At 45.2% G+C, this 144,179-nt stretch overlaps 2 protein-coding genes across 3 annotated transcripts in view; both read right to left on the bottom strand.

The window, feature by feature from the left end:
• The window catches only part of TMPRSS6 (transmembrane serine protease 6), a 122,900-nt gene extending 103,883 nt beyond the window's left edge, over positions 1-19,017 (bottom strand). For both annotated transcript variants that reach the window (XM_068255027.1, XM_068255028.1), the window contains exon 1: positions 18,822-19,017. In XM_068255027.1, coding sequence (XP_068111128.1) covers positions 18,822-18,899 — 78 coding nt within the window. In that variant the 5' untranslated portion in view covers positions 18,900-19,017. The remainder of the gene's footprint in view (positions 1-18,821) is intronic.
• A 16,621-nt stretch (positions 19,018-35,638) lies between these two features.
• On the bottom strand, positions 35,639-93,381 carry IL2RB (interleukin 2 receptor subunit beta). Its single transcript, XM_068252919.1, has 10 exons — positions 93,310-93,381; positions 90,659-90,740; positions 86,963-87,083; positions 65,585-65,669; positions 62,502-62,613; positions 54,579-54,721; positions 48,238-48,412; positions 46,131-46,218; positions 43,318-43,399; positions 35,639-37,401 (listed from the first exon to the last, which is right to left on the bottom strand). The coding sequence occupies exons 1-10, from the start codon at positions 93,379-93,381 to the stop codon at positions 36,754-36,756; spliced, it is 1,608 nt and encodes a 535-aa protein (XP_068109020.1). The 3' UTR covers positions 35,639-36,753.
• Positions 93,382-144,179: the final 50,798 nt, after the last annotated feature.

Here is a 144,179-nt window from a genome sequence, read left to right as displayed (position 1 = left end):
GCACTGATCTATATCTTGTTTTTTCCGCCACCAATTAGGCTTTCTTTGGGGGGTACATTTTGCTAAGGGCCACTTTACTGCAAATGCATTTTAACAGGAAGAATAAGAAAAAACTGAAAAAATTCATTATTTCTCAGTTTTCAGCCATTATAGTTTTAAAATAATACATGCCTCCATAATTAAAACTCACGTATTGTATTTGCCCATATGTCCCGGTTATTACACCGTTAAAATTATGTTCCTATCACAATGTATGGCGACAATATTTTATTTGGAAATAAAGGTGCATTTTTTCCGTTTTGCATCTATCACTATTTACAAGTTTAAAATAAAAAAAATATAGAAATATTTCATCTTTACATTGATATTTAAAAAGTTTAGACCCTTAGGTAAATATTTACATGTGTTTTTTTTTTATTGTAATGTTTTTTGTTTTTTTTTTATAGTAAACATTTTATTTGGGTAGTTTTGGGAGGGTGGGAGGTAAACAATAGATTTATAATGTAAATGTGTGTTAATTTTAAGTTGTTTTTTTTTACAGGTGTAGTATTACTTTTTGATGATGAGTTTGTTTACATGACATCACTCTAAGCGTAACACACGCTTACAGTGATGCATCGGGAAGGGAACGGCCAGAAAAGGTGCAGCTTCCGAGAGAAGCTGTCGCTTTTTCAGCGGGGGAGAGGAATCAATGATCGGGCACCATAGCCCTATATGTTGATTCCCTGGCTACCGAATCCGTGGCCGGGAGTGCGCGTGCACACGCGTGATCGGCCGCGGAAGCGCGCGGTAGCGTGCATGGTTCCTGGACGTAGAAACTACGTCCAGGAACCAAAATAGGTTAAAGAGGAACTCCAGTGAAAATAATGTAATAAAAAAAAAGTGCTTCATTTTTAAACCAATCTATATATATAAAATCGGATGTGTGTGTGTGTATGTCTGTATGTGCCGCGATCACGCAAAAACGGCATGACCGATTTGAACGAAACTTGGTACACAGATCCCTTACTACCTGGGATGATATGTTCTGGGGGTCTCGCGGCCCCCCTGCACACCTGGGCGGAGCTACAAACAGCAAATCAGATTTCATCCATTCAAGTCAATGGAAAAAATGTAAAAGGCTGCCATTCTCACAGTAATCAAGCCAGAGTCCCCACACTTGGCACAGTTGGTCACTTGGTGACTGAGGTTACAAACCCAGGAAAAGTGGGCGGAGCATAAAATAGCCAATCAAATTGCAGCCATTTATTTTAATTGGGAAAATGTAAACTGCGGCCAATCTTAGACTGTTAATCGCAGGGTTTTCAAACTTGGCACTCTGTGAATGAGATTAAGATTCAGGAAAGTGGGTGGAGCCTACAACAGCCAATCAAAATTCACCTATTGATTTTCAAGGGGAATATTTACATTGCTACCATTCTTACACTGTTAATTGCAGAGGCCTCAAACCTGATACAATCAATAATTGGCTGACTGGGGTCCAAATTCACTAAAGGGGTTGGAGCCACAAACAGCCAATCAGATTTGTTAGAATGATTTCAGCCATTCTGTTATTGGCAGGGTTCTCAAAGTTTACACAGTTGGCCACTGGATGACTGGGATTAATATTCAGGAAAGTGGGTGGAGCCTACAGCACCCAATCAAAATTCACCTTTTGATTTTCAAGGGGAATATTTACATTGCTGCATTTCATACACTCTTAATGGCAGAGGCCTCAAATCTGGTACAGTCAGTCACTGGGAGAATGGGGTTTAAATGCTGAAAAGGGCGCAGGCCAAAAACAGATTTGTTTAATTGCAATGGGAAAATGCAACTTATTGATGCCAAAGACCCACAGCCCATAAACTTGGTCATTGAGTTACTGCATGTCAAGGTTAGACACAGACAAAAACAACTAACTTTTTACATGGGAAAATATAAACTGCAGCTATTCTTACACTGTTAATGGCAGGGTTCTCAAACTTGACACAGTTGGCCACTGGGTGACTGGGATTAATATTCAGAAAAGTAGGTGGAGCCTACAAGAGCCAATCAAAATTCACTTATTGATTTTCAAGGGGAATATTGAAATTGCTGCCATTCTTACACTGTTAATGGCACAAGCCTCAAACCTGGTACAGTCGGTCATTGGGTTACTGGGGTTAAAATTTAGAAAAGGGGACAGAGCCACAAACAGCCAATCAGATTTGTTTTATTTCACTGGGAAAATACAAATTATTGATGCTAAGGACCCAAAGCTCGCAAACATGGTCATTGAGTGACTTTGTGTCCAGGTAACAAAAAGCATACGGAGCAAAAAACAAATTTCACTGGGAAAATATAAACTGCATCCATTCTTACACCGTTAATGGCAGGGTCATTAACTGAGAAAATGTAAACTGCAGCCCTTCTTCACTGTTAATGGCAGGGATCTCAAACTTTGCCCAGATGGTCACTGGGTGACTGAGATTAATATTCAGGGAAGTGGGTGGAGCCTATACTAGCCAATCAAAATTCACCTATTGATTTTCAAGGGGAATATTTAAATTGCTGCCATTTTTACACTGGTAATAGCAGATGCCTCAAACCTTCTACAGTTGGGGTTCAAATGCTGGAGAGGGGCACAGCCACAAACAGCCAATCTGATTTGTTTAATTTCTCGGAATATACAAATTATTGATGCCAAAGACCCCAAAGCTCACAAACTTTTGTCATTGAGTGTTTGTGCATTAGGGTTAGAAAAAGTGGGCGGGACCCAAACCAGTAAAATACATACACGGGCAATGCCGGGTCATCAGTGGGTGGAGAAAAATACAAATTTCACTGGGAAAATGTAAACAGCAGCCATTCTTACACTGTTAATGGCAGGGTTTTTAAACTTTGCACAGTTGGTCACTGGGTGACTGGGATTAATATTCAGAAAAGTGGGTGGAGCCTACAAAAGTGAATCAAACTTAACCTGTTGCTTTTCAAGGGGAATATTTAATTGCTGCCATTCTTGCACTGTTAATGGCAGAGGCCTCAAATCTGGTACAGTTGGTTATTGGGTGACTGGGGTTCAAATTCAGAAATGCGGGTGGAGCCACAATCAGCCAATCAGATGTTTTTCATTTCAATGCAAATTATTGATGCCAAAGACCACAAAGCTCACAAACTTGGTCATTGAGTAATTGTGTGTTAGGGTTAGAAAAAAGGTGGGCGGAGCCAACACCAGCCAAATACATACCCGGGCAACGCCAGGCAATCAGCTAGTTATGTATAAATGATGTAGTCAGTGTTTTCCCGTTGTAAAATCTTTCCTCTTCCTGATTTATATTCTGACATTTATCTCATAGTGACATTTTTACTGCTGGCAGGTGATGTCACTGGAAGGAGATGCTGCTTGTATTTTTGGCAGTTGGAAACAGCTGCTATTTCCCACAATGCAACAAGGCTCCCACAGTGTGATGTCAGTATCTCAGTGATGTGAGGCGCTGCGCTGACATCACACTGTGGGAGGGGTTTCACCACAAAACAGCCATACAGACCCCCCATTGATCCGTTTGAGAAAAGGAAAAGATTTCCCATGGGAAAGGGGGTATGAAGTTCAATTCTTGGTTGCGGTTTCTCTTTAAGGGGCCAGAGAGTACTGGTACTGAAGTGGTCAATTTATTCTGCACAGCGGCCCACTGAGTGCAGTATACTACCTAATACCCTCAGTTCTCCACCAATAGCTGTCATCTAACCCCACATATGCAGAGTAGCGTAGCAAAGTATAGTATCTGCTCCATCCAGCACTCCGCTAGCTTAAGAAGTCAACCCTGTGATGCTATTTGGTTACATTTATTTGTTTTTTTTTTGCCTATCAGTCCACTAAGGACTTGCTTAATTAAAGTGCACCAGTCCTCCAAATGGGGGTTCTCACCTTAACTACAAAACAACCGCGTCACACCAACAGGCGTGAACGTGGCAGCTCCCCCAGGACAGCGTAGCGCCAATCAGCGTTAAAGTGAACCTCCGGACTAAAAATCGACTCAGCAGCACTGAAAAGGCTTGGTGTTTCTTTAACAGTTTCACAGCATCAGAACTTTGTTTCTCTTATACAAGCCTCATTTTTAGCTGCACAGAAGAAAACTGCCCGGGCTTTTTTCCCCTGATGCTGTGCAAAGCATGATGGGATTTCTGATGTTGTTGCTCTCGTTCTGCTGTTTTGGTGCAATTTTTTTTTTTTTACATTTTGAATTTGACATTTGAAGCCTAGCGCATGCAGCTGGGAGGGGTGATCAGCACACAGGACAGTTGGAACTGTGTCTCATGCTCCCTGTCACCTCCTTTCAACCAAAAAGATGGCTGCCCTCATGACAAAGATGGCAGCCCCCATGAATCACAAACATTTGCCTGTTCTTTTAAAACGGGGTGGGTAAGAGATTATATTACCTATCTATTCTACTTAACATAACTAATGTAACTTAAGGACAGTATGTTTGTTTAGGCTGAAGTTCCCCAAAGTTAAGTCTTTGGGCGGAGATTGCAGTCCTGCACGCGCATCTCCGCTTCGTCATCAGTTTCCCATCGTCCTCACAGTTTCCTGTGGGAGAGGTTTCACCGCAATATCAGTCATACAGCGCCCCCTGATGATGTGCTTGTGAAAAGGAATATATTTCTCATGTAAAAGGGGGTATCAGCTACTGATTGGGATGAAGTTCAATTCTCGGTCACGGTTTCTCTTTAAATTATAAGGTTTTGAGAAAAAATGTAATAGTTATGCATAATATATTCATATGTCATTTTTTTACAGTTGATGGATATAACATTGACTTAAACAATCAGTATATTTTTACTTTAAGCCGTGATAGTCGTGTTAGTATAACACCTTTCGCCTGTGTTTGAAATGAGGATTAGCGACGGCATGCGAGTTCTCTGGAAAAGCGTTATTAAACATAGCAGAGCTTTAATCCCTTATTTACATTTGATCTGAGGCTGGCGAGAGGCAAATAATGATATGTTGGAAAGAGCCCTCCTGAGATAAAACCTTTTACTGTTGTCATATGATTAGCAAATCCCTGGATCATGCTGCTCTTCCCAGCGAGAGAGGCGGCTGCGTTACGCTATACTGCGCTGAAGAACGCCGAGAAGTTATCAGGACAATTTACATTACATGAGTCGTACTAAACACTATCCAACTCTTTTTCTGCAATTTCATGAAAATCAAACTGGTGTTTAACCACTTAACATCTCAGTCGTTTTCAGCTTATGCATCCGAGCAATGTTCACCTCCCATTCATTAGCCTATAACTTTATCACTACTTATCACAATGAACTGATCTATATCTTGTTTTTTCCGCCACCAATTCGGCTTTCTTTGGGGGGTACATTTTGCTAAGAGCCACTTTACTGTAAATGCATTTTAACAGGAAGAATAAGAAAAAAAATGAAAAAATTCATTACTTGTCAGTTTTCGGCCATTATAGTTTTAAAATAATACATGCCTCCATAATTAAAACCCACGTATTGTTATTGCCCATTTGTCACGGTTATTTCACCATTTAAATTATGTCCCTATCACAATGTATCGCGACAATATTTTATTTGGAAATAAAAGAGCATTTTTTCCGTTTTGCATACATCACTATTTACAAGCTTATAAAAAAAAAAATAGAGAGAAATATTTCATCTTTACATAGATATTTAAAAAGTTTAGACCCTTAGGTAAATATTTATGTTTTTTTTTTTTTTATAGTAATGTTTTTTTTTGTTTTTTTTTATTAAACATTTTATGTGGGCATTTTTGGGAGGGTGGGATATAAAAGTGTTTAATTTGGGGAAATATTGGTGTATTGTAATGGTTTTTTACATTTACTTGTAGTTTTACTTTTTGGCCACAAGATGGCAATCTCGATTTTTTTTACATGACGTCACTCTAAGCGTACAATGTACGCTTAGAGAGACACAGCTTCAGAAAGAGCGAAGCTTCCGAGAGAAGCTGTCGCTTTTTCAGCAGGGTAGAGGAATCAATGATCGGGCTCCCCAGCCCGATACATTGATTCCGTGGCTACCGACTCCGCGGCTGGGAGTGCGCGTGCACGCGCGCGATCGGCCGCGGGAGCGCGCGGGAGCGCGCCTGTCCTCCTTGACGTTTTTATACGTCAAGGAGGACAAAGTGGTTATGTCATTTGAAGCTCCTTAGCGGTGCGGTCCTTTCCAGAATTAGTTTCTAAACGCGGCACAAGTCTGTCTCTGGAAAGAATCATACCGCTAAGTACAGGCAGGCAGAGAGGGACCCCAAGTGTAGGTAACCAGAGTGTACCTTCCTAGTTTAGGTAGCCAAACAGTGAACCAGTGGTGTAACAATATGGGTTGCAGAGGTCTCAACCCCACCGGGGCCCTTGGGCCAGAAAGGTCCCGGAGTGATGAGCAGAATGACCTAATTATGATTACGCAAAATTTCCCGTAATTCACGAAATTACGATTATGGAAGTAATAGAAATTTCACATTTATGGGGAATTTCGTAATTACGATCATTTTTCATAATTACAATCGTTTACCTAACACAAACAAATCAGAATTTCAGAAATTCGTCCGTTCTCGAAATTGTGGTCCAGTCCAGAGCCGCCTGATACATTTAAAGCGACAGCATGCATGACCACTAAGTGCATCTTGTCAAAGAGCACCTGTCTTAGAAGTGGCTGCAGGTAGAACCTCCTGATGCATTTAAAGTGACAACACGTGCAGGGACCTTTGCATTATCAGATATTGCAAGGCTCAAAACCAAGTGTCTCAACATGACTGCTAAGTGCACCATGGCAAAGAGCACCTGTCTTAGAAGTGGCTGCAGATAGAGCCTCCTGATACATTTAAAACAACAGCATGCGCAGGGGCCTTTATATTATCAGTAATTGAAATCAGTAATTGCAATCAATAAGTGACTTTCCTGAGTTAAGTAATTACCTAAATGTGCATAATTACTATTAGAAATGAAATTACATCCATTTTCGTAACTAAAATAACTTTGTTTCTATAGAAAACATGAAATTACGAAATTTTTGTGTTAAACACAAAATTACGAAACTGAAATTTCGCTTACAGAATTCCAAATTACGGTTTGAATGGCAATTATGAAATTACAAATTTGTTTTGGCACAATTCGTGTCTGTAATTAAGGAAACGCGAAATTGCGAAAATTTTGCATCAACAAGTACAGTATTAGTTCTCTATCGGTCCTGTGCTAATAATAATAATCACTTCTGTAGATGCTTTGAATAGTAGTCATCATTATCAAACTGTTCCCCATCCTCTTCTTGCACCTCTACGGCCCCATTCACATCGAAAATTGCAAAACTCTAGCGCTAAGCGAGTGATTTTACCGCGATTAGCGAGGTAAAAATCACTGGATACTTCCGTGATATCAGATATAAGCACTGTACCACGTTCGCTGCAGAATCACCCCGAAAATGCTGTAGGTAACACGTTTGTGATTGGCGCTAATCGCAAAACGCCTGCGATCGGCGCCAATCAGTGTGAACACTGCCAGGGTAACAATGCACTAGCGCTTTAAAATGATGCTAGTGCTTTAGCGATTAGAGGGAATTGCCCTGTAAATGTGCCCTGGCATTGTGGCTGTCCTTGGCAGGTTTTGGTGCACCATATAGAGTGCTGGGGGGGCCCAATGTAAAAGTCGCACTGGGGCCCATTGCTCCTTAGCTACACCACTGGAGTGAAGCCCGTGTATGTAGCCAGAGTATGCCCCTGTTATCGGTAGCCAGAAAGTGCCCCCCCCCCCCCTTCCCCAGCACAGATAGCCAGAGAGGTCTCCATATATATATAGGGAGGCAGAGAGTGTCCCCCTTTCTTAAGTAGCCTGGCTGTATTGCCAGAAAATGCTCCCCTCATTATAGATAGCCAGAGCAGAAGCGTAGCTAGGCTTTTCAGTGCCCGGGACGGGAGCGGGAAGAAAGACAGTTTTTGCTCCCCCCTCTGGACAAATTGAGTATGGCCATGCATCAGAATGTGGGTGTGGTCATGGTTGGAGCCAAATGTAAAAATGATGTTTAGTTAGCCCGAAATGCTGTTTAGATTCCCCTGTTCAGATAGCCAAATGTGCCCCCCTTTAGATTGCCAGATGTGCCTCCCTTCCCCACGCTTAGTCAGATGTACCCCCTATAGTTAGCTAGGTTTGCACCCCTTGTTCTGCTGCTGTTAAAGAGAACCCGAGGTGGGTTCTAAAAAAGCTAATTGCACACAGAGGCTGGGTCTGCATATACTGCCCAGCCTCTGTTGCTATACCGATCCCCCCACAGGCTTCCCTGCGCTCTGCTTGTCACCCATAAATCATACGCCGAGCTGTCGACACGCAGTGTGTCGTAGCCGACTGTTTACCGTTGCATCTGTCACTTTCGCCGCTCCCCCGCCTCCTCCATAGCGCCGGTCCCCACCCGCGTCCCTTCCCTCCCCGCTGATTGGAGGGAAATTATGCGGGCGGGGACCGAAGCTATGCAGGAGGCTGGAGAGCGGTGAGAGTGACAGATGCAAAGGTAAACAGCCGGCTGTGACACACTGCGTGTCTACAGCTTGGCGTATGATTTATGGGTGACAAGCAGAGCACGGGGGGGCCTGTGGGGGGATCGGTATAGCAATAGAGGCTGTGCAGTATATGCAGACCCAGCCTCTGTGTGCAATTAGCGTTCTTAGAACCCACCTCAGGTTCTCTTTAACACTTCTGCACTCCTCTGCAGAGAGAGGGAGAGAAGCAGGGGTCCTTCGGGCAGCCAGCGAGTTGCCACTCACTCACTTGGGGGTGCAGTGGGCATGCTCTGCGCCCCCTCACAGTGCTGCGCCCGGGGACATGTGTCCCTCCTTGCCCACCCATAGCTACGCCTCTGAGCCAGAGAGCCCCCACAGCTGCAGGAAGCCAGAGTGTGTTCCCCAGCCTCCCCCAGTATAGCTACCGGTAGCCAGTGGGTGCCTTCCCCATTCAGTCTATGTTCCCCCAAGTGCCCCACCTTCATCTCCTATGAGGAGCCGCAGTTCAGGAACAGTTACTTACCTCCCCAAGATTCGGCCACTTCCTGCTAGTCTTCCTCCTGTCCTCAGGGTGGTGCTCTATCTCTCTGCTGAGATCGCTGTGTGTCATCATCATGTGACCATGTGACCACCAGTGACCTCGACATAGTAATGGGGAGCCTCAGAGTACATTGAGAAGACGAGCTGCTGCTGCTGGATGGCAGAGAGGTCAGTGATCAGCGTTCTTCTCCGCAGTTCGCACGCTGCAGCTGGACCTCCCGGCGGTCTCCAGTCCACGAGCAGTGTTGCTTGCAAATTTTTGTCATTTTTGCATTGAAAAGGCTATTTTCGATCTCAAGAAAATATTTGCAAAAATACATTGTATTTTCTCAAAATGGTCAAAGGAAAGGAATTTAGGAAAATTTGCTAAAAAAAGGTAAAACATTTTTTTTAACTGCAAAATCTGTGAAAACCGCAAAATTGATTATTTTTAGTGCGAAAATTTTAAAAATCACAAACTTATTACTACATGATTTTCAATGGCATTTTCCCTTGAATGTTGATTTTTAACATTATTTTTGTGGAAATGAATGCAAAAAGAATATTGGCATATTGACTTGCTGTCAGCGAGTGTAGCTCGGTATTACCGCTAATAGGTGTGAAAAGTAACCTTGAGCTACACGTGGGTGTACCTCCAAGGAGGTTTGGGCCTGTTTTAATTTGGTACAATTCGCTCCTTTTCCCACACACAAATCCAGGGCCAGATTTAGGCCTAGGCCACCTAGGCCATGGCCTACGCTACGGCACCACAGGAGAAAGGGCACCAAAGCAGCAGACTAATCTGGTGCAGTATTTGCAAGCTTGCAAATGCTGCAATGCAGGGATATCTAGTGAACGCCCTATCTCCCTGCTGCCAGCGGCCTGTGCAGTGGGCACCTTGCTCTCTGTGCACATTGGCGTTGTGGCGGGCGACTACGGACTTGGGCAGCATTGGAGGAGACGGAGGGGAAGAGGAAGCTTCTGCACTGGAGACGAGCAGAGAAATGAGTGACACTGATGGCTGCTGCAGTGTGGAAGCGAGCTGTAGTGAAAGGGGGGAGTGGGAAAGGGAGGGATTAAGGGAGTCATCTGACTACCTATACTGGAGGGGAAGGGGGAGGAGTCATCAGGCTACATATACTGCAGGGAAGGGGGGAGGGGTCATCTGGCTACCTTTACTAGAGGGAAGGGGGAGGGGTTATCTGGCTACCTATACTGGAGGGAAAGGGGGGAGGGGTAATCTGGCTACCTATGCTGGAGGGAAAGGGGGGAGGGGTCATCTGGCTACCTATACTGGAGGGAAAGGGGGAGGAGTCATCTGGCTACCTATACTGGAGGGAAGGGGGAGGGGTCATCTCGCTACCTATACTGAAGTGGGGCGGCTGGTGACATTGGCCTTGGTGGTAAAGAGTAAAAATTTAGCCCTGCACAAATCTGAATCTGAAATATTTATTTGCTTGCGGGGGAAAAAATATTGCTTTGCAGGTTGAGCCCAAATCACCGTTGCCAGGTATTGACATGGCAGGGGATATCATTTTTTTATGGGAAAATGACCGTTTGCAAGCAACCCTGCTGCTCTCGGCATGATTGTATGAAAGTCTCAAGGCCCCTTCAAGCCGTAGCGGTGTGGTGCAGCCAGTGGTGGGCCGAAATGTCGCATGTGAGAAATTCGCAATTACGCATCGTAATCGTAATCCGAAATTTCAGAGGAAATCGTAATTTATTTTGTATGTAATAGTGATATTTCATAATTTCGCGTAATTTTTCACGTAATTTTTGTGAAATTTTGCATAATTTTGTGCCAAATGTACTGGCTAATAGTAAAGCTAACATACATGCTATTGCTACCAAAATTGCTATATGTGTTAAGCAGAATAGTGGGTACAAGTTTTAAAAAAAAACAATTTTCAAAAAGACCTTGTAGTTTTTGAGAAAATCTATTTTAAGAATGCAAAGAAAAATATTTTTTAAACTGTCATTTTTCTGAGTTTAAAAACCATTGTACTTTGTACTTTGTACTTTGTCTTTTTGGAAGATTCTTTTTCGACGTGTACTCACTATTCTTCTCAACAAATGGAGCAATTTTGGTGTCAATAGCATGTATGGGAGCCTTGCTATTCACTGCTAAAGTTGGCATGAAATTGCGCTAACATTTTTCAAAATTTTACATGAAATTACGAATGACTACATGAAATCAATTAAATGTACAAATCGCAATTACGTATAGTTAATATTGCGAAACTTTATGCGAAAAATTGCGTAATCGTAATTAGCTTATTACGATCATCACTGGGTGCGGCAAATTCCCGCACTGCTACTGTAACCTAATGAAACCCTATGGGGAAGTTCATACTTTTCATGATGCGGTAAGCTGCGGTGGTAGTGCCCAATCTAACACTAGCACAGAACTACGTTACCGTGCAGGACCCGCGGTGACCTGCGGCGATCTGCGTCGGCCCAGAAGTCATGTTAGTCTACGGCGACAAGTTTTTTTAAAAAAAGTTGGCGTTGAGGGAAGCATATTTTTACAATACGCTTCAGCATACCCAAAGCAGGAAGTGAATGCAAGTGTAAGAACGCTGTGTTCCCTAAAGGCCTGTTTTTGGCGGTGTGATCAGCCCTGAGCCGCCCATAAGGTGGAGTGAGGTGGGTTCTTCAGGCGGCAAAAGTGGGGTGCCATGGCCGGCGGCCACCTGGCCGTGGGGGGGGGGGGGGGGGGCAGGAAGGGGGGCAGCCGGGTACAGCGGTGGGAAGGGGTCGGACCCCTCCCTCCCTCACCTGGGTCACCTCGGGCTGTGCTCCCCCTCCAGCTATTGCCGCAGAGTACAATTATCAGGCAGGCAGCGGGCGGGGAAGTGACAACTCACCTTCTTGACATTCCAGCTCTGCATTCCACCACTCATCACTTCCTGAAATGCCATACAGGAAGTGACTGTACATTGGACGGCATTGCAAGAAGTAACAAGAGGTAAAACGCTGCGCTGGAACGCGGAAGGAGGCGAGTCATCGCTTCCCTGCCCACTGCCTGATGCTAATAGCTGGAAGGGGAGCGCAGACTGGGGGGACCCAGGTGAGGGAGGGGGCAGGTGAGGAAAAACACATCTGCATAAAAAAAATGCAAAATGCAGCAAAAACGTGGTAAAAACGCAACAGCAAATCTCAAACGCACCATCCGAAAACGCTACTTTTTCACGCTATGCGATATGTTCACCCAGCCTCCGTCAGCAAAAAGTCTAGAACCAGCCTTGGGTGTGATCACAACGCTACCGCCAGTGTGCAGTGTGAAATCAGCCTCAAAGTGTGAAGCAGAGATGAAAAAATCTGTTGGAATGATAGACTAGAAGAATATGGCAGATGATTAGTAGCTCCGGGCCCCGGGTGAATCGTATATTTCTGGTAAGTGGTAGTCAACAAATCAACATTTCCCTCTTTATGAGTTGTATAATTTACGCGATGAACGGCGTTCCCATCTGTCTCTCACACATCACGGCCCGTTAGTCGGGATTTTTCTCTTCGGATTGTTTATGTTCCAATTTATTTGAGGTACTGCTGGTTTGTGTCACTGCACCGCGTCGCGAAGAATGATTAACCAGAGCTTCAACTCTCCGAGCGCACGTTGGGCAACCACCAAATGCTTGTTCAGCACAAACACGTCGCTGACATCACAGCAAACATGCTAAGCCACATGATGGATGCAGCGCTTATACCAGAGTACAGCTTCACAGGGAGGCAATGGAAGTGGAGAAATGTGATAAACAAAGGTCTCCAAACAGTATTTATCTCTTTAAAGTGAACCAGAGACGAAGCACCCTCATGTATTTTACCATAGAAATCAGTGGGAACATTAGAGAAAACACCTACCCTGCCCTCTGTTTCATCCTCACTGCTAAAAGTGTCTGTTATCTAGCTGAGATAAGAATCCCGGACTGTGCATTGAGTCTGGCTTTGCTATAATGACTCAGCTATAATGATTTCTGAGCAAAGCCAGCAGGGGGCAGGCTTGGACTTGAAAAGACACAAAAGAACACAGTCTCAGCTATAATCTTTCTGTAGCAAAGCCAGCCGACTGCTTAGTCGGGATTCTTATCTTAGAGGTGATAACAGGCAAATTAAACAGAGAACAATGTAACAAAGAGCAGATTAGGTGTTTACTGTCATGTTCCCACTGATTTATAAGGTAAAATACATGAGGGTGCTTCATCTCTGGTTCTCTTTAACAAAACAGAGTATCCAAGCAGCTCAGGGTGACCCAAACTACTAGGGATGTGTAGGGGCATAAAAGTAACCAAAAAGCCCTCCTACTAAAAAAGAAAAGCTTGGTGTAATTTGCCTTCTTAAAACAGAAGGAAATATGCAATAATTCAGCTATAAGTGAACATTTGTGGTTACCCACAATGCACTGCTACTGAATATGCAAATTATCCCTTTTCTCTTCAAGAAAACGTGATATAAAATTACATCAGGATGTCTTATAGGGGTGGACATTTTATCCATAGTTGTTTTACGACTTTACCACCTGTAAATGTAGCCTTACATCAGACGGTGTATGGGCAGATCGGCCAAGAGACAGACCTCTCTCTGATCCAATCTGATTGGAGTGAGATCTGTTGTCTGCCCATACACCGCAGGTTGATTCCAGAGAGATTTAAGCATGAAATTTCTCAGGAATTGGCCTTATGGCGCTGCATCCACCGTCTCTGTTGCTGAGCATAAATATGAATTGGCCGTCGGGAGACTTGGGCGCAGGATACAGCCGATATATGGCTGATCCTGCTGCTGCACAAGTTCCCGGCGGCGTTAATTACTATTCCCCCTCCAGGTCCACGTGGATAGTGGGGAATGATGTAATTCAGCTTCCAGCTATTGCTGGCAACCAAATGACAGTGCTTTAACCACCTTAGCGGTATGGACGAGCTCAGCTCGTCCATTACCGCCAGAGGGTGCCGCTCAGGCCCTGCTGGGCCGATTTTGATGAAATAAAGAGCAGCACACGCAGCCGGCACTTTGCCAGCCGCGTGTGCTGCCCGATCGCCGCCGCTCTGCGCCGATCCGCCGCGAGCAGCGGCGAAAGAGGGTCCCCCCAACCGCCTGAGCCCTGCGCAGCCGGAACAAATAGTTCCGGCCAGCGCTAAGGGCTGGATCGGAGGCGGCTGACGTCAGGACGTCGGCTGACGTCCATGACGTCACTCCGCTCGTCGCCATGGCGACAGGAGAAGCCAAACACGGAAGGCTGCTCATTGCGGCCTTCCGTGTTACTTTTGGCCGCCGGAGGCGATCAGAAGAACGCCTCCGGAGCGCCATCTAGTGGGCTTTCATGCAGCCAACTTTCAGTTGGCTGCATGAAATAGTTTTTTTTTTATTTAAAAAAAACCCTCATGCAGCCGCCCTGGCGATCTTAATAGAACGCCAGGGTGGTTAAAGGACTTACGAGGCGAAAGTAAGAAAAAAAGTTAATCACCTGCCTCACCTTTTAAGGCAAGGAGGACGCCGTCTGCGCCCTCCGTGCTGATCCGTCGGTTCCCTCCGCTCATTAGCCCCCCGGGCCAGCTGCCGACCCCACGGCCCGGGTCGGGCTCTCTTGCCTTTCGTAAAATGGCCGCTTGCTGTGGCCGCGACTGCGCAGTCCGCATAGCCGCGAGTGCGGCTGTGCAGTTCTAGGGCCAACCCCCCCCCCAATCCACGCTACGTAGCAGTCTTCTGACTGCGTCAAAGTTACTGACTGTGCGCCGCTATAGCTGTAATTACTATTACAGTACATAGCTAAGGAGAGGGAAGGCTCTGGGTCCTATAGAGCCTTCTTGCTCCTCTTACGGCCCTGTCATGGTCTCCAGCGCTGGATCTCTGGTTCAAATCTCCCGCTGTAGGAGGTTCAGGAAGTCTTTGGCAGCCTGAGTGCTCCTGAGGATGGGCGGCTCCATAGTGCATATGCGCGAGAACACGCTCTCTTGCACACTCACGCATGCGCAGTACGCCACAGCCCATCTTTGGGAGCACTCAGGCTCCTGAAGACTTCCGCTGCCGATCGGTCGGCGGATGCTAATGGGGGAGCCGGCGCAGGAAGGACAGGACCAGGAGAGGAACGGGAAGGCTCATTAGGACCCAGAACCTTACCCTATACTTGGGTAAGTATCTGTTTTGTTTTTAAATCACTTCAGACTCCCTTTAATACTTTACCTGTCTGCTGTCTCCCACCGTGGTCCCCATGCATTTTCCACATTGCGGATGGGCTTCTGATATTAAGCACATGGCATGTCTGTGACGTCACACTCCAGTGCTTTATGGAAGCCCAGCGGCAATGAGGATGAAGCATGGAGACCACAGCTGGAGACAGCGTACAGGTAAAGTACAGTGACCAGATTTTTATGGGTCCAACCTGGGACGGGGGAGGGGGGGAACTGGGGGGGGGGGGTGTTCGTGGCACCGTGCTGAAAAATGGGCATGGCCATGACATTGTATGGGCGGAGCGTAACCGTAACCCCAAAGCAGCAAATATAGCCAACTATGACCATTAAATAATAAATGCAGCAAAAGTTACCCCAGACACCAGAAAACAAACGCAATTTGGGCAACATTTCTGCAGAAAACAAATGCAATTTGGGCAACATTTCAGCAGAAAACAAACGCAATTTGGGCAACATTTCAGCAGAAAACAAATGCAATTTGGGCAACATTTCAGCAGAAAACAAACGCAAAATGTAGGCAACATTTCAGAAGAAAATATCGCAATGTGTGGGCAACATTTCAGCAGAAAATAACGCAAAATGTGGGCAACATTTTAGCAGAAAATACACGCAATTTGGGCAACATTTTAGCAGAAAATAAAATGCAATTTGGGCAACATTTCAGCAGAAAATAATGCAATGTGGGCAACATTTTAGCAGAAAACAAACACAATTTGGGCAACATTTCAGCAGAAAATAATGCAATGTGGGCAACATTTTACCAGAAAACAAACGCAATTTGGGCAACATTTCAGCAGAAAAGAATGCAATGTGGGCAGCTTTTTAGCAGAAAATAAACACAATTTGGGCAGCATTTCACCTGCAAAAAAATCATTTACTCACCTGACAGAAGTCTCCTCTCCTCTGGCGCGCAGCTCCCCCAGAGATTTTGCTCCTGCAGTCTCCCGCGCTGAATGGAATAGCAGGGCTACGGGAAGATGGCTCCCAAAGCCCTGTACTGGAGACACAAATAGTCTCCAGTACAGGGCTTCGGCCGCCATCCTTCCATAGCCCTGCTCGCCTGCCGGAGACTATGCAGGCTGGAGCGGGGCTGTAGGCTATGAACTGGTGCAGCGTCTATTAGACACCGCGGCCAGTTCATTCGATAGTACGGTGGCCAGAGTCCCGAGGCCGGGACATCCTGCGGCTAAAAGCGGGACGTTGCCCGGGACCTCATGCAGCCTGGGACAGGGGACCCCGCATCCGGGACCTGTCCCGGGTAAAGCGGGACGTATGGTCACCGACCGTAGGTAAAGAATTAAATACATGGGCGGGGGCGCATTCACATTAGAGGAAACAGTGCCGGGAGTTCGGTCATGTTCATCGCTTGTACCAATATCACATACCATCACGGCCAAGGACCCGACCGACTACGACGGCCCGAAATCTTGCTGTATGTCCGATCGATAGATTTGACCAATTTTGGCTAAAGTATTAGAGGTAGAGGATCAGCAGAACAGCCAGGCAACTGGTATTGCTCAACCACTTGAGGACTGCAGTGTTAAACCCCCTAAAGACCAGGCCATTTTTTGATAAATTGGCCACTGCAGCTATAAGGCCTTGCTGCAGGGCAGCACAACACAGCACACAAGTGATTACCCCCCCTCTGTTGGTGGGGTCTGATCCCTCCCAGGATGTTTTTTTTTTTTTTTTTTTACAAATACTTATTCTATTTTTTTTTATAAATGTCCTTATTTATTATTTATGTATTTATTTATTTATATTTTTCAAAAAACCTTCCTCCCCCAGGTAGCCAATCCCTGTGGTCAGCTGTCATAGGCTTCTGCGCTTTCTGTTGGTGGGGTCTGATCACCCTCAGCATTGTTTATTTATTTTTTATAAATATTTCTATTGATATTTGCCTAATAAATTTCCTTATTTATTTTAATTTTTTCTTTAAACTCACATACCTCCCCCAGCCAGCCAATCACTGTGATCGGAGTGTCAATCACCCTTGAGCCTCTGGAGGGGACAGCCGTGTCACACAGCTGTCCCCAGTACAGCGCTGCCTTAGATCGCATCGCTGTACGGAGTGAAAAGACGGCTGTTTCGCCTTCTAACAGTCTCCTAGCGGCGATCGCTGCTGGAAGACTGAAGGCGGGGCGAAGCTCCGCCTACCAAACCGAGATGTGCGTGCATTAGCGTGCATGATCTACAGCAAATCAGGCCCACAGGACCTTACACCGATCAGCGTTAGACGGTCCTGGGTCTGCCGCCGTGACCACGTGACGCGGTCGTCAAGTAGTTAAAAGGAAATAAATATGGCAGCCTCCATATCCTTCTCACCTCAGTTGATCAGAAGCAACTTATTTGTAAAGATAGTGTGAAAAGGGAGGGGGAGGTCATGCATGAGAGGAGTTTTTTAAATCGACCCCAAAGTAACTTAATTCTTCTAACTTAGTCGGAAAATTCATTTATTTTTATAGATCTCAGTAGATCAGGCCAAAAAACGAGACATCGGAGCAGAAAAATCAACATCAATAGAGGGACATTTGGGAACTACAGCAAACCTGAGGACAATAGGCCCTGTTCCTGTCACCACTACAGTATACCCATGACAGAGGAGTAGCTGTGGGTGGGCAAGGAGGGACACGTCCCTGGGCGCAGCACTGTGAGGGCGCTCAGCACGGCCATTGCACCTCCACATGCATGAGAGGCGGCTTGCTGGCTGCCTGAAGTGCCCCCGATTCTCTCCCTCCCCCTGCAGAAGTGTTACCAGCAGCAGAATCAGGCTATCTAAAGGGGGCACATCTGGCTATCTAAACAGGGTGAAGGGGGGGCACATCTGACTAACTAAAGGGCACACATTTGACTATTTAAAGGGGGGAACATCTGGCTATCTGAATGGGGTGAGGGGGCACATATAGCTATCTAAATAACTTTTCACTCCACCCATGACCATGACCACATTCGGATGTATGGCCACGCCCATTTTGTCCACAGGGGGTGCAAAAACTGTCCTTGTCCTTGGGAGCTTAAAACCCTAGTTACGCCTCTGACACATGACTAGCTACGATCGCAATGTGCTAATTTCGCTTACGCAAAAATTTAGCGTAAAACTTTGCAATTAGCCAATTACGATTACACGTACTTACGATTTTGAAACTGTACTGATTGTGTGTTATCCATTCATAAATTTAGAATGTTTACCAAAATTACAAACATAGCAGTTAGAAATGATTAGTTGCATAAAACTGTTCAGGCATATCAGGAGACCGGTTAGAGCAAATAGTGGGAACAAGTAAAAAATGTCAAAAAAGTACTTGTGGTTTTTGAGAAAATCAATTTTAAAAATCCAAAGAACAAATGGTTTTTAAACTTACACTTTAATATATGCCCAGTAAAAAAAACGTTTTTTTTCTTTAAATTCTTTCCGATTTTCTCAAAAACATTTTTTTACTTGTTCCCAAAGATTCAAATTTCACATTTATGCGTAATTACACATAATTGTCAAATTACAAGGCATAATTGTGCTTACGTTAAATTTACTACAAATTTGCCCGAAATTTCGATTTTGCATAATTTTGATACAAAATGACGAGCTGAACACACTATGACATCATAAAGCTGCGTATCACATTACAGTGAATTTACAGACATACCATGCTTGGCTCCTTTTGGGTGTCCTCCTCCGGGACAGACGAGGTCTCGGACTCCGGACTGGACAAAGCGAGCGACATTTTCCACGCTCCTCCGCCTCACCTGCACACAGAGCTCCGCACCTCCCGGCTGCAGGGACATTCTGTGCCAGCCACTCGCACTCCAGCACGCCAGGCAGCTGTTGACACATCCCCAAGCTCCCCACAGATCGCTCATTCTCGGCCCTCCGGCTGTTTTGGAAAAGAGAAGGACTCCCTGGAGGCTGGAAGACACAACACGCAAAACAGGCTGAGATCAGCGTACAAAACAGCAAAATCAATGTGTGAAGCAGGGACTGGCGGACACAGAGGTCACTAAGATAAATGTACACAACGGTGAATCTCCGCGCTACAGGACCGAACTAACACTCTCAACTTTCTTTATTTATACATTACTTATTGCTTAAAGGACCTCTGTCGCGAAAATCTTAAAATTTAAAATACATGTAAACATAGACAAATAAGAAATATGTTTCTTCCAGAGTAAAATGAGCCATAAATTACTTGTCTCCTATGTTGCTGTTACTTACAGTAGGTAGTAGAAATCTGACATTACCGACAGATTTTGGACTAGCCCATCTTCTCATAGATGGTTCTCAGGGTTTTCTTTATTTTTAAAAGCACTTAGTGAATGGTAATTGCTCCTTCCACTTGCCAAATAGTGTGCAGAGTGCAGGGAGGCTGGCCAGCATCTTTGTATAAATCTTTTTCAGGGAATGTCTTAATTAAGAATAAAGGCCATGCTGAGAATCCCCCATGAAGAGATGGACTAACGCAAAACCTGTCACTTCTGTCAGATTTCTACTACTTACTGTAAGTGACAGCAACATAGGAGAAAAGTAATTTATGGCTCATTTTACTCTGGAAGAAACGTACTTCTTACTTGTATGTGTTTCAAATTTTAAGATTTTCGCTACAGTTCCTCTTTAAAGACAACATCTGAACTGAGAGGTATATGGAGGTTGGCATATTGCTTTCCTTTTAAACAATGCACATTGCCTGGCTATCCTGCTGACCCGCTGCCTCTAATACTTTAAGCCATAACCCCTGAACAAGCATGCAGATCAGATGCTCTGACTGAAGTCATGCTTGCTTGTTTCAGGTGTGTGATTCAGACACTACTGCAACCAAAGAGATCAACAGGGCTGCCAGGCAACTGGTATTGTTTAACAGGAAATAAATATGGCAGCCTCCATATACTTCTCACTCCAGTGGTACTTTAAAACTGGATTTCATGTATACAGCTCAGGTTGGGAGATCCCCATGCAATCAAAAAACATTTTTCTTTTTTAATCAGACGTCAGTGATGTTGGTGACAGACTGCTGGACAATCTCCGTTGCAGTTTGGGTGGATCATTAATTATTTTTTCTTTAATCAGAACTTTTATCTATTCACTTTAATATGGTTTGGTTTTAGGACCTACCAATTTTTGAAAGTTAAAGGGATCTTACCAGCTCCTGGTTTCATATAGCTGAAAGGTCTACCATGAGAAGTTAACCCCCCGCTGTTCCCTTTTCACTGCCATTATCCATTGTTGGTGTGAAGTTCATCAAGTGTGACTTATCTTATCTGTTTGAAGCACAGTCTTCCCCCTTCTCCTCCATCCCTAATGCTTAAAGTGAACCAGAGACGAAGCACCCTCATGTATTTTACCATAGAAATCAGTGGGAACATTAGAGAAAACACCTACCCTGCCCTCTGTTTCATCCTCACTGCTAAAAGTGTCTGTTATCTAGCTGAGATAAGAATCCCGGACTGTGCATTGAGTCTGGCTTTGCTATAATGACTCAGCTATAATGATTCCTGAGCAAAGCCAGCAGGGGGCAGGCTTGGACTTGAAAAGACACAAAAGAACACAGTCTCAGCTATAATCTTTCTGTAGCAAAGCCAGCCTACTGCTTAGTCGGGATTCTTATCTTAGAGGTGATAACAGGCAAATTAAACAGAGAACAATGTAACAAAGAGCAGATTAGGTGTTTACTGTCATGTTCCCACTGATTTATAAGGTAAAATACATGAGGGTGCTTCATCTCTGGTTCTCTTTAAAGAGTACCTACATTATAAATTACAGTTTGCTTTAAACCTAATAAGTTGCCAAGATATATAAAATCACCCATGATAAAGTGTGATTTTCTCACCCCCAGGGTCTGTATTCCACATATAATCTTGAAATCCCCGCCCCCAGTGTGAAATTGGGCCCGGGGCAGTTTTTCTTTTCAAACTATAGGTGCAAGGGATGCTGGGAGATTGATGTCATAATTCCACCCCTCATGTCCATGTGATCTAATCTAGGCAGGCAGATAGACATCTGAAATAAGAATTATAGCAAACAGACATGATAAGACAGGCTACAGCAGTTTCCCTGTCTTTTCTTTGTTCTACACACTGTGAAAAGAGAAGTAATTTGATCCAGGCAGGCATAGAGCAGGGGAGGGAGGGGCAGGGGAGTTACCCAGGCTGAAGAGGAGGACACAATTCTTTCAGCTTCAGGAGGAATGAGGAAGTGCTACATACAGATATAAATGTGAGTCTGTTCTATCAAATATGATGTACCAGATGTAAATTGTATTGGTTCATCTAAATGTACACAGTGCCTAGACTACATGTACTGTATGTATTGCCATACAAACCTTTTTTGGCTGGAGGTAGTCTTTAATGGGATTTGTCTGATCTTAGCTTGTGGGCAATTAAGTCCAATTATAAGAGTCTTTGTCTGCCATTTTCTGTGGCCTGAGGATGGCTTGCGGATGGAGCAAGAAGAAGAATACTGCCTGTAATTAACTCTTAAATGTAAAAAGATGAGGTAAAAAGAAAGGTTTTTTTTAATAATGAGCCACATTTTTAGCATGCATTTTTAATTTGCTACTGAGCTGCCTTGGGAGTTAAAGGGAACCAAGCATCATTTTTAAGTTTGGTGCATGCTCTAGAACAGGGGTCTCAAACTCAATTTACCTGGGGGGCCGCAGGAGGCAAAGTCAGGATGAGGCTGGGCCGCATAAGGAATTTCACAATCGCTGTGCATCGCCACCTCTGCCCGCCCCTTTCACTCTTCCTTCACAGAGAGAGGCGGGGAGAGGCGGCGATTGACGTCAGGAGGGGCAGAGCTGAAGCTGAAAGCTCTGCCCCTTCCAGGAAATGCCGGCGGATTGCCCCCTGGGCGATTTGGGGGCTCTGCAGCCCTCGTTTAGCGGCGGGGATGCGGCGGATTACTTGGGAGCACTGAAGTGCACTATAAGGAAGCTTTTGCCGGCGAGGGCCCCAAAATATTGTATCGAGGGCCGCAAATGGCCCACGGGCCGCGAGTTTGAGACCCCTGCTCTAGAGTGTTCTCGGCCTAGGCAGATAACCGGGGACGTCTCTGCTTAGTCCTGAATCATCTCAGCCGAGCACGTTGTTACCCTCGTTGCTCCTGCTGGAAGCCACTCAGTTGTGCGCCCACTTGTAGCAGAAGCAAAGCGCCTCTGCCACACAGTGCCGGCCGAGTTGGCCCTGAGTTGGGCACCGCTATAATGTTATAGTCTGTAGCCCGTGCAGGACCTGAATTACTCCTCCCTCTTCGCTGCTACAGATGACTGTCGGCACACTGACGCGTCCTACTCAGAAGCACCACAGTACTCGTCTTCAAGGAGGCGGGGCTATGCACCAGAAGTCAGAGCATATGAGGCTGGGGCAAGTCATTATAACCTCTTATCAGAAAGGGATCCATGAAATGTGCACACACCACCCGCCCACCAGCCACGTACCCAACATGTGTGCATGGGAGTCTTTATTTTAAAAAAAGAAACCAGATACTTACCTAAGGAGAGGGAAGTCTTTCTGTCCTAAAGAGCCTTCTCTCTCCTCTCCTGGTGTCCTTGGTGCAGCGCTGCCCCTCCTCCCCGCCCCGTTTTAACCTCCCACCGCTGGAGCTGAGTTCTACCTGACAGGCGGCTGCATATTGTGCACGCACGAGTGGGCAAGAAAGGGCATTGCTTGTGCGCAGTATGGAACGGCCATCTTCAGAAGCACTCGGACAGAACAGAGGCGCTTGGCTTCCAGAAATACTGCAATAGTTTGCTCCAGTTACTGCCTGAGGAAACAGGATTGAACCTGCAAAATGAGTTGCATTGGTGAGTGTATGAATAAAGCTACTTGTTGACAATAATCAACAGAATTGTGTGTATTTTGAGGAGGTAAGTCCACCACTACCACCTCTTTTAAATGGTTTTTAATACATTTATACTTGTACTGGCACCTCTGTTCCAACTTACAGTTCATAGTTATAATCTCTTTAAAGAGGAACTGTGACGAAAATCTTACAATTTAAAACATGTACAAAAAAGAAGTACATTTCTTCCTGAGTAAAATGATCCATACATTGCTTCACTCCTATGTTGCTGTCACTTACAGTAGGTAGTAGAAATCTGACATTACCGACAGGTTTTGGGCTAGTCCATCTCCTCATGGGGACTCTCAGCATGGCCTTTATTCGTTATAGAGACACTCCCTGAAAAGGATTTATTCAAAGATGCTGGGCAGTCCCTCTGCTCGCTGCACACTTTTTTGGGCAGTCGGACAGACCAACTGCCATTCACTAAGTGCTTTTGAAAATAAAGGAAACCCTGTAAACCCCCCATGAGAAGATGGGGTAGCCCAAAATCTGTCGGTAATGTCAGATTTCTACTATATACTGTAAGTGACAGCAGCATAAGAGAAAAGTCATTTATGGCTCAATTTACTCTGGAAGAAACATACTTCTAAACTGTATATGTTTACATGTATTTTAAATCTTAAGATTTTCGCAACAGAGGTCCTTTAACATGGAAGATTTCTGGGGTCAGGTAGGAATCAAAGCATAGTAGTATTTATTATTATTATTTAGTATTTATATAGCACCAACATCTTCCGCAGCGCTGTACAGTATATATAGTCTTGTCACTGACTGTCCCTCAGAGGAGCTCACAATCTAGTCCCTACCATTGTCATGTGTCTATGTATGTATTGTGTAGTGTATGTATCATAGTCTAAGGCCAATTTTATGGGGAAGCCAATTAACTTATCTGTATGTTTTTTGGATGTGGGAGGAAACCAGAGTGCCCGGAGGAAACCCACGTAGACACGGGGAGAACATACACACTCCTTGCAGATGTTGACCTGGCTGGGATTTGAACCGGGTACCCAGCGCTGCAAGGTGAGAGCACTAACCACTACGCCATCGTAGCACCGAATCGCCTATATGTCACTGTGTTTTTCTGTGATCCATATGCCTTAGGGTCCTTTTCCACTAGCAATCCCAATCACAATCGCTAAACGCTAGTTATTGCGTTTTGTAACCAATTTTTTTGTTTTATGTGTTTGCGATTTTGCATACGCAATGCATGTGCATTGCAAAATTGCTTTAAAAAAATCACTCCCGAACGTGATCGCTCTTTGGGCAAAATAGAATAGAGGTAGTGGAAAATACCTACCGCGATTCCTATGTTAATAGCAAAACCAAGAGTTTTCAAAATCGCTAGAGTTTTGCGATTTAACAATTCAGCAGTGCAGTGGAAATTCTTATCTCACGTATATCACTCTCACTTGGAGGCTTGTGCTGTGATTGGCGTATCTTGTAATCTTTGTCCCTTTCGTTTCTCGCTGTCACATGGCGCCTCTCTGCAGTGTCGCTGACAGCTTGACCTCTTTGGCTGGCTATCTCACTGCAGCTTGTCCCCTCGTCACCCTGCATAGCGTGTCACTGCGGTCATTATAGGCGTCCTCGCCACTTTATGTAGCACATTATTGCGTAACCTGTCAGAAGCGAACCAGGCCAACGACATATCTAAAATAATACAGATGTACGTTTTTCCACTTCCTCTGTGGAAACTTACAACATTGTATCAACACCTTGTTCTATAGCGCTGACAATCTGTCATTTCACACCAGCGAGCTGAAATCTCCCGGTCTTAAGTGTACAGCAAAAGTATCTGCAGAAAAATAACAATGTGGATCCGTGAGCTGCTGAACATATTTGTTACAATCTTTACAGTTAAAATCATAATACTGCAGAAAAAACATTAATTGAATAGCAGTTGCTTATCCCAACTGCCAAAATAGAGTTTCCATAGAGTGATTTTGTAAAGAATAAAGCAAATACTGAAAATCCTCCATGAGGAGATTGACTATTCCAAAACCTGTCAGATCTCTCAGATTTTGAACGCCTACTGTAAGCAACAGGAGAAAAGGAATTTATAGTGCATTATATTCTGGGAGAACTACTTATAAATATGTATTTTACATTTTACAGTTTTTTGGGATCCTTTAAATTAAAGTGAACCTGAACTGAGTAAAATTAATTAAAATAAACATGTGGTTTACCGGCACATGAATATCACATACTTACCTCACCATCAGTTCCTCTCAGAAGCTCACCATTTTCTTCTAACAACAATTCCTCCCAGTTCTGACAAGATTTTGTCAGAACTAAAATGTATCAGTTTTGTCAGTTACATATCAGTTGCTGTCAGTTATAACTGAAAGGACAACTGACGTGCAAGGTAATGTCCATGTTTCCCTATGGCTCAAGTGGGCGATATTACATTAAAGCAGTGTGCTGACCAGGAAGCTGTTATGGGGTGAAGGCCATTTTCAAAATGGCGGATGGATAAATCCATTGATTACAGTGGACAAACAGGACACAGGAGAGGAGAAAGAGATTAAGGAGTAGACTACACAGGAGGTAAGTATGACCTGTGTATGTTTATTTTGACTTTTAATTTTCAGTTCTGGTTTGCTTTAAATTGAAATTCCATCACAGAGAGAGCTGGAGCCTTTGCTGGATTTTCATTGCCATTTGAATGTTGTCTGGTGGAGATTTATTAAGTCAGGTGCATAGCAAGCTAAAGCCAATCAGAATCCTTTATTCAGTAGCTGCACTCCGATTGGTTGCTTTGTGTTACAGCATTACTTTGCACCGGTGTTGATAAATTGTGCATCACAGTTAACGTAATGCCCATTTCCTGTGTGACTGATGCATGGAAGTGAAGCTGATTGTGGGCTTAATGAGAGGAGTCAGGGGTGTAACAATAGACCCTGCAAGGGATGCAGCTGCAGGGGGCCCCAGAAGCTGCAGAGGGCTCTATGGGGGGAGAAATGTATTTTCCCTGTCCTGAGACACTGACAATTAAGGGCACGGAGAGAAAACACTTTCTGCACAATTGTTCTAATGACTGCATCTGCTCAGCACTGATAAGGAATCATACAAAGTTTTGCCAACAAAGTTTTGTAGACAGTCCCTATTCAGTGTGCAGCAGGCTCTTGTATACAGAGCCCCGCCCCCAACCTCACCACCCCTCCCCAAGTGCTGTGTACTGTAGTCAGGGCCGGTTTAAGCAACAATGGGGCCCCAGGGCAAAATAAACCTGGGGGGCCCCCCCAACATATACCCCGGAACAAAAATCGGCATTAAGAGACCTTTTTTGCAGCTGGTATAGTCAGGGTGTGAAGCCCCAATCGGTCGGAGCTCCACATTCTGGCTATTCCAGCCTGCATGGGGGACAAGGGGTTAAAAAGTTTCAGGAGGGGGGACCCCACAATTTTTTTTTTAAATTCCCACACTCTAAACATAAAAAAAAATAAATTAGGAAAATAGGAAAACATGCCAGGGATCTTCATATAGCCATATTGCGGCTGTATAGCGATCCCTGGCCAAAGCGCTGCTGCTGCGTATAGACCCCCTGGAAACCCCGTCAGGAAATGTATTGCGCTTTCGTTTGATACATGTAATATTACACTACCGTTAGGTTTGCTACTAAAAGTGGCATTTACCGCATTTAAAAGTATACTTTTTTTCCTTTGAAACTTTAAAATCGATTTTCTCAAAAACTATAAGGTCTTTTTGAAAAATTGTTTTTTCCTCTTATTCCTGATGATCTACTTAACATACCCTGCAAATTTAGGGTTTCTAGCATTTAAGGTGGATTTGCTATTAACCATTAAAGTCGGCAGGTTTTTAAATGTGTTTTTTTTTCCTTTGAAACTTTAAAATCGATTTTCTCAAAAACTATAAGGCCGATTTTGAATTTTTTTTTTCCTCTTGTAGCCACTGGGGGCCCCTACAAGCTCTGCCTCCTTTGCCTTAATGGTAGCGCCGGCCCTGACTGTAGTGATGCTGGAGGAGTCTGCAGAGTCCCGCCCCCAGCCTCTCTACCCCTCCCCAAGTGCTGTGTACTGTACTGATGCTGGAGGAGTCTGCAGAGCCAATTCTGCTCCGTCAGAGATGGACAGAGTGAGTGTAATAAGCTGAGGCTGGGAGCACACTCATCTGTCAGTTGTCTGTACCCATTTTCTGTACACCGTTTGTGTGTGTGTGTGGGGGGGGGGCTGAGAAGGGGACAAAGATTGTAGTGATTTCTAGTTACGTCCCTGAGAGGAGCGCAAGCTCAGCGCATGCTGCATTGCAGTAGTACAACATACTTACACTCCTCCTCCTAAGTAACGGCCGCTCCACTGAACCCGCCCTGAGCCCTGGCGGGACCAATGGCTTTAATGGGCATGATCCCCGCACTTTGATTGGCCCAATAGGCTGCCTGTCAGTTGTATTTCCGCAATTACGCTTGCATACTTCTGCATTTGCAAGATGCCAGAAGTACAGTACGTGCACAGAAGTAGACATGGCCCCCTCAGACGGGTACAAGAGAGATGCTCTGTCCATTGTCCATGCACGCACGAACGTACACGAGGACGCCATTGACAGGTATTGTTACACCAATTCTGTATTATGTACCAGTGTCTATATTTTGTGTATTCCATTGTCTGTATTATTATGCACCCCATGTTTGTTTCTTGCCCTGTACTGCACCACGGGATATGTTGGAGCTTTGTAAATCAATAACAATGATACTGATTTTCAGAACTATTAGTAAAAATGTCAGGTCACCAGCCCTAGCATCGGGAGGGAAAGGACCACAACACAGAATACTGTAACATTATTTATTTCATTACATTTATACCTTTCTCTATCAACAAAATCATAATATTAAAAAAATACAAAATAAAACTCTTTATAAATGGAGTAGGGATGTTTGGAAATGCCAATTTCCGTTTCTGCCGAAAATTTGCATTCCACCATTGCCAATTACCGTTACCGCTACCTCTTTCTGCTTCCGATTTCCGCATTCTGATGCTGATTTTCGCAGTAATTTCCGCCGACTTTAACATCGATTTTCTCAAAAACTACAAGGTCTTTTTGAATTTTTTTCCCTCTTGTTTCCGTTTGTCTGCTTAACATTCCCTAAAAGTTTGGTGTTTCTAGCACCTATGGGGACTTTGCGATTAACCTCTAAAGTCAGCATCATACCGCATAACGGTAATACGAATTTTCTGCATTTTACATTACAGTCAACAGTGACCAACTTTGGCGGTTAATAGCAAAGCCCGCGTAGGTTCTATAAACACCACATTTTCAGGGTATATTAAGCTGACAAGTAGAAAACAAGAAGACAAGAAACAAGAAGAAAAAAAAAATATTTAAAAAAAGACCTTGTGGTTTTTGAGAAAGTCAATGTTAAAAATCGGCAGGAATTACAGCGAAAATCCACATTGAAACCGCTATGCGATATGATGCAAAGCTAGAAACTCCAAATTTGCAGGGAATGAAAAGCAGAAAAGTAGGAACAAGAAGAAAAAAAAATCTTTCTTTTTGTAGTTTTTAGGAAAATTGATGTTAAAGTTGTCAGAAATTTCCACGATTTCAGCAAAAATTTCTGTGAAAATCCGCCTACTGCACTTCCATTACCGATTTCCGAATTCCGATGCGGAAATGCAATTTCGGATCGGAAATTCGGAAATTGCATTGAGTTTCGATTAGTATATTACACTTCTGTCCAGCAGGAATGCTAACATAAAATTCTGGTGTCCATTATCATACAGTCTAACAAAACAAACAGTGTTATACGCTAAGCATTAGATTATATTTCGTGTTTTTAGAAAAAAAATTCAAGCAGTAATAAGTTTGACATTAATGCTTTAATTACGTTTTGGTTTCAATTCATTGACAGGTGCAGACAATTACTTTTGTAGATTACATGAAAATGTATCTCTTGGGAGAAAAATCTCAGGAGAAAAGCTAGATGAATGGGGCAGTGAGACATAATTCAGGAGTTTAAATAGTTGAGGATGCTGAGCCACTAAACTTGTTGATTCACTGTTTTGAGGCTGAGTGCGCACATAACAGAGCGTGTAAGGTCGTGTTTTCTGTCCTGTGCATATTTTTTTTTAGTGTGCGTTTGTGGTTTTTCAGCATATGCGTTTTTCGTGCGTTTTGCATGCGTTTTTATGCGTTTGTGGTTTGCATATACAAAACAAATATGCATTTTCAATTCATTTTTATATTGCGTTTTATGTAAATCACTAGGAAGACAACAGGAAGCAGAAATACATCACAACATTTAAAAAAAAAATATAAAAACGCATTAAAAAGTATACAAAACGCAATACATTGCGTTCCCATTGACTTTCATTATGCGTGTTTTTGATGCATTTTTGAATATCATGCAACAAAACCAGCGTTTTTTAAAAACGCACGCATACAAAACTCGTGTGTTTTTATATGCGTTTTTTCATGCGGCCTATAGACTTCCATTAGCGGCAAAAACGCAGCGTTTTCACCTTGCGTCAAAGAGACTCTGTAACAAAAACAAAAATCCCCCTCTGGGGGATACTTACCTCAGGAGGGGGAAGCCTCAGGGTCCCAATGTGGCTTCCCGTCCTCTGGCAGCTTGGGGGAATCCAGCGCTGGCTCCCCCAAAGACCTCCTCGACAAGGCTTGACAAGCGCAGGCGCAGTAGCCGCTCTTCGTTTGGGTAAGGTGGAAATAGCTGAACCCGATCGATTCGCTCTACTGCTCAGGCACAAAGGACTCGCGCCTGCGCAGTAGAGCGGATACCATCGGGTTCGGCTATTTCCGCCTTAGGCCGAATGAAGAGTGGCTACTGCGCCTGCTCTGGATCCCGGTAGGTAAATATTTACCTTGTTGCTGTTCGGGGGTCGCAGCGCTGGACTGCCGGGACACCCGAGAACAGGAGAAGCCTCGTTAGGATCCAGGACCAAAGCCGTCCGTACCCTTTTTAGCACTGTGATTGGCTCACAGCAATCATGGGGTCATCAGCCAACTAAATCAGCTCCTGACTGATATGTGGAAGCTCTGCTGTCAGCGTGACAGCTGAGCTAGCGGGTGCAGGACACAAAAGGTGTCAGGAACGGCAAGAGCGATTAGACTGCGTGGCTTGGATGGTTGAAATCTGCGCCCTAGCAGGAATAATTAGATGTAAAGAAGGCGGAGATTTCTATAATCAAGGCCCGGGAGAGGTTAAAGGGCCCTTTCACACTTGCAAAATGCAAAACGCTAGCGCTTCTGCTAGCGTTTTGCTCAGGTGACTTTTGGCATTTAACCCTCTGGGCGATACAATTATATCGCCCAGGAGGTGGCGCAGCACTATTTTTTTAAATTTTTTGTTTTTTAAATCATGTAGCGAGCCCAGGGCTCGCTACATGATAGCCGCAGCGCAGCGGCATCCTCCCACCCACTCCGATCGCCTTCGGCGATCAGAGTAAGCAGGAAATCCCGTTCAGAACGGGATTTCCTGCTGGGCTTCCCCGGTCGCCATGGCGACGGGGCGGGATGACGTCACCGACGTCTTGGACGTCGTGACGTCAGAGGGAGTCCCGATCCACCCCTCAGCGCTGCCTGGCCTGATTGGCCAGGCTGCGCAAGGGGTCGGGGAGGTGGGGGGCTGCGCGGCACGGCGAGCGGCGGCGGATCGGCGGCGAGCGGCGGCGATCGGAAGTTACACGCAGCTAGCAAAATGCTAGCTGCGTGTAACAAAAAAAAAAATTATGCAAATCGGCCCACCAGGGCCTGAGAAATCCTCCTGCGCGATATACCCCGAGCTCAGCTCGGGATTATCGCTCAGGAGGTTAATGCAAAAAAATCGGCAAGTGTGAATCGTGAATTTTCGTGATCGCGTTTAGTGCTTCTATAGCACTGAAACGCGATCGCCGGCAAATCACATGAAAATGGTGCAGGCTACAAATTTGCGTTTGGCGATTTGCGTTAATCCCCAGCGATTAACGCAAATCGCCCAAGTGAGAATGGGCCCGTAGGGTATTATTGCACTAGCGCTTTAAAAAGTACCAGCGTTTGAGCGGTTTGCCGAAATCGCCGGCAAAACACTCAAGTGTGAATGGGCCCAAAGAAAGCTTTCATATCGTATCAATAAAGTACCCTTTAAATTCCCAATAAAAGATAAGAAGAGCCCTTATTCAATCATATTTTCATCTTCTGTTTAACATAAATTTTTAAGGATACCCGAGGTGACATGTGACATGATGAGATAGACATGTGTTTGTACCGGCTCAGACTATAGCATAGCCCTCAATGATAAGTAATTACAGCCATAAAACACTTTCCTGTCAGTTAATGGCTTCTGAGAGCAGGAAAGAGATAAAAAAGGGTCAATAATTCATAGATTTGAGCTCTTTCATACTTCAGGCTGCTTTCACAGTGGGACGTTACAGGCGCACGTTAGAGCAGCCTGTAACGCAGCCCACAGCACAGTAATGAAAAATCAATGGGCTGTTAACAGTGCCCACGTTGCGTTACACTGTAACGCTGCACGTTCTGGGAAAGTGCAGCATGCTGTGCGTTATATGCGGTTTTAGTCACATTAGACTGTTTGCACATGCTCAGTGCAGGAGAGGAGGAGGGGAGAGTCCGCTATTGTCCCTAGCCACATGGCTAATTAATATTCACTGCACTGTGTGACGTGCAGTGTTTACTTCCTGGAGCGGCTGCTTTGTGCGGCGATTGGCTGGCGGGACCACGTGATGCGGAGTGTTACGATCACGTGGTCTCCAGTCTTTGGACGCATGTGTCGTTTTCGTCCGATAGTATGCATCAAAAAGTACGCATCACAGACGCATCAAGAGACTCTATACAACGTCCAACTTCAAAGCTCACATGCGTTGCGTTAGGGCACGTTATGGGACCTTAACGTCGCATCTAACTCAACGTCTTAGTGTGAAAGAGCCCTCAATGAAGGTGTCATTAAAGCTCTCTTTCTCCTCTTTCCAATGATATATAAACCGCCGCCCTACGCCTTTTAGTTTTCTTTATTTTCGCGATTGAAATCTCGGCTGCGGCAATTTCAATCGCGAAAATAGCGAAAACTAAAAGGCGTAGGGCGGCGGTTTATATATCATTGGAAAGAGGAGAAAGAGAGCTTTAAAATGATATGCATCTTCCCATAGTTTCTGCACTGCTCGGAGTCCCTTTAAAAACTAGATTTAAATATAAAATAAAACTGTGGGATATATACAAAGTTATTTCTATAAGAAGCAGTATGGATACAATTATTGTTCTCATTAGTTTATTTTCACCTTGGATGTCCTTTAAGCACTGCAATGAAAATGTAGGTAAAAAATAAAAAATAAGGTAAAAAGGTAAAAAGATACTGTGCTCAGGCTAGGGAAGTGTGCACAGATTTTACAAATATAGACTTTTGCATCAGAATTGAGCAGTTTCGAGTTGAAAGTCAGTATTCAGAATTCACAGAATTCCAACTGGTAAATTCAGAAACAATTTCCATAAAAAAAATACTCAAAGCGAAATTCTGAGGGCCCTTTCACACCAGAGGACTTTTTTGGCGTTTTAACGCCACAGCCGAAGTTGGCGTTTTCCAAGGTAAAATGAAAGTCCATAGACTTTCATTTTACCTTTCACATCTAACTCGGCGTTTTGGAGTGTTACGTTTTAACGCTCCCAGGAGCTTTTTTAGGGCTGACCGCGGCGTTTCTCTTTACAATTTGTAGTAATGTGTTGGCGTTAAACGCCTTGAAAACGCCTTGAAAACGCCTGCAGCCAAAACGCAGCGTTTTAGCCTTTTTACCACTGCCTGTAGTGTGAAAGAGCCCTAAGCAAAAATGCAAAAAGTATAAACAAAACCATAATCTGTTGTGAACCTATTTGTGAACTTGGAATCCAGGAAATTTGGAATTCATGTGAAATTCTGTGTGCAATTTTTTGAATTTCATCAGATTCTGAATTTGGCCATTCTGACCAGTCTAATAATTCTACATTAATAGTAAACAGACTCACAGAAACAAGATTGGTGAAAAGTAATCCTCTATAACGAAACCCCTGTGTCCCTGCGTGTGCTGTCCCTGTGTAGCTGGGCCCGTGCTTTTTGCTACTGCGCATGTGCGCAGCACGGACCCTGCCTCAGAGACACGAGGACAGGGACGGGGAGCCGGGCAGGCGTGTGAGCAGGCGGATGGGTGAACGGCAGGTGTACGCACGCACGTGTGCGGATAGTGCGCGCGCATGTGCAGCAACATGCGGCGGAGAGAAACAGACCCTAGAGCCCGTTTTTAAACGGGCTTGGGTCTGCTAGTCCAAATATTATAAATGGGAAAGTTCGGATGTTTGTTACTCGATCACGCAAATATGGCTGAACGGATTTGAATGAAATTTGGCACACACATAGTACATTACCTGGAATAAAGTATAGGATACTTTTTATTCCCATAATCAAAAAGTGGGCGGAGACAAATACAAATTTCACTGGAAAATGTAAACTGCAGCAATTCTTACACTGTTAATGGTAGGGTTCTCAAACTTTCCACAGTTGGTCGCTGGATCCAGGCTGGGTAATGTATTTAGCGGCGATCTGGGGGATCAAAAGTAATCTGAGGATGCCGGCCACCACTACTAGCTAGCCTAGTGCTAGCTGAAGCTATTACAGCTATCCGATCGCTTAAAATTATAATGGGAGACTGTCGGCAGCAAACCCTCCGGCGTGCGTAACGCCCAGGAGGTTAAACGGGCTTGGGTCTACTAGTGTAACATAAAAGACATTTCATCACTGACAAAGCTTAGGAATTTGAAAGCTATATTAAAGTGGTATAAAACCCAGCATTTCTTCTTCTGCTCTAAAAGATTCTTTACAGCATATACTGCCACAATTTTTTTTTTTTTTTTTTAGCAGAACAGCATTCAAAGGGTTAAAACACTTACTTTTTCAATAGCAAGCGCCCTGCAGGGAGATCTGCATCCAAATTGGCGTTTTTATTATCTTGTGTTTACTTCATTGTAGCAGGGAGGAATGTAAACATTCCCTGACTGTGCAGAAACTCCTTGTAATGTTCCAGAACTGATACTGCTCAGAAATCATTACAATATAAATACACCAGTTATGAGTAAAATGCAATGGCAGCTTTCAGAGCAAATAAAACTGTACTTTGGGAACTCGTCATTTCTATATAAATAATACTTATGCACATAAGCAAAAATGATAACTGTATGGGATATAAAAAGTAGGAAAACACATTTTTATTTAATACAGCATGTCAGAGTTTAACCCTCCTGGTGGTTTATGAAAATCCGCCAGGGGGTAGCAAAGCCATTTTTTTTTCCTTTTTTTCATGTAGCGAGACCTTGTCCCCCAGCCCCTCCGATCAGAGATTAGGAGATCTAGTTCAAAGAACGGGATCTCCTGGAGGGCTTCCCCCATCGCCATGGCGACGGGCGGGATGACGTCACCGACGTCGTGCCGTCAAAGGGGACTCCGAACCACCCCACAGCGCTGCCTGGCACTGATTGGCCAGGCAGCACACGGGGTCTTGGGGGGGGGGGGGGCGGCTGCGGCGCGACGGTTAGCGGCGAATCGGGGGGTAGCGGCGGCGATCGGATTGCACAGTGCTAGCTGCGTGTAGCAAAAAAAATGTATGCAAATCGGCCCAGCTGGGCATGAGCGGTGCCTTCCGGTGGCATAGCCCGAGGTCAGCTCGGGCTTACCGCCAGGAAGGTTAATACCGTTTTAAGACGGCATCTGCTTTTGGAAACAAAAAGCTCCTGGCCAGGATGCTGACACTCTACACTGTTGGCTTTCCCATTCATGTAGAATTGGTACAGGAGCTAACGATAGTTACATGTGTTAACACTCAAATGCACTTGTTTAAACAAACTACAGATCATATAAATATATATATATATATATATTACTTGTAATGTACAGAAATACATATTAAAATGATATGAATGAAAATAGCTCAGCTGGATGTCGCAATAGTGACTAGGGAAGGTAATTCAGATGCAAATAATTCTGAGCTGATGCATCATTATGCAAATTTTGTATGAAAAATTATGCAGCTTAGAAATGGACCAATCAAATCCTGCAAAGGTGGAATTTGATTAGTGCATTTTCAAGCTGTACAAATTTCCATACAAAACATGTATAAACCTGCATCAACACAGAATTCTTTGCATCTCACTCACCATCCCTACTAGTGTGACACAGCTACACATCAGGCTTTATTCTTACAGCAGATGTGTTATTTGCTATATACATACAAGATTTCTGTGTACACAGTCAGCTATCTATATCTGATTTTTAAAATAAGGTGACTGCTTTATTGCAGCGGCACAAGTAACTTTTTTTTTTGTGGTTATTATTTCATTTTTGTGGACTAAGCACTGCTATTCCTGTATAAACAAGTTATTTGTGATGAATATCGAAGTCATTGGGAACTGGTAAAAACAAATGAAGCAGAAACTGTACCTCCTTAAGGAGAGGGAAGGCTCTGGGTCCTATAGAGCAGTGTTTCTCAACATTCTATTGGTATGCACCCCTTTTAAAACCCTGTAGTCACCAAGATCCTCCTAGCATAGTAAACATTATCACAAGTACCCCTTGAGAAATATATATTTAATCATAGTACATGATAATTAGTTCTAAACAATTTCCAAGCATTCACAATTGCTGTTAATTAGCTAAAATATTACTTTGGTGTTTAAATAAGATGTATCATTTTCTAAAACTCTACATTTATTATTGTTGGTTAAGTATATCAAGCCCGAATACCCCCCAGAACCATCAGAAGTACCCCCTGGGGTACACGTACCCCAAGTTGAGAACCTAGGCTATAGAGCCTTCCCGCTCCTCTCCCGGTCCCCGTTCCAGCACTGGCTCTCCGATAGCAATATTCAACCAAATTTGGTTGAATACTGCTCTCTCTCTGACACAGAAGAAGGCTTCAAAAGTCTTTGGGAGCTTAAGACGGGCCGCTCCATACAGCGCACGTGCAAAAGCCCTCTCTTGCGTACTCGCGTGTGCACAGTATGGAGTAGCCCGTCTACAGGAGGATGAAGCTCTTGAAGTCTTTCGAAGTCCCCTGGCCTGTAGTGGGGGATTTAAACGGGAGCCAGCGCTTGACAGAGGGGACCAGGAGAGGAGAGGGAATGTTCTATAGGACCAAGAGCCTTCCATCCCCTTAAGTATCTGCTTAATTTTTATTTTGTTTTACCGATTCCCAATTACTTCAGCTGAGCAATAGAACATTTTGTTATATTTTTTTCTCCAAATTAAAATAGAAATTTATTAGAAGTCGGAGTCAGTTCCCAAAAATTGCCACAACTCCGACTCAACAGCCCTGGCTTAATCGGTAGAGCAAGACCTAAAAGGCTGACTGAAAAACCTCCTGCTGTTCTCCGCTGTCACCGGCCACAATGGCTGTCTGCTTTTTTTTTTCTTAGCTTAATGCACCTTTTTTCCTGAAATGTTCAGAAATATCAGTGAGGCTGACCGATTTTTAAACAGGAGTAATCTATTGTTTCCACCATTCTCCAGCGTATCCCGTATATGTGGTCTCCAAGTTGCTACCTGTTCCACCTGTCACATGTCTAACAATAAATTAAAGGAGTTTCGTCGATTGGTGAGCTCTCCTCTTCTCAATGCAAGAGTCCTCTGTCGCCTCCAATAGTCAAAACCACTCTTGTACCAACTTCACTCTCCAAGACACTTAGTGACCAACCTTCTCTGGTTGTGCCAACACTAAGTCCACGACCCGTTATATGTCTCTTCATGATAATGTTGTAGACAATCACTTCCAATGGACAGCATGTTTTTGATACAGTTCCGTCAAGGAGAGGTAATCTCGAGTATTATTGTTATTGGTTTCATTTGAAGGAGGTTGAATATTCTGAGAATGTAATTGTATTGTAGAGGAGGAATCGGGTGGTTCAACTGAAGCTTCATCCATTTCTTTTCCTTCTTTTTCAACTATTTTCTCCATTACTGGTGGGGCTATAAGATATTCATCAGGATCCACAATCTTGCCCATGGATTCCTCAAAAACGAAAGGCATCGCCAAGTTTCTTAGAGGAGAATCCAGCTCAAAACACCTATTTTGGAACCCAAGGCCTGGAATAGACAGTGGGGCGCATAGGTAGTCCGCTTGGAAGAGTGGCATGTCCTCAGTTGGAGACGGCAAAGACTGGTTGGCTATCATGGTTGTGAAGTCCTGCTGGCCGATGCAATCATAGTTCAGGTACAAATGGGAGAAGTAACTTTTATTGGAGAAGCTGGATTCGGAATGTTTACTCTTTTCACTCTGAGCATCTTGTATTGGCTCAGGCAGAGGCTTCTGATGATGTCCTTCTTTATTCCAGTTAACATCCAGTGGAGAGATGACTGGGGGGGTTGCATCCAAAGAGAAGGAAGAAAAGGAGAAAGGGGAAGATATCCAATTCTGTGAAGAAAGAAAGCGGTAGTATGATTATGTATGGTCCATATAACAGAGGATGCCTTTACTTTGCAGAAGAACATAGTTTGCAGATGGTGACAGTCCCACATTTGTAAGATTATTGGCATGAAATAAGTGAATTTTACAATGCTTGTCATTCCAGAAAAACTTACTTAAAGAGACACTGAAGTCTCTTTTTTTACCTTCATTTATTATCCAGTCAACATCAGCATTAAATCCTAAGCAGATTTGCTGCATCCCTGCGGCAAAACGAGTGATTTATGGCTTAGAAATAGACCTGCAAAGTTCCTGAGCTCGCAGATCTTCCTTCCTGGTAAAGGCAGAGCTGTATGCCATTTCTCTGCCTCCTCTCCAGTCAATCTCCGCCTCTCCCGCCCCTCTCAGTCTACTTTTACTGAGAGGGGCGGGGAGAGGCGGAGATCCGCAGAGATTGAATGGATAGGAGGCAGAGCTACAGCGCAAAGCTCTGCCTCCCCTGGGCAGCACAATCTGTGACCTGCAAAGTCTTGGAACTTTGCAGGTCTATTCTAAGCCATAAATCACTTGTTTTTCTGGGGGATGTTGGAAATCTGTTTAGGATTTAATGCTGATGCTGACTGGATAAGAAATTAAGGTAAAAAAAAAAGAGACTTCAGTGCATCTTTAACCCATTCGCGTTCTGTCGTTTTCACTTGAGAAATGTTCACCTCCCATTCATTAGCCTATAACTTTATCACTACTTATCACAATGAACTGATCTATATCTTGTTTTTTCCGCCACCAATTAGGCTTTCTTTGGGGGGTACATTTTGCTAAGAGCCACTTTGCTGTAAATGCATTTTAACAGGAAGGAAAAAACAGAAAAAAATCATTATTTCTCAGTTTTCAGCCATTATAGTTTTAAAATAATACATGCCTCCATAATTACAACTCACGTATTGTATTTGCCCATATGTCCCGGTTATTACACCGTTAAAATGATGTCCCTATCACAATGTAAGGCGACAATATTTTATTTTAAAATAAAGGTGCATTTTTTCCGTTTTGCATCTATCACTATTTACAGGTTTAAAATAAAAAAAAAAAAAAAAAATAGAAATATTTCATCTTTACATTGATATTTAAAAAGTTTAGACCCTTAGGTAAATATTTACATTTTTTTTTATTGTAATGTTTTTTGTTTTTTATATTAAACATTTTATTTGGGTAGTTTTGGGAGGGTGGGATGTAAACAATAGATTTATAATGTAAATGTGTGTTTGAGTTTTTTTTTTTTTAGTTGTAATTTTACTTTTTGGCCACAAGATTGCGGCCATGAGTTTGTTTACAGGACGTCACTCTAAGCGTAACATACGCTTAGAGAGACGCATGGGGGACGCTACAGCCAGAAAAAGCGCAGCTTTCCGAGAGAAGCTGTCGCTTTTTCAGCGGTGGAGAGGAATCAGTGATCGGGCACCATAGCCCGATTCACTGATTGCCTGGCTAACGAGCCGCGTCCGGGAGCGCGCACGATCGGCCGCGGGAGCGCGCATGGTTCCTGGACGTAGTTTCTACGTCCAGGAACCAAAATAGGTTAAGGTATACTGGCCACTTAGGATAATAGCTGATTTTTAAAGACGACATAGGTGGTGAGAGTATAGGCATGGCTGAATCATCAAGGGGTCTTTTTAAAATGTTTAATTAAAGCAGACATCGTTAAAGGCTCCAGGACAGTCAGGGCCATATCCTATTCCAGGTGATAAGTAGCTTGCAGATGCGCGAGGATTACCGGCAAATCCTATTGCTGGTTTCCTTCGTTCAATGGCCGATCATTAGGAAGCATTACTCAGGTGAAAGCCTGAGCGATGCTCCCATTTAATAGCTGATGTCCTTCAGCACCCCGGCACTGCTGCCTCCCTCCTTAGAGGTGTACGCGCATCCGCAGAACATCCACCGCCATCTTCTACCACTGCAACTGGGGGTCTCCCTTAATAAAGAGACCCACAGAGCTCCCCCGTCAGGCTGCCACATATCACCAGAGGCCCCCACACAGCTGCACCATCACCCCTGACTAATTATCCTACCCCCGCTAAACATCTGCCGCCACTCGCCGCAATGGCGCTGTAAGTACAGAACAGTGTATCTCTCACTGTAATTACTGTCTATCGGAGCCCTGGAAAAACATCTTTGATGCTCCTGTCGGGGCTCCCCACTGGCTGGACCAATCGGTAAATCAGATTTCCATAATTACTGAGTTCTGATTTTCCAATCGGAAACCCTATTTACAATCACAAAATGGCTCCCTGTTGTGCCCCTGCACTCTAGTTCCTTCCGTTTTTTGTTGCCCCCCTCCACTTCTAGTTTACTTGCCCCAACTATAGGTCTGCTGCCCTATGATGGTCTATTCTGTTTCCTCCAGGGACTGGGAAGCTGTAGCATGGTGTTATTCATCTCTTCCCATACCTGCTTGCTTTGACTGCAGTGCCCCTAAATCATCTCCAATTAGCCCTATTATTAGGGTCACATGACTGTGCCCAGAGGCATATCTATGGAAAACAGTGCCTATGGCTAACACTGAAATTCTCCCCAGGGATGGGGTCTGATGATGGGCGGGTGCACCATCCCAAACAATTAAAGGTGCAGTCGTTTGTAGAATTGGTTGTGTCCTAGTTGACATGAAGCATGGCCTGTAGGTCTGAACTATGGCAATAGGCCAGACTTTACAAATCTCCCAAACAACAATCAGGCAGCTTGTCTCCCCAAAAATGTAACCAGGCAGCAGAACGTCCCCTAGATAAAAACTATACTCTATATGGAGAACACCAGGGATACTATGGTGCAGTGCCCCCAGTACCAAGCTCCCATGGCACATGCCATACCTGCACCTCTGTAGATACGCCTCTGATTGGGCCTCAGTGAACGTGGTGGAGAAGGCTGGTGTGGAGAGCCTAGTAACATTTCAAATCCACCAAGAAAAAGCAGGCATGTGATAAACATGATGCCAGTATAGTCCTGCATGCCAATCTCTGTACAAGGGAAGAAGAGACTGGCCATCAGGGAGGTCATCCTTGAGTAATCTTAAAGGACTTATAAGGTGAAAAGTAAAAAAAAAGTTCGGTACCTGTGTCTATTTTGAATCCATGGAGGACGTCATCCACGCCCTCCAGTTACTTCCACCGGCTCCCCGCTCTGTTACCAACCCTGGTCAGCTCCCGGCCCGCGGCCCAGGTCAGGCTCTCATTCCTCAAGTAAAATGGCCGCTGGAGCTTGCCGTGGCTGCGCAGTCAGCATAGACGCGAGTGCGGATGCGCAGCTCTAGGGCCTCCCACCCCATCCACACACAGTAGACAGCCTGTAGCGAGGACGCGGCAGGAGGATTCCTAGAGCTCGGCAGCCGCACCCGCGTCTATGCTGACTGTGCAGCCGCGGCATAGCCACATGGGGTCGGGAGCCGACCGGGGTCGGTAACAGAGCGGAGACCCAGCGGAAGTAAACAGAGGGCACGGAGGGCGTCCTCTGTGGATTCAAAATACACACAGGTACTGAACTTTTTTTTTTTACTTTTCACCTCTTAAGTCCTTTAACCATCCTGGCGTTCTAATAAGATCGCCAGGGCGGCTGCGGGAGGGTTTTTTTTTTAATAAAAAAAAAAACTATTTCATGCAGCCAACTGAAAGTTGGCTGCATGAAAGCCCACTAGAGGGCGCTCCGGAGGCGATCTTCTGATCGCCTCCGGCGGCCAGAAATAACACGGAAGGCCGCAATGAGCTGCCTTCCGTGTTTTGCTTACCTCGTCGCCATGGCGACGAGCGGAGTGACGTCATGGACGTCAGCCGACGTCCTGACGTCAGCCGCCTCCGATCCAGCCCTTAGCGCTGGCCGGAACTTTTTGTTCCGGCTACGCTGGGCTCAGGCGGCTGGGGGGACCCTCTTTTGCCGCTGCATGCGGCGGATCGCCGCACTGCAGCGGCGATCAGGCAGCACACGCGGCTGGCAAAGTGCCGGCTGCGTGTGCTGCTTTTTATTTGATGAAAATCGGCCCAGCAGGGCCTGAGCGGCAGGCTCCGGCGGTACTGGACGAGCTGAGCTCGTCCAGACCGCTCAGCTGGTTAAGATCGCTATGGGACAGGAGCATGAGTATGCGAAGACGTGCACCTTGTGCTCATTAAAACGCTAATTAAAGAGATTCTGAAGCGAGAATAAATCTCGCTTCAGAGCTCAAAGTTAGCAGGGGCACGTGTGCCCCTGCTAAACCGCCGCTATCGCGCCGCACAAAGGGGGTCCCTTCACCCCCAAACCCACCCCAGCACGACTTGGTCGTGCATTTGGTCGCTCCTGGAGGCAGGGCTAATGGCTGCAGCCCTGCCTCCAGTCGCGTCTACCAGCGGCGCATCGCCGCCTCTCCCCCGCCCCTCTCAGTGAAGGAAGACTGAGAGGGGCGGGGGAGAGGCGGAGATACGCGCTGACAGACGCGCGTGGGGCAGGGCTGCAGCGGTTAGCCCTGCCCCAATGCGGAAGCGCTCCCCCGCATTACGGAGGGGATTTGGGGGGACAGGGACCCTCGTGCAGCCGCGGGATAGCAGCGTTTTAGCAGGGGCACAAATGCCCCTGCTATTTAGGAGGTCTGAAGCGATATTTATTCTCGCTTCAGACTCTCTTTAAAGGAAACACAAGGTGAAAATAAACTAATGAGATAAACACATGTATCTATCCTCCTTCTCCTAAACATGACTTTTTGAGACACCCCACTCTTGGGAACTTCCAAAGGATCCCCAAATACTACCATGGCTCTATTCCACCTAGCAGGTCAAAGAAGTTTGGCGGGGAACGGCGCAGGAATTACAGGCAGCGCAGAGGACCAAGGAGGCTCTATAGTACTCAGAGCCTCTCCCCTTATCAGGTAAGTATTAGATCTGACATAAGTTTCCTCAATTCAGGTTCACTTTAAAGTGAAAATAAACTGATGAGAAACTATTTTACTTACCCTCCTACTCCTAAAAATGAGGGTTTTTTTTAGACATTCCATCGTTTTATTTTATATTTAAAGAGACACTGAAGCGGGGAAAAAAAAATATGATGTAATGAATTGGTTGTGTAGTACGGATAATTACTAGAGCATTAGTAGCAAAGAAAATATTCTCATATTTTTATTTTCAGTTATATAGTGTTTTTTTATAATATTGCATCATTCTCTAATATTTGCACTTTACACACTACTCAGCATTCTAAATGATAATTTACAGAGCAGCTCAATGAAATTTTAAACTCTTCTCTGCAGAAGAAAAAAACAATATAGTGATTGACAGTTGAGATAACAAGCTTCAGAAGACAGAGCTCTCTGCGACTTTAAAGTGTTCAGCTCAATGGCTCTTTTGCATACATAACAGCTGGAGTCTCTTAACTCTTCCTGTACTGGAAACAATATTAGACTTATGTCTCTGCTCCTAATGCTTTATTTCTTAGCTGTACTACACATACAAATCATTATATCATATTTTTTTTTTCGCTTCAGTGTCTCTTTAAACATTTACAAAGTAGAATTAATGTTTTGATGTCTCTGCTCAGTGGCAGCCTATTAAGTGTCCCTGAATGGAAGTACATGAACCTGACCTTTTTTTATCTCCCAGCTTTCAGAAGTTGTATTCTGCCAGGAAAACTTTTATGGCTGTCATTTTCTTATCAGTGATGGTTACTATATTCCCGACAAAGTACTGACAAGACAGAAGCTGTCACTTCCATGCCTAGAAATTAACTCTTTCAGACAGTATAATAAAACTCACATTCAACTTAAAAAGACTGTAAATAACCAAATGTTTTGAAGGAAATTGTTTGATTTTGCATAGATGTGATTGCGTCGTTTCATCGTACAATCATATCTTAGCATGTGTTGCCAGCATGAGTTGTGGTCTTTTTGTAGCTCTAGACAAACTCATTTAGCAGTACCTGAAAATTCCCTTTGTGAGTTGTAATTAAAGGGTTGAAGAATTGAGACGGATCTGGTACGCCAATCCAAATGTTCTTAACTCTGCAGTAAAGAGATGTAGTATTCGTTAGTTATTTGAACACCAATAATAATTCATAAATACTTTCATAAGGACTAATTGAAGTGATTGTGAGCTCCTTCGAGGACAGTCAGTGACATGACTATGTACTCTGTAAAGTGCTGCAGAAGATATCAGTGCTATATACAGTGGCTTGCAAAAGTATTCAGCCCCCTTGACGCTTTCCACATTTTGTCACATTACTGCCACAAACATGCATCAATTTTATTGGAATTCCACATGACAGACCAATACAAAGTGGTGTACACGTGAGAAGTGGAACGAAAATCATACATGATTCCAAACATTTTTTACAGATAAATAACTGCAAAGTGGGGTGTGCGTAATTATTCAGCCCCCTGAGTCAGTACTTTGTAGAACCACCTTTTGCTGCAATTACAGCTGCCAGTCTTTAGGGTATGTCTCTACCAGCTTTGCACATCTAGAGACTGAAATCCTTGCCCATTCTTCTTTGCAAAACAGCTCCAGCTCAGTCAGATTAGATGGACAGCGTTGTGAACAGCAGTTTTCAGATCTTGCCACAGATTCTCGATTGGATTTAGATCTGGACTTTGGCTGGGCCATTCTAACACATAGATATGTTTTGTTTTAAACCATTCCATTGTTGCCCTGGCTTTATGTTTAGGGTCGTTGTCCTGCTGAAAGGTGAACCTCCGACCCAGTCTCAAGTCTTTTGCAGACTCCCAAGAGGTTTTCTTCTAAGTTTGCCCTGTATTTGGCTCCATCCTTCTTCCCATCAACTCTGACCAGCTGCCCTGTCCCTGCTGAAGAGATGCACCCCCAGAGCATGATGCTGCCACCAGCATATTTGACAGTGGGGATGGTGTGTTCAGAGTGATGTGTAGTGTTAGTTTTCCATCACACATCATTTTGCATTTTGGCCAAAAAGTTCTGTTTTGTCCTCATCTGACCAGAGCACCTTCTTCCACATGTTTGCTGTGTCCCCCACATGTCTTGTGGCAAACTGCAAACGGGACTTCTTATGCTTTTCTGTTAACAATGCCTTTCTTCTTGTCATTCTTCCATAAAGGCCAACTTTGTGCAGTGCACGACTAATAGTTGTCCTATGGACAGAGTCTCCCACCTGAGCTGTAGATCTCTGCAGCTCGTCCAGAGTCATCATGGGCCTCCTGACTGCATTTCTGATCAGCGCTCTCCTTGTTCGGCCTGTGAGTTTAGGTGGACGGCCTTGTCTTGGTAGGCTTACAGTTGTGCCATACTCTTTCCATTTCTGAATGATTGCTTGAACAGTGCTCTGTGGGATGTTCAAGGCTTTGGAAATCTTTTGGTAGCCTAAGCCTGCTTTAAATTTCTCAATAACTTGATCCCTGACCTGTCTGGTGTGTTCTTTGGACTTCATGGTGTTCTTGCTCCCAATATTCTCTTAGACAACCTCTGAGGCCGTCACAGAGCAGCTGTATTTGTACTGACATTAGATTACACACAGGTGCACTCTATTTAGTCATTAGCACTCATCAGGCAATGTCTATGGGCAACTGACTGCACTTAGCTCAAAGGGGGCTGAATAATTACGCACATCCCACTTTGCAGTTATTGATTTGTAAAAAATGTTTGGAATCATGTATGATTTTCGTTCCACTTCTCACGTATACACCACTTTGTATTGGTCTTTCATGTGGAATTCCAATAAAATTGATTCACGTTTGTGGCAGTAATATGACAAAATGTGGAAAACTTCAAGGGGGCCGAATACTTTTGCAAGCCACTGTAAATACATAATAATAATAATAATAATAATAATAATAATAATATGGGAGGACATTAGACTATGACTATGGTAGGATTAGAGTGTGAGCTCCTCTGAGGACAGTCAGTGACATGACTATGTACTCTGTAACGTGCTGCAGAAGATGTCGGTGCTATATAAATACATACTACTACTACTACTACTACTACTACTACTACTACTACTACTAATAATAATAATAATAATAATAATAATAATATGGTAGGACATTAGACTATGACTATGGTAGGATTAGAGTGTGAGCTCCTCTGAGGACAGTCAGTGACATGACTATGTACTCTGTAATGTGCTGCAGGAGATGTCAGTGCTATATAAATACATAATAATAATATGGTAGGACATTAGACTATGACTATGGTAGGATTAGAGTGTGAGCTCCTCTGAGGACAGTCAGTGACATGACTATGTACTCTGTAATGTGCTGCAGAAGATGTCAGTGCTATATAAATACATAATAATAATATGGTAGGACATTAGACTATGACTATGGTAGGATTAGAGTGTGAGCTCCTCTGAGGACAGTCAGTGACATGACTATGTACGCTGTAAAATGCTGCAACAGATGTCAGTGGTATATAAATACATAATAATAATAAGTTACAGTTGGGACCATTACGTTCTATGTCTTTATATTCAGCCTAAACTCATGTACGTATTGACAAGGCTGTGTCTTCTACAGATGAACACTGATCTCTTTTTCAAGCCAGGCAATGTCAACATTGTGTGTTGTTACCTTGATAAAGGGGACCCCCGGGGCCCCAAAACAAATCATTGGTCTATGGAATGGAATTGTTTCACGATTTTTTAATAAAAGTGGACTTGGACTACAGTGAGTGTGCGGACCTCTTGGATTTCTTGAGGCAATGTAAGAAAACTTATAAGCCTTGCACAAAGCTGAACAACCTTGGAAACAGTTAGTCACTCACCTCTTCTGGTTGAAGATTAGAGTTATTAAGGCAATTATGATCCCAATGATCAGCAATGGCATCCCGATCACCAGAACAAAGTCAGTGTCTAGAAAAAGGATTACAAATGAATGCAATATCGTTATCACCAAGATTCATGTTAATATTTCTACTATTAGTTATGTATTAACAATGGCTAATTTGCATATAATCAGCAGTGATGCATTGTGGGAGACATCTCAAGCTCACTCCAACCTGAATTATCGCAAATTCTTTCTGTTTTAAGAAAGCAAACTTTTGTTTTTATGTATTTTATAACAGAAAAGTGTTTAATGTATTCCTATTAGTAATTTATTTATAACATGTTTGGTCATTTTAACATTTCACAGAGATTTGCAGAGACTCTAATTGTAGGCAGCTGAGAAATGTATCAGTCAAATCCAGTAGCTGATGTTTTTGATTTCGCCTTAATCTGAGCTGCATAAAATTAACATAACATTTCCATCAACTTGAAATTATTATGGCCTCATTGACTATCTCTTGGGATAAGTCCACACTAGGCGCTTTCAAAAATCCGCATAACAATTTTCATAAATTAAGCAAAACATTTGCATTGTGTAAAAATACATGCAACATGTAATAAGTTTGTGGAAACACAGCATACACACATCCAATCTTGATTGTCCAATTCCATGTAGTATTAGGGCCAACAGATTTTGGGATTTATTCAATTCACAATTGTAATGAGATGGAAATGGGAGCTTAAAGAGAACCCGAGGTGGCATTGTATTACGTTAGTGGGGCACAGAGGCTGGTTGGACACACTAACACCAGCCTCTGTTGCCCCATCGTGTGTCTCAAAGACTCCCCCTGCTCGCCGCTATACTCCCCGCAGTGCTGGCGACACGCAGCGCGTCGCCAGCACAATGTTTACTCTAGCGCTGTCTGTCAGCGCCGCTCCCCCGCCTCCTCCGCATTGCCGCTACCTGCCCTCATCCCTTCCCTCCAATCAGCGGGAGGGAAGGGACGAGGGCGGGTAGCGGCGATGCGGAGGAGGCGGCGGAGCGGCGCTGACAGACAGCGCTAAGGTAAACATTGTGCTGGCGACAAGCTGCGTGTCGCCAGCACTGCGGGGGTATAGCGGCGAGCAGGGGGGTCTTTGAGACACACGATGGGGCAACAGAGGCTGGTGTTAGTGTGCCCAACCAGCCTCTGTGCCCCACTAACGTAATACAATGCCACCTCGGGTTCTCTTTAAGTGGTTAAAACCATGAAGACAAGTTGTGGGGAAGAATCTCACCACTGAAGATAGGACGCAGGTAATGGTACAAACAACAAAAATCTCCCTAATGTAGCAGTAAACACATTGTTATAACTAATATACATATTTTTTCATGGAATAGAGCTTAACACCTAATAATGGTTTAAAAAGAAGATAAAAGAAGGAAAAAGGAACAATACTAATAAAAAATATTGCTCTTTTCTGTACACAATATGTGTGACAGTTTATATGTAAGGGGCTGCCATGGGTCCAAGGTCCACCCCTCTGCCCCATCTGTGGTTATGCACTTGTAGAAAGATCTGTAGCTATGAAAAGTGTGGATGTAAATCAAAAGTGTTGCTCTATTCTGTACACAATATGGTCTAAGCATGTAGTTCTTATGTAAGGGGCTGCCGTGGGTACTCTGCTCCATCTGTAGTTATGGCCTCATAGAAAATATCTTTAGCCCTGAAAAGAGTGTTCCAATTTCTAAAGTATGTCTATTTATGGCCAAGAGGCTTGCTTCTAAGAAATGGGCAATGAGATGCTCATATTTACAACTAGCAAGCAAATTTAATGCAAATTGTATGCGGCCTGCAGATGAGCCAATGAATATAAGCCAGACATACATCTGATTGACCTGATTTCAAGAAGCATATAATTTACAGCCAGAATCGACCCTCTTTAGGGCTCACCCACTGTGGTCACTGCAGGCTGATTTGTGGATGTCTTACTGGTGATTTCTACTTCCAGGGAAGAAATGTGAGAATATTGCCCAAATGTGTTTTTCAGTATCCTTGACTTGTAAAGTGTTTTGAGGGCAAAACATAAAAAATTGAACCTAAAGAAGATCACAAAAGGACTTACCTTTTACTGTTTCTTCTGAAGTGCTCCATTCTATAGGCTGGCTCCAGTCACTCCATTCACCTGGTTCATCGACCACAGATCTCACGCGGACCTTGGCTTCATACGCAGTGCCCAGGGGGAGGTCATGCATTACAACTGACAGCTCGTGTTCTCTAAGAAACATTATCTTTCCTTCCTGAGAAAACAGAGAGGTTGCTGATAAAGTCATAAGAATCAAAGAACCCCTTTTATATGAAATTACAGGTTCCCTAAAGCCCTGATTTAGCCCCCCATACTTCCCCCTCCTTCCATTTTTATGCTATTTATACTGTAGGCAAACGGTATATATTGGATGTATCAGGTTGGCTGAATCCTGTAGTTCCTTGCTGCTAAATGAATAGGAGTTGCTTCCCCAGCAGAGAGCAGGTCACCTGACCCAACTCACTTCCACCCTCTTCAGTTGACAGATTAACTCTTTATAGCCAGCACTACAGCTCAGCTTGTCCTCTTTGTTTAGTTTGAAATAAGGCATTTAAGCTTTTCCAAACCTTCACTGTTAATAAAGAACAAGTATACCTCCCATCAGCCCCGTTTTTCATCAGGTGGGACACTGGGGGGAAGTATATCTGTCTACCTAATACCTAATCTCTGGCTAACCAATACTGGGGGTTGCAAAATACAGCATCGCAAATAGCATACTTGAGCCTTCGGGGAAGGGGGGCACAATTTTTACATCCTCGCCCTGGAAGCAATATAGCCTAGAAACTGCCCTATTCATACTCTTTACCCAAACTGACAAAGTTCTCCACAATCTCTCTCCTCCCATACATCTTCTCACTAGTTACCAGATACCAACCCAACCGCAATCTCAAATGTGCACAAGACCTTCTTTTGTCCGCCTCTAGAATCCCCTGCTCGGATTAACATATTCAAGATTTCTCACGTGCTCCACCCCTGCTCTAGAATCCCCTTCCACAACACATCAGCCACTCTCCAACCTTTGAAATCTTTAAGTGTTCTCTCTAAATTCACTTTTTCTAACAAGTATACACTCTAACTTAGGCCATTCCCCCTTCAACCTCTGGCCAAGAATGTGCTCATTACTAAATATTTCCTAGAAACACTTTGCCTCTAGGTATACATATTGTATACATCCCCACCTCTTGTCCCCCCCCTCCCATTTCTTTAGATGTAAGCCCACAAAGGGGGCGCTCTCTCACCTTTTTTATTCTTTTTGTGTCTTCCAATTTGTTATACCTTTATTCATTGTTACATTTGTTATTACCAATTTTGTATTTTGTACCAGTGTCTATATTTGGTGTATACCATTGTCTGTATTATTATGTACCCCGAGTTTGCTTCTTACTTTGTGCTGCGCCACGGAATATGTTGGCACTTTGTAAATTAATAATAATAATAGTTATGAGCAGTAGGTGGTCAAAGAGCTTTAAAGGGGCACTATGGCGAAAAATTTTAAAATTTAAAATATGTGCAAACATAGACAAATAAGAAGTACTTTTTTTCCAGAGTAAAATGAGCCATAAATTACTTTTCTCCTATGTTGCTGTCACTTACAGTAGGTAGTAGAAATCTGACATAAGTGACAGGTTTTGGACTAGTCCATCTCTTCATAGGGGATTCTCAGCAAGGCTTTTATACTTTATACAGATGTTCCATAAAAAGGATTTAAACAATGATGCTGGCCAGCTTCCCTTCTCGCTACACAGCGGCAGTAGGATAGAGCAACTTCCATTCACTAAGGGCTTTTGAAAATAAATAAATCCCTAAGAATCCCCTATGAAGAGATGAACTAGTCCAAAACCTGTTGCTTCTGTCAGATTTCTACTACCTACTGTAAGTGACAGCAACATAGGAGAAAAGTAATTTATGGCTCGTTTTACTCTGTAAAAAATGGACTTCTTATTTGTATGTTTGCACATATTTTACAATTTAAATTTTTTTTCGCCATAGTGCCCCTCTAACAGTTTCTTCACTGAGCTTTGCAGCAGATTTAAAGAGTAAAAATGTTTAAAATAATGTTTGTAAAGAAAAGACATATATTAAAAAAATGGCACTGGCCTGTAAGAGATATTTTCACATTTATATTTTATGTATTGTATTTATAAAGCGCCAACAGATTACGCAGTGCTGGACATTAGTTTAGGTTACAGACACTGGCGTAACAATATGGGAAGCAGCCCCTGCCCCTGCGGGGGGACCCGGGGCCCCCCTGGGGCCTGCTCATGGCTGTTTTGGGGGGGGGGCAGGAGGGGTCACAGCATGAGGGGAGAGCTTTGCACATCAGCAGGGAGGTGGGACAGGCTCTCCCCTCTGCGCTCGCCTCCTGCATCTATCTAAGGGGCAGCAGTGGCATTGGCGGCAGCTATAATTACCTCCATTCACCACCGGAGGTCTCCGATCTGCAAGGGCTTCACATTACTTCCTGTTTTAACAGGAAGTAATGTGAAGCCCTTGCAGATCGGAGACCTCCGGTGGTAAATGGAGGTAATTATAGCTGCCGCCGATGCTGCTGCCACTTAGATAGATGCTGGAGGGGAGCGCAAAGGGGAGAGCCCGAGGTGAGGGGGGGGCATCCCCCTTCCCCGCTGATATGCAAAACTCTCCCCTCATGCTGCGACCCCTCCTGCCCCCCCAAAACGGCCATGAGCAGGCCCCAGGGGGGGGGAGGGGAAAGGGGGGCCCGCTCAAATTCTTGCAGGGGGGCCTGGGGACTTCTAGTTACGCCCCTGGTTACAGACAATATTTAGGGGTGAGATACAGCAATACGACAATACAGGCATACAAGAAAAAACAGATCACGTAGCACAGTATGAGTACAAGGTAATGCTTAGTCACTGGATGGGAGCATGGAGATCACACAGCACAGTATGAGTACAAGGTAATGCTTAGTCACTGGATGGAGGCATGGAGATCACACAGCACAGTATGAGTACAAGGTAATGCTTAGTCACTGGATGGAGCATGGAGATCACACAGCACAGTATGAGTACAAGGTAATGCTTAGTCACTGGATGGGAGCATGGAGATCACACAGCACAGTATGAGTACAAGGTAATGCTTAGTCAGTCACTGGAGGGGAGCATGGAGATCACACAGCACAGTATGAGTACAAGGTAATGCTTAGTCACTGAATGGAGCATGGAGATCACACAGCACAGTATGAGTACAAGGTAATGCTTAGTCAGTCACTGGATGGGAGCATGGAGATTAGGTAAGTCCAGTTCACTCAGATCCATAGGATGGGCATGAACAGGTAGGAGACATAAGATGGAGGACCCTGCCCGAAGGCTTACAATTTAGAGGGAGAGGTGGGGACAAGAAAGGTAGGGGACCAGAGTTCAACTGCGGTTTTAGAGCACTAGTGTGTGTGTGTGTGTGTGTGGGGGGGGGGGGGGGCAGAGTGAAAAGGTGAGTTTTGAGGGCCTTCTTGAAGATGTTGAAGGAGGGGGCTGCCCTAATGGGTTGAGGTAGGGAGTTCCATAGTGTTGGAGCAGCTCTTGCAGTGGTGTAGCAATAGGGGGTGCAGAGGTAGCAACCGCATCGGGGCCCTTGGGCTAGAGGGGCCCCGTGGGGGCCACCCTCAACCACCTCTGTATTGGTCCTGTGCTGTTAATGATCACTTTTATAGATGCTTTGAATAGTGGTAATCATTAACAAACTGTTCCCCATCCCCCTCTTGCACCTCTGACACTGTGGATGTCCTGGCTTTGGTGGACCATATCAATTGTTGTGTATAGCATGCTTGGGTGGCCCCAATGCAAAACTTGCACCGGGGCCCATAGCTCCTTAGCTACACCACTGAGCTCTAGAGAAGCCCCATAGGTGTTCATGGGACTGGGTGATGTGGGGTGCAGTCAGGCGAAGTTCATTGGAGGAGCAGAGTGAGCGGCTAGGTGTGTGTGTACCTCTGGGTTTTGTGGACGGATTTGTAGGTCAGACACAGTATCTTGAATCTGATTCTGGACTGGATATACCATAAAATCTTGACATAGTTTTGTATTTTGAGCTATATTTACCATGGCGACCGACTAGGAAGGAATGCACAGATCTAGCTGAATTCCGTATACCGACGACTTTCACATTAAGGTTTTGCAAATTTGAGTTCAAAGTTGAAATTTGTAATTTCATACATGCAAATTTTGAATGTTATGAGAAATTAGGTTTGTGTAATGTATAAATTTGTATAAAAAAAAAATGTAAAAGATGTCTACTGAGAGTGTGCGCAAAAGCCAGGAATACGAAAACTCCATATGAAAATTCTATGCAAAAACAAGAAAACTTAATATGAAAAGAAGAAACGTTCTAAGCAAATTTGTAACTCCTGTGAACATATTTGCGCAAATTCGAACTAACTGCAGTATAATTAATGTTATGTTATTGCAAAAAAAATCTTTGCAATAACTGACAATTCACAATTTTGAAATGCAAACTCAGAATTTGCGAAATTTCGGATATTCGTTAGGAATTCAGTGTGGAATTTTAAGATTTTTTTGGGGGGGGATTTGCAATTCTGACCATTCCTAAATTAGACCAGGTTTCTGGTCAGACCAAAAAAGGTGAGCAGTTCACTATGGTGTGGGCACAGATGTTCTACACTTTATTATTAAAGGGAATCTGGAGTGAGAATAAACTTATGATATAATGATTTGTATGTGTAGTACATCTAACAAATAAAACAATACTAGCAGAGATATGAGTCTTATATTGTTTCCAGTACAAAAATAATTAAAAAACTCCAGTTGTTATCTGAGGGCTCTTTCACATTAGGGCAGATTTTCTGCGTTTCAACGCAAAGGGTAAAGTTTGCGTTACCCAAGGTGAAATGAAAGTCCATAGACTTTCATTTTAGGCCCGGTTCACATTAGCGTTCGCTATCAGGATTTTCCGCATCGGATCCGGAACGCATACTGTACAAACGGAACGTACGTTCTGCATAGCAATGTAATGTCTATGCGGACGTTCACACGCGTCCGTTCCGTACGTACCGGAGCCGGATCGGATCCGGACTCCGGACTCTTTTCCAACATGCGCTATTTTTTGGGTCCGGATCTCCGGCCCACGCATCCTGACCGGAACCTGACCTGAGCCTGACAGCACCATCCGGAACACAGAAACCAATGGGAAACGGAAGGCACAGAACACACTGCCCACAAAAACCTGACGTTCTACCCCACTTCCTATGCGTATCCAAGCTGCCATTTCGGATGGGGACACATGGGCCAAGCATGTCTGGAGTGGAGCAGCAGTGACAGACGTGCTGGAGCTGTTTGGCAGAATGTCGGAGGTGGAGGTGAGGGCTTACAGCGGAGGAACTTGATTCTACAGGTGCACCAGGTGCACCTTCTGCTGACCCCAACATTTTTTTATTTAATTTCGCTATTTTTTGCCCACGGATCCGGATGGCAGCCTGATGCATGCCTGATGCAAACGGACCGGATCCTGATCGGATCCTGATCGGAACCGTACGGTTCCGATCAGGATCAGGTCCTGATCCGATCAGGATCCGATCAGGATCCGGTCCGTTTGCAAGGCAAAACGCAAGTGTGAATGGGGCCTTAGCTTTCACATATAACGCAGCCTTTTTGTGCGTTGCGTTACACTGCACCCAGGCGCAGTTTTCCGGCCGACGCTAGCTTTATGCGTTACAATGTTAGTTAATGTAAAACGCACACTATGCACGTTTTTAATCCGTTAACGCAGGCAATCTGTCCCAGAATGCAACAGAGGAAGAATGTAGAAAGTTGAAAACTAAAAGAAAAAAAAATTACCTGCGTTTTCCTATGTGCTGTAACGCATTGAAAACGGATTAAAAACGCACACACACTGCAGTGCAACGCATATCAAAACGCATTAAAACGCATACAACAAAACGTATGCTTTGAGCGTTCTCCAATGCAAGCACTGATGTGAAAGAGCCCTAAGCAAAAGAGCTTGTCTGAGCTCCACGACTTTCATAGTTGCAGAGAGCTCTGTCTTCTGAAGCTCATTATCTCAAGGGTCTGACACTGTGTTTTGTTTTTTCAGCAGAGTAAAGTTCATAAGCCTGCTCTGTGAAATAATTTACAATGCTGAGTGTAGTGTGTAAATTGCAAATATTAGAGAATGATGCAATGTTATAAAAAAAAAAAAAAAAAATATATATATATATATATATATATATATATATATATATATATATATATATATATATATATATATATTAAAATAAAAATATGAGACTATTTTCTTTGCTACTAATGTTCTATTAATTATCCATACTACACATACAATTCATTAGATCATATATATATATTTTTCGCTTCAGCGTCACATTAAGGTGGATGAAACTCTTTTTTCCTTACCTGCCATGATGCCTTAATGGGTTTATAGCAGATTTCAGACTCTGTCTTGTCTATGATAGTTGAGACATTATTGACCCAAGTGAGATTCCATTGACCTTCAGTTGTTTTCTTAATGCTGAGAGAGGTTGGTGGATCCAGGCGAACTGCAGGAAATAATATATTTAAGTGTGTTTTTATAGCATGGATAGAATAGTTAGTACTCTGGTCTTGCAGTGCTAAAGTTCCCACTACAGTCCTTAAAGTGAACCTCCAGACAAAAAATCTACTCAGCAGCACTGAAAAGGCTTGGGGCTTGATTCGCAACAGAGTGCTAACTGTTAGCACGGCCATTTTCGCGTAAATTTTCGCATTGCGCGCAATCGCGAATTTTCACGCGAAACAATAACGTTTTCGCGCGCAAATGCAAATTTTCGTGCGAAATCGATATAGTTTTCACGTAAAAATTTGCGTTTTCGTGCGAAAACGTTATCGTTTCGTATGAAGATTCGCGATGCGAAAATTCACGGCCGTGCTAGCAGTTAGCACTCTTTTGTGAATCAAGCCCCTGGTGTTTCTTTAACAGTTTCACAGCATCAGAACTTTGTTTTTCTTACCCAAGCCTCATTTTTAGCTGCATAGAAACTAAGCTCCGCCCTATCAAAGAAATCGGCCCAGGCATTTTCCCCCTGATGCTGTGCAAATCATGATGGGATTTCTGATGTTGCTGTTCTCGTTGCCTAGCAACTGGGAGGGGTGATCAGCACACAGGACAGTTGGAACTGTGTCTCATGCTCCCTGTCACCTCCTTTCAACCAAAAAGATGGCTGCCCTCATGAAATCACAAACATTTGCCTGTTCTTTTAAAACAAGGGTGGGTAAGAGATTATATTACCATCTTTTCTAATTAACATAACTAATGTAACTTAATGGCAGTATGTTTGTTTATGCTGAAGTTCCTCCATGTTCATTGAATTTGCATGTTCTCCGCTGGTTGTGTTAGTATATATTGGTATGGAGTAGAACGATAGGATGAGATGGGATAGGGGCCAGATTTCTGTAAAGGCTACAAAGACCACGGCCTTAGGTTCTGAAAAAGCAGAAGGGCGGCAGGACTTGGGAGAGATAAGATGCCACCTGTCAAAGTAAATAATCTCCCCTGAGTTCAGGAATTCCAGAGTTCCGTGCCTCTTCCTTACGTACTGGTGTGTGATGAGACAGCTTGCACTGCTGCTCTTGCTGGTAGTGGTGGGGCTTGGACACTGGAAAGTACAAATCCGGCCCTGGTTGGGAGTGAATAAAGTGGAATGAAACAGGGCGAGATGAGACTGGATAGGATGTGATGGGATAGAATGACATGAGATAGACAAGCACATGGTGGTATGGAAGAGGATAGAAATGGGATAGGATGAAATGAGATTGGGTGGGGTGAAAGAAGTAGAGATGTCACAATCACACAATTTTACGTTCGCGAACTTCCAAAAGTTGGCGCTGGGCCTTTCGAGTGACACAGTCATGTATATCTTCAATACTGATTGCCTGATGAAGCGGGCTCTTGACCCGTGAAACGCGTTGCATGACTGGAGAGTTCATAATAAATTTTATTGTTTATGTATAACGAATCATTGGCTGGTCATTATATACCTGAGGGTGGTAACCACCAACTCCCCTCCTTTTAAACGGTTTTAAACCATTTTATTCTAATTTGGCGCCTCTGTTACTATTGGTTATCTTTGAACTTCCAAAAATGTTCGCGAACAGGCGAATCTGGTGAACCGACAGACTTCAATGGGCAGGCAAATTTTAAAACCTACAAAGACTGTTTCTGGCCAAAAAAGTGATGAAAAGTGTGTTTCAAGGGGTCTAACACCTGGACTGTGGCATGCTGGAGTGCGGTATGCGTTTTTTAAAATTTATTCTTTACAAATAAAGTGGATCTATGTAAAGATGCAGGATCAACACCTCTGGACATTAAAGAGGAACTCCAGTGAAAATAATGTAGTAAAAAAAGTGCTTCATTTTTTACCATAATTATGTATAAATGATTTAGTCAGTGTTTGCTCATTGTAAAATCTTTCCTCTCCCAGATTAACATTCTGACATTTATTACATGGTGACATTGTTACTGTGGGCAGGTTATTTAGCTGTTTCTAGCTGCTCTGTCTGTTACAGACAGCTAATAACAGCTATTTCCTGTCTCTGAACATTGTTACATTGTGTCAGTTTGCCAGGAGTACCGCGGTATTCAGAGCTTCTTGTGGGAGGGGTTTCAGCACAAAATCAGTCACACAGCGCCCCCTGATGGTCTGTTTGTGAAAATCATTGTCTTTCTCATGTAAAATGGGGTATCAGCTACTGATTGGGAAAAAGTTCAATTCTTGGTTGGAGTTTCTCTTTAATTTGGCAGTTGGGTTGAACAACTGTCTTTCACTAAGTGCTTTAGAAAATAAAGAAGACCCTGAGAATGCCCCCATGAGGAGATCAAGCAGTCCAAAACTTTTCAGGCCCCATTCACACTGGAGCGTTTTGCCGTGATTTCGGCAAAACGCTCAAACGCTAGTGCTTTTTAAAAGCACTAGCGTAATGAAACCATATGGGCCCGTTCTTACTTGGGCATTTTGCGCTAATCGCCGCAAATCGCCCAAAAACGGGCAAAAACGGGAAACGCAAAAGCGTCACCTGCACCATTTTCAGACGATTTCCCGGCGATCACGTTTCAGTGCTATAGAAGTGCTAAACGTGATCGCAGCAAAATCGCCACAGTGTTCAGTGATTTTTCTGCGTGAAATTACAGAACAACCACTCCTGAAAAATGCTGGCACAACGCCTGCGTTTTGTGTTTTGTAAGTGTGAATGTGGCCTCAGACCTGTCCAATTTTTACTACCCTCTGAAAGTGACAGCAGTATAAGAGAAAAAGTAATTTATTGCCCATTTTACTCTGGAAGATATGTACTTCTTATTTGTATGTGTTTACATACATGTTAGAATTTACATATTTTTTGCAATATTGGTCCTTTAAATGCTTCTTTGGATTGTCCTACATACCACTCTTTTTTTAACAATACTGCTTCGTTTATCTCACTTCCTGAAAGAAAATTCCAAACCCCAAAACTTCTGTCAAACCTTCCAACAGAGGTGCCTGGCTCTTCTACTGACCACATATGCTATTGCTCCGTTATTGCCTGATGAAGCGGGATCAAACCTGCGAAACGCGTTGCATATTTGGAGTTCATAAATAAAATATATTAACTGTCTTTACTACAGTCGTTGTGTGTCTACTTGGAGGAGGTAAGTCCACCACTACCTCCTCTATTCACCAAGAATTTGGTGTTTAAGCTCATTTAGCTTCCTTTTATCCTTTTGGCACCTCTGTTCTCCTGCATAATATTGAGCCCACCCTGAGTGGAGGGTTGAACCCCCTTTTTTCTCATCTACAGAGAGCGACTTCTTATTCCTGAGTGGTGTCAGGAAAATCTCCCCACCTGCCTTTACAGTGGTTGCCTAATGGTGACCCTGGTTTGTGAGTATTAATATTTACTCTATCTAGTAACCATTTACCAGTACATATTACACTATTGGGGCTCTTGGTGTTCCTTGTTTTTATCTTCCAACAGATGAGACAGATTATTCCAATAAACGACCGCAGATTTTCATTAGCAAGGAGATGTGACAATGGTTGTCTTGCCTACAGCACCAAAATTGTCACAAACAACCTCGTGGCCTCCAGCTATTGGAATCCGCCAGTCTGAGTGATTGTTGCCGCAAATGCCAGGACTGACACTGATATATGTAGTCATTTAATTTAATAAAATGTCTAAATTGAGGACAGTTTGTGCTGCTTCGAAGGAACTAATGACAATTACCTGGTGCCGGAACGCGTCACTTGGGGCAAACAGAAGATTGCTGCTCTGCTAATGATATTTTTGTTGTTTTTGTAGCACTGCTGTGGTTGCAAGGCCCCTTGTTGGCTGGTTTTGGAATGCGTAGATGGGGAAGCTATGCATGTATTTTACATTTCTGTCACCAAAACAATCACTTCAGATCAGGCCTGGTCCGCCCATGATGCCCAGTGAGACAACTTTCTCAGGTGGCAGAAGTCTAGGGGCAGCACCAGACAGAAACAGGAAGTGAAGAGTGCCTGGCTAACCTATACTGGGGGCAACTGTACTTGGCTCCCAATACTGGGGGGCAACTGTACCTGGCCAACCTATACTGGGTAGGGATGGTCGCTGGATTCCGCAATTCCGGACGGAATTTGGTGAATCCGGTTCCGATGCGACAGAAAACACAATTCCGCGGAAATCGGTGACCATGCTACGAAAGAGAGATGAATCTACATAGCTATCTGGGGTTCTCTTCGGACAACTGTTGAACACAAAATGCAAGGCCATGCCTGGGTGGGCTTGAACCACTAACCTTGCAGTTAACAGCCAAACGCGCTAACCAATTGTGACACAGAGACTGTGCATGCAGTTGCTGTTGAAGGATTTTATGGGGATGTATGTGTGTCTTTTGGAGGAAGTAAGTAAGTATGCTCCAAGAAGTTTCAGCATGTAGTGTTGGTGGTATAATGGTTACGATAGCAGCCTACCGAGCACTAGACCTGGGTTCAATTCCTGGCCAATGTATGTAAGCTGGCTTTTGAAATCCTACAATTCCCTAAGCAAGCTCATTTTTCTCTTGGATATATCATAATGGTACATGCTAGGCTGGCTTCAGCATGTAGTGTTGGTGGTGGTATAGTGGTGAAGAGAGCTACCTACCAAGCATACCATTCACTAGACCTGGATTCAATTCCTGGCCAAGGTAAGTAAGCTGGCTTTTAAAATCCTACAATTCCCTGGAAGACGAGACCCTCCTCTCTCTGAGAGGAGGGAGGAAGAGAGGAGAAAAAGGACTAAGGGAACAGTTAATAGGGTCTATGGGCTACCATATAGCATAAACAAGGTTCCATTTGCGATTATTTTACTTTTTTCACGGGAATACGGAATTCCGCGGAATTTCTTAAAAATCCTGCGGAATTTTCATAGCGACGGAATTCAGCGAATTCCGACGGAAAGGAATTTGCTCTTTGCGATCATCCCTAAAACTGGGGGCAATTGTACCTGGCAACCAATACTGGGGGCACCTATAACTGGCTACCTACCTATACTGAGGGTGTTTTTTTGGGGGCTCACCGCAGCTATAACATGCGGTGCAAATTGTCGGGTGCTGTGCAATCATTCCAATTCAAGGGGGGGGGGGGGGGGGGGGGCGCATCCTCGCAAGTATGCCTCAGGCAGCAAAAAGTTTAGGCCCTGCTTCAGACCCAGTTGAGGCTGCAGGACTGCATTCTGTCTTGGGGTCTCCGAGGCTGGGGTTGAATGTTCTTCAGCTCAGTTCTGGTTCTTTTTTTAAAAGGAATATTTGAGTTGTGAGCCTTAGTACATGAAGGAGACAGCCAGGGGCACCTGGGCAATTGCCCCTGGGACCAAAGATGGCTGCCGAGCCCCCCCAGGTTTCCCCTCAAAATAGCTGATGCTACCAGGGACCCCTGCAAAGTCCTGGGAAGAATGGCAACTCACCTGACCTGGTGGGGGTACACTGTCAGTCCGTGGCCCCCTGACTACCAAAAGCATCCATTCAAAGTATTTTCACTCAGTTTACCCTTTTACTATATATATTTGGTAAGACTGTACAATCAAGATTGTATCATTAACGGGCACTGTAAGGTAAGCACTAAAAACAGCTATGGTGCACAAATCTTTTGTGCAATCAGCGACTATTGCCAACCACTGCACTGTTTGATACTGATTAGTGTAATTGCCTTCTTAAAACAGAAGGAAATTTGCAATAATTCAGTTATAAATGAACATTTGTGGTTACCCACAATGCACACCTACTAAATATGCAAATTATCCCTTTTTGCCCTTGTTAAGCCAAGCAAGCATCCAGAACCGCTGGTTTATAGCAAGCCTATAGCTTTAAGTTTTACACAGCCATATCAAACCCACATGTAGACAGTCTGTTTCGGACTTTTGGTCCTCATCAGTACATGGCAGGGATTGATAAGGCTGTATGAGATAGGGCTTGGACGAGTACAACAGAGTAACCAAGCAGGGTCACCCTGAGCTGCTTGGTTACTCTGTTGTACTCGTCCAAGCCGTATCTCATACAGCCTTATCAATCCCTGCCATGTACTGATGAGGACCAAAAGTCCGAAACAGGCTGTCTACATGTGGGTTTGATATGGCTGTGTAAAACTTAAAGCTATAGGCTTGCTATAAACCAGCGGATCTGGATGCTTGCTTGGCTTAACAAGGGCAAAAAGGGATAATTTGCATATTTAGTAGGTGTGCATTGTGGGTAACCACAAATGTTCATTTATAACTGAATTATTGCAAATTTCCTTCTGTTTTAAGAAGGCAATTACACCAAGCTTTGCTTTTTTAGTAGGAGGGCTTTTTGGTTCCTTTTATTCCCCTGATACTGATTAGTTTCTAGGCAAACACAGCAGTTATTAACCTCCCTGGCGGTAAGCCCGACACAGTGTTAGCCGTCCCAGGGGATCGCATGGCCCCGGAAGGATTTTTTAAAATAAAACTTGTGCTATAGTCTTCAGCTAGCTAATTATGTCCCCCCAAGTGCCTCCGGTCCCCACCGATTGCCTCCGATCACTGCCGTAATACGTACCCCCCAGGGATTCCCCTATGGCGCAGCCTCCCAATCAGCTCCAGGCTTCGCTATGGGGAGGATCGGGACTGCGCATGACGTCGTTCCTAGCCGCAATTGCAGTATAGAGGGCGCTATTGCGGCCAGGAATGCCAAGAATCACGCGTGTTCCCAGGCCTGTCGGCGCCTATCGGCGCATGTCGCCGAAAACGGAAGTAGCTGCCGGCGGCGGCGAGCACAGGAGCATCGGAGCGAGACTGCGTGGGCATCGGACAGCTGCAGGAGGATGGTGGAAGCCCCAGGTGAGTAAAACTCTTTTTGATAGACTTAAAGAGAACCAGAGATGAAGCACCCTCATGTATTTTACCTTATAAATCAGTGGGAACATGACAGTAAACACCTAATCTGCTCTTTGTTACATTGTTCTCTGTTTAATTTGCCTGTTATCACCTCTAAGATAAGAATCCCGACTAAGCAGTCGGCTGGCTTTGCTACAGAAAGATTATAGCTTAGACTGTGTTCTTTTGTGTCTTTTCAAGTCCAAGCCTGCCCCCTGCTGGCTTTGCTCAGAAATCATTATAGCTGAGTCATTATAGCAAAGCCAGACTCAATGCACAGTCCGGGATTCTTATCTCAGCTAGATAACAGACACTTTTAGCAGTGAGGATGAAACAGAGGGCAGGGTAGGTGTTTTCTCTAATGTTCCCACTGATTTCTATGGTAAAATACATGAGGGTGCTTCGTCTCTGGTTCACTTTAAGTGTCCCTTTAAGTAATTATGGCTTAAGAGGTGGTGCACAGGAACACAAATTCCACCTGTGCGTCATTACGCATTACAATTTGCAATTACGCATCATTATTATAATGCAAAATTTGCAGATTACACGTAAATAGTTTTGCAAGTTAATTTAACTACTAACCGTAATTACGCATAATAGCATAATTGATGCATAATTTTGTTTGTGAACTTTTACACATTTTTCGCATTGGATATTTAAATAGACACGCATGTGCAGTATACTGGTTAATGAACACAAAATTTTTTTGCATACGAACGCATCTTTCACATTGAATATTCAACCAGTAGCTGCACATGCACAGAACACTGGTGAATAGATGCAAATATTTTTACGCATTGAACTCAAATTATGCGTAATTGCAGGTGTAATTACGGTTCACAAACGTAGTATGCTGTATGTAATGTGAATACACAAAATTTTGCGTAATCGTAGTTAACCCATTATGAGCAGCACTACACAGGAATCCAGTCATTTTGAGGAACCGCGAGTACTTACCGCTGCCGTACGCATAGAAAGCGCGCAGGAACGCCACCGGTTGGTTTGTCCGCCTCCCATCACAGTTCACACTAATGTTTATTCTGTGGCTGACCGTCAAAGGATATTTTTCCTAAAACCAACAAAAGAGAAGAGAGCAGATGAAGAGCGGTATCCAAGCCATGGAATACATCGCCAAATGTCTGTTTAGGCCCCGTTCCCACTGAGGGCTAGTTCACACTGAGAGCTTGTGTTCAGGTCCACAACCACGATTTGGCGGGCCACATCTCTTGCGATTCAGCGCAATTTGCGTTTATGATTTACATTAAATAGAACGAGAATCACAGCGCAATCGCCCCCCAGACACAGCATGCAGAACGTTTGCGATTGATCGCAATCTTAAACGCTGCAGTGTGAACGTATCTATAGGGATACGTTGGCAGCAGCACATTGCTGATCGCGGGCGATCAGCAAAGCGCTGAAAAAGCGCTAAGTGTGAACGAGCCCTTACTTCTGCATCACATGCGGCCAGCGGGAGGGGATAGTATAATGTCCGATGGTCCGCAGCTGTTGCCTGGGGCAGATGCGCTCCCCCATAGGTTATATGGAGAACGCATGCACCTGGCCTGGGATTATCACGGACTGTACAGAAGTGCGATCCCCATCCTGCAATGGATTTCGCGTATCCGATACAGCGTGACAAGTTTGAACGGCTCCTATATACAGTGAGGTCCGAAAGTTTGAGCAACCTTGTTAATTTTCATGATTTTCCTGTATACATCGTTGGTTGTTACGATAAAAAATGTCAGTTAAATATATCGTATAGGAGACACACACAGTGATATTTGAGAAGTGAAATGAAGTTTATTGGATTTACAGAAAGTGTGCAATAATTGTTTAAACTAAATTAGGCAGGTGCATGAATGTGGGCACCAGAAAAAAAGAAATGAAATCAATATTTAGTAGATCCTCCTTTTGCAGAAATTACAGCCTCTAAACGCTTCCTGTAGGTTCCAATGAGAGTCTGGATTCTGGTTGAAGGTATTTTGGACCATTCCTCTTTACAAAACATCTCTAGATCATTCAGGTGTGATGGCTTCCGAGCATGGACAGCTCTCTGTAACTCACACCACAGATTTTCAATTATATTCAGGTCTGGGAACTGAGATGGCCATTCCAGAACAGTGTACTTGTTCCTCTGCATGAATGTTTTAGTGGATTTTGAGCAGTGTTTAGGGTTGTTGTCTTGTTGAAAGATCCAGCGCCAGTGCATCTTCAGCTTTGTCACTGATTCCTGGACATTGGTCTCCAGAATCTGCTGATACTGAGTAGAATCCATGCGTCCCTCAACTTTGACAAGATTCCCAGTCCCTGCATTGGCCACACAGCCTCACAGCATGATGGAACACCACCATATTTTACTATAGATAGCAGGTGTTTTTCTTGGAATGCTGTGTTTTTCCTCCAATTATAACACCCCTTGTTATGCCCAAATAACTCAATTTTAGTTTCAGCAGTCCACAGCACCTTCTACCAAAATGAAGCTGGCTTGTCCAAATGTGCTCTAGCATACCTCAAGCGGCTCTGTTTGTGCTGTGGATGGAGAAAAGGCTTCCACTGCATCACTCTCGTATACAGCATCTCCTTGTGTTAAGTGCGTGGAATGGTTGAACGATGCACAGTGACTCCATCTGCAGCAAGATGATGTTGTAGGTCTTTGGTGCTGGTCTGTGGGTTAACTCTGACTGTTCTGACCATTTGTCGCTTCTGTTTATCCGAGATTTTTCTTGGTCTGCAACTTCAAGCCTTCAATTGCACGGAGTCTGAGGTCTTCCATTCCCTCAATATGTTCCTAATTGAGGAAACAGACAGCTGAAATCTCTGAGACAGCTTTCTGTATCCTTCCCCTAAACCATGATGATGAACAATCTTTGTCTTCAGGTCATTGGAGATTTGTTTTTTTTTTTTCTTAGCCCTGGAAGCGTACTGATTGCTTCCAGGAAGCATAGAGGACGGGAAACTTTTTTTTATGTCAGAAAGTCCGTCGCCTCTGATGAGAAGCCGTTGGTTTTTCTGCCGGGGACTTAGATCAATGAAAGGGATGTGTATCATCCATGTACTGCAGCCTCTCTCTTTCACGAAGCACTCCATTAATCATTAGCTTTTAATGTGTTGCTTTCCATTAGCAGCTTTCTCTTTCCTCTTTAGCAACTCCTGTTTCATGCCAAGGTGCCCCTTTGGGCTGCAGCCACCCAAGGCCCGAGCCCTTTTGGCCTTTCCAGAAAGCCATCCCTGACTAGGACTTCATATGCCAAATACAACATGAGTCACAGCATAGCCTTTATGGTACTCTGGACTGGTAGACAAATCCCTGGGCCTCTACACAATCCTCATCTGTGACTTATTTTATAGAGACAATGAAGTGACCCACAGGCAGAGGCAAGGCGTGGTTAATACTGGCATGTGTTTGATTAGACCACGCCCCTTTGGGAACTCTTGTCCATTTGAGGTTCCTGCAAGATGAATAAAGTCTCCTGCATGTGTGAGCAAAGGTTGAGAAAAAAACTTCTTTCTAAACATTTAAAGGGGTTCTGTGGTATTATAAAAATCCAACAAGCTGACACTTACCTGGGGGTTCTATCGGCCCCCTGCAGAGGTAATGTCCCACGCCGTCCTCCTCCGATGCTCCGTTCCCCGCTGCCGGTCCCCATGTAATCACGCGAGTGATTACACTGCAGCTGCGTGGCCGCGCGCGTACTCACTGCTGTGCGTGTCATCGGGAGCTTACTGCGCAGGTGCAGTACAAGAACACTTCGTACTGTGCAGTAAGCTCCCGATGACGCCAGCAAGCATTACTCATCTGTTTAGACGAATATTAAACCGGGACTGGCGGCGGGGAACGGGTGATCGGAGGAGGACGGCGCGGGACAGGACAGCTGCAGGGGGCCGATAGAACCCCCAGGTAAGTGTCAGCTTGTTTGATTTTTATAATACCACAGAACCCCTTTAAGCAGTAATTAGACTAAATTTCCTACTACTACCCCCAGTACCACTTTACTGTGCAATAAGGAACCTATTTGATGATAGTCCCGTAATATACTTACATATCGGCCTTGATACATCAGATTAATCCCGCAGCTTCTGGGGTTCCCGCCATAGAGTGAAAGAGAGCAGCTACCGCTTATATCTCTGGGTGTGTAAGGGAAAAAAATTAATTACAAATATAAAGTAGATTTTTTATTTTTTTTAACAAAATGTGACTTTTATGACATCCTGATGTGAAGACAAACTCCAAGCTAGGGATGTGTGAAATTGTCGCTGGCAGTGTCACAAGATTTTCTGCGAACTTCCCATTGGTCCGCGAGAAACTCCCAAACAATTACTTAGGGCTCTTTTCCTCTAGCAAGTCCCTAATTTTTTTCCACTATTGCGATCGCGATTTTGCTATGCAATGCATAGCATATCAAAATCTCGGTAAAAATCGCTCAGCAGCGCGATTACGCTTTGGTAAAAATCGAATCACAGTAGTGGAAAATACCTACCGCGATTCCTGTGTTATTTAGCAAACCCTAGCGATTTAAAAAAAAAAACAAAAGCTAGCAATTTGCGATTTTGAGATTCAGCATCGCAAATGCTCCTAGTGGAAAAATGCCCTTAGGGGCAGCACGGCGGCAGCGCTCGGTCTCCAGTTCAAATCCCAGCCAGGTCAACATCTGCAAGAGTTTGTATGTTCTCCCTATTAGGGATGCTCATTCGGATTCTGCGGAAATGGAATTTCCGAAATTCTGATCGGAAATTGCATTTCCGCATCGGAATGCGGAAATCGGTAATGCAAGTGCAGTAGGCGGATTTCCGCTGGAAATCGTGGAAATTTCCGTTCGACTTTAGCATCGATTTTCTCAAAAACTATAAGGTCTTTTTGAAAACTTTTTTTTGCATCTTGTTGACAAGATTCTGTTTAATAAACCCTGAAAATTGGTGTTTCTAGGACTTACAGGGGCTTTGCTATTAACCACTAAAGTCGGCGGATTTTTACTGTAATGTAAAATGCAGAAAATCTGCATCTGCCTATTTCCTGCATTTTACATTGCAGTAAAAATCCGCCGACTTGCCGCGATTTCCGGCGGAAATTCCATATCGGAATGCGGAAATTGGTAGCGGAAATCGGAATCAATAATTGGCAATGGCGGAATGCGGATTTACCGTGGAATCGGAAATTGGCATTTCCGACCATCCCTACTCCCTTTATCTGCGTTGCTTTTCTCCCACATCCCAAAACATACAGATAAGTTAATTGGCTTCCCCCTAATTTGGCCCTAGACTACGATACATACACTACACAATACATACTGTACATACACATAGGACTATGGTAGCCGGGGATTAGATTGTGAGCTCCTCTGAGGGACAGTTAAGTGACAAGACTATATACTATGTTCAGCGCTGCATAAGATGTTGGCGCTATATAAATACTAATAATTATGTGGAACTTGCACATTCGATTAGAAAAATGATCATAAATGGAAGTAAAAACAATTCTATTTACAAATGTTTCACTCTTATTTATGGTTGTTTTATGGAAAATCCTTGTAGTATATTTGACAACAGGGATCCCCATATAGTCCCGCAGGCAGAAGAAAGGCAAAAATCCCACCAAAAAATGCACTATAAAGTGCAATAAAAGAAAAAAATCCCAAATGCATTTTTGGGAGGGATTTTTACTGTAGCACCTTAATTATTTATGAACTAGCTGATTGCCCAGCTTTGCCCGGGTATGTATTTGGCTGGTGTTGGCTCCGCCTACTTTTTCTAACCCTAACACACAATTACTCACTGACCAAGTTTGTGAGCTTTGCGGTCTTTGGTATCAATAATCTGCATTGAAATGAAACAAATCTGATTGGCTGTGTGTGGCTCCACCCCCTTTTCTGCATTTGAACCCCAGTCACCCAATAACCAACTGTACCAGGTTTGAGGCCTGTGCCAGTAACAGTGCAAGAATGGTAGCAATTAAATATTCCCCTTGAAAAGCAACAGGTGAAGTTTGATTCACTTTTGTAGGATCCACCCACTTTTCTGAATATTAATCCCAGTCACCCAGTGACCAACTGTGCAAAGTTTAAAAAACCCTGCCATTAACAGTGTAAGAATGGATGCAGTTTACATTTTCCCAGTGAAATTTGTATTTGTCTCCACCCACTGATGACCCGGCGTTGCCCGGGTATGTATTTGACTGGTGTTGGCTCCGCCCACTTTCTAACCTTAACACACAAACACTCAATGGCTGCAGTTTACACTTTCCCAGTGAAATTTGTTTTTAGCTCCGCTCACTTTTTGTAACCTGGACACAACGTCATTACTCAATGCCCAAGTTTGTGAGTTTTGGGGTCCTTGGCATCAATAATTTGTATTTTCCCATGAAATGAAACAAATCTGATTCACTGTTTGTGGCTCTGTCCCCTTTTCTGAATTTGAACCTCAGTGACCCAATGACCAACAGGGCTTGTGCCATGAACAGTGCAAGAATGGCAGCAATTTTAATATTCTCCTTGAAAAGTGACATGTGATTTTTGAATGGCATTTTTAGGCTCCACCAACTTTTCTGAATATTAATCCCAGTCACCCAGTAACCAGCTATGCTAAGTTTGAGAACCCTGCCATTAACAGTGAAGAAGGGCTGCAGTTTACAATTTCCCAGAAAAATCTGTTTTTAACTCCACCCACTTTTTGTAACCTTGACGCACAGTCACTACTCAATGACCAAGTTTGTGAGCTTTTGAGTTCCTGGCATCAAAATTGTGCTAATGGAAGCAGTTTATCCAGCAAAGAAATCTGGCTGTTTTTGGCTCCTCCCCTTTACTGAATTTGAACCCCAAACACTTAACGACCGACTGTAGCAGGTTTGAGGCCTCTGCTATTAACAGTGTGAGAATGGCTGCAGTTTCAATATTCCCCTTGAAAATCAATAGGTGAATTTTGATTGGCTCTTGTAGGCTCCACCTACTTTTCCGAATATTAAGCCTAGTCACCCAGTGACCAACTGTGTGAAGTTTGAGAACCCTGCCATTAACAGTGTAAGAAAAGCTGCAGTTTACATTTCCCCATGTAAAAAGTTAGTTGTTTTTGGCTCCGCCCACTATTTCTAATCTTGACATACAGTCACTAATTGACCAAGTTTATGAGCTGTGGGGTCTTTGGCATCAATAAGTTGCATTTTACCATTGAAATTAAACAAATCTGATTGGCTGTTTTTGGCCCGCTCCCTTCAGAATTTAAACCCCAGTCTCCCAGTGACTGACTGTAGCAGATGTTAGGCCTCTGCCATTAAGAGTGCATGAATGGCAGCAATGTAAACATTCCCCTTGAAAATCAAAAGGTGAATTTTGATTTGCTGCTGTAGGCTCCACCCACTTTTATGAATATTAGTCCCAGTCACCCAGTGGCCAACTGTGTCACATTTGAGAACCCTGCCAATAACAGAATGGCTGAAATCAATCTAACAAATCTGATTGGCTGTTTGTGGCTCCACCCCTTTAGTGAATTTGGACCCCAGTCACCCAATGACTGACTGTATCAGGTTTGAGGCCTCTGCCACTAACAGTGTAAGAATGGTAGCAATGCGAATATTCCCCTTGAAAATCAATAGGTACATTTTGATTGGCTGTTGTAGGCTCCACCCACATTTCTGAATATTCATCCCAGTCACCCAGTGGCCAATTGTGTAAAGTTTGGGAACCCTGCCATGTAAAAAATGAAGGTGTTGGCACCGCCCACTTTTTCTAACCTTGACATACAGTCACTCAATTATCAAGTTTATCAGCTTTGGGGTCCTTGGTATCAATACTTTGTATATTCCCATTGAAAAATAAACAAATCTGGCTGTTTGTGGCTCCGCCCCCTTCCTGAATTTGGACCCTAGTCACCCAGTGACCAACTGTACCAAGTTTGAGGCATCTGCTTTTAACAGTGTAAGAGAATGGTAGCAGATGAAATATTCCCTTTGAGAATCAAAAGGTGAATTTTTATTGGCTTTTGTAGGCTCCATCCACCTTCCAAAATCTTAATCTGTCACCCAATGACAGACTGTGCAAAGTTTGAGAACCCTGCCATTAACGGTGTAAGAATGGCTGCAGTTTATATGTTCCCAGAAAAAGTTATTTTGGCTCCGCCCACTTTTTGTAACCTTGACACACAGTCACTCAATGGCCAAGTGTGTGAGCTTTCAGGTTCCTGGCATCAAAAATGTGGGAATGGAAGCAGTTTATCCACCAAGGAAATCTTATTGGCTGTATGTGGCCCCGCCCCTTTAGTGAATTTGAACCCCAGTCACCCAATGACCGACTGTAGCAAGTTTGAAGCCTCTGCCATTAAAAGTGTAAGAATAGCAGCACTTTAAATATTCCTTTTGAAAATCAATAGGTGAATTTTGATTGGCTGTTGTAGGCTCCACCCATTTTCTTGAATCTTAATCACATTCACCCAGCAGTGACCAAGTGTGGCAAGTTTGAGAACCCTGCGATTAACAGTCTAAGAATGGCTGCAGTTTACATTTTCCCATTTAAAATGAACGGCTGAAATTTGATTGGCTGTTTTATGCTCCGCCCACTTGTCATGGATTTGTAACCTCGGTCACCAAGTGACCAACTGTGTCAGGTGTGGGGACTCTGGCTTGATTACACACACACACACACACACACACACACACACACACACACACACACACACACACACACACACACACACACACACACACACACACACACACACACACACACACACACACACACACACACACACACACACACACACACACACACACACACACACACACACACACACACACACACACACACACACACACACACACACACACACACACACACACACACACACACACACACACACACACACACACACACACACACACACACACACACACACACACACGATTTATTCATTCATTCGTTGCAGCTTTGCTCTGCTTTGTGATCCCGGAATTTTTCTGAATTATTGAGATCCTGTTGAGCCTCATTTTGTGCCTTTCTACCATTGCACCTTGGCTGTTTTTCAAACTGTTTTTTTCAAACAGTTTATTTGATTTATTTTTTAATGCTAGTGTCTGTATGCCAGTATAGACCATTTTCCTATTCTACAGACAACAAGATCTAGAATTAATTAAAGGGAACCTGAGGTGAGAGGGATATGGAGCCTGCCATATTTATTTCCTTTTAAACAATACCCGTTACCTGGCAGTTGTCCTGATTGTAATGTCAGGCTTGGCAAGCTATCAGCTCACAGCTCAGCTCCTATGCCCCAATCTATCCCCACCTTCTTCACCCTGTGTGGCGTGTCACCGCTTGAGGAAACAACACCTGCCCGACTTCAGTTACACCCAGGCCTTGGAGGTGCAAGGTATAGGAGCTGAAATTAGAGTGAACAATGTAACTCACCAGAACCTATCAGGAGATAAGCAGAGTCCAGTAACAATCCGAGGTCATACACGTACAATCAGAAGTATCGCGGTACACAAGGAGCAGGCAAAATCAGGGTCAGGCAATCCTAGGTCGGTCCAGGCAGAGATCAGAGAGTAGTCAGGGGTCAGGCAGAAGGTCGGTTCAGGTGGCAGGCAGAGAGTAGTCAGATCCCAGGCAGAGGTCAGTTCACAGGTAATCAATAAGCAGTAAATCACCCCCAGCAGAAACACACAGCCAAAGCTATCACGGGCAATGACAGAAAGCACTCAGCTGGTTTAAATACTTCATGCAACCAATCAGTGGCCGGCCACATGCACACCGCAGCCAATCACACGCAGGCAATAATCCTGTTTAAGTGTCAGCTGAAGAGATCAGCTGACACAGGTAGCAATACATGTCAGCTGACTAACCACTCAGCTGACCAACAAAACCTCCTGACTTTGTGTCAGCTATAGCATACTGGTTAAGAGCATCGCCTCCAATGTGAGAGACCAGTATTCATTCCCGGTCAGGGTCAGCATCCATTATTTTATATGTATTAAATAAACCCCTGCCTAAGTGTCAGCTGACTATCCTGTCAGCTGACACTACCTCTGTCGCCGCCTCAGACCATACTGTGGCCGAGAGGAGCGAGACATCCGCCCACCAGTACGCACAGAGCGATCCCCAGTGCACGCATCACCAGCGGAGGACGGCCGTCAGCAGGCGGAAGTGGAGGACCCGTCGCGACTCTCGTCAGGAGCGGTCGCATTGCGGGAACCTCCAGGTGAGTTCCTAACATTGATATTGTATCTCTAATACTTTTTAGCCATAGACCCTGAACAAGCATGCAGCAGATCAGGTACACTGACTCAGGTTTTACTGGATTATCCATATGCTTGTTCCAGGGTTTTGACTCATGCACTGCTTATGCCAGAAGATCAACAGGACAGCCAGGCAACTGGCATTATTTACAAGGAAATAAATATGGCAACCTCCATATCCTTCTCACCTTGGATTCCCATATCCTTCTCACCTCGGGTTAATTATTTTGATGACAATCTCTAATTTCCTTGTTGGGGGGGTTAGGAAATAGCGGTGGATGTTCAACTAATTTATAATTACAGGTTCTCTTTAATACAGCGTCCAAGCTCTCTTCAATTAAAGTACACCTGATGTGAGAGAGATATGGAGGCTGCCATATGTATTTCCTGTTATACAATACCCGTTTCCTGGACTCCTGATGATCTTTTTGGCTGCAGTAGTGTCTGAATCACACAAATGAAACAAGCATACAGCTTATCCAGTCACACTTCAGTCAGTGCACCTGCTGCATGCTTGTTCAGGTTCTATGGTATTAGAGGCAGAGGATCAGCAGGATTGCTAGGCAACTGGTATTGGTGCACTTTAAGACATGGCTGTTATGATCGGTGTCTCTGTTATCCTGCTGGTGGCTGTTCTGATGAACTGTGCTGTGGAGTTTCCAGCATAGCAGCGGTTCTTTTCTACAACGCCGTGGAACATTTCCTGTGTGCATCTACTTGGTTTTGGATGCCCGTGTTCATTCTACTTATTTTTCTGGCCTTTTGTTGATCCTTTGTGTTATACAGAAACTTGTATTGCGGCCTGATGAAGGGCAAACTTATGATATGAGAAGCCCGAAACGAACATGTGTCGTTGCCTATAAGATACAAAAAATCTTCTCCAAAATTTAATCAAGCCAGAATACAATACTCATCTATTGGCTTCAAATATATGTGCCTTATGGCAGTGATTTAACCATATGAAGACCTATGATATGAGTGGAATTGAAAAAGCTTTTAAACATTTGCTGACTTTTTGACATTTTTGTACCAATAAAGTTTTTTCTACAAAGTTTTTTGCCAAACTGCACTTTACCTCTGTGTTTTACTTAAAGCCCTTTACTATAAATTACTTAGACTTCCACGATCAGCCAGCAGGTGTCTCCCGTGTTGCTGACAACTTTGCAGTTCCCCGGATCGCCAGCAGATGGAACTATAGGAACTTCCTGAAAGATTACCTGATCAATGTGCTGCTACTTAAGGCCGGACTTCCTAGCAGCACATTGCTAGTAGTGATGGGAATTCCGGCTCTTCTCGGAGAATCGGCTCTTCTGAATCGGCTCCCATTAAAGAGCCGTCTCTTACGGCTCTCAATCGGCTCTTCATTAAATATCACTAGACACCACTCAGAATCGGAGTAAAAGCCCCGCCCCCGTCTCCATGACAACTCCAGACTGCTTCTCTGACTCTGGCAATCCCTCCTGCTACTGCTCTGCTCCGCCCTATACACTCCTACAAGCTGCAAGAGGAGCACTATATCTCCCAGCATGCCTCAGCGCCCTTTATTACACAACAAATCAGAGCTGTGTGGGGTGGCTGAGGCATCGGCTCTTTCAGAACCGAGAACCGGCTCTTGTCGTTCGCAGCAAAGAGCCGGCTCTTAGAGCCGGCTCGTTCGCGAACAACCCGTCACTAATTGCTAGATCATTTTGTTTGGTTCCCTGCAGTGTTGTGACTCTGGCCATCACTCCTGTATCCTGAACTCCTGGTATATTGACCCCTGCTTGTCCGACTAATCTCTTGCCTTCTGATTCTGTACTTCTTATCCATTCTGATTGCCCAGTTTGATTACTGCCTGTCTGACTATTCTCTCGTATGCTGATTTGATTATATGCTCCTGTATATAGTGTGTGTTATGTATCATTGTATATTTTGTATAGATAGACTATAGGTTTAGTGAGTTGTGATGCACCACGTGTAGGTTGTATATAGATTGTATGTGTTTGGTGATCTGTGTTTGTACACATTGCATAATTGTAAATAAACACATTTATCATTTCTACTCCGTTGTACAGACGTTTGTATTTCAGTGTGATCTTCTGGTGTTGTTTAAACCTAAGGGTTGACTATGCAGAAGTCAAGGATCTGTCAGTCTGGGTCTTGTCACGACCACGATCTGCATGGTCAATCGTTACAATGGCTCTATTTACATCCAAACCAGGAAGTAAGAAGGATGGAATGCTAGTATGTTTTATAGAACATATATTTCTATAAAGCAGGAGGAGGTGGCAGCGGTACCCAAGACAGGCTGCATCTGATTGACCAGCAGTATAGGTGTGCAGTGCCCAAATTATAGGCATGTTACACAACCTGCATTCAAAACAGATGCTACAAAATGGAGGATGTTGGCTTCCAAAACAGTTTCCGCGCAGAGTGCTCCATACTAAACTCTTCCACCGCATTGAGGGATCCTCATGGAAGAGAGAGACTCTAATCTCTAATTAACAAACATATATCATTGTGCTTCTCATACTGTGTGGATTACCGTATATACTCGCATATAAGCCGACCCGCATATAAGCCGCCCCCCCAACTTTTCCATGGAAAAACAGGGAAAAATGATTGACCCCCATATAAGCCGGGGGTAGGAAATGCTGGATTGGTGCAGGCCACGTAATCCCCCCAGTGTGTCCCAGTATAGCTAGTATAGTGCCCAGTATGGGTATGTAGTGCCCCAGTATAGCTAGTATAGTGCCCAGTTTAGCTAGTATAGTGCCCAGTTTAGCCAGTATAGTGCCCAGTATAGGTAGGTAGTGCCCCAGTATGGCTAGTATAGTGCCCAGTTTAGCTAGTATAGTGCCCAGTTTAGCCAGTATAGTGCCCAGTATAGGTAGGTAGTGCCCCAGTATGGCTAGTATAGTGCCCAGTTTAGCTAGTATAGTGCCCAGTTTAGCCAGTATAGTGCCCAGTATAGGTAGGTAGTGCCCCAGTATGGCTAGTATAGTGCCCAGTTTAGCTAGTATAGTGCCCAGTTTAGCCAGTATAGTGCCCAGTTTAGGTAGGTAGTGCCCCAGTATAGCTAGTATAGTGCCCAGTATAGCTAGTATAGTGCCCAGTATAGCTAGTAGAGTGCCCCAGTATAGCTAGTAGAGTGCCCCAGTATAGCTAGTAGAGTGCCCCAGTATAGCTAGTAAAGTGCCCAGGTTAGCTAGTATAGTGCCCAGTTTAGCTAGTATAGTACCCAGTATAGGTAGGTAGTGCCCCAGTATAGCTAGTATAGTACCTAGTATAGTGCCCCAGTATAGCTAGTATAGCGCCCAGTTTAGCTAGTATAGTGCCCAGTTTAGGTAGGTAGTGCCCCAGTATAGCTAGTATAGTACCCAGTGTAGGTAGGTAGTGGCCGGTATAGTGCCCTGCTCCCCCCGCTGCTATTACCTGCAGCGGCTTCCTCGTCCCCGGCGGCTCTTCCTCGTCCCCGCTCTCATGCCTCTATGAAGAAATCACAGCAGCGCGCCTGGCGCTGCTGCTCTGATGATGCAGGGGGCAGGAAAGAGCGCGGCTCCCTGTAGCGGCGATCTGCATCGCCGTTACCATGGGAACCGCTCTTTCCTGCCCCCTGCATCGTCACAGCAGCAGCGCCGGGCGCGCTGCTGTGATTTCTTCATAGAGGCATGAGAGCGGGGACGAGGAAGCCGCTGCCGAAACAAGTAATAGCAGCGGCGGCGGCGGCGGGGGGAGCGGGCAGGGGGTAGCGCGGGCCGCGGACCACGGACCACCAGGGAAGACTCGCATACAAGCCGACCCCCCAACTTTTGACCCCCTTTTTGGGGGTCAAAAATTCGGCTTGTATGCGAGTATATACGGTAAGCAGTTGCATGAAAATTAACATGCTGCAGGTGAAAACGTTTACGAGTGTATTGGCAGTGAAATCATCTTGTGTCAGTAGATAGAATGTAAACCCCGAGCAATGCACCTGCTCGCTCTGGTAATTATGAGAAAGTGGTAAAAAAACATGTCGTAACACAAGCCCTTACAATTAGCTCTTCTCTTAAGGCCTCCCGAGGGACCCTTCAAAATTACGCCTCGTTCTGTGAATGTTCTCAGCTTGAGAACGAAAGAAAACAGTCAAGTTCAGATGGCAGAATTGATGGAGATTTTTTTCTGATTGCTACTTTTTACAAATTCAAAATAAAAAAATAATTCTTCTTATCGGCACTGAATAATTTCACCACGGCGAAGAGGATGACGAGAAGATGCACCCGCTTACAATGTATACAAATCAATTATTTTTTCTTTTTGTAAAAGAAACTAAAATGGCAGACAAATTAGCAATTTCTACTTCATTGTGTTTTATTTTGAAGGCAAAATGGCTTCCAGTCAGCGGGGAAAGCAAAAAGTAACATTTCCACAGGTCCACTTCATGTGATTGGGACAGTCCCCTATACTCTCCTAGTGGTTTGGGTCACCCTGAGCTGCTTGGTTACTGTGTTGTTCTGGTCCGAGCCCTATCCCATACAGCCATATCAATCCCTGCCATGTACTGAGGAGGACCAAAAGTCCGAAACAGGCTGTATGCATGTGGGGTTGATGTGGCTCTGTAAGGCCCAGTGCACACCAAAAACCTCTAGCAGATCCGCAAAACGTTAGAGGTTTTTGAAGCAGATTTTCAGAGTGATTCTAGGCATGTTTAGAGAGATTTTCTAAACATGCCTAGCGTTTTTTGGAGCGTTTTTCTGTAGCAGATTTTATATATTGTTACAGTAAAGCTGTTACTGAACAGCTTCTGTAACAAAAACGCCTGGAAAACCGCTCTGATCTAGCGTTTTTCAGAGCTGTTTTCCACTTTCCTATACTTTACATTGAGGCAGAAACGCCTCAGAAATCTAAAAAATTCTGCAGCCCCGGAGTTTGCGTTTGTGGAAGAAACGAGCCGCTCTGGTGTGCACCATCCCATTCACTTTCATTAGCCAAGCGGTTTTCCCGCTGCAAGCGTTTTAAAAAAACACTCCAGTACCGCTCTGGTGTGCACCTGCCCTTACATGTATAAGCTAGAGGCACACTATATACCAGCAGTTCTGGATGTAAGCCTGGCTTCAGGAGCCTAAAGAGATCATTTGCATGTTCAGTAGTGGTGTACTGTGGGTATCCACAGATGCAGTGGCGGACACAGGCAGCAGTGGGCCCCTGTGCAAAATATCAATTGTGGGCCCGGCAAAAAATGAGTGCGGCTATAACCCACGGCAAAAAATGGGCGTGGATAGAACCTGCGCCGCGGCAAAAAATGGGCGTGGCAATGACCGGATAAGGGCGGAGCTAACTGTAATTTAAAGTGATCCCGGGGTGAGAGTGATATGGAGGCTGCCATATTTATTTCCTTTTAAACAATACTAGTTGCCTGGCGGCCCTGCTGATCTATTTGGCTGCAGTAATAAACTGAATTACACCAGCAACAAGCATGCAGCTTAATCTTCTCAGTTCTGACAATATTGTCAGAAACCCCTGACCTGCTGCATGCTTGTTCAGGGTCTATGGTTGAAAGAATAAGAGGCAGAGGACCAGAACGGCAACCAGGCAACTGGTATTGCTTAAAAGGAGAGAAATATGGCAGCCTCAATATTATTCTCACCTCAGGTTCCCTTGAAAAGTGCAACGCAAAGACAGTGGGCCCAAGTTTTGGTGACCCTTTCCCCAGAAAATTCACATAATTGTGCAGGTTTTCTCAAGAAAATACACATAATGTGAGCAGATTTGCCCAGAAAATACATTCAATCATGTCGGCAGATATGCCCAGAAAATACGTGCAATGATGTCGGCAGATATGCCCAGAAAATACGTGCAATGATAACGGCAGATATGCCCAGAAAATACGTGCAATGATGTCGGCAGATATGCCCAGAAAATGCGTGCAATGATGTCGGCAGATATGCCCAGAAAATACGTGCAATGATGTCGGCAGATATGCCCAGAAAATACGTGCAATGATGTCGGCAGATATGCCCAGAAAATACGTGCAATGATGTCGGCAGATATGCCCAGAAAATACGTGCAATGATGTCGGCAGATATGCCCAGAAAATACGTGCAATGATGTCGGCAGATATGCCCAGAAAATACGTGCAATGATGTCGGCAGATATGCCCAGAAAATACGTGCAATGATGTCGGCAGATATGCCCAGAAAATACGTGCAATGATGTCGGCAGATATGCCCAGAAAATACGTGCAATGATGTCGGCAGATATGCCCAGAAAATACGTGCAATGATGTCGGCAGATATGCCCAGAAAATACGTGCAATCATGTCGGCAGATATGCCCAGAAAATACGTGCAATCATGTTGGCAGATTTGCCCAGAAAACACATGCAATCATGTAGCAAATTTGCCCAGAACATACATGCAATCATGTGGCAGACCTGCCCAGAACATACACGCAATCATGTGGCAGACCTGCCCAGAACATACACCTGCTAAAATAAATAATAAAAAAAAACATTTACTCACCTGCAGCAGCAGACCTCCTGTCCCAGCCTCCATCCGGCGCGCAGCTCCCATGGGTGGTTGGGTGGATAGGTAGCCTGGTGGGTAGGTAGGTAGGCAGCCGGGTGGGTAGGTAGGTAGCCCTTAGGCGGGTGGGTAAGTAGCCTGGTGGGTGGCTGTGTAGGCGGGTGGGTAGGTAGCCTGGTGGGTGGGTAGGTGGGTGGTTAGGTAGCTGGGTGGGTGGGTAGGTAGCCTGGTGGGTTGGTAGGTAGCCGGGTGGGTAGGTAGGTAGGTAGCCTGGTGGGTAGGTAGCCGGGTGGGTGTGTAGGTAGCCGGGTAGGTAGCCGGGTGGGTGGTTAGGTAGCCGGGTAGGTAGCCGGGTGGGTGGTTAGGTAGCCGGGTAGGTAGCCGGGTGGGTGGTTAGGTATCCGGGTAGGTAGCCGGGTGGGTGGGTAGGTAGCCGGGTAGGTAGCCGGGTGGGTGTGTAGGTATCCGGGTGGGTAGGTAGCTGGGTGGGTGGGTGGGTAGGTAGCCGGGTAGGTAGGTAACCGGCAGGGTGGTTAGGTAGCCGGGTGGGTAGGTAGCCGGGTGGGTGGGTAGGTAGGTATCCGGGTGGGTAGGTAGCCGGGTGGGTGGTTAGGTAGCCGGGTGGGTGGTTAGGTATCCGGGTGGGTGGGTAGGTAGCCGGGTGGGTGGGTAGGTAGCCGGGTGGGTAGGTAGCCGGCAGGGTGGTTAGGTAGCCGGGTGGGTGGGTAGGTTGCCGGGTGGGTAGCCGGCAGGGTGGTTAGGTAGCCGGGTGGGTAGCTAGGTAGCCGGGTGGGTAGGTAGCTGGGTGGGTGGGTAGGTAGCCGGGTGGGTGGGTAGGTAGCCGGGTAGGTAGGTAGCCGGCAGGGTAGGTAGGTAGCCGGCAGGGTGGTTAGGTAGCCGGGTGGGTAGGTAGCCGGGTGGGTGGGTAGGTAGCCGGGTAGGTAGCCGGCAGGGTGGTTAGGTAGCCGGGTGGGTAGCTAGGTAGCCGGGTGGGTGGGTAGGTAGCCGGGTGGGTGGGTAGGTAGCCGGCAGGGTGGTTAGGTAGCCGGGTGGGTGGTTAGGTAGCGGGGTAGGTAGCCGGGTGGGTGGGTAAGGTAGCCGGGTGGGTAGCTATCCGGGTGGGGGGCCCGACTCCTATCCTCCCTCACTCACCTCGGGGCCCCCCTCCCGGTATGCGCGGCGGCCGGCGGGAGAGCAGAAAATACAGGAAGTCTCCGGCCGGGGCTGCAGCAGATGCTAGAGGCAGCTGCTGCTTAGTTTCCGATATGTCTCCAAGTTGGAGACCAAGCGGCAGCTGCCGCCCTCTAGCGTCTGCTGCAGCCCCGGCCGGAGACTTCCTGTATTTTCCGCTCTCCCGCCGCATGAGGGGGGGGGGGGGGGGCGAGGTGAGGGGGGAGGACAGGAGTCGGGGCCCCCCAGGTTAAAAAAATAAAAGATTAAAAAAAAAAAAAAAAAAAAACCTGCAATACTTAATGGGCCCCTGAAGCAGCGGAACTTCAGGGGCCCTCGTGCGGCGGCACGGCCTGCACGGCCGTATGTCCGCCACTGCACAGATGTTCACTTAAAGCTGAATTATTGTAAATCCCTTCTGTTTTAAGATGGCAAACCAAACTAAGCATTGCATTTTTAGTAGGAGGGCTTTTCGGTCTCTTTCAGTCACCTATACTTTCCTTGTGGTTTTGGGTCACCCTGAGCTGCTTGGTTACTGTGTTGACAGAGGTTTGAATTAAAAGCAACATGATGAGGGCTCAAACCCACTAGCAGCCTTTTGTAAGCGCTAGTGATTTGAAATGCTCTTGCTAATGCAATGTTATGTTTTTTAAGTTTTTTTTTTTAATAAAATCACATCGCTCAAGTGGGATCACACCCATAGCATTACATTAGCAAGAGTTTTTCAAATCACAACTGCTTAGTAACAGCCTGCTAGTGGGTTCCAGGCAGTTCGTAAAAGCTAAACCAAGCCTTTCATTTGGCCTTTACCAATGTAAACAAAGGAAGCTGGCCAATAATTCCAGTGGGCCGAGGTCCTTCTCACACATTTTTTGGCACAGCTCAAATTAATGAATGGTACTGAATCAGGAAAGGAATGGTTCATTAAAGGATACCCTAGCACTAAAAATATGCTAAAAATTATGCCTACTGTGTGTGTGGGGAGTAGAGCAGAGTCTTACTGCACCTCCTTTGCCCTGGCGCTAAAAAGCGGAACGTTCCAAAGTCCTTTTCAGCAGGGTCGGTGCCCTTTGCCCCGGGCATACTACGCTGTGCACTTGTCCGCTTGGGGGCCTTGTGACAATGCTCAAGTCCAGTGTGTGTGCGCACCGGCCACGTATTCCTGTAGGAGGTTGCGCGTACTGCCGCGGACATTACTGCGCATGCGCCGACCCCGTCCACCAGGACTTCAAAACGGGCAATTTTGCAGGAAACCGGAGACTGACGCCAGGGTAAGGGAGCTGCGGTAAGACTCTGCACTACTCCCCACACACACAGTAGGCATCATTTTTGGCATATTTTTAGAGCTAAGGTATCCTTTAAGTAGAACTAATTTCTCCCTTTCTCAGTCCATCCTAAACACTAACATATATTAAATGGTCAAAGCAGGACAGAAAAAAATGGCCGATTGTGTAACTTACAGCGATTTGTCTTAAGTGATGGCCTCACTATGGAGAGTGGAGGTTTTTTTTTTTTTACCGCCATCTGTGTGCTGCAGATATGCTTCTACAGTTTGTGCAGTTTACCAGGAGGATAAAGTCATTTTCCAGCACCATTGTGGTTGAATAGGGGTATGAGCAGTGCTGGATAGCGTACTAGTAGGACTTCTGCCTTTGATGTGGGGTTTGAGCCCTTGACTAACTGGCTGACTGATACCCGACACGTTTTCTGTTATGTAGTGGGGTCTTCTTCCCAACTAAATGTTCAGAGCAATGATTGTGCCTCCTCTACTGGCTCCATGCACAGGACTACTGTTAGGAGGAACGTGAATGTGTTCATATTACTTACCATTAGTCTATGGAAGCTTCATAGTCCAGGTTCAACCAGGACAGGCCAAGAGGGCTTAGCTCTAAATTGGAGCTCTGGGAAGGGAGGAGAGGAGGATACATTCCCCAAAACACAACAAAAAACAGGTCAGGGAGCATTAAGTGATATACAAAACTGCTGAGCTAATCAGTGCCACTTTTACTGGGAATTTATATCGGGTGGGGTGACTCGGAGAACAATGCCCTCGACTTGCCCTCAGCACAGGCTGTTTTCTCACTGACACATTAGAGGGGATTGGAGGCTGTTGTATACAAGCTGGGTTGCCGCCAGAGGAAGCCCAACCAGTGAGTCTTGGTGTACAGAGGCGCCAGAGTAGAATAAAAACGTTTAAAAACCGTCTAAAAGAGGGGGATGTTCAGGTGGACTTACCTCCCTCAAAAATATAAAACTCAATTGAGTCACAATATATCAATACAAAAATATTTTATTGAACTCCACTTAGTGCAACGCGTTTCGCAGGTGTGGTCCTGCTTCATCAGGCAAACAGGAGTATAACTCAATGGGTCTAGATGCAGAAGTGAGCGCCTCTGTGCTTCTAATACTCCCCACCTGCACTTGAAGAGGTTGCCTATGGGTAACCCATGTTTGTGAGTATATCTAAATATTTTGCTTTTAACCACAACCAACTTAACAATACTACACCATATCGGGCTCTCGATTTTTCTTTGTTCTTCCAAGCAACCAGTGAGTCAGGTCATTTTGGGGATCACTTGGCACTAGGGATGCTCATTCAGAATTTAAATTTTCGGAAATCGGAAAACGGAACTCGGAAATCGGATGTGTCCCCTCTTACTCATCTTTAGCTACGCCCCTGGCCATAGGCCCTAATGTTACTTACGGCTTTAGTGGCGCAGCCCCAATTTTAATAAAATCACTGTAATTTGAGTGTTGGCATTAATTGGATTCCAAATTACCAAAGGGTAAAATTAGGTTATCAGTAGGGGAATGTATTTGTTATATTCCCAGAGATTACACAGTGAAGGGAGAGTCATATTTTGGCATCTCCCTGCACCTAACTACCAGGCAGCGGGAACATCTGTACGCCCAACCAGTTCCTTGGCCAAGTACCAACAAGCATGTGCAGGGGTGCAACTATAAATCATGTGCCAGTAAAACTTTGATGGAGCCCCCAAGGTTCACACCCTTTCCCTTGCCTTCCCTGGTGCCCCTCACAGCCTGGGGGCCCCTCTCACAAGGTTCATAAAACAACAAGTATGGCCATCATAATCTTCCCACCCCTAATAAGTCATAAAACACCTGATCTGAAGGATGGACCCCTTTATCAGAGGGAGTGACGTGGTAGTTGGAGCCCCCTTAAAGTAAACCGGAGCTATCGTAAAAAGATTTGATACTCACCCGCGGCTTCCTCCAGCCCCATAAGCTTATCTGAGTTACACGCCATCCTCCCGTGGTCTGCTGTTCAGCCGGGATCAGCCCCGGTAACAGGCTCAGTCGGGTCCAGTCTGGTCTTCTGCACATGCATGGACCTCCCACGAATGTGCAGTAGACCCGGACTGACGCGACTGAGTCAGTTACAGGGGCTGATCGCGGATGAATAGCAGACCATGGGAGGACAGCGAGGGACGAGCTTATGGGGCTGGAGGAAGCCGCGGGTGAGTATCAAATCTTTTTATGACAGCTCTGGTTTACTTTAAATCTCTGGTCCCCCTTCCGACCCTTAGATACAGTTCTGAGTGTATGGATAAGGCTTTAGTCACAACTAGTGATCTTTTACTCCAGCCAGATAAGTGGAGATGCGGGTCGCCATAAGTGATGGCCGATCACAGCGCTGATTCCCAGGAAACAAAATATTGCTCTTTTATTAAGCCGGCATTGGCAAAGCGGAGATCAGATTTTAAAATGTAGAAAGGAGGCGAACAAATGACTTTTCTGCAAAGAGTTCACCGAGAGTGCGTTTGTACAGAACGACATTATTCAGTCACGACTTCAGGGTCATCGGTTACGTTCGCATTCAGAGCATACGCAAATGTCACATCAATTCAAATGTAATGGAATACAAATAAAACATGTAATAAATGAAAATGAGAAAACGAGTTATCGTCCACCGCTACCGCTAAAGCAACTGCTCGGGTATGAAAGAAAGTTAGTCATTTATGGTAGAGATATTTTATTCATGTTAGATTTGTTATGCAGTTATAAAACATATAATATAATACATATAAAACATAATATATATATTACAGGGTCTAGACTGTTTGCTGCCTGAAGCAACAGGGCCGGTTCTAGTAACAATAGGGCCCCAGGGCAAAATTAGCCCAGCCCCCCCCCCCCCCCAACAGACACCCCTTAACCAAAAAGCGGCATTAGGGGTTCTTTGTTGCAGCCAAAATTTCCCTCCTGGGCCTCTGAGCTGGCTGTAGACCCTCCCAATCACCTCCCAACTTAACCGTGTCCCCTGGGGCCCCTGCAGAGTCTTTGATAGTGTAGTGTCTCACCTGTCGTCCTACACAGATGATACGCTACTCTGCCAAAGACTCTGAAGAGGCGCCGGGAAGCATCAGTTAAGATGGGGGGAGACACTTTGGGGGCCCCTACAGGCTCTGGGCCCTGGGGCAATTGCCCCCTTTGCCTCTATGGTAGCGCCGGTCCTGCTTGTTGAGCTATATATATATACTGTATATATATATATATATATATATATATATATATATATATATATATATATATATATACACTGTATATATACAGGATCTTCTCAAAAAATTAGCATATTGTGATAAAGTTCATTATTTTCTGTAATGTACTGATAAACATTAGACTTTCATATATTTTAGATTCAAATACACACAACTGAAGTAGTTCAAGCCTTTTATTGTTTTAATATTGATGATTTTGGCATACAGCTCATGAAAACCCAAATTCCCTATCTCAAAAAATTAGCATATTTCATCCGACCAATAAAAGAAAAGTGTTTTTAAAACAAAAAAAGTCAACCTTCAAATAATTATGTTCAGTTATGCTCTCAATAATTGGTTGGGAATCCTTTTGCAGAAATGACTGCTTTAATGTGGCGTGGCATGGAGGCAATCAGCCTGTGGCACTGCTCAGGTGTTATGGAGGCCCAGGATGCTTCGATAGCGGCCTTAAGCTCATCCAGAGTGTTGGGTCTTGCATCTCTCAACTTTCTCTTCACAATATTCCACAGATTCTCTATGGGGTTCAGGTCAGGAGAGTTGGCAGGCCAATTGAGCACAGTAATACCATGGTCAGTAAACCATTTACTAGTGGTTTTGGCACTGTGAGCAGGTGCCAGGTCGTGCTGAAAAATGAAATCTTCATCTCCATAAAGCTTTTCAGCAGATGGAAGCATGAAGTGCTCCAAAATCTCCTGGTAGCTAGTTGCATTGACCCTGCCCTTGATAAAACACAGTGGACCAACACCAGCAGCTGACATGGCACCCCAGACCATCACTGACTGTGAGTACTTGACACTGGACTTCAGGCATTTTGGCATTTCCCTCTCCCCAGTCTTCCTCCAGGCTCTGGCACCTTGATTACCGAATGACATGTAAAAGTTGCTTTCATCCGAAAAAAGTACTTTGGACCACTGAGCAGCAATCCAGTGCTGCTTCTCTGTAGCCCAGGTCTGGCGCTTCTGCCGCTGTTTCTGGTTCAAAAGTGGGTTCATGCTTCCATCTGCTGAAAAGCTTTATGGAGATGAAGATTTCATTTTTCACCACGACCTGGCACCTGCTCACAGTGCCAAAACCACCGGTAAATGGTTTACTGACCATGGTATTACTGTGCTCAATTGGCCTGCCCACTCTCCTGACCTGAACCCCATAGAGAATCTGTGGGATATTGTGAAGAGAAAGTTGAGAGATGCAAGACCCAACACTCTGGATGAGCTTAAGGCCGCTATCGAAGCATCCTGGGCCTCCATAACACCTGAGCAGTGCCACAGGCTGATTGCCTCCATGCCACGCCGCATTGAAGCAGTCATTTCTGCAAAAGGATTCCCGACCAAGTATTGAATGCATAACTGAACATAATTATTTGAAGGTTGACTTTTTTTGTTTTAAAAACACTTTTCTTTTATTGGTCGGATGAAATATGCTAATTTTTTGAGATAGGAAATTTGGGTTTTCATGAGCTGTATGCCAAAATCATCAATATTAAAACAATAAAAGGCTTGAACTACTTCAGTTGTGTGTATTTGAATCTAAAATATATGAAAGTCTAATGTTTATCAGTACATTACAGAAAATAATGAACTTTATCACAATATGCTAATTTTTTGAGAAGATCCTGTATATATGTGTGGTGTGTGTGTCTGTGTCTGTGTGTGTATGACATTTAGGTGTCCTTTTTACCTGTTTTGGCCTGGATGCTGATGGGTGGGCAAGTGAAGGGTGCTGTTAAAAGATGTATGGCCAGGGATGGATCAAGACCAAGTTGCGCCTGGGGCAAGGTCAGGGTTTGGCGCCTAAACTGCCATTCATTTTGCCGCCTTTTTAAGAATTCAACAAACTGCGCCTGGGGCAAGAGACCCGCTTGCCCCCCCCTAGATCCGTCCCTGTGTATGGCTGAGTGCGGATATGTAGGTAGGTGGCTGGTTGCCGATAACGAAATGTGGTAGGCTGACAGGGAAACCAGAGTGGGCAATGGTATATGCCGAGGAGGCGGGGCTAGCAAAGCACAGTGCCTATTTAATTAAGGGGTGTGGCAGCACACACAGACTCCCAGCAGGCAAGTTCTGTGCTCCATGAGTCAGGCAGAAGCAGCAGAGGAGAGGGAAAGACCGAAAAATATCAAATGAGTGTAGAACTGTTGCTGCCCCCTACAGTCTGCTGCCCTGAATCACGTGATTCAGTCTGCTTCATGGTAGGACCAGCTATATAGAACAGAAGACAAGTGCTGAGGTTTCTCACAACAACACAACAGATGCAGAAAATGGAGGACATTAGCTTCCAAAAAGTCTGCGCGCAGATGGTTCAGTACTAGACTCCTCCACAACATTGACATGCCCTCGCGAAAGAGACCTAACCACTAACTAACAATTAAAACATAGTGTTAGCCTGGGGCTGCTAGCCACAAATGGTCTATACATTTTCTAAAGAACAACAAAAAGTTATAGTTACCTGTGTGGACGGCTGGATCGTCTTCTCCTTCCTCCACCGCGCCAGCCATGTAACCCCTACATGTCTTCTCGTTTCTGATCACATGGCATGACATGTGATCCAGGACACCATGTCAGCGTTACAGCGCCACCCAGGGTTGGAAGAGAGGTGATGGAAGATTCTCTTCCATCTCTTCCAATACCCCTCTTCCACCACCGGGTGGCACTGTAACGCTGACATGGTCTCCTGTATCCCAGTCACATGTCATATCATGTGATCGGGACCCAGAAAACCTGCCAGAAGTTCAGAGCCGCCGGTGGAGGAGGAGAAGTAGCAATCTGGAACAGGTGAGTATACCTGCTCCCCGCCTCCTGCTTGTCTGGCTCCATTAGGCAGCCAAAACGAGATTTGCCGGCAGAGGTTAAGTGCACAGCAGCTTTCAAACGGAAAATGTTGAAGCTGCTAATGAGTTAAAAGCATGGTTCAGATCCACTGTGACCGTATACTGTATGTTCCCGGTCCAGCATAGTGTGGTCCTGGCCAGAGACAATCTAGACTAGCCATTATCAGGTATCACAATCTTTTAATAAGCAGTTGATCGACTTACCTTGCGCTCCAGTCAATAGTTTTGGCTGATAATTTGCACGGTGTTGATAGTAAAGACTCGTTTGCCTTCCATGAACAGAACACCGTTCCCTTATCATTGTAGGTACAGTTCAGAACGTGTGCTGCGATGGAAGAAAAATAAAGCTAATGTTAAAACAATAATACAATAAAATACAGTAACATTTGTAATGTGCTTTTCTCCCATAGGACTCAAAGCGCATAGATGTGTCTCAGGTCAATACAGGGCTGCAGGCTGGACTGTGTTACAGAGGAAATAGTCAGGCTGGTGTTCATAAATTCCAGACTAAACAGGTGGCGTTTCAGTTTGGCCGCCTCCGGTTCACTTCTGGAATTTAAGACTTTAACCTATTTTGGTTCCTGGACGTAGAAACTACGTCCAGGAACCATGCGCGCTACCGCGCGCTCCTGCGGCCGATCGCGCGCGTGCACGTGCACTCCCGCCTGCGGATTCGGTAGCCCAGGAATCAATGTATCGGGCTATAGAGCCCGATCACTGATTCCTCTCCCCCGCTGAAAAAGCGACAGCTTCTCTCAGAAGCTGTGCTTTTTCTGGCCGTTGCCTCCCCCTGCGTCACTCTAAGCGTGTGTTACGCTTAGAGTGACGTCATGTAAACAAACTCATGGCCGCCATCTTGTGGGCAAAAAGTAAAACTACAACTAAAAGTAAAAAAAATTAAAAACAACACACAATTACATTATAAAACTATAGTTTACACCCCACCCTCCCAAAAATACCCAAATAAAATGTTTAATATAAAAAAAAAAAAACCATTACAATAAAAAAAACAAAAAACATGTAAATATTTACCTAAGGGTCTAAACTTTTTAAATATTAATGTGAAGATGAAATATTTCTATATTTTTTTTATTTTAAACTTGTAAATAGTGATAGATGCAAAACGGAAAAAATGCACCTTTATTTCCAAATAAAATATTGTCGCCATACATTGTGATAGGGACATAATTTTAACTGTGTAATGACCGGGACATATGGGCAAATACAATACGTGAGTTTTAATTATGGAGGCATGTATTATTTTAAAACTATAATGGCTGAAAACTGAGAAATAATGATTTTTTCCGTTTTTTTCTTAATCTTCCTGTTAAAATGGGTTTACAGTAAAGTGGCTCTTAGCAAAATGTACCCCCCAAAGAAAGTCTAATTGATGGCGGAAAAAACAAGATATAGATCAGTTCATTGTGATAAGTAGTGATAAAGTTATAGGCTAATGAATGGGAGGTGAACATTTCTCAAGTGAAAACGACGGAACGCGAATGGGTTAAAGTCTGAAAACCACTGCACCTGCATTGCCGTGTCTTCGCTCCCGCTGATGTCTCCAGGAACGTACTGCGCAAGCCCAGTATGGTTTGTGCCTATGCAGTACGCTCCTGGTGACATCAGCGGGAGTGAGGACACGGCAACGCAGGCGCAGTGGTTTTCTGACTTTAAAGTCTGAAATTCCAGAAGTGAACCGGAGGCGGAGCCAGAGCATTGGTGAGCGTCTGCGGGGGACCGTTTGAAGGCCCAGGTAAGTTCAACTCATTTCCCTCTGACCCCCCTACAGTATTCCTTTAAAGCGGTATAAAACTCTGACATAATATTCAATAAAAACATGTTTTCCTACTTTTTATATCACATACAGTTATTATAATATTTGCTTTTGTGCATACGTAGTATTATTCATTTAGAAATTACAAGTTCCCAAAGTACAGTTTTATTTGCTCTGAGAGCTGCAATTGCATTTTATTCATAACTGGTGTATTTCTATTGTAATGTACCAGGAATTATTTCTGAGTACCTCTCTGTGTTCTGGAGTGTCTGCACAGTCAGAGAAGTGTTTACATTCCTCACTTGATACAATTAAGTAAACACAAGATAATGTTAAACACAAGATAAGCACTAGCAGCTGTCCCTGCAGGGAGCTTGTAGGTCCTGTGTTTAACTAGTTGAATGCTGTTCTAGAAAAAAATGTAGAGGTATATAATATGCTGTAAATAATATTTTAGAGCAAAAAAGAAATGCTGTGTTTAAGGGCTCGTTTCCACTATCGCGAATCTGCATGCGTCCAACGCATGCAGATCCGCACATGTAATACAAGTGGATGGGCCTGTTTCCACTGTAGCGTTGTTGAGGTGCGTTTTTTTCAGCGTGAAAAAAACGCACAAAAGAGCCAACGATTTCGCCTGCGTCGGGAATCCGTGCGAATCGCCGCTAATGTATTTAATAGTAAAAACGCATGCGTTTGTTACATGCGTTTTTACCCGCGATTTCGCGTGCGATTTCGCACCTTTTTCAATTTTATTTAGCCCTGGCAGTGTCATGGTTAATTTCGCATGGCACCCTGCCATGCGAAATCGCAGGCGAAATCGCGGGTAAAAACGCATGTGGAAACGCATCCGCATGCGTTTTTACAAGCGTCGGAATGCGGCCGAAATCGCGTCGCAACAGTGGGAACGAGCCCTCATTCTGCTTTAAATGCTTCCAGGGGTGGAGATATTCTGATTGGGTGTGGTAGGGAGTTCCAAAGTGTAGGGGCAGTATGACAGAAGGTTCTGTCTCCAAAGGTTTTGAGGGGGACTCTGGGAGGTGACCAATTTATTGGATTCTTTTGATCTAAGTCTGTGGGAGGTGTGATGCAGTTGCAACAAATCCTTTGGGTATCCGGGGCCCAGATTGCACAAGGATTGGAATGTCAGTAAGCCAATGTTAAACAGAAGTCTCCATTTTATGGGTATCCAGTGTACTGAGCAGAGGATTAGTGTTATGTGGCAATGGTGAATAGTCTTGTGGCCGAATTCTGTACTAGCTGCAGGCAGTGTACGTCAATCATGTATTACTTGTGAAGATGTGTAAAGTCCTGAACTACAAAACCATAGCACCATAATTATTATCATTCCTTTACAGTATGTTTCACCGACACATTCTCTGCAGTTCTTTACAGAATGCTTTGAACAAATCACATCACTAACCCTCCCTCAGTAGGGATCAGGGTTGGTGGTTGTCTCATGAAGCAAGGTGAAACACTTGCATCAGGCGGCAGAGATTACAGGGGCAGCATGTTTGTACTGTGTGTTTACACTTACAGCATGCAGTCAGAGCAGGAGGAGAAGCGAGAGGAAAGCGAGGTGAAGGGGTCATCATTGGGGGAAAGCAGCTTGTTGTGCTGTGTGAGGAGTCTGACAGTGAGTGAGGAGGGAGGAGGGAGGAGAGCAGCATTGAGGGAAAGCAGCTTCTTGTGCTGTGTGAGGAGTGTGACAGTGAGTGAGCAGTGGGGAGGCAGGAGAGCATCATTGGGGAAAAGCAGCTTGTTGTGCTGTGTGAGGAGTCTGACAGTGAGTGAGGAAGGGGAGGCTGGAGAGCAGCATTGGGGAAAAGCAGCTTGTTGTGCTGTGTGAGGAGTCTGACAGTGAGTGAGGAAGGGGAGGCTGGAGAGCAGCATTGGGGAAAAGCAGCTTGTTGTGCTGTGTACGGAGTCTGACAGTGAGTGAGGAAGGGGAGGCTGGAGAGCAGCATTGGGGAAAAGCAGCTTGTTGTGCTGTGTGAGGAGTCTGACAGTGAGTGAGGAGGGGGTGGCCGGAGGGCAGCAGTCTTTCATTTGGCTTGCACTAGTCTTTTCTGTTAATAGTGAAATTACAAATGGCAGCGGCGTTGTTCTGTACAGAGTTGGATATTTACCCAGCAGCACATGAGATGGTATGACGAGCAGCAGGAGCAGATGTATCGGCATGTAATCCTGAACCGGCATCCTGACGGGACCCTGCAAGACATAAATTACAATTCACAGCAAAACTGGAGTCATGGCATGGGGAAGCGAGAGAGCGATATTGACAACACACCAACTGATCAATACTTCAAACATAATGTAGGAAAGAGGCCCCTGGAAAGGTAAAAAAATCTAAACAAAAATGAAGAGGTGGCTTAACTCAAGGATGATATGGATAAGGATAAACAGAAAATGTATTTACACCAGGGCACCGCGTTTCGTGAGCATTACCACCTAACTTCATCAGGCCAAATATCAGTGCCAGTATCTAAAAATAGCCGGGCATTGAGTACTCAACCCACTGTGTTTGGTACCTTCCTGGGGAGGGTGGCCTCCTGCCAGCTATTTACAATCTGTGTGTTTTTCAAGAGAGCGACCGAAGAACAATGGATACCCTGTACCCGAGGGGAGACGGTTAGCCTACTGAAGGCTACATTGGTTAATTGTGCTTGTTGCAACCAGTGTTGCTCACAAATTTTTGTTAGTCATTTTAAATGTCATTTTTCAATTTCAAGGAAATTTCGCGAAAATGTAGAAAATCTTTATTTTTACCAGAAAAACTATTTTTTTCCCCCCGCAAATGTGAAAAATAATTTATTTTAGCGCAAGATGCAAAAAATCACAAGCTTATTACAAAATGATTTTTGTTGGCATTTTTGTTCGAAAGTAGAATTATTTTTGCGAAATTTAAAGAGAGACTGAAGCCTAAAAAAATTACCTCTTTTTAATAGCCAGTCCTCTTCAGCAATAATGCCAGAGCTGAAACGCCGCATCCCTGTGGCAGAACGAGCTTTTATCCCCCCAAAATTCCGGGGCACAAATCCACAACTTTCCAGGTTGTGGATTTTGCTGCCCAGGGGAGGGAGAGCTTTGCCTCCAGTCGCACCAATCTCCACGGATCTCCGCCTCCTCCCTCCCCTCTCAGTGAAATAAGACTGAAGACTGAGAGGGGCGGGGAGAGGCAGGGATTCATGCTAATAGAGGCAGAGCTACTGCACAAAGCTCTGCTTTCTCCAGGAAGGAGCCCCAAATCTTCCCCCGGGGATTTCGGGGGGATTAAGACCTCGTTCTGACACGGGAATAGGGCATTTCAGCTATGGCAGTAATGCTGAAGAGGACTGGCTATTAAAAAGGGGTATTTTTTTAGGCTTCAGACTCTATTTAAAGCGGAAAAAAAATCAGCATTTTTGCTCATCACTGGTTGCCTCCTCATCTTGTGAGAATCCCCATTTACACCAGGGGCGTTGTTAGCACCCAGGATCAGTGGCATGTGCCCCGGATCTATGGTAGGGTGCCCTGGATGTCCCCGAAGCAGAGTCAGACAGCGGGCAGCAGTACTCGCCTCCGGCCGCTTGGCCTCCAAATTCTGCAGACATCTTCTCTTCTGAGCTTCTCCCCCTAGTGCCTGAGAATGTATTAGAGGCTAGAGTTCCTAGCGTTTGATTCTCGGATGCTATGGGGAGAATCGCCAGCTACAGAGGATGTCTCCAGACTTGGAGAGCGGATGGAGGAGATAAGTAGTTCCTCCTACTGTGCTACTCTGCTGGGGGGGGGGGGGGAGGGTTCGGGGGGAGGTACAGTGAGGACACACACAATGATGTATGCACCCTATGGAGCAGGAGTCTCAAACTCACGGCCCGCGGGCCATTTGCGGCCCTCGATACAATATTTTGTGGCTCTCGCCGGCAAAAGCTTCCTTATAGTTCGCTTCAGTGCTCCCAAGTAATCTGCCGCATCCCCGCCGCTAAACGAGGGCTGCAGAGCCCGGGGGGCAATCCGCCGGCATTTCCTGGAAGGAGCAGAGCTTTCAGCTTCAGCTCCGCCCCTCCTGACATCAATTGCTGCAACGATCACCGCCTCTCCCCGCCCCTCTCTGTGAAGGAAGAGTGAGAGGGGCGGGCAGAGGCGGCGATGCGCCGTGATTGTGAAATTCCTTATGCGGCCCAGCCTCATCTTGACTTTGTCTCCTGCGGCCCCCAGGTAAATCGAGTTTGAGACCCCTGCTATGGAGGCTTCAGGCAAGCACCACAGCTTCCAGCATGTCACCACAACATCCAGCATGCCCCATAGAGGTACCACAATGTCCAGCATGGCACCACAGAGCACCCAGCATGTCCCATATGTTTAAGTGACACTGCCTAATTATGTGATATGCAGCATTTTATTTTTTCTGTATTAATGGAAAGGGGGGCTTCATTCAACATTTTGATGGGCAGGCCTTCTTAGACCATTGTTACGTTCATGTAAATTTGGCCCCACCTATGACCACACCCACATTCTGGTGCATGGCCACAGCCATTTTTCATCTGGAGTGTCCAAAGTGCCCCAGATCTCTTAGGATCCTAGCAACGCCCCTCTACTACACCTATCCTCCCTCTGGCAGGAAATACTAAACCGCCCAGGTTCCGATTGTCTCTGTGTTTATTTCCAAGGCTTATTTCTATCTCTCAAGAAATACTGCAGAAAGACTGTAAACACTTCCCTCCAAGTCATCTCTCTACTACCGTGTGTTATGTGTCAGAGAACGTACCCCTCACGGTTTGACTCACCTTGCTCCTGTTACCGCTGAGAATCCTGCCCAGGGACACTCCTTCCCAGAAATGAGACTCTTCTTGGGTTTGTTGGTTAACCTCATATTTCCTCAGTCACCCACTATATAGTTTCCACTTCAGTTTACCATATCATAGCAAATGCTGGCAGCAAGGCTGCTTCTATTTATAATGGGGGCCCCAGGGCAAAAATAACCTGGGGGCCCGTGACATCCACCCCCCGCACTGGCAGCAAATTCAACTCGCATGGCTTCTGAGCCAGCTGTTGGGCACCCTCCCCCAGTTTTTACCAAGAAAACTCATTATTTTTTTAACATAAAAATATTGTGAAAATGCAGAAAAAAAAAAATCACAAACCTACTACAAAATGATTAATGGCATTTTTGCTCAAAAGTCAAATTTAACATTATTTTTGCGGAAAATAAATGTGAAAAAAAATATTATCCTTTTCGCTCATCACTGTCGCTTAACAGTAGGTGGTAGAACTCCTTGTGCAGAATTCTCAGTGTTACCTTTATCTAACAGATCTGGCAGATTTTCGACTAATCTATATCGTCGTGGGGAATTCTCAGTGTTACCTTTATTGTTTACAAAACTGTTCCCTGGAAAGGATCTATTCAAAGATACTGACCAATCCACCTATTCACTTACATTACACACTATTTTGGCAGTTGGACTGAGCAACTGCCACTCAGTAAGTGTTTTGTAAATAAAAAGATAATACCTTAGAATCTGGTGACATGTATTCCTTTCCTGCTACTTCGCCAAATCCTTTACTAATATTACCATTTGGTTTTAAGCAACCAGGAAGGTTTCCAACAACAAGTGAAGGAAAAGGCCTGCAGTGAAGCTGGCTGCAAGAACGTAGCCCCAGTGGAGTAGCTAAGGAGCTGTGGGCCCCGATGCAAGTTTTACATTAGGCCCCCCAAGCACTCTATACGTAACAATTGATTTGGCGCACCAAAACCTGCCAATGGTAACTACAGTGTCAGAGTTGCAAGAAGGGAATGGGGAACAGTTTGTTAATGATTATCACTATTCAAAGTATCTATAGAAGTGATTATTACCAGCACAGGACCAATAGAGAGCTAATACTGTAGTTAATGGAGGGCCCATTCGGGCCCCTCTGGCCCAAGGGCCCCGATGCGGTCACTACCTCTGCACCCCCTATTGCTATGCCCCTGCGTAGCCCCAGACTGCCAGGCGCTTCAGTGCTGTGCTGTGGAGTCAGGTCGGATTTCTGGGGAGGCCACCAAGGAGATTTGGATTTCTAATCCTGATGAGCATTACATGAATAGAAATCTTCCTGTTAATTGCCTTCATTTGCTAGTGTAGGCATGTGACTTAGGGCTGCTGCACACCAAGAGCGCTTCTGAGTGCTTTTAAAAAACGTCATCGCTTTGAAAAGCGCTTGGCTAATGTATTTCAATGGTAGGGACTAGTCTGGTAGGGACTAGATTGTGAGCCCCTCTGAGGGACAGTGAGAAGACTATGGGCTTAATTCACTAAAGTGTGATAACTCAGTTATCACCTGTAAAGGCTTCGCACGCACAAACGAGAGCGCAAAGCATTATGCGCGCGAACAGTTTCCACCATTTTATCGCGCGAACAGCGTTACGCTTCACGCGCTAAGTGCGAAATGCCATTGAAAGCTATGGCGCTTCACGCAATCAAAAGATAGAGTTTGGCAATGAAATCAGCAATGGTGCTTTGTAATACGGCGCGCGAAGTTTAAATCGCGTCACGTAATGTACTGTATACAGTAATAATTCATTATCTACATACTGTTCGCGTGATCTGCAGTGACTTCACGTGATAACGATACCTTTGTGTGCATGATATCACGTGCAAAGCGGCTTATCATTGTCGCGCTAAGTGTTAGCACGCTTTATTGAAATAAGCCCTATATGTGTACAGCGCTGCGTAATATGTTGCAGCTATATAAATACTTAAATAAATAGATAAAAATAAATGATCCTTGAGCATTAGTATGGCAGCAGTGGTGAGAGCCTACTTAAAGGGGAACTGAAGAGAGAGTTATATGGAGGCTGCCATGTTTATTTCCTTTTAAGCAATACCAGTTGTCTGGCAGTCCTGCTGATCCTCTGCCTCTAATACTATTAGCCATAGCCCCTGAACAAGCATGCAGCAGATCAGGTGTTTCAGACTTTAAAGTCAGATCTGACAAGACTAGCTGCATGCTTGTTTCTGGTGTTATTCAGATACTACTGCAGAGAAATAGACCAGCAGGGCTGCCAGGCAACTGGTATTGATTGAAAGGAAATAAACATGGCAGCCTCCGTATACCTCTTACTTCAGTTCCCCTTTAAAGGGAATCTGAAGAGAAGAAAATTATTGAAAATAAACGCATGATGTAGCTGCAAATTAATATTACATCCTTACCTCGCCGTCAGTTCCTCTCAGAAGCTCACCATTTTCTTCTTACAGTCATCCCTTCCGGTTTTGACAATATTTTGTCAGAACTGAAATATACCAGTTGCTGTCAATTATATATCAGCAGCTGTCAGTTACAACTGAATGTGCAGGGTAATGTCCATGTTCCCCTATGGCTCAAGTGGGTGATATTACAGTGTAACAGTGTGCTGACCAGGAAGCTGTTATGGGGTAATGGTCATTTTTAAAATGGAGGACAGAGAAATCCATTGATCACAGTGGACAAACAGGACACATGAGAGGAGAAAGAGATTGATGAGCAGACTACATGGGAGGTAAGTATGACCTGTGTATGGTTATTTTGACTTTTTATTTTCAGTTCAGGTTCTCTTTAAGGTATAACTATCATGAGAGAACTACATGACCATCTATCTGCAGATCTTCTAAAAATGCTCATTGGTCACCACTATGTCCAAAGCAGGTGGAGGTTTAAACAGCCATCATAGCGCCAGTGCGGCGAGTGCGGCGAGTGCGGCCAGTGCGGCCCTATGATGGCTGCTAAACCTTCACCTGCTTTGCACATAGTGATACAAGCAAGAGGCTCAGTGCTATTCATAGAATAACTGTGGCCTAATAAGGTCTTCATACTACATGACTTGCTACACATAGAAAGAAAGCAATGAAAATGGTTATTTTTACTAGAAAGTTGATGTTAACTTCAAAAAAGCAAAGTAGACTACAGGGCATCTTTGAGCTGTTTAACCCAGAGGCCACCTGTGCCAAATACAATAAAAATGAAGTTTGGAAAACGGAATGATCCATGAACGATCCATGAATGATCAGCAGCACGGTGGCGTAGTGATTAGCTCTCTCGCCTTGCAGCGCTGGGTCCCCGTATTAAATCCCAGCCAGGTCAACATCTGCAAGGAGATTGTATGTTATCCCCGTGTCTGTATGGGTTTCATCCGGCACTCCGGTTTCCTCCCACGTCCCAAAAACATACAGATAAGTTTGTTGGCTTCCCTCTAAAATTGGCCCTAGACTATGATACATACACTACACGATACATACATAGACATATACAGGGGCGGACTGACAATTTATGGGGCCCCCAGGCAATAGGAGATTATGGGGCCCTGTACCAGTGTCGCCCACATTTTTAATGTTATTTTTTACAGAGTAAGATCTAATAATTTACTGACAACAGATATTTCATACTGATAAAAAAAACTCCTGCGGCGTGCGTAGCGCAGCGAAAAATGGGTGTTGTCACGCAACAGAATGTGGGCGTGGTCATGGGTGGGGCAAAATATACATGACCTTAGCAGTGGTGTAAAAGGTCTGCCGGGGAAGTTTGAGCTCTGCCTCTCTGCTCTCTGCTCTGTCTACTGAAGACCAGACTAGTTGTGCACAGAGCAGAGCGAGAGGCACCGAGCGAGAGGGTCTCTTGTGGCTAGAAGAACGGCGGTAAGTCTCCGCCTGCTGTTAGCCGCCGAGAGTTAAAAATACCGGAGGGGAGATCCGGGGGGGGGGGGGGGGGGGGCAAGGTGAGGGAAGGGGGGGAGACTTACCCCCTTCCCCACACTGTGCACACCGCTCCTTTTACTGCACTCCTCCCCTCCTGCTTAGGGTGCACTAGCGCCCCCCCACCATTGGAGGAAGCGATGACCCGGGTGAGATGGGTCATTAGCAATCTTTGTTGCCCTAGAGCACATCCTAGATGAGCTCAAGAGGGGGGGGGGGGTCCCAATTATTCTCTCCGCTGATCTGATGACCCTCTGAATTTTGTATCTGTCGCTGGTGGTGGCGCCAGCATACCATACGAGTATAGAGGAGCACAGGACAGACTCTATGGTGGTTGGTGCTATATACTTAAATAAATCAATACAAATTAATGATCTATGAGCATCAGTACGGCAGCAGTGGTGAGAGCCTACTTCAAGTATAGCTATCATGAGAGAACTACGGGACCATCTATCTGCAGATCTTCTAAAAATCCTCATTGGTCGCCTGTCCGGTGTATTGATGCACCTCCTATGTTGAGTCACTGGCCTGGAATAAGAATGCAGGTCAAATATTGCTGGACTCTTTATCTAAAGTATGTTCTTATTTCTTCACATGTATCATACACGAGTGATTCAAAAAACAACTCGAGGTGGGTGTGTGAATTCTTCTCAAGTGCAGTAACAGCCTTTTTCTCAAGGATTAGTTCCCGGTGACCCCATTTATCAAATTCTGAGCACACTGACTTGACGTCCACATTTTCACACAATATAAGAAGTCCACAACAACTCCATAAAGAATTCTAGGGGGGGATGAAACAGGCGGTGAAGGTGGTCATCAAAATTTTGGACAGTGATTTTGAAAACTAAGGTCAATATCGAGTTATGCTGCCCTATGATGATCAGGATGACTCTAAATTCAAAGTATTTCTGGACCTGCACAGATCCAATGTCACCTCTCAGGACCATAATATTCAGATTCGGCAATAAGCTCCAGCTGGGAAAAAAATGGGCAGTTGTCCTACTGTGGTGATCTCTCCTGTGTCCTTTTATGGCGTGTCTATGTAGGGTCATTCTTTTTTTGTGATTTCTGTGATGTTTCCCAATGTAACGTCAATTGTGACACTAATTGCATCATACGAGATGCACCAGAAATCCAATACGTACAGTTAGGGGATCAGCCTAATAGGCAGGTTATCAGCATGTTCAGTAGTAGATGTGCAATGACTGCTCCCATACTTCTCTCGTGACAGAGTGCATTGGAAGCTGCTTCCCTGCTACCTCAGCTGGCTGAACGTGACATGATTGTCACTGCTGTGACGTCTTCTACTCATCCAGGTTCTGCATATGCACATGGCTAAGGCTCGGTTCACATTAGGTTTTGCCAACAGAACTGGCCGTACAGTTCTGTTGTCCGTTCCGCTGAACGGACAAAAAAATGCAGCAGGGCCCAATTTTCCGGACCGTTTCGTTCAGTGGAACGGAAACGGAAGGCTTTGCAGCTGAATAGGAAACAATGGAAAACGGACGTTTTACAGCACACTAGCTGTAAAAACTGACCATTTTCCAGGATCCAGATGGCCGGTTCCATATTACCGGATCCGCAAAAAAACGCAGATGTGAACCGGGCCTAAGCCTGGTTCTGGGAAAACCAAGACCTAGCTGGGAATTCCTGTAGGAGATCCTTCTGGACTGGACTGACTTTCTAATCTACCAATGCAGCAGACAAGGATCAGAGATGGGCGATAACTCTAATGTCTAGTGCTACAATTTTATCCTCTGAAGAAGCGAGGATGATCCTCCTGAAATGCGTTAATTATAGCATGCTTTTTTATTTTTGTGAATAAATACCCTCAAAACCCTCTATCAGTGTTGTTGTCTGAAACTCTGACTGGGAATAGTTAAAGGGAAAGAGGCACCCTGGTATGTATAAAATGGAATAAAACCAGTTTAAAATCGAAAAAGCTAAGGGGGCTTACCTCAATAACGAAATTCCTATATGAACAAAGAATTTTATTTAGCACAGGCAACGCGCTTCGCGGGTCTCAGTCCGATTCCTCAGGCCAATCACAGTGCCAATTCGAAGAAAAACTATTAGCAAAGGGAGCCTCCAACTCCGACACCCCTCCAACTCTGTCTGACTGGGCAATGTTTGGTGAGCGGGAATTCAGCTTCCATATGGAGTCCACGGTGAACGGAACTTCTTGACTGACCTGGGAACGGCGATCCTGACATCCGACACCTTATCGTAGTGGTTGTCCACCAATAGCTGATCTCCTGATCTGTCAACACTGACCACTTTTTCTTTTCACTTGCCATCTGAGCTACAGGAACGTACAGCATATTCAGGGCCGGTTTAAGCAACAATGGGGCCCCAGGGCCAAATAAACCAGGGGGGCCCCCAACAGATACACCGGAACAAAAATCGGCATTAAGGGACCTTTTTTGCAGCTGGTATAGTCAGGGTGTGAAGCCCCATTCGGTCGGAGCTCCACATTCTGGCTATCCCAGCCTGCATAGGGGACAAGGGGTTAAAAAGTTTCAGGAGGGGGGACCCCACATAATTAAAAAAAAAAAAATTCCCACACCGTAAACATAAAAAAAAATTGGGAAAGTAGGAAAAAATGCCAGAGATCTTTATGCAGCCATATTGCGGCTGTATAGCGATCCCTGGCCAAAGCGCTGCGGCTGCATATAGACCCCCTGGAAACCCCGTCAGGAAATGTATTGCTCTTTCTTTTGATGCATGTAATATTACACTACCGTTAGGTTTGCTACTAAAAGTGACATTTACTGCATTTAAAAGTATACTATTTTCCTTAGAAACTTTAAAATCAATTTTCTCAAAAACTATAAGGTCGATTTGAAAAATGTTTTCCTCTTGTAGCCACTGGGGGCCCCTACGGGCTCTGGGGTCCTGGGGCAGTTGCCTCCTTTGCCTCTATGGTAGCGCCGGCCCTGAGCATATTATTCTATTACATTCCTTCACATTTTACTCCAGAGTAAACAACATCTTCACATCACTAATTTTCCAACCTACGTCTTTATTTTTTACGTCACGTTTTTTTCCCCCTGTCTCTCTTCTCGCCATTATTCTGTTCTCCGAAGCCAAGCTCGTTACCGTCCCTGTCATAAATCATCTCGTTTCAGCTTTTTTCCTCCACTAATGAGTACAAGCGCTCTACCTCAGGCCACTGTCATCCCAGTTCCCATATGTCTCATTTAGTAAATTCTCAGAACTCGCTTACTTACCAGTTCCCACAGCAGAGCTTGTGACTTCGTCTTTTCGTCCAGCCTTCTAAATGTCTGTCCCCGCACTCGGGGACCCGGGTTATAAATGTCACACTTTGAAACGAGCTCACTATGACAGGAAACTGTGGGGAGGAGCAGAACATGTGTGTATATATATATTGGGGAGCTGTGACCATAAATACTAGCCCTGTCACACCTCACATTGCTACTTTCACTAAATATAAATCGGAGTGCAAGACCTCCTCCACACCTCATCTAAGTAGCAGATAAAAGAAGAGATAAAGGGTTTGAAAAGGAACCTGCAGGTTTTAAAAGCAGGATATTCATGCGTGAATAAATATATATGTCCTGAGAGACTGACAACTAAGGGCATGGAGAGAAAAAAAATGACTGCTCTCTGCACAATTGCTCTAACGACTGCCTGTGCTAAGCCACCGATAAAGAATTATACAAAGTTTTGTAGACAGATATTTGTAGATGGTCCCTATTCAGTGTTCAGCAGGCTCTTGTGTACAGCGCCCTGCCCCCCCCCCCAGCCTCTCCACCCCCTCGCCCCCAGCCTCTCCATCCACTCCCCAAGTGCTGTGTAATGTAATGTTGCTGGAGGAGTCTGCAGAGCCCCGCCCCCAGCCTCTCCACCCCTCCCCAAGTGCTGTGTACTGTAGTGATGCTGGAGGAGTCTGCAGAGCCAGTTCTGCGATCAGAAATGGACAGAGTGAGTGTAATAAGCTGAGGCTGGGAGCACACTCATCTGTCGGTTTTCTGTATGCCTTTTCTGCACATCATGTGTGTCTGTATTTGTGAAAACATGCACATTTATCACAGAAGCTAATGTAATTGATAGAGAAAATGCGTGCAATGCTTTACTGCTGTCTGTTTTTATCTGCAGGGGGAAACACATTCAAATGTGCACTAGCCAAGTGAATAGCATTGGTTCTGTTTACCTGTGCAGAAAGTGAGGTGGAAAAGGGGGGGTATATACTGTATATGTATCACAAAAAAATAAAGGGATCAATTAAACACGATGTAACTCCAACTCCATCACACTTCTGTGAAATCACACTGTCCCCTTCGGTAACAACACTGATTGACAATCAATTTCACAGGCAATTACCAGGACATACCCAATAAAGGAGTGGTTCTGTCTGATGTTTTGGTCACTTCTGAATGCTGGTGGTGCTGTCACTCTAGCGGTAGCATGAGACAGAGTCTACAACCCACACATGTGGCTCAGGTAGTGCAGATCATCCAGGATGGCACATCAATGTGAGCTGAGGCAAGAAGGTTTGCTGTGTCTGTCAGCGTAGTGTCCAGAGCATGGAGGCACCTCTGGGCAAGGAGGAACAAGAGGAGCTCATCTTCTGCAGCACATTACGGAGTACATAGTCATGTCACTGACTGTCCCCGGAGGGGCTCACACTCTAATCCTACCGTAGTCATAGTCTAATGTCCTACCATATTATTATTATGTATTTATATAGCACTGACATCTTCTGCAGCACATCACAGAGTGCATAGTCCTGTCACTGACTGTCCTCAGGGGAGCTCACACTCTAATCCTACCGTAGTCATAGTCTAATGTCCTACCATATTATTATTATGTATTTATATAGCACTGACATCTTCTGCAGCACATCACAGAGTACATAGTCATGTCACTGACTGTCCTCAGAGGAGCTCACACTCTAATCCTACCATAGTCATAGTCTAATGTCCTAACATATTATTATTATGTATTTATATAGCACTGGCATCTTCTGCAGCACATTACAGAGCATATAGTCATGTCACTGACTGTCCTCAGAGGAGCTCACACTCTAATCCTACCATAGTCATAGTCTAATGGCCTACCATGTTATTATTATGTATTTATATAGCACTGACATCTTCTGCAGCACTTTACAGAATACATAGTCATGTCACTGACTCTCCTCAGAGGAGCACACAATCTAATCCTACCATAGTCATAATCTAATGTCCTACCATATTGTTAATATGTATTTATATAGCACTGGCATCTTCTGCAGCACTTTACAGAGTACATAGTCATGTCACTGACTGTCCTCAGAGCAGCTCACAGTCTAATCCTACCATAGTCATAGTCTAATGTCCTATCATATTATTATGTACTTATATAGCACTGACATCTTCTGCAGCACATTACAGAGTACATAGTCATGTCACTGACTGTCCTCAGAGGAGCTCACAATCTAATCCTACCATAATCATAGCCTAATGTCCTGCCATATTGTTATTATGTATCTGTATATCACTGTAGGGAAACATTGTAGTTGAGAGAACTATAGTCCCATCCCTACAGCTGATCTATATATATAAAATCGTGTGTGTGTGTGTGTGTGTGTGTGTGTGTGTGTGTGTGTGTGTGTGTGTGTGTGTGTGTGTGTGTGTGTGTGTGTGTGTGTGTGTGTGTGTGTGTGTGTGTGTGTGTGTGTGTGTGTGTGTGTGTGTGTGTGTGTGTGTGTGTGTGTGTGTGTGTGTGTGTGTGTGTGTGTGTGTGTGTGTGTGTGTGTGTGTGTGTGTGTGTGTGTCGCGATCACTCGAAAACGGCTTGACCGATTTGAACGAAACTTGGTACACAGATCCCTTACTACCTGGGATGATATGTTCTGGGGGTCTCGCGGCCCCCCTGCACACCTGGGCGGAGCTACAAACAGCAAATCAGATTTCATCCATTCATGTCAATGGAAAAAATGTAAAAGGCTGCCATTCTCACAGTAAACAAGCCAGAGTCCCCACACTTGGCACAGTTGGTCACTTGGTGACCGAGGTTACAAATCCAGGAAAAGTGGGCGGAGCATAAAACAGCCATTCAAATTTCAGCCGTTCATTTTAAATGGGAAAATGTAAACTGCAGCCATTCTTACACTGTTAATCGCAGGGTTCTCAAACTTGGCACACTTGGTCACTGGGTGAATGCGATTAAGATTCAAGAAAACAGCCAATCAAAATTCACCTATTGATTTTCAAAGGGAATATTTCATCTGCTACCATTCTCTTATACTGGTAAAAGCAGACTCCTCAAACCTGGTACAGTTGGTCACTGGGTGATTAGGGTCCAAATTCAGAAGGGGGGCGGAGCCACAAACAGCCAGATTTGTTTATTTTTTAATGGGAATATACAAAGTATTGATACCAAGGACCCCAAGGCTGATAAACTTGATAATTGAGTGACTGTATGTCAAGGTTTGAGAAAGTGGGCGGTGCCAACAACTACATTTTTAACATGGCAGGGTTCCCAAACTTTACACAATTGGCCACTGGGTGACTGGGATGAATATTCAGAAATGTGGGTTGAGCCTACAACAGCCAATCAAAATGTACCTATTGATTTTCAAGGGGAATATTCACACTGCTACCATTTTTACACTGTTAGTGTCAGAGGCCTCAAACCTGATACAGTCAGTCACTGGGTAACTGGGGTCCAAATTCACTAAAGGGGTGGAGCCACAAACAGCCAATCAGATTTTTTAGATTGATTTCAGCCATTCTGTTATTGGCAGGGTTCTCAAACGTGACACAGTTGGCCACTGGGTGACTGGGACTAATATTCAGAAAAGTGGGTGGAGCCTACAGCAGCCAATCAAAATTCACCTTTTGATTTTCAAGGGGAATATTTACATTGCTGCCATTCATGCACTCTTAATGGCAGAGGCCTAAAATCTGCTACAGTCAGTCACTGGGAGACTGGGGTTTAAATTCTGAAGGAAGCGGGCCAAAAACAGCCAATCAGATTTGTTTAATTTCAGTGGTAAAATGCAACTTATTGATGCCAAGGACACCAAAGCTCATAAAGTTGGTCATTAAGTGACTATGTCAAGATTAGAAATAGTGGGCGGAGCCAAAAACAACTAACTTTTTACATGGGAAAATGTAAACTGCAGCTTTTTTTTACACTGTTAATGGCAGGGTTCTCAAACTTCACACAGTTGGTCACTAGGTGACTAGGATTAATATTCGGAAAAGTAGGTGGAGCCTACAAGAGCCAATCAAAAATCACCTATTGATTTTCAAGGGGAATATTGAAACTGCAGCCATTCTCACACTGTTAATAGCAGAGGCCTCAAACCTGCTGCAGTCGGTCGTTAAGTGTCTGGGGCTCAAATTCAGAAAAGGGGCGGAGCCAAAAACAGCCAGATTTATTTGCTGTATAAACTGCTTCCATTAGCACAATTTTGATGCCAGGAACCCAGAAGCTCACAAACTTGGTCATTGAGTAGTGACTGTGTGTCCAGGTTACAAAAAGTGGGTGGAGTTAAAAACAGATTTTTCTGGGAAATTGTAAACTGCAGCCCTTCTTCACTGTTAATGGCAGGGTTCTCAAACTTAGCTGGTTACTGGGTGACTGGGATTAATATTCAGAAAAGTGGGTGGAGCCTAAAAATGCCAATCAAAAATCACATGTCACTTTTCAAGGAGAATATTAAAATTGCTGCCATTCTTGCACTGTTAATGGCACAAGCCTCAAACCTGGTACAGTTGGTCATTGGGTCACTGGCGTTCAAATTCAGAAAAGGGGACAGAGCCACAAACAGTGAATCAGATTTGTTTCATTTCATGGGAAAATACAAATTATTGTTGCCAAGGACCCCAAAGCTCACAAACTTGGGCATTGAGTAGTGACTTTGTGTCCAAGTTGCAAAAAGTGGGCGGAGCCAAAAACAAATTTCACTGGGAAAGTGTAAACTGCAGCCCTTCTTACACTGTTTATGGCAGGGTTCTCAAACTTTGCCCAGATGGTCACTGAGTGACTGAGATTAATATTCAGGGAAGTGGGTGGAGCCTATAATAGCCAATCAAAATTCACCTGTTGATTTTCAAGTGGAATATTTAAATTGCTGCCATTTTTACACTGTTAATAGCAGATGCCTCAAACCTGCTACAGTTGGTCATTGGGTGACTGGGGTTCAAATGCTGGAGAGGGGCAGAGCCACAAACAGCGTATCTGATTTAATTTCTATGGGAAATAATATACAAATTATTGATGCCAAGGACCCCAAAGCTCACAAACTTGGTCATTGAGTGTGCGTTCGTGTTAGAAAGTGGGCGGAGCCAACACCAGTCAAATACATATCCGGGCAACGGCGGGTCATCAGTGGGTGGAGACAAATACAAATTTCACTGGGAAAATGTAAACTGCAGCCATTCTTACACTGTTAATGGCAGGGTTTTTAAACTTTGCGCAGTTGGTCACTGGGTGACTGGGATTAATATTCAGAAAAGTGGGTGGAGCCTACAAAAGTGAATCAAACTTCACCTATTGCTTTTCAAGGGCACGGGCCTCAAACCTGGTACAGTTGGTTATTGGGTCACTGGGGTTCAAATTCAGAAATGGGGTGGAGCCACAAACAGCCAATCAGATTTGTTTCATTTCAATGCAAATTACTGATGCCAAAGACCCCAAAAGCTCACAAACTTGGTCATTGAGTAATTGTATGTTAGGGTTAGAAAAAGTGGGTGGAGCCAACACCAGCCAAATACATTCCCGGGCAACGCCGGGCAATCAGCTAGTCATCTATAATATACGCTGTTTACAACATTGAAAGGTAACCTGTGTATCAGTTCTCGCTGTGAACACATGCAAATTACACAGACATTGTGGCTGCGTAGATTCAGTTTAGATATTTGTAATTAGCCACAGAATCTGCATAACTTAGACCCGTCAGCAATTATAGGGATGAGTTGGCAAAACTGTAAGTGAATGAGTAATTTGCCAGTAATAAGCATGCAGAGTGTGAGGTCTGAGTTCTGCTGCCAGAACGCTGTACATTGAGAAAGGTTACTAAAAAGTATATCGCACGCTCCTAGGCAGTGTTCACCAAAATTCACATGCAGAAAGCAAATGTGCAAAAACGCGCTCCCTACACATTGCATGAAAGTCAATGAAGACTCACACTTCTGCTCAAATTTGCAAAATTGTTGCCATTTCGCTTGCACGAAAAAAAGCCCCTTGCATCTTGCAACATAAATTCACACATCGCATGCAAATTCCCATCGATTTTTTTTAGCTGCAGTAAAAAAAAAAGTGAAATAAGTTGAGATTGCCAGCTCCTCTGAGGACAGTCAGTGACATGACTACGTACTCTGTAAAGTGCTGCAGAAGATGTCAGCGCTATATAAATACATAATAATAATATGGTAGCACATTACACAATGACTATGGTAGGGGTTAGAGTGTGAGCCCCTCTGAGGACAGTCAGTGACATGACTATGTACTCTGTAACGTGCTGCAGAAGATGTCAGTGCTATATAAATACGTAATAATAATAATATGGTAGGACACTAAGTTTTGACTATGGTAGGATTAGGGTGTGAGCTTCTCTGAGGACAGTCAGTGACATGACTATGTACTCTGGAAAGTGCTGCAGAAGATGTCAGTGCTATTTCAATACATAATAATAATATAATAGAACATTAGACTATGACTATGGTAGAGATTACATTGTGAGCTCCTCTGAGGACAGTCAGTGACATGAGTATGTACTCTGTAAAGTGCTGCAGAAGATGTCAGTGCTATATAAATACATAATAATAATATGGTAGGGTATTAGACTATGACTATAGTAGGATTAGATTGTGAGCTCCTATGAGGATAGACAGTGACATGACTATGTACTCTGTAATGTGTTGCAGAACATGTCAGTGCTATATCAATACATAATAATAATATAATAGAACATTAGACTATGACTATGGTAGAGATTAGATTGTGAGCTCCTCTGAGGACAGTCAGTGACATGAGTATGTACTCTGTGAAGTGCTGCAGAAGATGTCAGTGCTATATAAATACATAATAATTATATGGTGGGACATTAGACTATGACTATGGTAGGATTAGATTGTGAGCTCATCTGAGGACAGTCAGTGACATAAGAATGTACTCTGTGAAGTGCTGCAGAAGATGTCAGTGCTATATAACTACATAATAATAATATGGTAGGACATTAGACTATGACTATGGTAGGATTAGAGTGTGAGCTCCTCTGATGGACAGTCAGTGACATGACTATGTACTCTGTAATGTGCTGCAGAAGATGTCAGTGCTATATAAATACATAATAATACTATGATAGGACATTAGACTATGACTATAGTAGGATTAGACTGTGAGCTCCTCTGAGGACAGTCAGTGACATACTCTGTAGATGTCAGTGCTTTATAAATACACAATATTGCTGGAGCAGACGGGATTACAGCGATCTTTCTTTTCTGAATCTACGGTCATGGTGGTTATAAGATTATGGGCCTCCCATCCCCTCCCCGCATCTATTCCTGTTTCCATAAGATTCAGATAATTGGTCACTTAGTTTGTCTTTCTTGTACTGTATTGTTTGCCACCAGCAATGTCCTCAGAAGCCGCGACCTTCAGCAATCTCAGCGACGGTGAGAGAAAAGCATCTTATTACATCTGTCGCCCCGTTGGCCATTCCAGAGGGCAATTTTTATCATCGTGGAAAAGTGTTGCTGGCGGCATAAATTCTTCATAAATCCAGGGCTGGAAAATCGGCCACCCGGGTGCTTAAGAGGAAATGAATCATTTATATCAATAAATATTGTATCATTTCCCCAGGATTAAAACAATCCTCATGTCACATGTATGACGATCGCCTATAGCTGTTATCTGAGCCTTTATAGGAACAATCAAGAAATAAAGAAGAGGCTTACCATTAACCACTTCAGAACCATAGGCTTACACCCCCCTAGTGACCAGGCTATCTCTTACAATTTAGGCCACTGCAGCTTTAACGTCGCGATGCAGGGCCGTACAACTCAGCACACAGGTAATTCTCCCCCCCCCTCCTTTTCTGCCCACCAACAGAGCTTTCTGTTGGAGGGTTCCGATTCCTGTGCCCTGTTTGTTTATTTTTTTATTAGGGTTTTTTTTTTTGTAAATAAATTTCACACATTTGTTTTGGTTTTGTTTTTAACAATCCCTCCCTCCCCCCGCCAGCCAATCACCACGACCAGCTGTCATAGACATCAGCCTATGACAGCCAATCGCTCTTGTGCCTCCCAGGGGGACAGCCAAGTGACACGGCTGTCCCCAAGTACAGCGCTGCCGTAGATCGCAGCACTTTACAGTGTAAATAGATGGCGGTCGCCGCTGGGAGATTGATGATGGAGTGGAGCGAAGCCCCAGGACTTTACGCCAATTAGCGTTGAGCGGTCCTGGGGCTGCCGCTGCGTCCGTGCCAATTGGCATGGAGTGGTCTTAAAGCAGTTAAAGGGCCACTATTGCGAAAAATTGTAAAATATAAAATTCAAGAAAACACGTAAATAAAAAGTACATTTTTCCCTATAGTAAAATGTGCTATAAATGAATATTCCCCTATGTTGCTGTTACTTATAGTAGGTAGTAAAAATCTAACTGAACTGACAGGTTTTGGACTAGACCATCGACTCATGGGGGTTCTCGGGGTTTTCTTTATTTTCAAAAGCACTTAGTGAATGGCAGTAGCTCAGTCCAACTGCCAGAATAATGTGTAAAGAGGTACGGAGGGTGGACCGCATCTTTGTATAGATTCTTTCCAGAGAGTGTTTTCATAAAAAATAAATGAAATACTGAGAATACCCCATGAAGAAATGGACTAGTCCAAAACCTGTCAGTTCTGTCATGTTTCTACTAACTACTGACAGCAACATAGGAGAAAAGTAATTTATGGCTCATTTTACTCTGGAAGAAACATACTTCTTAATTGTATATGTTTACATATATCATTTTTTGCAATAGTGGCCCTTTAATGGAACCATAAGGCCCGAAATACATTGTAGATCATTATTACCTTTCAATTTGCCAAGACGTTATTTAACACGTTAAGCTCTAAGCACAGTCCGAACGTGGCATATTTTCCCGGACAGGACGTGAAAATGTGTCCAATGAAAGCCTATGAGAATGGACACTGTACTTTCCTTCCATCTATGCCTAACACTAACGATATATGTTATTGATACCTGCTGCCTGCACCGACCCCGGCCTGTCTCTTGGTATTGATCCCTGCTGCCTGCACTGACCCCAGCCTGTCTCTTGGTATTGATACCTGCTGCCTGCACCGACCCCGGCCTGTCTCTTGGTATTGATCCCTGCTGCCTGCACTGACCCCAGCCTGTCTCTTGGTATTGATACCTGCTGCCTGCACAGACCCCAGCCTGTCTCTTGTTATTGATACCTGCTGCCTGCACTGACCCCGGCCTGTCTCTTGTTATTGATACCTGCTGCCTGCACCGACCCCGGCCTGTCTCTTGTTATTGATACCTGCTGCCTGCACTGACCCCGGCCTGTCTCTTGTTATTGATACCTGCTGCCTGCACCGACCCCGGCCTGTCTCTTGTTATTGATACCTGCTGCCTGCACTGACCCTGGCCTGTCTCTTGTTATTGATACCTGCTGCCTGCACCGACCCCGGCCTGTCTCTTGTTATTGAAACCTGCTGCCTGCACCGACCCTGGCCTGTCTCTTGTTATTGATACCTGCTGCCTGCACCGACCCCGACCTGTCTCTGGTTATTGATACCTGCTGCCTGCACAGACCCCAGCCTGTCTCTTGGTATTTATACCTGCTGCCTGAACCGACCCCGACCTGTCTCTCATTATTGATACCTGCTGCCTGCACCGACCCCGACCTGTCTCTCATTATTGATACCTGCTGCCTGTACCGACCCCGACCTGTCTCTCATTATTGATACCTGCTGCCTGCACCGACCCCGACCTGTCTCTTGTTATTGATACCAGCTGCCTGCACCGACCCCGGCCTGTCTCTCATTATTGATCCCTGGTGCCTGCACCAACCCCAGCCTGTCTCTCATTATTGATACCTGCTGCCTGCACCGACCCTGGTCTGTCTCTTGTTATTGATACCTGGTGCCAGCACTGACCCCGGCCTGTCTCTCAATATTGATCCCTGGTGCCTGCACCGACCCCAGCCTGTCTCTCATTATTGCCTGCACAGACTCCGACCCCGACCTGTCTCTTGTTATTGATACCTGCTGCCTGCACCGACCCCGACCTGTCTCTTGTTATTGATACCTGCTGCCTGCACCGACCCCGGCCTGTCTCTCGTTATTGATCCCTGGTGCCTGAACCAACCCCAGCCTGTCTCTCATTATTGATACCTGCTGCCTGCACCGACCCTGGTCTGTCTCTCATTATTGATCCCTGGTGCCTGCACCGACCCCAGCCTGTCTCTCATTATTGCCTGCACAGACTCCAGCCTGTCTCTCATTACTGATAGCTGCTGCCTGCACCGACCCTGGTCTGTCTCTTGTTATTGATACCTGGTGCCAGCACTGACCCCGGCCTGTCTCTCATTATTGATACCTGCTGCTTGCACCGAACCCGGCCTGTCTCTCATTACTGCCTGCACAGACTCCAGCCTGTCTCTCATTACTGATAGCTGCTGCCTGCACCGACCCTGGTCTGTTTCTTGTTATTGATACCTGGTGCCTGCACCGACCCCGTCCTGTCTCTCATTATTGATCCCTGGTGCCTGCACCGACCCCAGCCTGTCTCTCATTACTGCCTGCACAGACTCCAGCCTGTCTCTCATTACTGATAGCTGCTGCCTGCACCGACCCTGGTCTGTCTCTTGTTATTGATACCTGGTGCCTGCACCGACCCCAGCCTATCTCTTGTTATTATTATTAGTGTTTCTACTTCCCCTACATCAATAAAATGAACTTCTATTTTGAATGATCCAGTTCCAAGCTTTGTACAACTTGTATGAATTCAGCGTTCTCATTGACAAGCTCTTTTTTCGTTTATTATTTATTTTTCTTTACACTCACAAAAATGGTGTTTTTTTATTTGATCAGATACAGCAAAAATTGGTTAACAACTGGGCCAGGAAGGTGACGCCAAGAATTACCCTGACGATTGAGGGGTTAATGGTCTCTGGCGATATGAAACGCGGAGGACAAACGCAGCGTGACTGAGAAATTGCCTGGTGTGAAATTGTCACTTCTCATAAGCAGACCAGTGATTACCATCAAGGAGTATCGTAATTGTCCTTTGATTCAGTAAATTATACGCCGGCATGTCCTTGTGGAAGAAGAAGAGGTGGATGAACAGAGATGCTATCACAAAGCTCTGCACCTAACTGACGCGTTACTGCTGTAACAGAGCCGTCTAAGGCATTAACATCCTCGAGAGAAACCGGCATTGAAGTCTTGAAGATCAGAAGAGAGACTTGGAGAGGCAAGAATCATATTCTGAGAGAACATCACACATTTTTCGCGTTGTGATATTCTGGGGGAAGTTGTGACGGTTTAGCTTATTTTGGTAGTGGGGATCATACAAAAAATGATCACAACATTTCCAGACGTTTTTCTTGGTGCTGCGGTAATTTGGGCGATGGAGATCGCTGCTATTAGAATATCAGTAAAATTACCGATATACTGCCGCTATACTACCTTTGGGCAGCGGTAATTCCTAAACTTAACCCTATTCTCACATGTGTCCTTCCTCTACCCATGCCTATCACTAACCGTTCCTCCGCCGCAAAATCCTCAGAGCCCTTTCACACCGGGGCGGTACGGTATTTTTACCCCACCGCTGGGCAAAGAAAGTCTATGGAGACTTTCATACTGCCACGGTACGTCACGGCGTGACGGAAGTGATGTGTTTGTCGCGTTACTGACGCCGGTCCAGAACTATTGCGCGGTTTATGCGGCGACTTGCATCAGCCCGGAAGTCATGTAAGTCTATGGTCGACGCAGGAAATTTTACCAGCACACATCCGCAGAAGAGTATTCTTACAATACGCTTCCATGCACTTCCGCATCCCCGAAGCAGGAAGTGGCCGCAAGCGCGCATCACTTCCTGCTTGGCCAGATGGGGAATACCGCAGGCCTGTTTTTGGCGGTGCGGCACAGCTGCCACACCGCACAGCCAGTTTGCAGTACGGTGAATACCACAAGATATTGAACAAACACCATCAAAAAAACAACAAAATATATATGTATAATCAAAGGCTAACTAATGTAAAGCAATACAGCCAAAGGTGTGCAGAAAGGCCAAAAAAAGGTAATATGGGCAACCAAAAGTCTGTCCCTACAAAAACCGCACCGCACCACCAAGTATGTACAACAATGAAAAAAGCCTTTATTTACTCCATTCCAAAGATAAAACCATAAAAACACAACACAGTGTAATCGCCCTCACAGTCTGAATAAGTACAGTACATACACATAAATGCATAAGGGTAAAGCTATAAGGCACAGACCACCTGCTGGATAGACTGAGAGATAGGGCGGAGGAAAGAAGGCAGTTCAGATTGTAAAAGTGTACATGGACACCCTGCTGCAACCAGAATGGGTGACAGGGTGAGGAGGCCAGTGCACCCAATGGCTAAATACCGACTGTGTGAGAAACCTGCATGAATGATCACACTGGTGGAAAATGAGGAGGGCACCAGTGCGCAGGGCCGTTGCGATTCGCCGCTAACAGGACTGGCCTCCTCACCCTGTCACCCATTCTGGTTGCAGCAGGGTGTCCATGTGCACTTTTACAATCTGAACTGCCTTCTTTTCCCCGCCTTATCTCTCAGTCTATCCAGCAGGTGGTCTGTGCATTATAGCTTTACCCTTATGCATTTATGTGTATGTACTGTACTTATTCAGACTGTATTGTGAGGACGATTACACTGTGTTGTGTTTTTATGGTTTTATCTTTGGAATGGAGTAAATAAAGGCTTTTTTCATTGTTCTACAAACTTAATGGTGCAGTTTTTGCAGGGCCAGACTCTGTTCTTTTGGTGGTCCAGTTTGCAGTGTGAAACCGGCCTCAGATAATTAACCCTTAACCTAACCATATCCTCACATGAGCCCTCCCACTACCAATGCCTAACACTAAACGACCCTCCCTCCCACTGCAAAATTCACCAATATTCGCGCTGATGTCCGCTGCCCTTTTTTTTTGGTCACAATTGCCACAATTTACTCCCCTTGGGTTAAGGGATAATAGGTAAGAGTGATATCATTGTACAGGCTTACATGCAAGGCAACGAGAGCGCTACACTACTTTGATTAAAATGTATATAAATCATTGCATGTTGTCCTTTATAAAGAGGGACTCCAGTGAAAATAATGTAATAAAAAAGTGCTTCATTCTTACAATAATTATGTATAAATGATTTAGTCGGTGTTTGCACGTTGAAAAATCTTTCCTCTCCCCGATTTACATTCTGACATTTATTACATGGTGACATTTTTACTGCCGGCAAGGTGATGTCACTGGAAGGTGATGCTGCTTGTTTTTTTTCCGTAGTTGAAAACAGCTGTAAACAGCTATTTCCCACAATGCAATGAGGTTCACAGACAGGAAACTGTCAGGAACTGTGGGAGGGGTTTCACCACAATATCAGTCATACAGCGCCCCCTGATGATCCTTTTGTGAAAAGGAATAGATTTCTCATGTAAAAGGGGGTATCAGCTACTGATTGGGATGACGTTCAATTCTTGGTAACGGTTTCTCTTTAAGAGTAGCGTAAATGCAGTTAGGTGCTGAATGTGGCGTTTTGCTGTAGAAATGATTATGAGCTATAAGCTTGTTTTAGCATTTCCGCCTCCTCTCTGCAGAGCAGTGTGGTCACATGCAAGCAGTGTTACACCAACCATAGTCGAGTCACCAACCACTGGTAACGTGCAGCATGCCTTACTACCCATACACATACAGGCCACTGAGTACTCTATAGACAGAGGCGTAGCAGCAAGGGAGGCAGAAGCTGAACATGGGCCCCAGGGACTAGAGGGCCCCCTAGAGACCACCATTGGCATCTGAATTAGCTCTTCATTGCTGTTACAGTGGAGCTGAACTCTTGCCCAGGACAGAAGGAAAACAGAGAAATGCACCCTGTGTGTATTTAGAGAGTTTAGCCTGTCTAATTCCCCCTCATCTGTGACTAATCACCACCGTAGTTTGATCTCTCAGCTGTGTCAGCTGGCTGCCTTGGCAGAGCAGCTAATTTGTAAACACAAGATGTAAACTCTATGCCTGTTTCCATAAGAGCAGGAAGTAGACATGCTGAAGATTTATTGCAGGATTTGTATCAGCTGTGACAAAGATATGTTTTTCTGTAAATGTTATTATGCTGTTGCTTATTTTTTAGAGCAGAGAGGAAGTTCTGAGTTCAGGTCCACTTTAAAGTGATGATTAGACATAGGTCAACAACATAATAATAATACCAGCAGGCAGGTACCGGTATGCAGTTTGGGATTGGCCAACCCAAACCAGCAGGAATTGCATTTGAGGGGCCTAATAACGAGCTGCATACAACTTGTATGCAAGCCTAAATGATTGGAATCATCTGATTACCATTATATGTGCTATTATAGGGAATCTGAAGTGAGATGGATATGGACTTTTAAACAACGCACATTGCCTGGCTGTCCTGCTGATCCTCTGCCTCTAATGCTCTTAATATAGCCAAACATCTAGCTATGATGGGCAGATTGGACCTAAAGACAAATCTCTCTCTAATCGAATCTGGTTAGAGAGAGATCTGCCGGCTGCCTTGTGCCTGTATGCCACAGGCTGATTCCCAATCAACTTCAGCATGAAATCTCTCAGACGTTTTGCTGCCTGAGGCAAACTTGTGAGGATGCTCTCCTGCTTCCCCCTCCTCACTCACTGTCAGCCTCCCCACACAGCACAACAAGCTGCTTTTCCCTAATGCTGCTCTCCTGCCTCCCCCTCCTCACTCACTGTCAGACTCCTCACACAGCACAACAAGCTGCTTTTCCCCAATGATGCTCTCCTGCTTCCCCCTCCTCACTCACTGTCAGACTCCCCACACAGCACAACAAGCTGCTTTTCCCTAATGCTGCTCTCCTGCCTCCCCCTCCTCACTCACTGTCAGAATCCTCACACAGCACAACAAGCTGCTTTTCCCCAATGCTGCTCCCCTGCCTACCCCCTCCTCACTCACTGTCAGACTCCTCACACAGCACAACAAGCTGCTTTTCCCCAATGCTGCTCTCCTGCCTCCCCCCTCCTCACTCACTGTAAGACTCCTCATACAGCACAACAAGCTGCTTTTCCCCAATGATGCTCTCCTGCCTCCCCCTCCTCACTCACTGTCAGACTCCTCACACAGTACAACAAGCTGCTTTTCCACAATGATGACCTCTTCACCTCGCTCTTCTCTCGCTTCTCTTCTCGCTTCTCCTCTCACTCTGACTGCATGCTGTTAGGCCCGGTTCACATTAGCGTTTTTTTGCGGATCGGAACCGAAACGTATACTGTACAAACGGAATGGATGTGAAAGGATCCAATGTTAACCTATGGATCCATTCACATGCGTCCGTTGGTACGGATACGTTCTGTACGTTCCGGTCCCCGGATCTAAAAATTGCTGCAGGCCCTAATTTTCCGGACCATTCTGCCCAGCGAAACGCATCCGAACAAAAATGCTGCAGCATTGGGAGCAATGGAAAATGGAACGTTTCTTCACACTAGTGAAGAAACTGATCGTTCCACGGGGGATGGGGGGATGTGGGGACGTGAACCTGAGCGACAGGAGGGTGAGGGGAGGGTGCAGCAGCCAGGCGGTTGGTTGAGGGAGGGTTTATACATACCTAATGTTCTGTTGCAGTCAGCGGTAGAGGCTTCCATCTTCTTTCCCGTCATGTGACTAGTCACATGATGCTCTGTGTAGTTACAGCGGAAGAAGAGGACGCCTTTACCACCGGCTGCAACAGAACGTTAGGTATGTATTTGCCGGCTATCAATTGTTGATCAGATCCGTTTTCACTTCCATTTGGCGGTGTGCCATCCGGATCTGGTGAAGCAGAGACTGGATCCGCTCACCGGATCCGTTTGGCAGATTGTGAACCGGGCCTTTGTGTAAACACAGTGCAAACATGCTGCCCCTGTAATCAGGGCTCATCAAATCTGGAACCGGGAGATACCCGGATAGTAGCTATCCGGATATCTCCCAGTAAACCTGTGCGGGGTGGGGTCAATCTTACCTGTCTGACGTCTTCTCCGTCTGTCTCTCGACGCCTCCCGCGATGCGCTCCATGCCCATCACGTGACTACAAACACTTCCTCCTTCAACCCAGAAGGAGGAAGTGCTTGTAGTCACAAGACAGCCGCGTGGACCGCATCATGGGAGTTGCCGAGGGATGGATGGAGAAGACGTCAGACAGGTAAGCTTGAAACCCCCCCCACCCCGCACAGGTAACTGGGAGATATCCAGATAGCAACTATCCGGGTATCTCCCGGGTCGTATTTGAGCAGCACTACCTGTAATCTCTGCGCCTGATGCAAATGTTTCACCTTGCTTCATGAGAGAACCGGCCCTGGGATTCGGGCAAGCCCGCCACCTCACCGTTCCGTGTGTGTGTAAATAATATGTGTGTAAAGCGTAAATGTGCTGTAATTGTGTGTTTATACATTACCTGTCCTGTGTCGCAGTTTCCGTCCATCTTCCGCTTCTCTTCAGTTAGCTGCATACATGCTGCCGGTGCGCGTGTGACGTCATGTGCAGGTGTGCTATGTGCCGGCAGCGTGTATGCGGCTAACGGAAGAGCAGCGGAACACGGACAAGCACCACGTCACAGGACAGGTAAGTATATCTGCACACATACAGCACATTTACACATTATATACACACATACATATTACCCGAACAGTGCTGGGGGGTTTCATCGCATTTGTCGCTCTGCCCGAACTCACGCCCGAGTTGGCCCGACATCTTGTAGCATGTCCGACTGATTAATTCAACCAATTTGTCCCCAAAATTGGTTGCAATCGTCGGCCAGCCATGCACTTGGCGGCACTGATTTTCTGCCGATGATGATTATAACTAGCAGACCCAGCTCAGTAGCAAAAAGCACGGACCCAGCTACACAGGGACAGCGTGACGCAGGGACACAGGGGTTTTATTATAGAGGATAATTAAATCGGATGGTCCATCGGCCACCAAGTCGCCTTATGTGTGGCCACCTCTAGCCATAGCCCCTGAACAAGCATGCAGCAGATCAGGTGCTTTCAGGTGTGTGATTCAGACACTACTGCAGCCAAAGAGATCAGCAGGGCAACCAGGCAACCGGTATTGTTTAACAGGTAATAAATATGGCAGCGTCCATATCCCTCTCACTCTTCCCTTTAACCGCTTCACAACTGAGGGGCTTTACCCCATTAGCATCCAAGCAATTTTCTCCTTTCAGCGCTCCTTCCATTCATTCGCCTATAACTTTATCATTACTTATCACAATGAAATGAACTATATCTTGTTTTTTCGCCACCAATTAGGCTTTCTTTAGGTGGGACATTATGCCAAGAATTATTTTATTCTAAATGTGTTTTAATGGGAAAATAGGAAAACATTTGGAAAAAAAATCATTATTTTTCAGGTTTCGGGCATTATAGTTTTTAAATAATCCATGCTACTGTAATTAAAATCCATGTAACTTATTTGCCCATTTGTCCCGGTTATTACACCGTTTAAATTATGTCCCTATCACAATGTTTGGCGCCAATATTTTATTTGCAAATAAAGGTGCATTTTTTTTCAGTTTTGTGTCCATCCCTAATTACAAGCCCATAATATATAAAGTAACAGTGTTATACCCTCTTGATATAAATATTTAAAGATTTCAGTCCCTAAGGTAACTATTTGTTTTTGTGTTTTTTTATTGTAATTTTTTTTTTTTTATTACAAAAAAAAAAAAAATGTAACAATTGGGGAGTGTGGGAGTTAATGAGTTCATTTTATATTTTTGGCCACAAGATGGTCACAGTAAATTTTTGTAAATGCGTCCTGCAAGCGTAGGACGTACACTTCCAGGAAGGTCAGGGAGGCTGGGAATCTGTTTTTTTTTTTTCACAATCATTGCGCTGCTTCTCATAGAAGCAGCCGATCATTGCTGGGGGGCAGAGATCAACGAACGGGAATGTTTTTTCCAGCTCATTGATCTCCGGATGAGTGGGCGGCGACGTGCACGATCTCGGGAACGCACACACGTGCGAGCGAGAGCGCAGACAGCGGTGGCAGCGGCAGTAGCGGCAGGGGGGTGCGTATATCTACGCTCTGGGTGGGGAACTGAAGTCCAAAGGAGCGTAGATATACTGTACCCGGGCGGCGAAGTGGTTAATGGTGGTGATTTATAACAAACAGCTCTAATCCTTACACTTCCCTCACCCTGTGGTTTGTTCTTGAAAACAGATACAGGACTATGAACAATATTCACAAAAGTTCAATAAAGTAAAATATGTTACCATGATCCACCTTGACAAGGCTGCAGGAGTTGCGCAATGAATGCGTCACACATTACCTAGGCAACGCAAGTGCTGGTAAAGTGAGTTGTACTATGCAAGTAGCATAATGTGCATTACCCATGTAACACTTGCATTGCCTAAGTAAAGTAGGCGGCGCTACTTGCACAACATGTGTTATCTTCCCTACATTCATGGTTACTGTGTACTCCCTGTGCATGGCAACTTTATAGGAGTTTACTGAATATGCCCCTTTGCAGGGCCGGATCATCCACAAGTCACCCTAGACAGTTGCCTGGGGCCTGGAGAGAGTCTGGGGCAATGGTGGGCCGAAATTTCGCATATGCGATACAAAATTTTGCATCAAAATTTGCAATTACGCATGGTAATCATGATGTGAAATTTCAGAAAAAATCGTAATTCGTTTCGAATGTAATAGTAGTATTTAAAAATTTCTCTTAATTTTTTAGCATTATTTTCGCGAAATTTTTCATAATTTTGTTCTGACTTCAGAGGTTAATAGCAAAGTCCCCATACATGCTATGGCTATATATGTTAAGCAGAATAGTGGGTATAAGTCACCAAAATCATTTTTCAAAAAGACCTTGTAGTTTTTCGAGAAACTCGATTTTAAAAATGCAAAGAAAAATGTTTTTTTCTGAGTTTAAAAAACATTTTTACTTGCATTTTTAAAATCGAGTTTCTCAAAAACTATAAGGTGTTTTTGTAAAATAATTTTTTTGACTTGTACCCACTATTCTCCTTAATGCTGGATACACACCATGCGTTTCCACGTTCGATGCGGCCGTCGATACGCATCGATTCGATTATTTCCGACATGTCCGATTCAAGCTTCGATGGATCGTTAGGTCGATTTGCCATACTTTACATGGCAATCGACCTAAAAATCATCGAAATGCGTTCGGAAATGCTCGGAAATAATCGAATCGACGCGTACCGACGGACGCATTCGATGCGGAAACGCATGGTGTGTATCCAGCATAACATATGTACCAATTTTGGTGTGAATAGCATGTATCAGGGCTTTGCTATTCACTGTTAACCATTTCTGCCGCCCGGACGTGAAGCGCCCCCGTGTTGTCCCCGGTAGCCCTGGGATCAGTGAATGGGAATATGGTTCCCAATCACCGATCTGTGTCCCCAGCAGAAAAACCGAAGCGCTCTTACTAGAGGCTTCAGTCTTTAAAATTTTTAATGAGAAAAAAAAATTACAATAAAAAAAAAACAAAAAAACATAAATAGTTACCTAAAGGTCTGAACTTTTTAAATATGCATGTGAAGGGGGTATACTACGAACATTTTTTAAATTATAAGCTTGTAAATAGTGATGGACGCAAAACGGAAAAAATGCACCTTTATTTCCACATAAAATATTGGCGCCATACATTGTGATAGGGACAAAATTTAAATGGTGTCATAACCAAAACAAACGGTCAAATAAAATACGTGGGTTTTATTTATGGTAGCGTGGATTATTTTAAAGCTATAATGGCCGAAAACTGAGAAATAATGATTTTTTTTCCATTTTTTTCGTATTAATCCTGTTAAAATGCATTTATAAAAAAATAATTCTTAGCAAAATGTACCACCCAAAGAAAGCCTGATTAGTGGCGGAAAAAACAAGATATAGATCAATAAATTGTGATAAGTAGTGATAAAGTTATTAGCGAATTAATGGGAGGTGAAAATTGCTCTGATGCATAAGGTGAAAAATCCCCGCAGGCTGAAATGGTTAAAGTCGACAAGAAGTTTTGCAAAATTTAATGCAAAATTACTAATGACTACACTAAATCAATTGAATTTGCAAATCGTAAAGCGTAATTGCAAAAATGTACGTGAAATTTAGCAAAATCGTAATTTGTTGATTATGATAATCATTGGTCTAGGGGCCTGGGGGATGCGCCCACAACAAATCTTACTAAAAAAAGCCAGGTGACCATCAGTGGTGGGCAAAAACTGCTATCTTGCCTGGGGCTTCATTTCATTATAATCCATTTCTGCCTCTTTGTGTCATCTGATTACTATTTATAGGGCAGCACGGTGGCGTAGTAGATGTACTTTCACCTTGCAGCGCTGGGTTGCGGTAGAAATCCTCACCCGAGCACTATCTGCATGGAGTTTGTTCTCCCTGTGTCTGCATGGGTTTCCTCCGGGTATTCTGGCTTCCACCCACATCCCGAATCATACAGATAATTTAATTGGTTTCTCGCTCAGATACCCCCTTTCAAAATCCGGATCCAGTTCGGATCCGGACAGTGCTGCTCATCCAGATTCCGGATATCCGGGTAACCCGGATATCCAACCTTTTTTCAGCTATCTGACCGGATTCGGATTCCAGATACCTGGGCCCAAATCCGGATAGCAATCCACGGATATTTGGTTGCACACCCGGATATCCGGCGGATATCCGGATCCAAATACTGTAACTAAGGAGATGACGTCATTGAGCCAATCAGAGGGCTTCCAGCCTAAGCCCTGGCACCCAATCACAGAAAGGAACCCTGGCCAGCCCCCCTGTATAATAAGGAGGGCTGCCATGATGAGAAATCTCGTCCTTGCTTGCTGAATGCTCACTGAGAGACATGCTCCAGTGCTGCTGGCCTAGCAAGTGCTGTATACAGTGATAAACCTAAAGCTGTTCAGTGATTAACCCCTTCACTATCACTACACTATTGTTGTATTGTTAATTAGCTTGATTTCGTTGTGTGACCGTCAGAGTGTGTGCTGCAGGGTTGCTGCAGCTGCTATGTGTCTGTGTGTGTGCTGTGCACAGACCAGGCACTCTGCTGCCTGCTGGCCAGCTATTAGCCTTAGCTAGCTACAGGTTAGGGATTAGGGAATAGGATTACTGGGTTATTATGTAGTTAGGACAGTAGTACTGCAGTTAGTGCTAGTAGTTGTTAGAGTAGTGGTACTACTGTGTTAGCTTACTACAGAAATGCTGTGCTGCTGAACAGTGCCAGTGTTACAGTTAGTGTCTTCTCCTCTGCTGTCTGACTGTCACTCGGCACGTGGCACTTGGCACGTGGCACTTGGCACGTACCACGTGCCAAGTGCCACGTGCAAATTGCCACGTGCCAAGTGCAAAGTGCCACATGCCAAGTGCCATGTGCCACATGCCAAGTGCCACGTGCCACATGCCAAGTGCCACATGCCATGTGCCACTGCTAAGTGCCATGTCCGGCATGTTCCTGGCAGACGTTACACCTGCTGCTGCTGCATTGCCCTGCTCCTGCTGCCTTCGCTGTTCCCACCGCCAGGCCAGGGTGCCACAGGCCACTGCTGCTGTGCTGATACCACCTTTATTTAACCCAAAACACAATTGCTGCGTAATTTTTTGGAGGTGTCCGGCCTGAAAATTGTCATGTCCCAGTTGTGCGGTTGGACTTTGGACACAATGTGGGCTGCACGACCGCTGTCTGGAACCTAGGCCTGATGTTAATTTACAGCCTTTTTTTTTTGGCATAAGACACTGTGGGAGGCGCCCTTATATTCCAGAGTATATCAATGTACATCAAATAATCAAAGGTAAGAGTAGATGATCTTACCTGGTATGAAGACTCATACGCATAGTAGAAGTAGTAAAATTTCAATTTATTATTAAGCACTAGGGACAGCGCGTTTCGCGACCGAGTCGCTTCTTCAGGTCAAGTATCGTGCTGTGTGCTTTGGCATGAACGTGTCGGGCGGCTGCTTACGAGGTAATTGAAATTTTACTACTTCTACTATGTGTATGAGTCTTCATACCAGGTAAGATCACCTTTGATTATTTGACGTACATTGATATACTCTGGAATATAAGGGCGCCTCCCACAGTGTCTTATGCCAATCAGTACCTCATAAAGTGGGGTTACACCACCGTATTATTATAGTGGTGATTTTTCCGGGAGCGGCGACCGACAAGGCCGAGTAGAGACGGTACTTCTCCACATGTTTTGATGGTGGTTGCCTCCAAAAGCAACCAGAAAATTGTGAGTATATTTTCACTACGATAGACCAAGTGTCGCAACGATAATACACGATATCGGGCTCCTGGTGTCCTTGTGTTTTTCTACCTTTATTAGAACTACTTTTTTTTTTTTGGGAGGATTCCCACATCATCAATTAGTGTTTCCCTTTAAAAAATAATGATGCTACATGCCTCATTTACCCTAAAAAACTCCTACTCTGACTGCATGTTGTTAGTGTAAACACAGTACAAACATGCCGTCCCTGTAATCTCTGCACCTTATGCAAATGCTTCACCTTGCTTCATGAGAGAACCGGCCCTGGATTTTGTATGCTGGACTAAAATGAGCCAGAAATACAATCATTGAAAGTACCACAAAGTAGAATATTTCTCAAAGTGCTCATCTACTTCTATGTAGGCGTCATTTCAATGTCGTAAAACTGGCACCCCCTCCCGAGCTGGAGCAGTCTGTTTATATATCTGGGTAACCCCCTGATGAGCCGTGACCCAGATAGTCACCTCCTCCTGTGTGAAACTCTCAACTACTCATAAAGGATTTTTTTTCCTAACACCCACAAAGTTTAAAAATCCTTTGAAGAAGTAAAAACAAACTAAAAAAAATCCTTCCGTTTAATAAAAACACACTTACAGTAGCTGCTTTACAGTCATGGCCAAAACATTTGAGAGTGGCACAAATACTTATTTACACAGAAAAACAAATAAAGAATGACACCGAGAGCCTTTATGGGGGCATGCAGGGAACTGTGGTTCTTCCATGGTGGCATGCTGGGAGTTGGGGTGCCTCAATAGAAGCATGGGAGGGGCAGGCCTACTTAGACTGCTGTTAAGTTCATGTACATTTGACTCCACCCATGACCACCCATTTTCCGTCTGGAGTGCCAAAACGTGCCCCGGATTTCTTAGGATCCTAGCAACAGCCCTGGAGTAAAGGTCCGTACACACGCCGGACTTTAGGCAACGACGGGTCCGTCGTTGCCTCCCGCTGGGTGGGCGTGCCAGCGACAGTCCAGCGTGTGTACGCTCTGTCGTCAGACTGATACGGCTGTTTCTGAGCGATCCGCCGGGCGGATCGCTCAGAAACAGCCGTATCAGTCTGACGACAGAGCGTACACACGCCGGACTGTCGCTGGCACGCCCACCCAGCGGGAGGCAACGACGGACCCGTCGTTGCCTAAAGTCCGGCGTGTGTACGGACCTTTAGTATCTTTATACTCACAAGTCAGGGTTACCATTAGGCAACCACTGTAGCTGCAGGTGGGGAGATCAAGCCTGTCCCCACTCATGGTTAAGAAGTCGCTTTCCATAGATCAGTAGAAAGGGGTAACACCCTTCCACCAAAGGGGGGACTCGTATAGTACAAGGTGAACAGAGGCGCCAAAAGAGTAAACATAGATAAAACTTTTAAAACGTGGGGAGGCAGTGGTGGACTTACCTCCTCCAAGTAGACACAAAATGTATTCATGTTTAAAACATAGAAAATGTATTGATCCACTCTAAGGTTCTTTGTAACGCGTTTCACAGGTATGACTCTGCTTCATCAGGCAATGGGGTAGGAGTACATGGCAAATGTAGGTCTCAGTCTGGGCCAAGCAACTCAGGCTGGTTTACAGACCATTTGCTACTTCAGTTTTCATTATGGCAATTTACATATATTCCAGGATGTTATGAAGAGTGATCAGATTAATTTCAAAGTCCTTCTTTGCCAAGAAAATGAACCAGGGGCATAACTACAAATCTGCCTGCTGTGTCCTGCCTGGATTAGGTAAGACCCCAATGTGTGTCCCCTCCCCTCCAGCTATGGTGACCCCATACATGCCTGCAGGGAATGAGGAAGAGAGGCGCCGTGGGGAGGAGTCCGGAGTGTACAGCATGGTGCTGCCTCCTGTGTCCTCGCCCCTCCAGCTATGGTGACCCCGCCCATACATGCTTGCAGGGAATGAGGAAGAGAGGCGCCGTGGGGAGGAGTCCGGAGTGTAGAGTATGGTGCTGCCTCCTGTGTCCTGCCTGGGTTAGGTAAGAGCCCAATGTGTGTCTCCTCCTCTCCAGCTGTGGTGCCCCCAAACATGCCTGCAGGGAATGAGGAAAAGAGCAGTGCTGCTTGGATACCCCTTTTCAAAATCCGAATTGAATTCGGATCCGGATAACTACAAAATCCGGATCCGATTGGATATCCTGATCCGAACTTCTTGGTATCTGAATAGAATCGGATATCTGACCCCAGTATCTCAGATATCCGGCCGGATTCGGATATCCGGATCCGACCTTTTGGGTATCCATATAGAATCAATCGGATATCCGACCCCAGTATCCGGGGTATCCGGGCAAATTTGGATATCTGGATAGAAAAAACGGAAGTGGCCTTTAAATTGCTTTAAAAATGTTTTTTTTAGGGTAAATGAGGCATGTAGCATCATTTTTTTTTAAAGGGAAACACTAATTGATGATGTGGGGACTTAAAATCCCCCCCCCCAAAAAAATGGCTGTCAATTAACATCAGAACTAGGTTCCATTCCAGACAGCGGTCGTGCAGCCCATATTGTGTCCAAAGTCCAACCGCACAACCGGGACATTGCAGTTTTAAGCCCAGACAACTCCAAAAAATTATGCAGCAATTGTGTTTTGGGTTAAATATAGGTGGTATCAGCACAGCAGCAGTGACCTGTGGCACTCTGGCGGTGGGAGTAGCAAAGGCAGCAGGAGCAGGGCAATGCAGCAGCAGCAGGTGTAACGTCTGCCAGGAGCATGCTAGACGTGGCAGTTGGCAGTGACACGTGGCACTTTGCACGTGGCACTTTGCACGTGGCACTTTGCACTTGGCACGTGGCACTTTGCACGTGGCAGGTGGCATGTGGCACTTTACACTTGGCACCAGGGATGGGCAGAAACTACGCCAGTGCGAATTTACGCATCGTAGTTTGCATCTACACATCGTAGTTCGTAGGTGAAGTTTCAAAAGTAGGCTTACGAATTTGCGCGTAGCGAAGTACCGCTACGCGTAGCTTACGCCCACTATGCGTAGTTAACATGTGTATTGCGTAATGAACTACGAATGCGTTACTCGCGTCTAATTTTCCGCGCACTAATGTATGCTTACAAATGTACGCATTGAAAAGTGGAATGTACGCATAGAAGAGTTCCCAGTTTAAGCATTTACAGAGGAATTAATTAATAACATTTTCTGCATACGGGCAAAGGCATCCGCATACACTACGTTTCACAGTATGCGTAATTGCGTATTTTAACACGTAGTCTACGGAATGCATATGAAGCGAATATTTTATTTCGAAGCCGTAGCTTGGCAAAGCGTAATTGCGTAAAACTATGCTAAGTTCCAGCGTAGCGAAGTTGGCTGACTATGACCACCCCTGCTTGGCACGTGGCACTTTGCACTTTGCACTTGGCACGTGGCACTTTGCACGTGGCACTTTGCCCTTTACAGGTGGCACTTTTCACGTGGCAGGTGGCATGTGGCACTTGGCACGTGCCACGTGACATGTGCCAAGTGCCACCTGCCACGTGCAAAGTGCTACGTGCAAAGTGCCTCGTGAAAAGTGCAAAGTGCCACGTGCCAAGTGCCACATGCCAAGTGCAAAGTCCCACGTGCCAAGTGCAAAGTGCCACGTGCCAAGTGCCAAGTTCCACGTGCCAAGTGCCACGTTACACGTGCCAAGTGCCATGTGCCACATGCCAAGGGCCACGTGCCAAGGGCCACGTGCGGAGTGACAGTCAGACAGCAGAGGAGAAGACACTAACCGTCACACTGGCACTGCTCAGCAGCACAGCAGTTCTGTAGTAAGCTAACACAATCGTACTACTACTCTAACAGCTACTAGCACTGACTGCAGTACTACAGTACTAACTACACAATAACACTGTAATCCTATTCCCTAACCTAACCTATACTGTAGCTAAGGCTAGCAGGCCAGCCCGGCGGATCGCTCAAAAACAGCCGTATCAGTCCGCCGACAGACTGTACACACACCGGACTGTCGCTGGAACGCCCACCCAGCGGGAGGTGACGACGGACCCGTCGTTGCCTGCAGTCCGGCGTGTGTACGGACCTTAAAGCTGTTCAGTGATTAGCACCTTCACTATCACTACACTATTGTTATATTGTTAATTAGCTTGATTTCATTGTGTGACTGTCAGGAGTGTGTGCTGCAGGGCTGCTGCAGCCGCTATGTGTCTGTGTGTGTGCTGTGCACAGACCAGGCCAGCTGCTGCCTGCTGGCCTGCTAGCCTTAGCTACAGTATAGGTTAGGTTAGGTTAGGGAATAGGATTACAGTGTTATTGTGTCCTGCAGTCCGGCGTGTGTATGGACCTTTAGGTTTATCACTGTATACAGCACTTGTTAGGCCAGCAGCACTGGCGCATGTCTCTCAGTGAGCATTCCCAAGCTAGGATGAGATTTCTCATCATGGCAGCCCTCCTTATTATACAGGGGGGCCTGGCCAGGGTTCCTTTCTGTGATTGGGTGCCAGGGTTTAGACTGGGAGCCCTTTGATTGGCTCAATGAGGTCAGGTGGGGCTGGCCAGGGTTCCCTTCTGTGATTGGTTGCTAGGGCTTCTGCTGGGAGCCCTCTGATTGGCTCAATGATGTCATCTCCTTAGTTACAGTATTCGGATCTGGATATTCGCTGGATATCCGCGGATATCCGGGTATGCTACCAAATAACCGCAGATAGCTATCCGGATTTCCATAGAAATCAGAAATCCGAATCCATAATGTAGGAGCAGCATGACAGAAGGCTCTAGGACCAAAAGTTTCCAAGTGGACTCTGGGTATGACTAGATTATTAGAACCTGTGGATCTGAGAATGCGGGGATTGCTACGCAGCTGTAACATATCTTTCATGTGTCCAGGGCCCAGATTATTTAGCGATTTAAATGTCAGTAGGCCGATCTTGAATAGGACCCTCCATTCTATAGGTAGCCAGTGAAGGGAGTGCAGGACTGGCGTTATGTGGCAGTGACGGGGTTGGTTGGTTAGCAGTCTGGCAGCAGTATTCTGTATCAGCTGTAGGCGGTACAAGTCCTTTTTTTGGAAGGCCGGGGTAGAGAACATTACAATAGTCCAGTCGGGATGTAATGAAGGCATAGAATAAGGTTGGTAGATCTCCTGGGGAGATGAGGTGCTTGATTTTTGTGATGTTCTTCAGGTGAAAATAGGATGAATTCACCACAGCAGAGATGTGAGTTCTGAAGTTTAAATCCCCATCAATTAGAACTCCCAGGCTACGCACATGATCAGAGCTGTGTAGATCTGTGCCTCCTATTCCCAGTGGTGAAGACTGCACATTAAGTTGTTTTGTTGTCATGCGCTACCCTCCGATCAGAAGGACTTTAGTTTTGTCTGCATTTAGTCTCAGCCAGTTGTCACTCATACATTGCTGTAGTTCGGCTAAGCAGGCGTTTATAGTTGGAGTTGGGTCTATCACACCAGGCTTGAAGGAAAGATATAGTTGGGTGTCGTCCGCATAGCAGTGGTATGTCAGGCCATGTTTTTGGATTCGTTTTTCAAGCGGTAACATGTAAATTGTGAAAAGCAGGGGAGAAAGGCTTGATCCCTGGGGCACCCCATATTTACGTGATACAGGGGTGGACAGGGGAGGGGCCCCATAGACTCTTTTTGAGTTCTTCCACTCAAGAAGGATTGGAACCACCGGAGAACAAAAGGACCGGCTGAGGTAACTTCAGTAATCTTCTCGCTAAGGGCTGGTTCAGACGCAACACGCAGTAAACAAATTTCTGCAGCAAACATTCTGCCTAAGATGTCCGCCACCTGTGATAAATTTCAGAATGTCAATTTGGGGTAAGGAAAGATTAACCAATGGGCAAACACTGACTAAATATTTTATAAGGCGATATTATACACCACAATATTTAATACTTTAACATCACAAAAACGAATCATGTCATCTACTGGGTCACCTGACCTCCAGAATTAGACAGTCAAACACGCGTGCTTGACAGCTTATGGCACATACACACACGTGTAAAGTTACACGCACAAAATGGCAGTCCATATCCTCATATACTACTCACACAACCACAGAATAAATCTACAGATGGATAAGACCAAGATCAAAAGCTAACCCGACATCCTCTTTGCTTACTGCGCTCCAGACGAAAAACAAAACAAAAACCACAACAAGCAGTTATCAGGGCTGCTGACTGCGTATAATATATGTTCTTCTTCATCTTCATCTGGTTCATAAATTCCTACCCAAGTAAGTCCTCCCTACCCAAGTAGAGTCATTCAGATTCCTTTGGTCCACAATCTCCAGCAACCTACAACGGGGTAACACCACTGTCACCATCATCGTGAGCGCCCCACAGAGGATGTACCACCTATAGCATCTGAAAAAGTTTGGCCTTCCACGAAAATAAATGGTGCAGTCCTACACTGGGATCAGGGCCGGTTCTAGCCAGGCACATATGAGGGGGCAGTCAGAAACGTGAAGGCCTGAAGGGGGCATCACAATCAATTAGAAATTATTGTTCGTATGAACGATCGAAATGATCGTTTGGGACCACTAATGGGCAAATTGATCCCAAAATTACAAATGACTATACGAAATCAGCCTCCGGATCCGATCAAGGCTTCCCCGTCCTCCTGTGTCCCACGGCAGCGGCGAAAAAGGTCCCAGAACGGCGGGGATGTAAAAAATGTACCTTTCCGGCTCCAGTGCAGGCGATAGGTGGAAATAGCCGATCGCTGTCAGCCCGCTGTACTGCGCATGCGCAAGTCTCCTGCACCTGCGTAGTAGAGCGGACCCAACAGAGATCGGCTATATCCGCTTATTTCCGTGCTGAGAGCCGGAGCCGCAACAACGCCCCCGCTAGAGCCAGAAAAGGTAAATATATCAAGCCTTGTCAGGCTTGTCGGGGGAGGATTGCGGGACGCTTTGGGGGAGCCAGCACTGGATTGCCTGGAGCTACAGGGATGGGGGAAGCCTCATTGGAACCCTGAGGCTTCCCGCTACCGAGGTGAGTACCCCCAGGGGAACTTTTTTTTTGTTACAGAGTCTCTTTAAAGATTTTCATTCTTATTTCTTCTATCCTATAAGTTCCTATACCTGTTCTAATGTGCTCTGTCTAACTGAAACCTTTCCTAATTGCACAGTGGCTGTGTTGTCTCTGTTATATGATCTAATCTTCTCTCCTCTGCCGGGTCTGTCGGGCTGAGGCAGTCAGGCTGGAATGTGCTGTGCTGCTTGTGATTGGCTAGAAGCTATACACACCCTCTCCAGGCCCCCAGCACACTCTGTATGACTCACACACTGAGTTACTCTCTGCGTATCACTTGCTATGTCTTTTTTTTATAAACACTGCCTAAAACTGGCAATTACAAGCCAGGATTGCAGCAGGGAGTGGCAGAAACAGCACAAAGGGGCCCAGGAGAACATAATGAATAGAATGGTATGCTTTTTATTGTAAGAATTTTAGAGTACAGATTCTCTTTAAGCACAGCAGAGCCTACAAACAGCCTAAAAAGTTGGTCTTCTTCACCACTGTGGGTACTGCCAGCGATTTGTGCTGGTTGGTTGACACCGCTGGTTAGTTGAGTTCCGAGTAACTGCGACTCTACTGTAATATGGAATAAAAAAAACCAGGATAAATTCTAATACTTTTTCACACCGCTGTAAAAACATAATCCCGATATTTTACGAAAGAAGTCTCCAAACATCAGGGGTTCTTTTCTCTGTTGATAAATCCTAACCCGCGCTCTCTTGACACGAATATCCTGCTGTGTTGTGATTTAACCGCAGGGAATTAATATGACATACTTAATTGGGTTAATCAGAGGTAATTACTGTTTTTGTAATAGGTGAACGTGAGTGATCAGCGGTTTGATTGCGACTCTGATATGGTGTCAGCGAGGATGTCTTGTTGCTATGGCGACAGAGGGCACGCCATGGCAGCCTTCGCCCGGATCGTAGTCCGTGATTTGAAGCGGATGCAAATTTCACGGTAACCGTTCAACGCGGCATTTTATTATAATGGAGACTAATTGCAGACAATTGCTGTGATGCATTTACCATTGTTTGTTTAGCTGTGATGTTGGGCAATTATTATGATGGGGAAGATATAGGATACAGGCAGGAGAGGGGGGGGGGGGGGAATGATTGCTTTTTAAATTCTTGGCTCTGTAATTCGCACTTATGTATACCATTGTGAAGCTATGCATTGATGTCAATAGCGGGAGAGACTACTCTATCCTTCCCCTTATGTGAAAAACAAACTATTTTATTCCTGTGCAAGGCAGACACTTGTGGAATCTCCCATTCCTGCTTCTCGTATCACTTAAGGCTTAAAGCAAGAAGTTTCTGAATCAGGATGACATCATTTACTGGCCAACTTTGAGGAAAACAAAAAGTAAGCTTTCGGCTAATAAGCCTTCGTCAGACTTTGTTGCAGTATATTAACCACTTCAGCCCGCGGGGATTTTTCACCTTATGCATCAAAACAATTTTTACCTCCCATTCATTCGCTAATAACTTTATCACTACTTATCACAATTTATTGATCTATATCTTGTTTTTTTCCACCGCTAATTACGCTTTCTTTGGGTGGTACATTTTGCTAAGAATTTTTTGTTATAAATGCATTTTAACAGGATTAATAAGAAAAAAATTGAAAAAATTCATTATTTCTCAGTTTTCGCCCATTATAGCTTTAAAATAATCCATGCTACCATACTTAAAACCTATGTATTTTATTTGCCCGTTTGTTTCGGTTATGACACCATTTAAATTTTGTCCCTATCACAATGCATGGTGCCAATATTTTATTTGGAAAAAAAGGTGCATTTTTCCCATTTTGCGTCCATCACTATTTACAAGCTTATAATTTAAAAAAATGTTTGTAGTATACCCCCTTCAAATGCATATTTAAAAAGTTCAGACCCTTAGGTAACTATTTATGAGTTTTGTTTTTTTTCCATTAAAAATTTTATTTGGGTAATATTTTGGTGTGGGAAATAAACAGTTAATTTTTAATGTTATTATATGTGTAAATTGTAATGTAAAAAATATGTAGATGTAGTTTTCCTATTTGGCCACAAGAGTTTTTTTCCCCCTCCTTGTGCTTCTTGCTAAGCGGAAGCACAAGGGGGATGCGGAAATTTTTACGTGCAGAAAGACTGAAGCCTCTAGTAAGAGCGCTTCGGTTTTTCTGCTGGGGACATGGATCGGTGATCGGGAACCATGTTTCCGTTCACTGATCCCAGGGCTACTGGGGGACACCACGGGTGCGCGCCCCAGCAATCGCGTGCGAGAGCACGCCAAAGCGGGGCACTGCAGCAGAGCAGCCGCCCGGACATGAGCTTCACGTCCGGGCAGCAGAAATGGTTAACAAGGTTTTTAAAAAACACAACTTATATACACTGGAAATTTGGAGGAGAAACATTCTTTTACAAACATAAATAAATGCCATTAGATGCCTTAATTCGGTGGCTGGATAGTGTAATGGTTAAGGGCTCTGCCTCTGACACAGGAGTCCTGGGTTCGAATCTCGGCTCTGCCTGTTAAGTAAGCCAGCACCTATTCAGTAGGAGACCTTGGGCAAGTCTCCCTAACACTGCTACTGCCTATAGAGCGCGTCCTAGTGGCTGCAGCTCTGGCGGTTTGAGTCCGCCAGGAGAAAAGCGCGATATAAATGTTCTGTGGAGGAGAAACATTCTTTTGCAAACATAAATAAATGCCATTAGATGCCTTAATTCCAATTTCCGGAGGGTCTCACAGGGATGCTAGCTAATTTATGACAAATAGATAAGAACACTTGTTTGCTTACTCATCACATACCACAAACTCCGGGTGATATGGAAACATTGTAAATTCATAGTTCACACATTAAAGTGGACCTACATTAAAAATACAAGATTTCAGAAATAAAATCTATTTTCTAAATTATAATAATAAATAGCAGCCTTTTTTAAGCTGCATGATGACAAATATAAAATATTTTACTTTTATTGGAGGAACCCCTCCCTTCCTTTGATATTGCCGGGACAGAATCCGGCAGACTGGTGGAGTAGGTGGAGTCCGGCAAAGGAGGAATTGCTAATGGCTGCCACCTGTATAACCCTAGTAATGAAAAGAGAAAGGTGAAAAGCATGCACTGAAATGCTCATAGGCTTGAAGGAGTGTTTATTTATCTTTGTATGTGTCAGAGTGGTGCAACTACACATTTTGAATTTAAAAAATGTTTGGTTTGGGTCCACTTTAATTAGGCAGAGACTTAGGCATGATCGGAAAGAGCAAATTCCATTCCGCCGGAAATCGTGGATTCCGTCAGTGTTAAATTCCGTCGCTATGAAAATTCCGCCGGATTTGTATGAAATTCCGTGGAATTCCGGATTACGCTGGAAGAATTAAAATAATCGCAAAAGTAACCTTGTTTATCCTATTAGGTACCCTATTAACTGTTCCCTTAGTCCTTTTCTTTCTTTCTCCCTTCCTCCTCTCCTCCTACTCCCTCCTCCCTCCAGGAGGAGGGTCTCGTCTTCCAGGGAATTGTAGAATTTTAAAAGCCAGCTTACATACCTTGGCTGGGAATTGAACCCAGGTCTAATGCTCGGTAGGTAGCTCACTTCACCATTATACCACCACCAACACTACATGCTGAAGCCAGCCTGGCATGTACCATTATGATATATCCAACAGAAAAATTAGCTTGCTTAAAGGGGAACTGAAGAGAGAGGTATATGGAGGCTGTCATGTTTATTTCCTTTTAGACAATACCAGTTGCCTGGCAGCCCTGCTGATCCTCTGCCTCTAATACTATTAGCCATAGCCCCTGAACAAGCATGCAGCAGATCAGGTGTTTCAGTGGTTCAGACTTATAAGTCTGATCTGACAAGACTAGCTGCATGCTTGTTTCTGGTTTTAATCAGATACTACTGCAGAGAAATAGACCAGCAGGGCTGCCAGGCAACTGGTATTGATTAAAAGGAAATAAACATGACAGCCTCCATATACCTCTCTCTTCAGTTCCCCTTTAAGGATTTGTAGCATGTCAAAATCCAACTCACATTTAGTGTTGGGCGAACATCTAGATGTTCGGGTTCGGGCCGAACAGGCCGAACATGGCCGCGATGTTCGGGTGTTCGACCCGAACTCCGAACATAATGGAAGTCAATGGGGACCCGAACTTTTGTGGTTTGTAAAGCCTCCTTACATGCTACATACCCCAAATTTACAGGGTATGTGCACCTTGGGAGTGGGTACAAGAGGAAAAAAAAATTAGCAAAAAGAGCTTATAGTTTTTGAGAAAATCGATTTTAAAGTTTCAAAGGGAAAACTGTCTTTTAAATGCGGGAAATGTCTGTTTTCTTTGCACAGGTAACATGTTTTTTGTCGGCATGCAGTCATAAATGTAATACATATAAGAGGTTCCAGGAAAAGGGACCGGTAACGCTAACCCAGCAGCAGCACACGTGATGGAACAGGAGGAGGGTGGCGCAGGAGGAGAAGAAGGCCACGCTTTGTGAGACACAACAACCCCGGCCTTGCATGAGGGCAAGAAGCGTGCGGATAGCAGGCTTTGTACCGCCATGCAGTCATAAATGTAATAAAGATAAGTGGTTCAATAAACAGGGACCACGCGGCAACGCTAACCCAGCAGCAGCAGACGTGATGGAACAGGAGCAGGCGCAGGAGGAGAAGGCCACGCTTTGTGAGACACAACAACCCAGGCCTTGCATGAGGGCAAGAAGCGTGCGGATAGCATGCTTTGTACCGCCATGCAGTCATAAATGTAATAAAGATAAGTGGTTCAATAAACAGGGACCACGCGGCAACGCTAACCCAGCAGCAGCAGACGTGATGGAACAGGAGGAGGCGCAGGAGGAGAAGGCCACGCTTTGTGAGACACAACAACCCCGGCCTTGCATGAGGGCAAGAAGCGTGCGGATAGCATGCTTTGTACCGCCATGCAGTCATAAATGTAATAAAGATAAGTGGTTCAATAAACAGGGACCACGCGGCAACGCTAACCCAGCAGCAGCAGACGTGATGGAACAGGAGCAGGCGCAGGAGGAGAAGGCCACGCTTTGTGAGACACAACAACCCAGGCCTTGCATGAGGGCAAGAAGCGTGCGGATAGCATGCTTTGTACCGCCATGCAGTCATAAATGTAATAAAGATAAGTGGTTCAATAAACAGGGACCACGCGGCAACGCTAACCCAGCAGCAGCAGACGTGATGGAACAGGAGGAGGCGCAGGAGGAGAAGGCCACGCTTTGTGAGACACAACAACCCAGGCCTTGCATGAGGGCAAGAAGCGTGCGGATAGCATGCTTTGTACCGCCATGCAGTCATAAATGTAATAAAGATAAGTGGTTCAATAAACAGGGACCACGCGGCAACGCTAACCCAGCAGCAGCAGACGTGATGGAACAGGAGCAGGCGCAGGAGGAGAAGGCCACGCTTTGTGAGACACAACAACCCAGGCCTTGCATGAGGGCAAGAAGCGTGCGGATAGCATGCTTTGTACCGCCATGCAGTCATAAATGTAATAAAGATAAGTGGTTCAATAAACAGGGACCACGCGGCAACGCTAACCCAGCAGCAGCAGACGTGATGGAACAGGAGCAGGCGCAGGAGGAGAAGGCCACGCTTTGTGAGACACAACAACCCAGGCCTTGCATGTGGACAAAAAGCGTGCGGATATAGCAGCAATGCTTTTTGCCGCCATGCAGTCATAAATGTAATACAGATGAGAGGTTCAATAAACAGGGCCCGGAAACGCAACACCATCCCAGATGTTCATTGGTCATGTTACTTGGTTGGGGTCCTGGAGTGTTGCGTAGTCATTTCCAATCCAGGATTGATTCATTTTAATTTGAGTCAGACGGTCTGCATTTTCTGTAGAGAGGCGGATACGCCGATCTGTGACGATGCCTCCGGCAGCACTGAAACAGCGTTCCGACATAACGCTGGCTGCCGGGCAAGCCAGCACCTCTATTGCGTACATTGCCAGTTCGTGCCAGGTGTCTAGCTTCGATACCCAATAGTTGAAGGGTGCAGATGGATGGTTCGACACAGCTACGCCATCTGACATGTAGTCCTTGACCATCTTCTCCAGGCGATCGGTGTTGGAGGTGGATCTGCACGCTTGCTGTTCAGTGGGCTGCGGCTGCATGGGTGTCAGAAAATTTTCCCACTCCAAGGACACTGCCGATACCATTCCCTTTTGGGTACTAGCTGCGGCTTGCGTTGTTTGCTGCCCTCCTGGTCGTCCTGGGTTTGCGGAAGTCAGTCTGTCTGCGTACAACTGGCTAGAGGAGGGGGAGGATGTCAATCTCCTCTCTAAAGTCTCCACAAGGGCCTGCTGGTATTCTTCCATTTTGACCTGTCTGACTCTTTCTTCAAGCAGTTTTGGAACATTGTGTTTGTACCGTGGATCCAGAAGGGTATAAACCCAGTAATTGGTGTTGTCCAGAATGCGCACAATGCGTGGGTCACGTTCAATGCAGTCTAGCATGAATTGAGCCATGTGTGCCAGAGTCCTACCAGAATCCTCATCATCCTCTTGTGAGCGTTGTGATAGTTGTTGTGATGCATCATAGTCGTCACCTTCCTCCTGGTCTGCTTCTGCTGACCATTCGCGTTGAATTGTGGAAGTCCAACGTGCACCGCTCTGGCCCTCGTCAGTGGTGGCATGAAATTCCTGCTCCAACTCCAGCTGTTCCTCCTCCTCTTCTTCGTCATAGCTGCTGGGGCCAGCGTTCCCTGAGGCGGATGGCCTGATGTTGGTACCATCACGCTGATCGTTTTCTCCTTCAGATTCCCCCAGTTGCATCATGACAGCTGTTTCCTTGATTTTTAACATCGACCTCTTCAGTAAACACAGCAGTGGTATGGTAATGCTGACTGAAGAGTTGTCACTGCTCACAAGCAACGTGGATTGCTCAAAATTTTGGAGGACTTGGCAGAGGTCCAACATGTTGGCCCAATCGGATCCACAGAAGCTTGGCAGCTGGCCGGATGCGCCTCGGTACTGCGCCGTCATGTACTGGACCACTGCACTCTTCTGCTCGCAAAAGCGGGCTAGCATGTGCAGCGTAGAATTCCAGCGCGTAGGGACATCACACAGCAAGCGATGGTGGGGGAGATTGAAGCGCTCCTGCATCTTGGCGAGTGCCCCCGAAGCAGTACTGGAATTTCTACAATGTTTGGACACTCGACGCACCTTCAACAGCAGATCGGGCACGCCTGGGTATGTCCTCAGGAACCGCTGAACTACTAGGTTCATCACGTGCGCCAGGCAAGGGATGTGTGTCAGCTTAGCCAACCTTAAAGCGCGAATGAGATTACTCCCATTATCACACACAACCATGCCCGGTTTCAGGTCCAGCGGTGCCAGCCACAAATCCGTCTGTTCCTTTATTCCCCTCCAAATTTCCTCCCCTGTGTGCTGCTTATCCCCAAGGCAGATTAGCTTCAGCAACGCTTGCTGACGCATGCCAACAGCTGTGCTGCACTGCTTCCACGATCCTACTGCTGCTGGGTTAGCGTTTCCGGATGAGGTACAGCTTTGAGATGCGTTGGAGGAGAAGGAGTCAGAGAGGTAGGTGCTGCTGTTATCCAGTGGGAGGGACGGCGGTGCAGCTGTTTGTGGCGTGGGCAACACCCGTGCCGTAGCAGGTGAGGAATCGCTGCCAGGCTCCACAAGGTTCACCCAGTGCGCGGTAAGGGAGATGTATCGACCCTGGCCGAACGCACTCGTCCAGGTGTCAGTGGTGAGGTGAACCTTGCAGGCAACGGCATTCTTCAAGCTTCGGGTTATTTTGCTGACCACGTGCTCATGCAACTCAGGCACTGCAGAGCGCGCAAAGTGGTAGCGGCTGGGAACCACGTAACGTGGGATGGCCACTGACATCATGCCCTTGAAGCTGTTTGTCTCCACCAATCGATATGGCAGCATTTCGCAGGCCAGAAGCTTGGCTATGCTGGCTGTTACTGCCACGGCCCGGGGGTCATTTGCTGGCAATTTCCTCTTGCGCTCAAACATCTCCGACACAGACAACTGAACCGTAGCGCTGCACACGGAAGGGCTGTTGGTTGTTGTGTTTGATGAACACTGGGAGACCTCAAGAGCACTACTCCGGAAAGTGACAGTGTCAGCGTCGTCTGATGTTTGTGAATGTTGTGAACCACGCAATGGCTGGGCTACTGCTGCTGCTGAGGCGGGTCTGGTGGTGAGTCTGGTGAACCCAAGGGAGGCAGTGTTGTTTCTGGTACCCTGTCCTGACGCGTTTGCCCAAAGAGTGGGATGTTTGGATAGCATGTGACGGCTCATGCTGGTGGTGGAGAGGTTGTTAATATTTTTCCCCCTGCTCAGGCGGGTCTTGCACACCTTGCAAATCGCCATGGTAACATCCTCAGTGCAGTCTTCAAAGAAAGCCCAGACTTTGGAGCACCTGCCTCCTTGCTGGCGATTTCTGTTTGCTCCTCTTTTGCCTCTCACTTGAACTTCCACGCTTGTGGTGCCTGAAATTGCGCGCCGCCTACCTTGTGGCACAAGGCGAACTCGTGCAGCAGTGTGTTCTTCAACAGACTCATCTGTGCTGCTGCTACGACGGCGATGTTCTCGTTCACAAACAAAATCTGGGTCTCTGTCCACATTGTCCATACCCTCCTCTTCCATCTCCTCAAACTCGTCATATGTCATTGTGGGCCACCGCCGTGGAGTAGAGCTCCCCACAACAACCTCTGCGCAGCACACTCCAACGTCGTCTTCCAGATCTTGTCGGCCGACCTCCTGCAATTGCAACCCCTCCTGCCCAAATTGCTCTGGGATTTGGGTTTCCGAGTCCTCTTCGGACTCGCCTTGTATTTCAGTGCGCGGTGCATTTCCCACAGTTAACGGTTGTGAATCCAGGCACAACATTTCTGGCTGTTCCTCCATTGACCTTTGAAAGGTGGAAGTTTGTTGGGCTGGGAATAGCTCCTGCGAATACCCCATTGTGTCCTGAGGTAATTCATCGGACTGGTTATCTGGCAGTTGTGTGCGTGGTGTCGCTGCCGGTTGTGTCAGCTTTGTGCCCACTGGCTCCTTGTAACTGGCTGAGGACTCGGACCTCGTGCGTGATGTGCTGGTGCTGCTTAACCCACTGCTGGACGCTTGAGAGGTCATCCAAGTAATTATCTGGTCCTGTTCTTTTGGATTTGTGAGGGTTGTTGTCCTGGACAACATGGGCGGTATTGAGTGGGTTTTCTTGGGTGCTCCCCTGTGGCCTGTACGTGAACCGTCAGGGGAAACACCTCTTCCCTTGCCCCTCCCTCTTTCACCGGATTTCTTCCTCATTTCACTTATCCTTACAGTACACGCTGACTGGCAGCAGTACAGTGGCAGTACAGAAATGCTATACAGTACCACTATTCCCAGCAGCGACACAGAGCACAATGCTATACAGTGACGGGTGAGCGGTGTACCACTATTCCCAGCAGCGACACAGAGCACAATGCTATACAGTGACGGGTGAGCGGTGTACCACTATTCCCAGCAGCGACACAGAGCACAATGCTATACAGTGGCGAACGAGCGGTGTACCACTATTCCCAGCAGACACAGAACAGTACACAGAATGCTATATAGTGTGGCTGAACGAGCGGTGTACCACTATTCCCAGCAGACACAGAACAGTACACAGAATGCTATATAGTGTGGCTGAACGAGCGGTGTACTACTGTTCCCAGCAGACACAGAACAGTACACAGAATGCTATATAGTGTGGCTGAACGAGCGGTGTACTACTGTTCCCAGCAGACACAGAACAGTACACAGAATGCTATATAGTGTGGCTGAACGAGCGGTGTACTACTGTTCCCAGCAGACACAGAACAGTACACAGAATGCTATATAGTGTGGCTGAACGAGCGGTGTACCACTGTTCCCAGCAGACACAGAACAGTACACAGAATGCTATATAGTGTGGCTGAACGAGCGGTGTACCACTGTTCCCAGCAGACACAGAACAGTACACAGAATGCTATATAGTGTGGCTGAACGAGCGGTGTACCACTGTTCCCAGCAGACACAGAACAGTACACAGAATGCTATATAGTGTGGCTGAACGAGCGGTGTACCACTATTCCCAGCAGACACAGAACAGTACACAGAATGCTATATAGTGTGGCTGAACGAGCGGTGTACTACTGTTCCCAGCAGACACAGAACAGTACACAGAATGCTATATAGTGTGGCTGAACGAGCGGTGTACTACTGTTCCCAGCAGACACAGAACAGTACACAGAATGCTATATAGTGTGGCTGAACGAGCGGTGTACCACTATTCCCAGCAGACACAGAACAGTACACAGAATGCTATATAGTGTGGCTGAACGAGCGGTGTACTACTGTTCCCAGCAGACACAGAACAGTACACAGAATGCTATATAGTGTGGCTGAACGAGCGGTGTACTACTGTTCCCAGCAGACACAGAACAGTACACAGAATGCTATATAGTGTGGCTGAACGAGCGGTGTACTACTGTTCCCAGCAGACACAGAACAGTACACAGAATGCTATATAGTGTGGCTGAACGAGCGGTGTACTACTGTTCCCAGCAGACACAGAACAGTACACAGAATGCTATATAGTGTGGCTGAACGAGCGGTGTACCACTATTCCCAGCAGACACAGAACAGTACACAGAATGCTATATAGTGTGGCTGAACGAGCGGTGTACTACTGTTCCCAGCAGACACAGAACAGTACACAGAATGCTATATAGTGTGGCTGAACGAGCGGTGTACTACTGTTCCCAGCAGACACAGAACAGTACACAGAATGCTATATAGTGTGGCTGAACGAGCGGTGTACTACTGTTCCCAGCAGACACAGAACAGTACACAGAATGCTATATAGTGTGGCTGAACGAGCGGTGTACCACTGTTCCCAGCAGACACAGAACAGTACACAGAATGCTATATAGTGTGGCTGAACGAGCGGTGTACCACTGTTCCCAGCAGACACAGAACAGTACACAGAATGCTATATAGTGTGGCTGAACGAGCGGTGTACTACTGTTCCCAGCAGTGACACACAATGACTGGGGGGGACCCTGGCTAGCGTGGCTGGAGCGCGAACTACCCTGCCTGCCTACCCAAAGCTAAACCCACAGACAAATGGCGGAGATATGACGTGGTTCGGGTATTTATTTACCCGAACCACGTGACAGTTCGGCCAATCAGAGCGCGTTCGGGTCCGAACCACGTGACCCGTTCGGCCAATCACAGCGCTAGCCGAACGTTCGGGGAACGTTCGGCCATGCGCTCTTAGTTCGGCCATATGGCCGAACGGTTTGGCCGAGCACCGTCAGGTGTTCGGCCGAACTCGAACATCACCCGAACAGGGTGATGTTCTGCAGAACCCGAACAGTGGCGAACACTGTTCGCCCAACACTACTCACATTGGCCGGGAATAGAACCCAGGCCTACAGCTCTGTAGGCTGCAGGGGCGTGTGGCAGGGGCGTGGCTTAAGTATCCCTTTTTCTCATCTCAAAAAGTTGGGAGGTATGAAAACCAACTTACAAGCTTACAAAATAAAAAAAAAACTTACGTACCAATATACAGCATTATATAGATATAGGGAGTGATTCTGCAACCAAAAAAATGACCTCGGAAGTGGGGATCTTTAATAATTTACGACATTCTTCTTTAAGGACTGTCCTCCTGAAGGAGATTCTAAAACTGGGAAATTAAGCAGAACATTTATATCAATTTATTAAATTATTCAAGTGCCTCGAAGCCCAAACACAATTTTGCATTATTCTTCTCATGTTTATTTTGTTTCTGTTTATTACATTTGATTCTGATTTGTTTACTATTTAAAGGACAACTATTGATAAAAAAGGTGTTTTTTTAATGTGTTTCACATTACCACTAGTGCTAGGGGGCACTGTATTTATTACCCCAGTTCTCTCTGTCTGCTTCAAAATCACCCTTCACTCCGCAGCTCACAAATACTTCACTGTGTTCTCCTCACAATTTGCACAGAAGCTGAGGAGGAAAGCTGATCAGAGGAGGTACCAGGCAGCTAGATGTGCTGGAATATTGCTGTAATATAACTAGCAGTCAGGGAGATATACAGTATATACACCACTCCTGACTGCTTGTGATGTTACACTTCTGGCTGGAGTGTGCAGCATGGTACAAAGCTCAGCACTTTCCATGCTGGGGGGGGGGGCTGGGACACCTTGATAAAGGAGTACTGCTAATGCCTAAAGCAAGATAATAATGAGAAATTTAAAATAAGAATTTAATTTTGCACGTAAGGGTAACATAATCTATATATATAATAGACTAAGTGCCTCAACCTTCGAGCAAGAAGAAGAAGTACTTTGCATCAGAAAATGTATGCGTGCTCAAACATCAAGTTAAGGCCTCTTTTCCAGGGACTGTTGAGCTGTGTGCTCAGCAAGCAGTTACCAGGCAGCAGCAAGCAGTTACCGGGCAGCAGCAAGCAGTTACCGGGCAGCAGCAAGCTGTTACCAGGCAGCAGCAAGCTGTTACCGGGCAGCAGCAAGCAGTTACCGGCAGCAGCAAGCAGTTACCGGGCAGCACCAAGCTGTTACCGGGCAGTAGTGAGCAGTTGTAAGAGTTTGAGAGGCATTTTACTGCCTATCAACTGTCCATGGAAAAGAGGCCTACCCTAGCAAGTCTGGCTTTGCAAATCTGGCTTAATTGGCTATTCATGAGGCAATGCTCATGCAAATTTACTTTTGCGTGCCAAACTATGCAGGGTCAAAAAACCAATACCGCAAAGCGGTCGCCCTGCTACATGCCAGTGATGAGCGAAAATGCAAAAATTTGTTCGGACAATTTTTTGCCAAATTTTCCATCTAATTTTTTCGCGTTAATTTTCGCCTAATGCCAGTCATTTTCACGTTACTTGCGTATTATTGCTGACATTTTCCGCATGAGGGCATTAGCGTCCGCATTCAGAGAAGTTTCTTGCGCATTATTGCGGACATTTTTCCGTATAAACGTCCGCATAGACTGAATTTCCATGCGGATTATTGTGGACATTTTTCCGCATAAGGGCATAAGCATCCGCATACAATGAATTTTCGATGCTGGTCGAAAACGCAAATATTTCTGAAGATTTTCGTGAAAATTGTCAAAAATGAAAATGGGATTTTCGATGCGAAACTGCTACATGCTACATTAGCACTATCCAGGAGCACCACAGGGAGGATTCCCAATGCCCCCCTTTTTATACAACCGGGGGGACCGCGGGTCCCAGGCTCTCTCACTGCCTGGGAACCACACCGGCACCCCGGAGGGGGAGGCTAGGTGGTGCAGGCGACCCCCCCCCCCCCCAAGCGTGGCCAGCGCCGGGAGAGCCGTCTGCACCCACCTCCCAATATTAGAAACAGGCACTTACCTTAACATCCATTGCGTTCTGCTACATGCGCATTTACTTGGGGGCACCACATGAGAAAGGAGTGAAGCATGGGTCACCCCGAGCTTTAGACCTCAGGGCTGGCTCACATACAACACTCCGGGGGGGGGGGGGGGGGGGGGTGTAGGACAAGCACAGACAACTAACTCCAGGGCTCACACCGCCGGAGCAAGCCATCCACCACCTGCCTCCAAAGGATACAAACTGCAAAAAATGCTTTCCATGAGAAAATTAATGCGCATGTAGCAGAACGCAATGGACGTTAAGGTAAGTGCCTGTTTTTAATATTGGGAGGTGGGTGCGGACGGCTCTCCCTGGCGCTGGCCACACTTGGGGGGGGGCGGCTGCGCCACCCAGCCTCCCCCTCCGGGGTGCCGCTGTGGTTCCTAGGCAGTGAGAGAGCCTGGGACCCTGCGGTCCCCCCGGTTGTATAAAAAGGGGGGCATTGGGAATCCTCCCCGTGGCGCTCCTGGATAGTGCTAATGTAGCATGAACTTATTCCCGCAGGGCGACCGCTTTGCAGTATTGGTTTTTTTGACCCTGCATAGTTTGGCATGCGAAAGCAAATGCATATTTGCATGAGCATTGCCTCATGAATAGCCAATTAGGCCAGATTTGGAAAGCCAGACTTGCTAGGGTTAAACTTGGTGTTTGAGCACGCATACATTTTCTAATGGAAAGCCTAAAGGTGGGTACACACATCAGATAAAAGTCTTTGGAAAATGAAAGATCACAGACCAATGTTACCCCCTTCCATGTAGTATGAGAGCCATACCTACACAGTCTATTCTATTGAGCTGAACTCCCCATCAGACAGAAATCTTTGCAAGATGCTGCACACACAGATGCTGTACACATGCAACAGATCAGTATCTGCAAAAGATCTGTTCCTGCAAAAAATCAGTTTCTGCAAAATGCATTCATAGTCTATGATATCTGCAGATCTCATGCTGGGCATACACGGTATGTTTTCTACCATGTAATCGAGCCGCTGATGGCTCGATTGATAATTTCCGACATGCCCAATACCCCGCCGGATCGATTCTGTGCTCAATACCGGCGGGCAGGACAAAAGAAGAAACGAGTGGAAAATAAG

This window comes from Hyperolius riggenbachi, chromosome 9, assembly GCF_040937935.1.
Source record: "Hyperolius riggenbachi isolate aHypRig1 chromosome 9, aHypRig1.pri, whole genome shotgun sequence".
Lineage (NCBI taxonomy): Eukaryota > Metazoa > Chordata > Amphibia > Anura > Hyperoliidae > Hyperolius > Hyperolius riggenbachi.
The sequence above is the reverse complement of the archived record's forward strand: the minus strand, read 5'-3'. Positions and strand labels throughout refer to the sequence as shown.

Bases quoted from the DNA above. Each gene is read 5' to 3' on its own strand.
- IL2RB (XM_068252919.1), bottom strand. From the start codon at position 93,381: ATGAGGTTAACCAACAAACCCAAGAAGAGTCTCATTTCTGGGAAGGAG. The intron at 48,413-54,578 runs GTAAGGAAAAAA...CTGTTTTCTCAG, and splicing joins CCATTAAGGCATCATGGCAG to GAAGGAAAGATAATGTTTCT. The intron at 43,400-46,130 runs GTGAGTGACTAA...TCTTTACTGCAG, and splicing joins CTAATCTTCAACCAGAAGAG to AGTTAAGAACATTTGGATTG.